The 144,179-nt window shown below is 35.7% G+C and overlaps 3 protein-coding genes across 3 annotated transcripts; 1 reads left to right on the top strand and 2 right to left on the bottom strand.

Moving 5' to 3' along the window:
• Positions 1 to 6,384: 6,384 nt before the first annotated feature.
• Positions 6,385 to 100,598, top strand: OS9 (ER lectin-like protein). Its single transcript, XM_089792157.1, has 8 exons — positions 6,385 to 6,634; positions 50,913 to 50,989; positions 51,382 to 51,585; positions 51,732 to 51,803; positions 98,730 to 98,845; positions 99,409 to 99,475; positions 99,773 to 99,882; positions 100,009 to 100,598. Exons 1-8 carry the CDS (start codon positions 6,541 to 6,543, stop codon positions 100,151 to 100,153), a joined length of 885 nt encoding a protein of 294 aa, XP_089648283.1. The 5' UTR covers positions 6,385 to 6,540; the 3' UTR covers positions 100,154 to 100,598.
• On the bottom strand, positions 57,248 to 70,103 carry LOC149548129 (uncharacterized). Its single transcript, XM_089793656.1, has 6 exons — positions 69,646 to 70,103; positions 69,103 to 69,508; positions 66,036 to 66,112; positions 65,835 to 65,950; positions 64,062 to 64,193; positions 57,248 to 57,569 (listed from the first exon to the last, which is right to left on the bottom strand). Exons 1-6 carry the CDS (start codon positions 70,033 to 70,035, stop codon positions 57,248 to 57,250), a joined length of 1,443 nt encoding a protein of 480 aa, XP_089649782.1. The 5' UTR covers positions 70,036 to 70,103.
• LOC149548130 (uncharacterized) lies at positions 70,168 to 71,529 on the bottom strand. Its single transcript, XM_089793657.1, has 3 exons — positions 70,827 to 71,529; positions 70,456 to 70,688; positions 70,168 to 70,340 (listed from the first exon to the last, which is right to left on the bottom strand). The coding sequence occupies exons 1-3, from the start codon at positions 71,498 to 71,500 to the stop codon at positions 70,168 to 70,170; spliced, it is 1,080 nt and encodes a 359-aa protein (XP_089649783.1). The 5' UTR covers positions 71,501 to 71,529.
• Positions 100,599 to 144,179: the final 43,581 nt, after the last annotated feature.

The raw sequence follows: 144,179 nt of genomic DNA on the forward strand, positions 1-144,179 counted from the left end.
ATTCAAGTCTTTTAAAAGAGACTTGGGAATCCACATAGCTTTAGATTTTCCTCGTTCTTTGGGTGCTTGAGAGTGCATTTGTATAATGATGGATTTAGGAACCCATATTTTCTTTGGTTTAGCTCTTTGAGTAGTGGACCTTTGCGGTCTCTTTTTTGCATTCTCCTTCTTAGCATTCACATGTCGATTAGATGGGACATAGTGATCTTTCTTTTTCAATGGATTCTTATGTTTATTCTGACTTCCAAAGGACTTGGGATTTGTGGATGAATAAGGCTGATATGACTAGTTTAGGTGGATAGATGGGTGATAATTCATCAAGGATGAGCGTCTTTGTTGATCTTGAGGTATGACAAGAGAGCTAGGAGTGGAAAATGTAGGAGATGATGGAACATAAGGTCCCAATATAGATGGAAGGTTTGAAGGCTTTAGCTTTGATGGATAAGGACCAAGGATAGATGTAGAAGATGGAGAGGGATAGTGGAAAGGGATATCAACATCTTTAGAATGAGCAACATGGTCAAAGCCATCAATAGACTCATGAGTACCTTTGATAGGAACAACATTTTTAATAGAAGCACTTGAAGCTTGAGCACAATTTTGAAGTGGATGTGGAGAAGTAGAACATGAGGGGATGCTTTGATCTTGACAAGTAGCCTTGGATAGCATATGAAGAGAACTTTTCTCATAATTTTCAGTAAGCTCAAGGGAGATAATGGAAGTGCTATCTTCATCATACTTAGGAGGTGGACAAGTTATAAGATATGGAGGGGAAAAATCGTGAAAGAGATGAAAGGGTGCTTGATCTTGATCTTTCTTGACATTTATAGATTTTTCTTTTTGAGAGTCCTCTTGACATGGAGCCACTTCTAAGGACAAGGGAGAATGAAGAGTGAATGGAGTAGTGCTTGGATTAGGCATAGTAGTGCATGAAGGTTGAGGATGTTTAGGATTAGTAGCATAGAAAAGGTTTGTAGCCAAGTGAAGGTTAGCTTGAGTTTCTTTTAGAGGTAGCCCTTGAGGATACACATAGTCAATGTGGAAAGCATTAGGTTCTTTATTTGATGGAGGCATGTTGGAAAGATTTGAAGTGTTGGGAGATGCACGAGTGTTGGAAGAAGTGGAATATGTAATGAAGCCACTACTAGACATAGGTTCATCAATGTAATCTTGCTCAAGAGAAGTATCTTCACCACATGAGTCACTAGAGGTTCCAAGATCAACAATCTCATCATCAATGAGATCTTGGATTTTATGTTTCAGCTCTATACAATCAAAAGTAGCATGGTCATTAGATTGATAGTAGGCACAATAGGTATCCAAGAATGGATTTACATATGAGCTAGACTTAGGTAACATGATGATCTTATTGCCAAGAAGTTTTTGCAAAGTGTCATCATAAGAATCTTCCAAGGGAGCAAAAGTTCTATTAGAAGTATGTCTAGGATCTTCTTGTTGTTTCTCAAGTGAATAGAATGCATTCATGTCTTCATCATTATCTTGGTCAAAGATAGGTCCATCATGAAATTTTGGCATAGGCTCAAAGGAGGTATCACTTGCTTGTTCCTTAAAGAGGTCTTTAGATCTAGAAGATGAAGATATTTGATGTCTTGAAGTAGAGCATGTAGACCTAGAAGAAGAGGATGACCTCAAAGAAGGTGACTCATATGCATGTAAAGACCTTAAGGAAGATTCATGTAATGATGCAATCTTCTCCTCTAACCTTTTCTCAAGTTTAGACTTCATTTCTATCATGCGCTTAGAGAGATGAAGGTAAGAAAGATCATTTGTCTCTTCTAGTTCTTTATATTGCACATATAGATCTTGAAACTCTTTAGTGACATGGAGGATATCATGATCATCTAGATTCAGTTGAAGTTTGGTAGCACAAGGTTTAGATCCCATTGTTCTAGATGCAAAGCCAAGCATAAAAGAGCCTACAAGATAACTTGATGTTGAAACTATAGGAGGTAGAGTGTTCACTTGCCAAGATAGTAGAGAGAGATTAAAGCGACTTTTCAAACAATATGTCCAAGAAACTTATGACATGAATGACTCAAGTCAATAGCTAGTCAAGATGCCAAAATAGCCAAATAGATAGAGCAAGCAGGGTGACAAGTGAACAACTCTCCAACCCAAGAGTGTAGTCAAGAAATCAAGGTAACCATTTTAGCAAAAGGATAACTAGCAAGCATGCATAGACCATGAAGACAAAAAGACCAAGAGCACTAAGACCAAAAAACCACTTTAAGCATGTTCAAAAACTAGAGACATAGAAAATCAAAGTCAAATGATGAGACTCCCCTTAGCAAGCAACACAAGAAAATATTTGCATTTGATGTTTTGACTTGGTTGACAAAGTTTGACAATAGTTGATAGCATAGCAAGTTTGATGTTCAAAAGCAATTTCTTTCCAAGCAAGATAGTGACACATGGAGTATTCTTCAAACAATCAAGCAAGGGACAAAGCAACCTTGCATGATACAAGCATATGTGACGTCTCAAAAGAATTCCTTAGAATTATCGTCATGTGTATGTTCAAAAGATTTTCATAGGTATAGCACATTCGAGAACACATAAAGCAATATCTACCTAAAGGGCATGGTTCATTACTCAACAACTTGGCCCACGCTTGATGCTCCTTTGCCTCACACCAAGTGGTTTCCCACAAGAGATATTGGCTTTGTCATGGAAATGCCATAAGCATAACCAAGGGAACACAGATGGTGAGTGTAAAATCTTGGGGTGATCCGGGTAGTCCACTAGGATCGATCCTTGCATCAAGAAGTTGAGCGGCTAAAAAGGGTAGTTACTAACTTGGAGTTTTTAGATAGGGCTTCCGTTCATAGTGTTCCTCTTGCTCCCAATTACGGGACACCTCACCTTGCGATGAGTAACCGATCTCACGATCACAAGAGTACCTTAAGCATTCTTGCCTAGTGATCTCCCTATGGTCGAAATCCCATAAGCAATCACACTAGGCAAAGACAAACACTACGTCTACCAAAATTTTGTGTCTTTGGTAGCCTTGAGTTTATAGTGGGTTGGAAGAGCCAGGTAATCAGCTTGTCCCCACTTGGGTCGTTCCTCTCAGGTTGTCCGAGAGCAGGCCCTCTAAAGGATTCTAAACTACACAAAGAGTGGATCAATTTTTGGAAGTCAAGATTTCTGGTTCACCACAAGGGTGAAGAGCATACTCTCCTATTCCAATCATTTTCTCCCAAACACGCCAAGAAGATTCAGTTACCCCTTGCTTTTGAAACCAAATGGCAAGTCAAGATTTCTGATTCACCACAAGGGTGAAGAGCATACTCTCCTATTACCAAAAGACTCCAATCACAAGTTTTATGTGCCTATGAAAAATGAACAATTAGTAAATGCCACACATGAAAACAAAAAAGTAAGAAATTTTGGGTTTTTATGCTTTGGGCAGCCTTGCAAACAATGTTAGTAGCCCTTGCGCATTTGAAGCTTTGACATGCGTTCTTTTTATGCAATGTTTCAATTTTTTTTTTTTTTTCATAAGGATGACAACCTGTAATCACAACTTGTTAGAACCAAAAGTTAGTATGAAATAACATAAAAATCTGCAATAAAAAGTGGTGAGTTGCCTCAAAAATCTAACTTATCTTCCAACCAAGTGCATGCAAAGAAAGTGCAAGTTAATCACAAATGCTCTCATTTTTACTCTTTGATTTTGACCTAGTCAACAAGATTGGACTTGTTTACTATGATTTTGTATCTAAAAATGAAAATGAAAAGAAGAGACCCCTATTAAAAATCAGAGAGCTTTCCAAAAATGCAAGAAATTTTAAAAAATCTCTTCATTTGCGCTCTAGAGATCAATTTTGTTAAAATAGACCAAATTTATCAAATCGAGTTTTTGATCTTTAATACGACTTCAAAATTCAAAACACAAAAAAGGAACCCCCATTAGAATTGAAAACCCTTTCTGAAAATGTAAGTTTTTAAAAAAAATTTGCTGATTTGCAATCAGAAATGACTTTTTATAAAAAACTAAGAAAAACTCATAACTCCCAAAAATTATGTCAAAATGCTCTGCAAATTGGACTGAGACATTTTGAGCATATATCCAACTTGCAAAAAAAATTTCAGAACCAAACTCCAAGCGGTTTAAAAGATATGATCAAATCTTTAAACCAACTAAGTTTTTGACCTTCAAACCAATTTACTTATGGGTTGGCCTTAAAATCAAAGTGATAATTCTACAAAAGCATTTGATTAGATCCAATATGCTTCTGTAAAAAACCAGAGATAAAAAATGAAAACAAATGGAGCTAGAACTTGATTCAAGCCCCACGGTGGGCGCCAAAAATGTACACTCAAAAGTGTCCCACTCTAAACCCTTCTATCCAAACGATTCCATGAGTTTGGAATGCTTGGATGCCGGCTTAGAGCTCCCTATCCATGGAGTGCAAGAGAGTATATTTCAAGAATAAAAAGGCTCTCAGATGAGCCTTAGAGATATTCTTCTTGCTAGTAAACCATGCAATGGGAGGTTCCAAAGACAAGATGCAAGAATGCAAATGTCCCAAGGAGTTCCTCAAGGATGCAATGCAAATGAAGATTAAGCTAGAATGAGAATGTCAAATGCAGCTATGCTAGAATATGAATGAGAGTGTTACAATCCAAATATTAAGCTATGTGAGAGATTATTGCAAAATAGAAGCTAAACTAACATGCAACATGAATCTAAGCTAAAATGCCATGGATGAAAGAATGTAGACAAGGAAGAGAAGTTCTCCACAAAGCTCCAAAGAAAACCTGTTAGAAAACCTGCAGCATAACAATGTTCAAAAGATGGATGAATTGAGGGGGAAAGCTCTCTCCCTTTTAAAGATGTATGGACGGTAGAGATCAAGATGAAGATGGTGGATGATCAACGGTGGAATTTGAAAAGAGGAGTGATCCATGTGCACACACAAATCAACCAATAGAATATAAGTTGACTTGTCATATAAGACAAAAGTCACAAAGCCTTTTCTTTTAATTGCAAAATAGAAAAAAAACTTTATGTGTGCACTTTAAGTGGGTTATAAGAATGGGGTCTTTTATTTAATTAAAAGGGGACATGTTCTTTTAATCAAATAATGAACTTAGGATAGCATAGTCAAACTATAGGTTATAATCAAATAAATTGATTATTAGCAATTTGGCTTAGGTAAGTGATTAAATTAATTTAGCCAAAATGTTGAAAAGGGGGCTAATAGTCTAGATGACCATTTTTAGGTGATTACAATAAGTAGCTAGTAGGAATTCTACACCTGGAGTTTCAATAAATCTCTAGTTGATGGTATGACTCAACTCCAAGAAAGACTCTTTCCCTTGTCTCAACTCCTTTTCATATTTCTTAAGTAGATCAAATGAGTTCTATTACTGACTACTGTTCAAACTTTTGAATCGTCCCTTAATTGCATAAATTCCCTTATGAAATCTTTCCCCACTTTTTTGTTTCTTGTTTTCTCCAAAATCCACATGTTGTCCTTTTAGGGTTTGACTAGCTCAAATTTGATGACCATATTAGTTGATTTTTCGCTTTCAAACTAAGATGACAACTTGATTTTTCTCGAATGTATAGTTTGATAATTTTTATAAAATTGTAAACATGACTTTAAATTATTTTTAAACCCTGATTTTTTTATCATAAATAATATATCTTAGTATAATATATTACTTTATTTAATATAAATATATGTATGTTTATAAATTTATTTAAAATATTTTAAATGATAAGATATAATGCTTCTAAATTTCTAAATATCTAATTGATAATTGTGAGCCAACCATAAGACACATATATATCATGCTACCTTTTTTGCGAATGAGGTTACTAATGGATATTTCTGGAGGTTGCACCTAGATAATATACATGCTTTCATTCAAATCTTCAATAGGTTTAGCAAAGAGATTAAAAGAAGACCTCAGAATGCTTCTAGTGAGATGGTTTACATGCGGAGTCAAATTCAAGATCCGAAAAGCGTGGTGTGGATGGATGGCCCCTTGGGCTGGGTGGCTTGGGTGGACACCTAGGTTGATGTGCTTTACTTGATGTCATGGTCTATGATTTTGTTCGATTGTTTCGTTGTATATACTTCATTTTTGAAGGTGTGAAGCTTGACCTCTGAACTCTGATACTCTGTGATCTCTTGTTTTTTTTTTGATCTCCTTATTTCTAATATAAAAAATCTTTTACATGTTTCCCTATTTTTAGTTAATTTTTTTTTTAACATATAACAAGACTCTATTAAAAAAAAAACAAAATTTTTAAATTTTTATACCACTTCAATAAAAATAAAATATTTATTATAAAAAATTCAAATTTAAACAAATAGATATAAATTATGTTTAATTAAGACAATCGGTGAATGAAAAGGCCTGCTGCGCACCTTCTAACTCCTCTCCACTATTTCCGTATCAGAAAGACTCTTCGAAAAATATGAATTCCGCGGTGTGACGGCAATTTGAAGATACAGAATTTCGTGCTCTCGATCTCTCTTGGTACCAATTTTCCACACTACTATGTTTCACATGAATCTATCATTATTCATAGTGTTGTTGGCTTGTCTTCTCAGAGGAAGCGCGGCAGCCGAACGCATCGTCTCCCCAAATTCAGGTATGTATCTTAACATACACCAAATTAAGATCGGGCTTTAATTCAGCTGTCAGCAGATTAGCAAATGGTATGTAAGCTTAAATAAAACTAATAGAGAACATAGACCAGAATGGCCGGCATTTTTGTTCACGCTAGGAAGAATATCTTTTTTGTGCTATGTTACTGGTTCCCAACAATGACAATTGGCTGCAACAAATATATGGCCTTCTCATTATTAGCACATAGTTCTCACCTGTCCTGATCCCGCAGATGCTATCGGTCAGGTCCATCGCTTGCACTTTTTGGCCAGCAGAAATTACTCTGCTCTTTCATGGCGCTATCGGGGAGGCTGGCAGGGTTTTCACAAATCCAACAAGTTCCCTGTCGTCAGCTTGTTGTTCCCTATTTGCTTTGATTCCCCAATTTCCCATGTGTGGCACAGGTCGTATTTGTTTGACACGCCCTTGCATGCATCTAGAAGCTATTTTATCAGGGAATGGGCATGATACAGTGTTGTTTCGAGGATTCGCTGATTTTTAACACACTTTGGGTAATATCCATACATATAAATGTAAACAAAATCAACCATAATGTGAATTTATATGTATTTTAACACAAGAAAACATCACTCGTAACAGATAATTCAAAATAAGTCTCAACTCCTGACATATATATCACATAGGGTTATGTTATCGGTTAAAAAAGGAAACCGCATAATATTGTCATACTATCATAATGCTCTTAATTGAAAACTTGATGCAGTGGCATTGGCGGAAATTTAGTTAGTTCTGTGCTTTTTGATCGCCGCCTATTTATGTTTTTATTAATATATTATGACTGTTGTACCTGGGCCATTTCTTGAAACTATGTAGTTATCGTGACAGCTGGGAGCTTCGGATACTAGAATCTGAGATTTAGCCAAATCATTACTAGAGTCAGAAGTTTACATTGCCAGGGACAGGTATAGGGGCCTCCAGGGCACTACGTGTTTGTCTGGATTCTTGAAAGGCTCACAAGAGGCCATTTTTATAGATAAGAAGTCTCCCTAACGATTTTAACTAGATCTAGTATCTAGTACTCAAAAATATTGTTTGCACATTCTAGCCGCACCATCCACTGTTAGTTATTGCTGGCTGCAAGAGGCCATTAGTATGCCATGGCTGTCTCTGTGCGACTAACTGAGGACCATGCTCACCTTTTTACTAGTCTATTCTCACTTCTATATTTCAGAACCACCCATGCAGTTGCAGATTTTTGCTTCTGTAGTCCATAGCAAGCCACTAGAAAGCCCATGTGATTAAGCTTTTAGAATTTCATTCCACTTGTCTCAATATATTGAATGCAGCCTCCTGCCTTGCATAACAATGGAGAACCCATGTTTAGTCCATTGGTCCTAGTCCAAGTCAACTTTGGCATCCTAGATTTCTTGCAGTTGCTTCCACATTACTGGCTTGATGTAATAACTTTGAGCCTCAGCTGACAATTGTTTGGTTATTTTTTTCTCCTTTCAATGCTTAATGAAGTATTTAATATGTATATAGGATCTGCTATGTTCGTTGTCTTGAATTTTCAATTTAGCTGAACGCTTTGGTTGGTATATACTACAGTTCTTGTCATGCTGTAAGGATGGTTCTTACACCTTTTCTTTTATGGCTACAGATGCAGTCACATGAAGGGAAGTTTTGGGACATAAATAAGGCAAGCTAGTTGTTTTTGTAGTTAATGAAGGAGCCTATTGATCTGTAAACGTTGGAAATAATCTCCAAAACACACCTTAATTGTGGAATTGCATATTGTGAATTCAAAAAAGTTTCAGTTTTAATTTGTTAAATAATAAATTTAAGAACCAGAAAATCATTTAACAAATAACAGAAAATACCAAAACACAAGAACACCGAGATACCCTAGGAAAACCCTTCTGCTCGAGGGAAAAACCCAGCCACACAAAGAACTATCACTTTATTGGGAGCCCAAACTCTGAGTACAATGTTCTCCAGCTTGTGATTGATAACACTTAACTGTCAATCATAAAGCCTTATATACAGATTAACTATTCAAATAAAGAATATAAATACTTCAAGAATCTCTCAGATACTATCATGAATCATCAATAAAACAGACTTGCCCAAACAAATCTAATGCTAACTGATCATATGTACAATGATGCTTTGGCATATATTATACTTATCACAGAAGTTGAACTTAATCACAGAATTATCAGAGCTTCATTAAAAATCACTGCACGAGAAAACTCTAGTCATCCTTTTTCAGTGAACTATACAATACTCCTGAGTATATAAAACACTTCTGTAGATAATAGCCATGCCACAAAAACAACTATGCCCAACACTACATGAGGAAGCATGCGGTACGCTTAGAGAGGCAACAGCGGTTACCAAGGTTATCATTTTGTATTCCTTCAATCTGGAGAAGCCATACTATCTCTAGCACCGATGAGGGATATGTCTTAATACAACACAGCATTTGCACAAGAACCGGCTACTCAAATCACCAACCATACCCCACATAATTCATGCATGATGCCTAGTAAAGATAATGGACCGACAGCAGAAAAACCATCAACATGAACTCTCAGAAATTATTCATTGCCATGTCATCATAACTTCATTGTGAAGAAGGTGAGAATATGGAAGACCTGCTTGACCATATTAGTAGAACTGATGTCGGCCCGATAACTTGATGTGGGTTTAAAAGCTTATACACACAATGAAAAGTCCAATCGATCAATTTCCGGTCAAATAAACTTCACATCACCAGATGTATTGAAACCCACTGATCTGTGAAGACACATCACAGACAAAGGAGAGTGAGCTAACGTGAGTGAGGAAATAACTGTCGGCATAATACACTGATGGAGATGACTCAGCAGCAAAGTCATAGACAGGAATGACCAACTGGAATAATCTTTGAAACTGCCTTGATAATACAGCAAATCATTTCGATATGATACCATGCTTGATACCCAGAGAACTCACGATCATGAAGTGAGTAAATGAAACAGCTCAATATCAATAATATGAGCTACACAAAGCCATCAGAGAACTTGGACTCAAATCATGCATAGGAATCAAATCATGCACAGGAAAGATCGAACCCTCACTGCAATAAATTCATAGACAATCACAGGTAAGCAAGATATGTATTGCAGCTACTAAAACATTAACACTCCCTCTTAGCAAGAGAGAGATCTTCTGTGAGTCATCTCATGACAAGTGCACATAGCTGCAACCAAAAATAATGTCAAAAAACCTCACCATTTATTTTCTCAATAAATTGTTGTTACGTCAGCATGACATTCACCATGGCTACTGCCAGAGGGTGAACCATAAAAGCACAAGTTAAAGTCATAGAGTCACACACAACTTCCACCATGCCTACTCATACAGGGCGGTCCACCATACATACTCGCAGAGGGTGGAACGAGGGCTTTCACCTCAAACTTCTCCTAGAGCAGAATGCATCTTCACCATGCCTATTTGCAGAGGGTGGTCCACCATACCTACTTGCAAAGGGTGGAACAAGGGCTTTACTTCAGACTTCTCCTAGAGAAGAATGCATTTCCACCATGCCTACTTGCAAAGGGTGGATCCACCATTACCACTCATAGAGCGTGGAACAAGGGATTTCGCCTCGAACTTCTCTCGCGGAGAAGAACTCATTAACAAGGGATTGCACCTCGAACTTCTCTTGCAGAGAAGAACTCATTAATAAATGCGTCTCTCTTTGAGATAGATATCAACCTTTTGACCTCCTCGTCCAAGGTTGCCTGTGATGGTCAATCAGACTCCCTCTGAATGGAGGGTCCCTCTCAGCAGGGGCAGCATTCTCACTGTTTTGATTATCATAACAAAATTGAGCTGATTTCAAACCAAACAAGCAGTTACACTGATAGACAAGCTTGTTGATTCTTAGCAAAGTGATTTGACACTCTCCCTGCGCACTCGAGCTCCCTCTAAATGTCACTTCCTCCTCTTAGAAGAAAATGATCACAAGATAGTCCGAGTCTTCATTCTTTGGCCTTCAGCCATGAAGCTAATGAGGACACCTCAGAAAATTGGACTTTGAAATCAATGACTGCTGGAGAAAACTGTACAACCCTGGCAGAGCAACCAGATTGTCTAAACATCAAATAACACATGAATCTCCCAGATTGTCCACATAAAGAGTTCTTTCATGGATATCACCAATCAAACAGCATGATTCAACTGATGCAAGATTGGCTGATATTCCATGTTTGGTCCAATAAAAATTTCTGGTACTGATCCTCCATAAGATTATAGACCTGAGAATTCCCCTCCTACATGCTGCTCAATGTTCTTAAGCCAAAGCAGTCCCTTCTGCACGTCCTCTATAACATCTGCACTGGCCTGAAAATTCTTCTCTGCGGGCCTCAAACAATCACTTACAGGACTCATTACACCACCAAGCATCCCTCATTTTCCTTTGATACGTCCTGGAGCCATTCAAGAGATATTACTAAAAGTTCATAGAATAAACTATTCCTGAAGAGAAATATACAGAACAGTGCCAGAAGCATACATTATTCACTCTTCTGGCTTCCCTACGTAATTAAATTGATTAGCTAATAAATTCATAAACACTATTCAAAGTTATAATTAAGAAATACCTATCTGTTATTGTTGATAATTTTAGCAATGCTCTTCCAGATTTCAGTCTTCACAAATGCTCAGAATAGGAACAAGAAATGACTTGAGTTTTCACATCACTCTCTGGGGGGAAAATCAGAATGGTTCCACTGATGTAACTGCAGAATACCCTTGAATAGTCCTCCAAATTCTAACAGCTGCATAAAAAGCAATTTATTATCCATCTACAAATGTGCATCCCATCTGTTGGATCTCTTGATTACACTGTACTTGAAGGAAATATATCCTATTCTTTGACAAGGCAGCTGAAACTCACTTTATCAAAGTTAGGAGCTAGATCGAATATTGTAAGCATTTTTTATTAAGATTACCTATCAAAGGATTTGAAAGACTAAGATTTCCTAAGGATTGGAAAACTGAATGTAAGACATGTATCTGTGCAACTGTGAGTTATATCAGCTGTGAAGGTTTCCTTGCATGTTTTTTGAAGGACTGAAAAACAGGTCATGAAGAGTAAATATTTGTGTACGCTTCTGTTTATTGTTTCTGCAGTTTGAATTTCAATGACTTGCATTATTAATTAAATGTTTATTTAAGTATTAAGAAATTAGTTGCGGTGATTGGCATTTTGGCAACTGGCTTGTCTATCTTCTCTTGTTGTGTATACCAAAACTTCTTTCCGCCTAAGTCACAAGGTTCGCCAAACTTTCGGCTACAAGTTTGAAATTCGATGAACCTGTAAAAAATTAAAAAAATCGTAAAAGTTCGTCATGAATTTGTACGACAATAAAATTGCTGTTGTATTCGATTAAAACTTGTTGAGTTTTTTAGGTTTGAAGATTTTTTTTATTTAATGATCTAAGTTTATTTAAAGATTTAAGTTTATTTGTAATATTTATTAAAACATTAGTGTTATGTTTATTTGTTATTAATAATTATATTACTTTATTTTAAATATTTTTATCTTATTTATCAAAGAAAAAATAGAACGACATATTCATAATTTTTATGCTTATTTATTATCAAAAGTTAAAATATTTATATTTTGTATATTTATAATTTGTTTATTATTATATTACTTCTTAATAATTTGAATATTAATAACATCTATTTATATTTTTTTGAAAATTACATAAGGTGAATTTAATGTTGAATTTGATCTGAACTTCATAGTTGTCGAACTCGAACCTTGTGACTTAGCATTCCACCAAAGTGATCCTGCACATGAATTAAAAACAGTTTTCCTGCTTCCCTGCCCTTAAGAGTTCTTTGACAAGCATTGATCGCACATCCAAGTGAAACTAGCCATCTCTGTGAAGGAATAATTGCACCCTCTATTTAACATTAGAATGTCTCCACCTACAATTAGCTGCCGCTATGGAGGGGTAATCACACTCTCTTGAACATTAGAATGCCTCTTCCTATGAAGTCTCTTAGATACTCTCCCATGGCCTCTTGAATGTGCTGGAAGTGATTGTTACAGCCATAACTTACAATTGATTGGCTTGCTTTATTATACATGACAGCTTGCATCTCTAAGTGATCTTGAGATGTCTACTAACATATATGGCCAAAACACCCACCTTTGATGGTTAGCTGATGTCTTTACAACACTAAAATATACCCAAAGCTTTTGAGGTATGAGCCTCATGCAAAAACAGCAACGTCTTTCCTTTTGGTACTTTCAACTTCCCCAACTTGTATAGCAATCCCTCTTTAAGAAAATTATTCAGATGTGGCTCAAAGTTAATCTCTTGATGAAGGGTGGTAATGCTGAATGTAGAGGTGGTGTTAGAGCATTCTATATAGCTTAAGTTCACTTGGTTGAGCTTTATTTAAATTCTATTTGCTTTTCTGATTTTAGACGAGGGCTTTTCTTGCTTTCTATAAAGCAAGTCATTGTGCATTGTATCATTCACTAAGTATCTTTTGCTTTTGAGGAATATAGCATATCTTTCTTGCTGCTCTCATTTGTGGAAGGTGTTCTTTGTTTGCCATTTGATCTTTTAGTTGTTTGTTTTGCAAAACTAAACATGGTATTAGAGCGTGGATTCAACAAACCCCTTCTTAATCCTCGAGGTTTTTTTTTTTCTTAAAAACATTATGAGGTCACCAAATCTACCCTTTTTTGTAGATCTATAAGTGGGTTATTTTTGAAAATCTATAAATTACCTCATCTTGGAGAAAAATAATTTCTAGCTTTTTTTCTTGGGCATGAAAAAACAAGTACCCTTCGTTTTGTCAAATTCATCATAGTTTGTCAGGAAATTTAAAAACAAAAAATGGTTAAAAATAACCCTTAAAAAATGAAGTAAATTTTTTATTTCTGCAATTTTTTTGAGAAAATGTTTAAGGGCATTTTCTTAGCCTTAAATGACCATCTGGGTATCTGCCAGTTTTTACATTTTGTGAGTGATTTGTGCTGAAATCAAGTTGCAATAGCTGTGCTTGTTAGTTGTCGGTTGGCTAAATTTAGCATGTATTCTTTTGGCCTTAATTTTTGCATAAGATGTCCATTTTTTCGCTAATTTAGCATGTATTCTTTTGGCCTTAATTTCTGCTATTTTTTTGAGAAAATGTTTTAGGGCATTTTCTTGGCCTTAAATGACCATCTGGGTATCTGCCTGTTTTTACATTTAGTGAGTGATTTGTGCTGAAATCAAGTTGCAAGGGCTGTGTTTGTTAGTTGTCAGTTGGTTAAATTTTGCATGTATTCTTTTGGCCTTAATTTTTGCATAAGATGTCCATTTTTTTGCAAATTAGATATCATTGGAAAGCTGATATAAAGAGATATCCAATGATGCTGGTGTCCTTTGGATGTAAGAATAGCATGTTGAAGCCAGATGTGTTTGTTCACTCTCGAGCTGATATCTTTTTACCATTTCCTCCATTTTCTGCGATTCTTGCGGTCTTTGAGAGGTCTCTTTGAGTTTTTCACATCTATCCATGCATTTTTTCTAGATTTTTCTCTAGGTATAATTTTTTTGTTTTTTTTGTGTCTTCACATTCTAGATACGTACTTAGTTGTTTTGGCTTGTGGAAACTTTTTGTTTATGTTGGGTGGCTTCACTCAGGTTGTTCTACACAAACTTCTTTCACTTTTCCTTATTTGGGCATTTTGAACATCTTGTACATGCATTTACTGTTTGTAGATGCATTAAGATAACGTGTCACTCGTGTATGGTTTTTAGGGATTTGATACATTCTGTTGTGCCTTATTTTGTACTTGTCCTGTATTATAAAGTGACATGAGGGGTTGTGTGACATGCCTTGTTTGGCCATCACACCTTAGTCTGATGAGTGTCCCTGCATAATGACACAAAATCCTAGTGATTCTTGTTTCATGTGTGAGTGCATTGGTTGTGTTATGAGCTTTTCACACCATCGCCCCATTGCAAATGGGGATCCCTCTTTTTGTTCATAGTCATTAGGTTTTGGCAGTTGAGGTAGCAATTCAGAGCTCAAAAGATCGAGGAAGTGTTGAGTAATCAAGTTGGGTTATGTAATGCAATTGGAATGTTCAGATTAAGGTTCTTCAGGATCAAGTTGTAGTGAGTTGAGATACAAAATTTTAAGTGGACTAATATTTTGGCTAATCAAATATTCCAAAATATAGTATAAAGATATTTTATGCATAAGGGCTTTAAAACCCTTATAAAAATTGATCTACCATACTTAAGATGCGAAAAATCCTTACGAAAATCATGAAAATCCAGATGGATGAAAAAATTCCCCACTTGAAGAGATATTTGCAATAATTAAAAAAAAAAAAAGTCTTAAGTGTTGGAACAAAGTGAAAAATTCAGAAGCAGATCGATTTTCCCTTTGGGCTTAGAATTTTTTCCTTGCCTAGATGAACATAGAAATCCCCCAAGTCTAGATGGAGGTCGATATTCCCCTTGGAAGCTATTGAGGACAAGTAAAAATATTCTAAGTACAAGATTTTTGCTATCTAAATGAAAGTCGATTTTCCCCACATGGATAATTAAAGTCACGCAAGTTGGAATCCTTATGGAGACCAAATTTCCCCTTTGTGGGTAAATTAAGGCAAAAAATTCTAAGTGTAGAACTATAATAATTGTTATAGGGATTGATTTTCCCTTATGGATAAGGAATTTAATCGAAATGGAATTTGGATGAGTTTCCCCTTTTGGTGATGGTAATTTATGGACTTCGAAAATAATGCAACTTGATTATGATCCTTACAGAAGTTGATTTCCCTTAGTAGCAAAAGTGAAGATTAATAAATAAAAAGGGATATAAACTAAATATAAGTTTCAAGGTGGGGTTTTTAATTGCACATTGGCCATGTGAGTGAAAGTCCAGCCCAAAACCTCTTTAAAAGACGCATCTAGCAGCAATATTCATGCAAAAACAATGAAGGATTGACTTTGAAGGCCAAAAGGGCGTAAGAAGAAAAACCAAAGAGCTGGGAGAAGAAATAGTCCAAGGACAAGAGGGCTAAAATCGAACCTTGGTAGTGAAGATGAATACAAACCTTGACCAACAAATCTGATGTGGTGTGGTTGCTGATGTAAAATCAGAGTTTTTTAGCTTTCAAAGAGGGAATCCACAATGCAAGATGGAAATCTAAGCACATTCAGATTTAAATGTGAGTTTTTCCCCGAGGAAGTTGATTTTGGAAAGAGATATAGAAATTTCCTCAAACACAAAATCTGTTCAAGACTGATTGCAGGCTATATGAGAGGCAAATTCTGATTTTTTGCGATCAATTTGGAGGCAAGAAAGGCCTATAGGTAAGAGTTCTGCAGACCAAAATCTAAAATTACACTTTTGGGAAGCAAAAGCTTGAGTTTGAAGACCAAACTAAGGCATCCAATGGGCTAAATGTGGGTGAATTTTCAGACTAGTCTGCAAATTTTGTCAAAATGTTTGGTTTTTATTGAAAAATTCCCAGGTTGTTTATGGGCATCAAATCCAATCTACATTATTTGCCGACCTTTTTTGGAGGTTAAGTCCAAGTTAATGATAACTTGAGGGCAGATAAGGCATTAGTCCTGAGACAAAATCCGAAACCTACCTAAACAGGAGTGATCTTTGAAAAAATCACAATAAATTCATAACTTGCCCAATCACCCCAATGACTATTGTTGAGTGTTAAGGGGCCGTGCTTATGCAAAATAACTGAACTTAAAGAGGAAAGTCATCCAAAAGGGGGTAAGTTTCAACCTTGTCTTCAGAAATCAGATTTACATTGTTTTAGAAAGTTTGTTCTTTCATTTCTAATCCTTAAACCTTCATTGGAACGTGCTTCAGTTAATTAATGAGATTTTTTGCTAAGTCTAAGCCACTAGTTGTAAGAGTGGACGGATGTCTTCAGACTTCTCAGAATTTGTCTAAAAAATCTGTCTGATTTAAAATTGTTAAAAACAGAATGGACGGAATTCATGGATGCATCAAATTGAGGAGATGTCCTTCAATATCAAATTACAAGGCAAAAGTCACTGAAAATAGCGACACTAAAAATAACAGACTAAAGCGCTATAAATATCTATTTCTAAATATAGAACCTAAGATGACCATTATAGCAAATATAATATTATTTTAATGCCCTCATTAAAGGTCATACTACCCTACAAAAGACTATACGTGTCTTGTGGTCACAAATTCTTCAGAACATTCTGCTGTTGCCAAGACCCTCTCCGGATCTACAGAATGTTAATGACCAAGAGTAGCCTAGGAAAAAAACGGAGGTCCCCTTCTTCAGAATGATGTGCAACGAGAGAGTACAGCTTGCCAGACCCTTGCACTGACCCTCCTAGAATCTGCAAAATTGGTGATAAAAAATGATCACAAAAACACCCAACCTGATGTTGGATAACTGAACTGTCCTTCCCTAGAAACAAAAATACACACTGAGAGCAGTTGCGGAACCCTCCAAACTATTGCAAAGGAGCAGAATGTCCCAGAACGGACTGCAAAATACCATGATTTGAAGAGTACAAAGCATTGTGTTTTCATGGAAAAACGACAAAAACCTTAAAATAACATCGCATGCAAACTTTGCATATTACAGAAGCCAAAAAGTAGCTGCGGAACCCTCCAAACTATTGCAAATGAGTGAAATGCTTCAGAACAGACTGCAAAATCCCATGATTTCAAGAGTACAAGGCATTGTGTTTTCAGAGGAAAATGGCAAAAACCTTGAAATAACATTACATACGAACTTCACCTATTATAGAAACCAAAAGGATTTTTGAGGAGAAAAATCGATGGAAGCCCAACATAAGTAGAGTATGGATCAAGGTATACGAAACTTTGTTTTTGAGGAAAAATGGTAAAACCCAACTGAATTGTTTTAAGAGGAAAAAATTATGAAAACCCAACTTAATTTTTTCAAGGGAAAAAATTTATGAAAACACACTTGATGATTTTTGAGGTAAAAATTATTAAAACCCTCCCAATATTTTTAAGGGGAAAAATTAAATAAACCCATCGTATAATAATTTTAAGGATAAAAAATTGTATAAACCCCAAAAAATAAAAAACCCTAATTAGGCTTAGGGTTGAAATATGTAGAAACAGAAAACCCCAAAAATTAGATTAGAGTTTGACCACAAAAATTTAGAAATAAAATCCCATAAATAAAATCCAGAAGGTGTGGTTGTGAAGGCGGGTGTAGACAAAAAATGACTCTCTTGCACAAACAGACAAATTGATATGGCTTAGGTGGAAGGCAGAGATTTTATTGAAAGGTTGTTGAAAATCTCAGAAGAAAAAAATGACGGACTTTTTGCAGTTGCTAACTGAAAAAAAGGTCTTGCGTGACTTCCTTTGTGTAGCAACCAAACAAAAAAATGCAGTTATTAACCTTTGTGAAACAGCTTAATTTGAGCTTGAGTATCTCTGGCCAAATCCTGGGCATTTTGCCTCTTTCTGTTCATACCAAAGCTTGAAAAAAATTGATACTTGGCTTGAAGATGTTTGGCCAAATCCCGGGCATTTGGCCTCCTACTGTTGACACCAAAGCTTGAAAAAAATTGATATTTTCTGCCACAAACTGTCAAAAATGGGAAAAAAACAAATACGTGGATATAACCAAAAAAATCAGGTTGCAGGTGAGGAAAAATTGGGCATGCAGTTGTCTGCCAAAAATCTTGATGACCAAGACTAGATGCAACCTAAAAACAAACTTGGGCTGCTATGCAAAAAGATTTACTCCCATGTAAGAACATGAATTACAGAAATAAATTGGATGCCTATTGATTTGCAGTAAACCCTGGTCAAATTTAGGATAGATTGCAAAAATTGAAAAAAATCAATTTTGAATTTCTCCAATATTTATATAAAAGAAATTGAAAATGTAATTTCTGTAAAAAATTCCAGATCAGAAGAGTACAAATTTTTGATAAAAAAATTGCCAGTTTTTTCGAAACCCCATTGACCTGCTCAGATACTTTGAAATTGTAAAAAATGGAACGAGCATAAAAAATGGAATTCATGATTGCATTAATCTGAGGAGAGGGAGACTCCTTAAATAACAAATTACAAGGCAAAAGTCAAGAAATAGTGACACTAAAAATAGCGGACTAAAGCACTAAAAGTCTAAAAGTATCTGAACTTAAATATAGAACCTAAGATGACCATTATAGTAAATATAATATTATTCTAATGTGATCCTAAGACTTGCTTCCCATTAGCAGGCGTCACAATGCATGTTTGGAGTGATATTTAGCTAAATAGTGCATTGATTTCCTTGTTTTTGGGCATGTTGCATGTTTGTGCTAAAAAAATCAGAGGTTGTGCATTAATGAAGAGTTTTGATCCTTGATTTTTAAAGTCTAAATAAGTCAATTCGTGTTTTGATGTCCTAAGACTCCTAACAATCTGATTACACCTATTTGTAGACGATGTCTTCAAACACACGTCCTCACAAAATTTCTTAGATTTCATGAATTAAAAATTCTGATTTTTCTAAGATTGTAGCAGCAACGGCACTATTTCGTTTCTTTAAATTAGTTAGTCTCCAAGCTAAGCCCTCAAACTTAGTTTTCAGAATTTATTAACTTCAGAAGTCTGATTTTTCTCTACAAAACCAGTGCATTTTAGGATAAATGAACTTATTTTGGGCCTTCTTCAAATCCATATTTTATTAGCAGCACATGTCCATAAATTTTCGAAGTCTTTGAGTTGGGTTTAAGGATTAAATCAAATGTTTCAAAGCTCTGAAATGCGTTCCTTATTTGAGCCCCTTAAAAACATACCTGACTTTGAGCTTTGTAGCAGGAATCATGTTTGGGCCAAAGGTAGGGACAATTGCAAGGAAGTGAACAAAAGAAGGTTGAAGACGTGTTCAAGCTCAAGGCCTAGGAAAACAATGAAAGAGGACTAGCCTAAAGCAATCAAGGTCAAAGGACACCACTTTGAGATAATGCAGGGAAGTGGATAAGGAAGGAAGAATTCAACAAGGCAATTACGACATGGATAATTCCTCAAAGAAAAAAGAACTTGATACATTCAAGGACACAGAGGATTCAAGATCAAGATCTCATCAAGTAGGGATGTGGATGAGGTTCGATTTAAAAGTAAGGAGTTTATAGGCAAGTTCAATTTCAAATTGAAGGACATTCATGTTGAAGTTGATGACAGATCAACCCCACAGCTCCCAAGAATCACCTTCATGCAAACACTTGTCACAGAAGAGAGAAGCAAAAAGCTATGGAGGTTGGAAATGCCAGATCCATAGATGAGACATTCTTGGTGAGCAAAAAGATGAATTGCTATTATCAAAAACGAATTTTTTAATAATTACATAGAGAGATTGTCCTTATAAAGGAGATCGAAACCCAAAAAGGTCTAACCTAGGTTGCATCATAATAATTAATAAAAGAAATAATTATTAGATGCCTAAAGTTTAGCTTAAGAAAACTAGAGTTAATTAGAAAATATCTAATTACTCCAACACCCCCCCTTAAGATAAACTTAGGGAGTAGCTAAAAACCTAGAAACTACTAAAGAAAGTAGATTTAGGTCCCAGCAACAAGGCCTGATGAGGTACCCAAGCACAACCAAATTTCTGAAAAGAGGAGAAATAGAGAAAACCACATGGGAAAAACCCTACTCCAAAAACAGATAGAAATAATGCTAAAAAGAAACTAGTGAAGGACTGAAGAAGCCTCCAAACTGGGGAATGTCCCGGAAGATAGGAACAAAAGATGATCATGAAGAACACCACTGAAGCATGTAGAAGCTGCAAAGCTCTGTCAAAAGTAATTGTTGATTTGAAGAACCTCCACTGAAATAGAACTTGACTAGGTAGAGAAGACTGCAATCGAATCAAGAGGCACATAAAGGCAATCAACTGAACTCAAAGATATAGATGACATGAAACACTGAAGCTTGAAGAGCTGATCAATCAAACCAAGGAAGTATGAGAAACAAACCAAGGAAGTATGAGAAACAATAGAAGAACCCCCCTAATGCAGACAAGGGTGAGGTGATAGGCAACTGGAAAAGTGGGTCAAAATAACTGCATGTCAAGGAAACATGATCAAGATGCGCAAAATAGTACACGTGTGTGAGGTGATTAATCTCAGTCATGTCATGAGGCTAATGTTACGGAAGGGACACTCACTGGACAAAGGAAGATGGCAAACAAAGGCAAAACATCAACCCCCCATGACACTTCAATCATGAGTAGCGCATGTACAATAAGGCACAAGATATGGTGAATCCCAAGAATACAATAATTTGCACGAGTGTCCTTATATGACACTGCTCGAATCAGAAGACAAAACAAGGCAAAACTATTGAAGTGAAAATAAAGATTCAGTATGAAACTTTATCTTAGTGCGTTTGCAAGAATGCATACAAATGATGTCTAAATAGACTAATACAATAGATAGTACAAATCATGGCGAATCATCAGAAACAACAAAATTGATTCTCAGACTTGAAACAACCAAGATATCCACTAGAATGCAAAAATGCAAAAGATTGAATAGAATTAGCCTACAGCAGAATCTAGAAAAACGACTAGCATCATTGGAAAGAGATCTGAAAGACCTTTCCAATGATATAAATAATTCCCAAATTGGAGATCGAATGCTCAAGATGTCTCCCAGAGTGCAAAATTGTACCCCTGACTTTGATAGCAGAAAAAACCATAAAAAAGCATCAAAACATAAAAATAATCTACACCACTGGAATGGGTTGAGCAAAAAACATGAAGGTAGATCCAAACAGAGCCTGAAGAGGTCATAGGATATGCTGATGCAGTGCTGACATGGTGCTGACATCAGCAAGTGATGAGCCCAAATTTGACGGGCAAATGGCCGTTGAGGCAGAAAATGCCATAAATTGACCCTTGCTAGAGAAAGAGTCCAGCCGTTGGAAACAAAAAAAGATGATGAAAAAGTCACTGTCACCAGATCAAAGGGCTAGTGCCGGATTAAAAACCAGTGGCCAAGTATGTGCCAAAAAAGTCTTCTTGTAAAAAACTTTGACACTATATCCCATCAATAGACTTGGAGAAAAAATAACATCATCCTCCAAAATAGCTGCCAATAAAAATCCATGTCGAGGTCTAAAGAAGATGCATGGGCTTTCAAAGTGGGGTCCATCATAGTACAACTATTTGCAAAACATCTTTACGAGGGATTTGATAATGACGACTAAAGCATACCCATAAAAAACTATTGAACCATATCAACATTAAAAGGCGCTCTAGACAATCTTAGATGCTAAAGTTTAAATTGACTGCATGCAAATCCCCTTCAAAATGCAAATTTCCAATAGAAAAAACATTGCAAAAGAGGAAAGCCAATCTATAAGTCCTCCCAAACCAATCAATTGGAATGGTGCATGTGCGATGGATCTTCTGGCACATCCATCGGTGGATTCAGGTAGAGCCGGAGGTAGATTACGGCGCATCAATGGCAAAGATCTTAGCAAGGATTTGCCAATGCAACGGATGTTACGTGCTAATCTCGCTCCCCACAGCTAGCATGGGCTCCAAAATAGGTTCCTTCCAAAAACAAAGGCATCAACTTGACTCCTTTTCATGCAGTCACCATTGGTGACTTGTTCTGCCACTGCCCAATTAGATAACCCAAACCGCATAGACGCACACCACCCAATAACGCATCCTTTAAAGGTCTGCAAACTTGGCCGAGATTGATGCCACCCTTTACATGAGCATGAAGGTATGGGAGTCTCTAAGTCAATTGGCGCTTGTGTGGAGGGAAGGTAGGTGTTGCGGTCTAAAAAATATTCGCCACAAATGGTGTCATCTCCCAAAATGGGCGCGCAGTACACATGCCTCCCAAACAAATTGCTCCATGGGTGGTGTAATACATGAAGGCCAAGTTAGACCCCAAAAAATGAGTCAGAGCTTCCAGTAAAAGGTGTCGATGAAGGTGAAACCAGCTAGGATGACGTGGATTTTCTTCAAAGCTAAAAGCTTTGCTTGTGCTGGAGTTTGTGTTGGAGATTGTAGATGGGCCTGGCAAGTCTGTCACAATAGAGCCCAAGGAGACGTTGCCAGGCATAGGTACCTTAAAAATAAAGGTGGCCTTTCATACGTTGAAAACAAAATATACATTTTTTGTTTCATGTATAAAAACAATACCAAAAAATAGTTGCACCTTCTCCCATAAATAATTAAAATATTTTTGAAACAACAAAAAAATATTTTGTTTCAAAAAAACTTTAATATCATCGCCTCTGTTTGTTTGCCCAGGTCAATATGGCCTACATGCGAATTTTTTTTGCCTCAAATTTCAACAACGTCCAAACTAGATGTATTTTATATGGAATTGGAGGTTTTCGAGTGCTTTGAGCTCAACGGTGATGTTCGTTTGGGCTCAAAGTGCTCCGAAAAATAGCCCCCCTCCCCCAAATCCAATACAAAATCCATTGAAAGCCACAGATCTGAAAATCGATGCCAAATCTTTCAAGAACAAAACAGGGGCATGAAGATTTGGAGCTGTGATACCATGTTGAAGTTGATGACAGATCAACCCCACAACTTCCAAGAATCACTGCATGCAAACACTTATCATAGGAGAGAGAAGAAAAATGCTATGGAGGCTGGAAATGCCAGATCCATAGATGCGACATTCTTGATGAGAAAAATGATGAATTGCTATTATCAAAAACGAATTTGTTAATAATTACGAAGAGAGATCATCCTTATAAAGGAGATCGAAACCCGAAAAAAGTTCTAACCTAGGTTGCATCATAATAATTAATAAAATAATTAATTATTAGATGTCTAAATTTTAGCTTAAGCAAACTAGAGTTAGTTAGAAAATATCTAATTACTCTAATAATTCATGTGTCCCTATGCAAGGTAACTTTCGACATGATCAAATGCATGAAGAATAAGGACTATCTTATAGGGAGATCAACTTGTCCATGTTCACATGAATTTTTTAGAAGGATTAAATAGGATTCAGTTCAAGGATAAGTTGGTAGGGACTCCAATTTGTCCCTATGAGGGATCAAGGCTAAAGGATTCCAAGCCAAGGATGCAATAGATAAAACTATCAAGGGTGCCCTACCAATTGAAGGCGAAAACCTTACCATGCAGAGATGATAAAATTATGGAAGGAAGAAAGTTCTAGAAATGAGAAAGATTGTCATCATCAAGCGTTCAAGGATATTAAGATTTATGTGTCCATCAGCAATAGAGGAAACCCATCACTTAAAGAAAATCAAGAACAATTTCAAGAATAGGTTAATAAGAGAATTTCCTAAAGAAAGAGGGTGGAGAAGAAAAATTGAAACAAGGATCAAAGATGAAAAAGATGAGGTGACATCCAGGTATCATTTAACCCATAGTTTGCAAACTCTTTGAGTAGTCCCCAAGTTGTCAAATACTCTCTATTTTTTTGTGGAGTGATTACTCACAAGCTTAACTCTTGCATTTTTATAGACACAAAAACCATGCGTAAAAATGTCGATGTAAGTAAAATGCTGGTTAAAGTGCGCTTTTTACATGCTTTTTTTGCGATAAAACCATGCATTTTCTTTTTAAAGATGTCGATTTTTAATTTAAAAATTTTGTAATTGAACTTTACAAAAAAAAAAGTTTCATTAACAGATTTTAGTTTTAGTTCTTTCCAAGTTGCTGATTTTTTACTAAGTTTTCATTGAGTTTTCTCTGAGTTGAAATTTTGGGCTTGCCGCATACTCTCTAAGTCGAAGTTTACAAACTATGACTTAACCTATCAAAGAGCTCTGAGTTGACATCTCGAAGATCACTCAATCAAAATCATTCAAAAATGGACATGAGGAACATATTATTTTCTCATTTGTTCATCCTCAAAGGGATATGGAATGTAATTTCATTGGCCCATAGGGTGGTGCCTCATCATCATTGGTTATGTATTTAATGATTGTAGCAAACCTAATTAGGGTTATCTGAGTTAATTTGTGCCATTGGTTTCAAATCAATCGTCATTGTTTATCGTAAATAGGGCTCCTATTTAAACCCCACTCCTATCATTAATAAGAGAGAGAACTTTGTTCAAATTGTTTCCGTAATGCTATTGGAGTAATTACTAATTAATTGTTGGTATTCATGGTGGATTATTTTGTGTTTCTTTGGTGTATTGCATGGTTTCTTCAGTTCCTCAAGATTAGGATTTTATCTCGTGTTGTTTAGAAGTAGTGTTTAGTTGAATGGACGTGATTGTGGATGCATCTTTGGTGAAGTTGTTCGCTGATTGTTTTTTTGCCTTGCATGGTCAAGTGTGATAATCATAAGCTTAACTTTGATTATTGCTTACACATTGATATATATTGGTAATAGTTTGAACTTTGAACATATCATATTTGGCTTAGGAGATCAGACTAGCTTGGTTGATGTTGATGGCTAGGCTAGTTCTCGCATAGTCACAAAGACACCCACAATTTCTTTCATTCTAGGATTAGATTTGCAGCTTGTTTTGTTGGAAGTAAGTTAAAGTAGTTGATATCCATTGAATGAACAATGTAACTCCCTTTGTGATACCTAGCATATCACATCATTATAATTAAGTCCATAATAAAGAAGGAACCTTGAGGTTGTCTCATTTGATCACACAATCCATGTACATTGTATAACATATGAACATCCTTATCCAAGAGAGTTGGAGATTCGGTTTTCATTAGGAATATTAAGTATTCGATTTTATATGTTGTAGTGGCATAAAGTTCACATCAATTGGTTGTATAAACCTTTTTAGTTGCAAGTACTTTCTTATGCACATTCATATTCTTCTTCATGCAATGCTTTGTGACACAACTTCATTGGACATGTCATCTCTCTCCATCGTTAGCATTATGGAGGGATTCTATTGTTGGTGCTAATGATTCATTGGTTTCACTTTGGAGTGAGCTACATTTTTAGTGTTTGTTCCTTTGCACTAGTTGGATCTAGTGGCTATATCTTGATGAGATGGAGCTTTTACCATATAGACTCTTTTGCATTCCAATTTTTGTAGAGGCAACATCCTCAGTTGGTCATTGCTGCTTGTATTTTCAACTAGTAATTGAATCTTGCATGCTCAAGTTGTGTCATCATGCAAATTCACATGCCATTGGTATCTTCGAGCGACAAATGTTTTTCCTTTGTTCACCATATGTTCATTGTTTACGTAGTGTTATTTTGAACACTCATGTAGATTCTTCTATTCTTCGTCGTGATCATCATCTTGGTTTCGAAGGAGTTTCTTCATTTTAATAGTATAACTCTTTTTTCAACAATTATCTGTAACTTTTTTGAGCTGAGAAGAGGTTCTTCATATTCCTATTCTTTTGGGACATTTTCGTGGTGGCTTCTTAGTCCTTTATTCTCTTTTTCTTTCTTTTGGAAAGGATTTTCCTCCCATTTCTTTTTTTTCTCCACTTGTGAGAGATCTTTTGTTTGTGTTAGGTACCTCATTAGGCCTTCAGTTGACAAGACCCATTCCTGCATTTAATGCATTTAGAGGTATTTTACTTCTTAATTTAAACTTTCGAGGGGTGTTGAGCACTTTATATTTAAATGCATGTTGTTTTCAGCCAAGTTCACTTATTAGAGTTTTATTTAGCTCTCTACACTTTTCTAATTTTAGATTAGGGCTTTACTTGTTTTTACAAAATAAGTCATTATGCATTGTATCATTCATTCGATCTTTTTCTTTGAGGAATATAGCATGTCTTTCTTGCTCCTCTCATAGTGAAAATCGTTCATTGTTTTCTATTTAATCTTGTAGGTACTTGTGTTGCTAAATTCAATAGGTGGCCTAAACAACATAATCACCATCCTATTTGTCACATTTTGCACTTAATAAGTTTAGTTGTTACAAAAACCTCGTACACTTGTAGTGTCTTGTTTTATAATTTTGTTTAATCTTGCAATACTTGGAGAGTTTGATGATTCATGTGGACAACAATTTCTTATCTATGAAGGAATGCGTTCACTTTTTTGTTAGTAGGATTAGAGAAAGCAATTTGGTCACATATGGACTAATTTAGGACTGCATTATGAAACAACTTTGAATGGAAGCATGTTGCTGTTCCTCCTTGCATTTAGGACACCTCACAAAAATCTACTTGCTTGCATTTGTTTCCAACTCAAACAACTATTGCAAATTAGGCATAACAAGAATGTGTGAATGACTTATTTCAGGTCAAAATTTGTCAAACACCGTTTTTTGTTTGTTGGAATCAATTTCCACTTCTTATTAAGATTTGACAAATTTCCTTGTGTATTACAAATTCCCAACAGAGCTCCTAGTTTTGGTGACACTAGAAGGTCATGGTCAATTCACAATAGCCTCATTTTTCTCTAGAAAAATCTTGATTTTTTATTACTATTTTTTTGCTAATAACATGTTGAAGATAGACAATTGGTTGTTTTAAAATCTTGTTCTTTGCATTCAAGAACATCTTGTTCTTCAAAATTTTGTGTAACATGCTTGATATGAGACAATTGCTCCTTATATGTCCTACTAAATACAAGAATCCATGTGTGGCTTAAGTACCTGGTTTATTAGCCTCAAGAATGTAGCCTAGCCACACTAATAGAATAGATCAATGTGTTTTGCCGTGAGTATCAGTACACACATATATCCAACAAATCTTTAAAAAATGGAAAAAGGAGTTTGGCTTCAGGTAGAGGACATGGTGTGTGGTGCAGAGAAGAACATAAAGCAATTGCACCATGAAGGATATATACCTAAGCAAAGGATGATGCAAAAGCAATCTATAAGATAATTGAAGGAATTGTAGGGATACGACTCCAAAGGAGCAAATAAAAAATGTTCTTGCTAATTTATTGATGTTCTCAAATCAATGGCTCATGCCAATGTAAATAAGTGCATCAAGAAGAACTACGCACCAATGCACAAAAGGTATTAAAATTAAGATTTTTGTCCCAGGTAAGGAGGCATCAAGAAGATAAAGTATGCACTTACATAAAGAAGTTTAAAAAAAATATTTTTGCTTTGAGTATTGGTAGGTGATGAAGGAGAAAAACACGAGTATTAAACGACTAGTAGGTCATATTTGAACTCAAGGATGTGTTGACAAGGGCATGTGAAGAACGTATAGGTATGGAAAGTAGACACCATTCAAAGGAAAATTCATGAGCGGTGACTCTAGCCATCTCAAATGCACAACTACAAAGGACAATTTAAAGAATATTGAGTTAATGTACAAACACATGCCTAGGCCTTGACATATAATACAAACTATACATTTTTTTATAACCCACAATGTAGATGTGCACCATAGAGGAAGGGCATGCCATATCATCACTTCTCTTTAGTTGAAAATTAAAATGCACACAAGTGATGCAAATGTAAGATGGAGACGTGTGCTATTTTGAAGAAAACATTTTTTCAATTCAAAGACAAGATTTAGACAAAAGTGCTTGATGGAAGAAAGAATGTGCATTTTGAAAAGCAGGTAGCTAATTTTTATTAAAAAACATTGAAGTTTGTATAGGTGTGTGCTTGGTTACTAGTGTATGCCACACAACTAAGTTGCATTTTTTCTTCTAGACAAAAATAAAATAAAAGAAAATTCTTTGCCAAAGTAGAGGGGTAGGCCACTACAAAGAAGGTATTGCAAGACTAGAAGCATGTGTAGGGTTTAAAGTGCACTCCAAAACAAACGACTACAACTTGTATGTATTCCTATTATATAAGACATAATTTCCTATATTATCAAACTTGAGAGTATTGATTCATTCATTGACTCAATTCACTTATTTTTCCACCAAAACTTTGAACACTACAAATCAAGAATGACATTTTTTTTCAAGAACTAAACCTACAATTTCTTGAAAAAATGATTAAGCAAGAGAGAAATATAAATTTTTAAGACACAACGGGTGTCTTCATTGGACCCCATGGATAAACAAGTACCATATTGATGTAGTGCAAGGCAGAAGAATCCCCAAAGAGGTGTCCAAACCCCCAGCAAATAACCACACAACGGAAACGCAACAACACAACAATAATGCAAGATCTGATACCAAATCACAACTCTTTATTCACAAAATAATTGATTACATGCAATATGCCCGATTGTAAGGCTTTCCGGGTTAGGGCCAAATTCAAACAACAACTACAATATTAGTTCTGGAAGATCCTACAAGATCCAACTTACAAGCCCAATCCCAACTAGTCCTGAACCACAATTGGATAAGAACACCAAGAATAATCCACACTTGTACCCTCAAGGCAATCCTCTGGTTCTCAAGCCACAGCTACTAGCTCTTCAAAGTTTGCATCTACCCTTCATCGTCTTCTCCAAGCTGGATCATCATGCCTAAAGGCTCCACAAAAATCCCTACTTATACCCAACCAAGCCACAAGTCGGCCCAATTCATTATAAAGCAAATTAAATCTCTTACATTATATATATGTTGAGCCACAAGTCGGCTACAACACAAATTAAATACCCAAAGTCGGCTCACAGACAACTGCACACCAATAGGAACCAAGACCAAGCCGAGCGTCAGAAAGACCAAGCCGAGCATCAACAAATTCCCAAGCATTGCCGAGCTCCTAGTGCAACAGAGTTCTTTCATCGACCAAGCTGACTCAGTCAACACTACTGACGAGCTCCTAGTATATGTTGAGTGCCCCAAGCTTTGCCGAACGTCTTCATTAATCGAGTCACTCGGTTAACACAACGACAAACCGACTTGATATCGACCAAGTCACACTTCCTTCTTCGATCGAGTTCCCAAATTCTAAAGGCAAACCACACCATCTTGTAGGATTGCAAACCAACCAGGGATGCTCTTACATCACATATCCAAGGCTACATTTGCATGCCATCCTTCTAGTGTTAGATGGGTGTTGGCTTTGATTCCTCATTTGGCATCTTGTATGTAAAACTTTAACAATTCCAAATAGATGGATTTCAATTGACCATATTAATTGTGTTAAACAATGCAAATACTAAAAATTTAGGTTTCCACACTTGCCTGTGTACTGTATTTTCTCACTTGTGCTAGTGCATGTACACCCTAGAATTTTCCTAGAATCACAATTGCAAGAAGTTAGGATTAGGGTTTATCTTTATTAAGTAAATTATTTCCTTTAAACAATATGAGCCTAATTTTAGATTCTGTAACCATATGAAGGATTCAATTATTAGGGTTAGATAACAACATTTAATAATCTTTAAACCAATACAAACTGAAACAATATTTTTATCACTCAAGGTGGATCTTTGCCCTCTTGGCTCCAATGGTAGGGAACATGGACATCCACTCGAGGTGGTTTACTTAGATGGCAATCTCATACTTTCCCTTATTCCTCAGCCTCTTTCCTTCTCTACATGATAGGGGTTTACAAATGGACTTATTAATAGAGATATGCTTTTATATCCGATCATATGCATACAAGAGAAACATTGATAAATAACTAAGAATAGGCAAATGTAGACAAAAGAGTAATTTTTAATTGTTAGATGTTTGATATAATAGTTCTGAAATAATCAGAGGTCCGCTTCTTCTTATGTCTAATCTGGATGTTATCTTCTTGATTGATTGTAACTGCTTCTATAAGATGGCTTTGATTGCTTTCCTTGCTGACTTGCTCTCATCACCATCGTCCCAATTTATACCTTCATGTTTTCATGGAGAGAGACAACACTTGGGAAGTTGCTGCTCCATCATCAAGGATTGTGCCTCTTCAATCTTGCTCCCTTATAACCTATTGTCATCATTAATTGTTCTTCTTAATGTTTTTTCCATTTCTGATGTATAATGTCTAATTATTGCTGCTGTAATGATGTTCACTGTCTAATATGCTTGTTTCCATTAAGTGCCGTTCTTTATGTTGGAAATATAAGAGGAGTAACTGAGGGGGGGGGGGGGGGGCGTGGGGTTAAATCAGTTACCACTAAAATAAATCCCAGATCCCTTAGATGTCAACTAAAAACTGATCACTGCTGAAACTCGGTAAATACACATAAATTGCTGTAGCTTGGTAAATGCATAGTGTGAATTACTTTAGTAAATTTTAAGATGTTATCAATAATTACTTGCAAGCATGAAAGAAATAACATGAACACATAAGACACTAGGATTTAACGTGGAAACCCAATTTGGGAAAACCACCAATGTAATTAGTTATTTGTTTCTCACTTTTCTGAAGTGAGCCGTGTTAGGAGCCAACCCTGATAAAGGTTACAAAACACACCATTAGGTGTAACCCTGTTAAAAGATTTAATCACCCTGTTAGGAGTGGCCTTGCAAAGGTCTTGAAACAATTCAATAGAATTGCCACCTTGTTAGAGGATTTACAAATGACTGTTAAACCAACTCTATTAAGAGATTTTAGTTCATTGCTACAATGGTTAGAGAGTAACAATGAAATGACCTGATTTGTGATGCAACTGAATTGCTGATTACAAATCTCTGCTTTGGTTCATATTTGATCCTTCTTTGATCGAATAATACTTTTCTGCTCCACAAGGATATCTTCTTTATCCTTCAAGTTCGCTTCCTCTCTTTTTATTTCTTTCAATACATTCAACTTGCATCTCACACACACTTTGAAATCACAACTTGACCTTTTACTTATACCTTTTACATTGTCAAGTCGGCTCAAATACAAATTAGAATAGTCAATATTTATCACCTCAGTCGGCTAGAATCAATAGTTAAAATAATTAAGCTTTACATGCCAAAATAAGAAAATCCTTTAGTAGCTGACCCTGCTTAACTGCTTAACTTCTCCCTCTATGAAGGAACTGCTTAACTTCTCCCTTTACAAAATTTCGAAAGATATGATAGTAAACTTCTCCTTCTTTGACAACACATGCCAAAGACAATTCTGATTAGTATCAATGTACCTTGAGTACAGATTCATCTGCAATATGTCCTTGTCAATACTGCATCAACTGATTGATTCAACTTGGTTCCTGTTGATGCATCACTAAACTTTATTTAGTGAGCTTCAGATAGGGGAATTACCCCTAGCTTACCTCTTAGATACAAAAATGCATCCTTAGGTAATGGCTTGGTGAATATATTAGCAATTTGTTCTTTTGTATGCACATATTCCAATCTAATTTCTTTGTCCTGTACTAATTCTCTTACAAAGTGATATTTGATAGCAATTTGCTTTGTTTTGGAATGTATTACTGGATTCTTTAATATGTTGATTGCACTTGTGTTATCACAATACATCACTATTGGCTCTTTGATTTCAACCTTCATTCCTTCCAACAACTGTTTGAACCAAACAATGTTAGAATAATTCACTGTTGTTGCTGCTACATATTCTGCTTCTGTTGTGGATTGAGATGTGCAATTTTGCTTCTTGCTTGTCCAAGATACCAATCTTTTACCAAGAAGGAATGCTCCACCACTAGTGCTTTTTCTGTCATCAAGATTTCCTGCACAATCAACATCAGTAAATACTTTTAGGTCAAGGTTGCCTCCAAGTTTGTACCATAAGCCATAGTTTTCAGTACCTCTCAGATATCTCAAGATTCTTTTTATTGCCATCATGTGGTTTTCTCTAGGTTTAGTTGAGAATCTTGCCACTATCCCAATTGCTAAGGCAATATCAGGCCTTGCATGTACCACATATTGTAGTTTCCCAATCATTGATCTATATAGGGTCTGATCTACTTCTTTGGAGTCATCATCTTTTGTAAGCTTAAGTTCAGTACACATGGGGGTTCCAACCTGGTTTTGAATCTTCCATTCCAAATTTTTTGAGTATTTCTTTGATGTACTTAGATTGAGTGATATAGATACCATTTTTGTTCTGCTGTATTTGCAATCCAACAAAGAATTTTATTTTACCAAACATGGACATTTCAAATTCTTTATTCATTTGTTCTGAAAATGCCTTGCATAAATCATCATTTCTTGTGAATAGAGTATCATCCACAAATATTTCTGTCAAAACAATCTTCTTATCATGTCTTTCCTAGATGTATAGGTTGCTGTTATCATTTGTTCTTTGAAAACCAATTTGTATTAAATAGTTACGTAGTCTTTCATACCAAGCTCTAGGAGCTTGTTTTAGACCATATAGGGCTTTGTGTAATTTGTAGACCATGTCCCTTTTGTTTGGATCAACAAAACCTTCTGGCTGCTCAATGTAGATTTCCTCATCAAGTATTCTATTCAAAAATGCAGATTTAACATCTATCTAATATACTTTGAATCCTTTGTGAGCTATACATAAGCCAGTAAAGTCCTAACACCTTCTAATCTTGAAACAGGGGCAAAAGTTTCACCGTAATCAATACCTTCTTGAGAATAACCTTTACATGCCAACCTTGCTTTGTTTCTTGACACTTTTCCATCTTCATTCAGCTTATTTCCGAATACACATTTTGTACCAATTACATTTTTATCTTTGGGCCTAGGTACAAGAGTCCAAGTTTTATTCTTTTCTATCTGCTCTATTTCTTCATTCATAGCCTCAATCCAACTTTCATTTTCCAGTGCATCTTTAACACTTCTAGGTTCAAATTCAGCAAGTAAACATGTACCTTTTAGTTTGCTTCTTGTCATTGTTCCATCAGATTTGTCTCCAATAATCTGATCAGATGCATGATGCCTTCTGACATATTTAGCCAATACAGGTTCTTTGACTTTTGAATGAGCTACATTGTCTTCATTTTGAATTTCAACTTCTGGCCTGAGTCCTTCTATCTGTGGCTCAGGTTCTTCAGACTTGATATGCACTAACTTGGTAGCCTTTGAATGTGACTCGGGTCCTTGTGACTCGGTTGCAGTAGCTGATGGAGATTTGGAGAGCTCGGGAGATGAAGTCTCCTTTTTGTCAAATGTGTTTGGTAATGTATCAGGTTCATAGTAGACAAATCTTTTGTAGTCTTCTGGCTTCTTTTTGCTTTCTTCTTTAGTCTTTTCTGCAAATTCATCAATTCTCACATATGCACTTTCTATGATTTTGTGAATGGACAAATTGAGACATTTGTATGCTTTACTTCTGCAAGAATATCCTAGAAATATAACTTCATCACCTTTTACATCAAATTTGCCTTTTCTAGATTCTTTCAAGATATAATATTTGTTGCCAAATACTTTCAAGTAACTTGCATTGGGTTTGTAGCCATACCATAGCTCATAGGGAGTTTTGTTTGAGTCCTCCTTCAACTGAACTCGGTTCAAAGTATGAATTGCAGTGTCGATAGCTTCCTTCCAGTATTTGATAGCAACATTCTTTTCAATCATTAGTGTCCTTGCACAATCCATGATGGATCTGTTTCTTCTTTCAGCTATTCCATTTTGCTTAGGAGTACCAGGGGCTGATACTTGTCTTTTGATTCCTTTTTCAATGCAAAAATTGTTGAATTCATTTGAGATGAATTCACCACCTCTATCTAATCTTAAGCATTTCAATATTTTTCTAGTTTCTTTTTCTACTCTAGCCAGATACCATTTGAATTTCTCAAAAGCTTTTGATTTTTCTTTGAGATACATAACAGTCATCATTCTAGAATAATCATCAACAAAAAGAATGAAAAACTTTTTTCCACTATAGGTTTCTATTCCAATGGGTCCATATAAATCAATATGCACAATTTCGAAGACATCTTCTGATTGATAATTTTTGCATAATCCAACATCAGGTTTCTTCAAATTAGGAAGACCTCTTACTCTTCTGAGTTTGCTAATCTTGACCATATTATCAAAGTTCACATGACATAGTCTTCTGTCCCATAGCCAACTTTCTTCTACTTGAGCAATGAAACATGAACAATCACCAAGATCAAGATAAAATAGGTTACCTTTTGTTTGTATACCTAATCCAATCAGATTTCCTTGGTTATCTCGTAATCTTGCCTTGTCATTCATGAATTCTACCTTGAATCCAATGTTGTTCAGCTATGCCACACTCAACAAATTATGTTTTAGTCCTTCAACTCAATAGGCATTGTCACATACAAGTTCATTGGTTAATGAGATTCGGCCTTTCCCTTTTGTGCAACAAGGTTCATTGTTCCCAAACCTTACACTACCTCCATCTTAGTGTTCAAAATGTTCAAACTTAGTTTTGTCTTCAGTCATATGGTGAGAACATCCACTATCTATGATCCATGTGTCATTTTTGCTAACACGAGAGACAAGTGACATCTTATCTCCTTCATCATCAGATTTATCTTTTACAGCACTATATACTTTTTCATCTTCACTGTTATCAGAATCTTTAGCCATTAAACAAGTTTTCTTGCCTTTGTCTTTGTAGGACTTGTGACCTTTGAATTCCTTCTTTCCTTTGTACTTGTGGCTTTTCTTTTCTTCCTTGCCTTCTCTGTTTGGACACCTAGCAACAATATGACCAATTTCTTCACAAGAAAAACATATTAGAGAGATCTTACTTTTGTACTTTCCTCTGCTCCTGGAATATTTCTTTGCAAGTAGAGCTTCAACAATTTCAAGATCACTGTTTGAACTTTCTTTAGTTTCTTCCTCACTTTCTGATTGATTATGTTTTATTTTCTTACCTTTTTCTTTGAGTGAGAGTTTAACTTCAAATGCAGACTCAATATTCTTAGATGCAAGAACATAGTTATCAAAGTTGTCTAGTTCAAAAGCTGTCAATCTTCTTACTAGGGCATCCAAACTTAGCTTGTTATTTGAATCACATCTCTTTTCTTGAATAGCAGACACTCTAATTGCATAGATAGGAAGCAAAGTTCTGAGAATTTTACTTACAACAGTTTCTTCTTTGATTTCTCCTCCAGATGCTCTGATTGCACTAACATTAGCATTGATTCTTTCGACGTATTTTGCAACATTTTCATCTTCTCTCATCCTCATTTGATCCTCTAAGACTTTCTGCTTTGGCTCTTCTTACATTGTCATCTCCTCCATAGATTTCTTTCAGTTTGTTCCACATATCAAAAGCAGTTTTACAATCTTTGACCTCATCAAATTTAGTATAACTGAGAGCAGATGCAATGTCAATCATCATGATGTTATGGTTATTCTTCTTAGCAATATCATCAACTGATAATGTTCCAGTGGGAGTTTTCTATTCTTCATCAAGATATTTGCATCCTAAATCACTGATGGTAGCCAAAAGAAGCCTCATAAGTCCTTGCCATACTGCAAAGTTGTCTCTGTTCAGCTTTGGAATCTCTCTCTTGTAAGACATTCTGATCTTTAGCTTAGGTCCTTGAAACCTTCTCTACAAGCACCAAAAGCTATGATACCAGTTATTGGAAATATATAAAATAAATCCCAGATCCGTTAGATGTCAACTAAAAACTAATCACTGCTGAAACTCGGTAAATACACAGAAATTGCTGTAACTCGGTAAATGCATAGTGTGAATTACTTTAGTAAATCTTAAGATGTTATTAGTAATTACTTGCAAGCATGAAAGAAATAACATGAACACATAAGACACCAGGATTTAACGTGGAAACCCAATTTGGGAAAAACCACCAATGTAACTAGTTACTGTTTTTCACTCTTCTGAAGTGAGCCCTATTAGGAGTCAACCCTGATAAAGGTTACAAAACACACTGTTAGGTGTGACCCTGTTAAAGGATTTAATCATTCTGTTAGGAGTGGCCACCTTGTTAGAGGATTTACAAATGGCTGTTAAACCAACTCTGTTAAGAGATTTTAGTTCACTGCTACAATGGTTAGAGAGTAACAATGAAATGACCTGATTTGTGATTCAACTGAATTGCTGATTACAGATTTCTGCTCTGGTTCATACTTGATTCTTCTTTGATCGAATAATACTTTTCTGCTCCACAAGGATATCTACTTTATCCTTCAAGTTCGCTTCCTCTCTTATTTTTTTCAATACATTCAACTTGCATCTCACACACACTTTGAAATCACAACTTGATCTTTTACTTATACCTTTCACATTGTCAAGTTGGCTCAAATGCAAATTAGAATAGCCAATATTTATCACCTCAGTCGGCTAGAATCAATAGGTAAAATAATTAAGCTTTACATGCCAAAATAAGAAAATCCTTTGGTAGCTGACCCTGCTCGGTAGAAACTGATTTTGAAGCTATTTCTTGTGTTAACCAATAGAAGCTCGGTTAACACTGCGAACTTACAAAATTCCTTTGGTAACTGAGTGAACTCGGTTAACACTGATTCTGTTCAACTGTCCCTTTGTTAACCGAGTGAGCTCAGTTAACACTCTTTTTTGCTTAACTTCCTTCGACGCCCGAGTGAGCTCGGTAGAAACTGCCTTTTGCATAGAGTAAACTCAGGAACGCTCAGTAGACTAGGAAAATTGTTTTCATTGACCAAGTGAGCTCGACATACACTGACTGTCAACTGATATGACATTTGTGTAACATCAAAGACAACACACAATTAATCAATTGTATCCAACACTTCATTCTTGATAGTTGGATGTCCCATCTCAAATAAATTGATCTCCCTTTTGTACCTTTTTTTTTTGAGGGAGTGACAATCTTTCACAATGGCTACTTCTCAAAGGTGTACAACCTTTTGTTCTTAATCACTGACTTGAAATTGTAATTTAATTTTTAATTAAATCTTTTTATATAGGAAGTCTCTACCTTTGATAAATCTTTAATTCAATTTTAATAACTTCCTCTATCAATTGCTTGGCACCATATATGGTGCCATCTTTATTGACATAAGCCCAGTTATATTTTTAAGGGGTTGTGGTCATGGTTTAATACAACTTGTGATCTGATCATTTGGCAGGGACATGCTAGACTACTCATTTATATCCATGAAAGTTTAGTCAAAGATTAGGTATATCTGTTATTTCCCTATTGAACATAAGAATTTTGTTCATGTCAGAAACCTATTGAATATTCTTGAAAGTATACCATACAACATTATCAGTTGTGACACAAACATCTCCATATCCTTCAATTAATGAGTCCATCCATTACCTATCAAATTTACTTCTAGTCTTATCTTCAAATACAGTTATGTATACTATTCTCTTTGGCATGTATGATGTTGGCATGCACCTGAATCAAAATATCAATTATAGACTTGGTTGATTGGCCTAGGGATCCAGCAAATGCAAACTCCTGTACCCCTTGTTTATCACTCTTAGAAAAAGTTTCCCGCTTTGATCTCCACTAGCATGCTAGGCTCACACATATGTCCGGTCTTATGCTAGTAAACCTAAAAAGAGTAACATCTTGATCTGTTTAGTGTATTCGTCCCTATGAAGTAGTCATTTGATGAGTAATTGTTAGTATTGTGCTCTCCCTCACCTTTTCTTTTGATCCTCGTGTTGGGTAGATATTTTGCAACTACCTGTTTACGCAAATTCGATTGTAAAATAGGATTACCAGCCACAACGTGTTAGACAAAGTCTCTCCTAGCTTAAAGGGAAGGCTCCCCCTTCTCACCGTTCCTTGGATCAACCCAAGGTAAGCAAGAAGTTAAGAGATGCTTTAAAGAGTGTTAATAATAATATTTTCTCGTGTTTCAGGAAAGAATCAACTTACTCGTAGAGCGGGTAATGATAAAGATGGATCTCTTAACTACACTTCTCTCTTAAAATTGGAAACATTGGTACTAATAAATTCACATCAACTCACATGCTGATTGAAAGCATACCGGCTTAGATCTATGTCTATTTTCTATACTATAGAATAATAATGAAGCTCACAAGCTCCTATGCAACTCTTCAAAGGTAAATCTCTACTATTGGGGCGCATAAACTTCCAGAAGTAGATGATTTCTACACTATAATAAAAAAGTAATTTCAGTTCACAGACATGAAAGTACCTTAATTCTAACAAATTGCATGAATATAAGATTGTAATATAAACTACAATAACAACTTCTAGTTCATACCACCACAATTGCTTCCAGTCACAACTTCAAATTCAATTGCTTCTTGTACTCACTTTGCTCTAATACACATACAAGATTAACATGAATAAAAGATAGTAAACACAAATTGTAGTCACAACTTCCAATTTGATCTACAACAATTGCTTCCAATCAAAGCTACGAATTCAATTGCTTCTTTTTATGCACTTTTCTTTCAAACTTACTACAAAATCACAATTGTGCTTGGACAAACTTGGCAGAGCTTTCGTGCATATAAAATATATGATTGTTTACGGTAAGCGAACTCTTTTATATATTTGAAGGAGTGAGTGAAAAGAGGAGAAAAAGGTGGGAGAAACTCAAACACCTTGACTCAGTCAAATTAAGAAAGAAGATTTATTGGATTACATGATTGAAGGTATGTGTAATCGGGTTGCATGCAAATGGATTATACGCAACCTATAAGCTGAAAATGCACTTGAAGAAAATGTTGATATTTTTGATTCTGAATGAATCAATCCTATAGATTATTGACAAAGGCCTTGTACTTGGCGATGCAATCATGGATGATCAAAAGATTGGGAGTTCCTGTATTTCGTACCACTCTCTTCACCTTGATAACCATGGTGTTGCATCTTTTGATAGTCTTTGATTCTCTTTGATGAATTGCAAATTGTCATTTGAAAACTTGATGTAATCAAGCTTTTCTCATTACATAGTTGTGAATTCTCCCTTATTAGATTTGCAAATTCTAGAGTTTTCGACACTTCGAAAACCTTATGAATGATGTCCAGATGTAAACTCAAAACAACTTTCCCTGCAACCTCTTTAACTTGTTTTTTATTTATTATTTATTTTTGGATCAAAATGCTTGGCACACTCCCACAAAAACTCAGGTTATAGGGCGGCGATTGAGAAAGTGGAGATCAAAAGAATATTGCTTTTTTTGATTTGAAGCATGTCTTCTTGACATGATGTCTCTATTCTTTGAAGAAATTTTGACATATCTTGACTTGAAGAGATCGCTACAACATGAAAATTTCAAAGAGTGAAGCATCTTTTAATGTGATTGAATCCATGAGGGTTTCAAGATTTGGACAATAGTGGCAGATCCATGGAGGATATGTGTTCTAGGTATGATTTAGATAATTTTTAAACACTAAAAAAGGCTGGAAATAGTTTGAGCAACTTGTATTTTGGGCAACAATAGCCAAAATTGGGTTTTACAAGGTGGATTGCATGTAGGCAAAATAGGGCTTTTCTCTGAATGGCTAAGAATGCAATTTGGAAGCATATGGATGTATATAGCATGAGAATTTTTTTGCTATAAAATTTGAGTTTTTACCAAAATCGGGTTTCACAAGTGCATTAACATGTTGAAAAAGTGAAATTTCACTTAAGTGATTTAAATTAAAACATTAAAGTGCAACTCAACATCAAAATAGACTATAAAGTGGTCTTTAATAACTTAAATCACTTAAGTTATAAATTTAAAGTCAAAAAGTGAATCTATTTAACTAAAAAACATAACATAAAGTGAGTTTAAGTAATATATTTAAAAAAAGTGTTATATAACATCAAATTATAAGGTCTAATATTTAAAATATGCAGTGGGGTTTCTAAATCCCCTTACATATGCACTTAATAAATTTTGACTGACACCTCCAATAAAGTCCCAAATTAGCTCAAAACAAGAGCATGGCCGAAAACAAGAGATTGAAGGAAACAAAAAGATAAAATCAATCCAAACAAACACTCAAAAACACAAAAATGATTTCAAAGGTCTCAAAAATCAAGTATAGGCTAACAAATTGAAAAAGCGAAAAGGACTTGATGAGAGGCTTCAGTAAAAAGACCCATTCTACGAATTGTGAATGATTGATTGATCAATCTTTGCCAATCAATTAGTGAGTTACTTTAGAGAAATATTAAACTTAATTGGAATTTTTTTTGTAGTGTTGCCTCCATTTTGTGACGAATTGTGACGACAAAATGAAGGACAACAACTTGCATTGATTTAAAGACCCTAAATAACATTGTAGTCATTTGATGAGTAATTGCCAGTTTTTTTGTACTGTTCATGAAGGTAGAGCTATTCATGAATAATCATATCATAGAGTTGATAGTTTTATATATTTCAGATGTTTGGCAAATATTTCCAATGATAAGTCTCTTTACCAAAAATTGGGGTCATTACAACTGGTTCCACTCTATGTACTGTTTCAGGTCCATGCTTTCATTCAATCTTTCTTCTGCTTCTTTTGCAAAAGTAGCACTGATGGTCTGGTAACTTCATAGGCCAAAACCACCATATTTTAGTGATCTACAGATTTGTTGATAGTAGATAACTGATCAGTAAGATTCATTGTTGCAAAAAGTATTTAGAGATTGATATTCCTTCCTACAACTTAGTAGAAAGCAAAATATTCTTTAGTTAGTACTTGTTGATGTTAGTTTTGTACCACTACATAACATATAGCCATTGAATACTTGATATGGAATATCAAACACTCAATCCTTCTCTTGAAAAGTAAATACTCATGAGGACATGAGAAAAACTCCAATGTTCTTTACACCTGTGGATACTAACTTAGTTATATTAATGTGATTTGTTGGTTAATCACATAGGCGGGCTTACGTTATTCATTCGAAGATAACTTGGACTTTTGTTGTGATGGTCATGATGTCTTGCTTTGTAAAGTATATGAGTGCCAAATGATGTTGATGGTGATGATGATGGAGGGTGCGTGTTCAAATGACTTATGCCTTCGTAACTTTCTTCCAAGAATGAATTCCAACTACTAAACTACTTACTGCCTTACTCCTACTCCTATGAATGGAAATATTAGCAAATGGATAGAGATCGAATCTAATGAAAGCTTACCAGCAACTCTACCTCCATAGATGCAATGATTCAAAGGAAAAATACCAGTTTACCACGCAAGGCTTCCTAACTAGCCGCTAGGATGCTAGTGGCCTAGTTTATAGATCCCTATCAAACATCCACTAATATCACCATACAACTATCCATCTACTCTTACTCTTACTTAACAACTTTCTTGAAATGAAATCTACTTAAACAACTTCAATGAAATTTAACTCTAACTATTGGAAGTAGAAACCATGCAATAACACCAAGTGTTCTTAATCACCATGCAAGTCACAACAATGATAAAGAGAAGCAATTTCGGTATTATCTTAAGCAACAATTTTCTTCAACCCTTTACAAATGAGAGCAAATGGCCTTATATAGGGGCCAAAATTACAACCAATGATAGAGATTAAGAGGCAAAATCAACGATCTAGATCTAATCCCAAAAATCCTAATTAGGTTTGCCACCTCATTGGCCAATGAGAAGACGCCACTTCATCAATGGACCAATGAAAAAAAGGAAAAGTGGCAACCAATGAGAAGGCACCAATATGGTAGCCAATCAGAATCAGACACCTATCCTACCCAAGAAGAAGGAGAATTTTCCACTTGGGCTTACATCAAATGATCCTCTAATATAATTCTACTCTTTTTTTCATCTTTTTAGCCAAGGCAATGAACTTGGCTAGCTTGTCGTTGACTTCCTTCATGGGAGGGCAAGGCATGTGCTTCATCTTGAGCTCAGCTAAATCCATTATGTTGCTTGCTTCTTGCAATGTCTTCTCATGATCCTTCTCATATTCTTTCACATATTCGATAAAGGCATTGAGGGAGGCAAGGGTGCCCAAATGCTTCTTCTTAATGGCAATCTTCCCCAGCTCATCCAATCTCGATCCAAATTTTGTCTTATTGACGTTCTCCTCTTTGATATCTTCAAAATCAAGTGCAGCCCCAACATCGCTCATCATGGTTGAAATGGAAGTGTCAACGCCTGGGTTGTGCTGTGCAATCTCATTCCGTATTTTTTCAAGTATCCTCAATTTGATAGTCAGGGCAACAAACCAAAATTCCACTGTATTCATTCCTCCATCTACCAACTTGGTTCTCTCCAGAATTCAAATATCTCTCTGGTAGCTCAATAAATGCTTGTAGCCTGGGAATGGATAAGTCCTTGACTGGAAGGAAATCCTTCCACTCCCCTTCAAATATTCTAAATTTGTCTCTAATAGCCACCAATGACCTGAATGTTGTGATAAAGGAATGCAAGAAATTTCACCCATCTTGAATTATAGCATGGATCCAATCCTTGACTTCGTGCAGCTGAGCCAATATCTCTTCTATATTGCCCCTACTGTCTTGCGGAAGGGTTGCTTGGTGCAACTGTTGGATAGGCTGGCAATCTCTCCAATGCTTGTTTTCAGCCTTCAACTTTACAATCCTCTCGTCTGCCTTCCTTAACCTTTCTCTAATTGAAACCATGCCTTTTTGGATCTCTTCACATTCCATGTCATTCGTGATTCTTACCAAGTTATGCTCTACTATCTCATACTCCTCAGCTACAATCTCATCCACTGCCTTGCTAACCTTTGGTATAGCAATCTAAACTTTTCAGTGACCCTCATCATCACTCCTAATTACCTTTGCCACCGTTTTTGCAATTTGTTTCTATTTTTCACTATCTTCCTTTTCCACTAACTCTTGAATATCTTCAACTGTTCGGACAATCACCACCTCGCTTCTTGGCATAAGCATTTGCCTTAACCATAGCGGTGCAATACATCTCCCCAAATCTGGATTTGGTTCGACTAGCAAAGCATCACCAACGGCCTTGGGCGCCTGGCTTATTTCTTCAATATCAATTGGCCTATCCTCTTCTTCCTAGTGACTTGTCATATCATCTTCATGTTGGTTCTCCGAGAGAGGAGAGAACTCGGTAGTGTCACTGTAACCGTTTGATTCTGAATCAGAGCTCACCTCTACCGCGACCCCTTGTCCACTTGTATTATCCTCTTGGTCTCTAGCCTCAGTTATGCTCTCCCTTGACGGTGCTGCATCCTATCTCTTTGTTGGAGGTTCCTGATGTTCTTTACTTTTCTCAACCTCCAAATTTCTCTTCTTGCTCTTAACTGCTCTTTGTTGTTGGCTACTGCCTCCACCTTTTTGTCCTATTGACCTCGTTGGACCTCCCTCTGGTTTCATATTCTCATAAGTAAGGTTTACCTTCTGACTTTGTAATTGCCTATTGTACCACGACTCAGTGTGTAGATCAACTGCCCTTGTAACTGCCTCTAAGGAAGGATCCTGATGATCATCCCAATCCATTGGACCAAATTCTGTTCCATCCATTGTATCATAATCCTCTCTTAGCACATTTTCATCCTCTTCTAGTTGATCGGGAATATCAAGGCCTCTCCATTTGATTGCCCTCATCATGCCCACTAACAATCTTGAGAATGCTAGCTTTCTCACATGAAAGTCATCCTGTGCATTGGCCCAAAAATCTTCTATAGTACAAAATGTTTGAATGCGTTTTCATGAGATGCCTTGATAAGACCATTAGGATCAAATCCTTGTCTTTCTCTATACCATTCTAGATGATACCATTCTAATTCTTTCTCCACAGCTGCAAAGGCAACAAGATTGGGGCAAGTATCATTGCCTATTCCAAATGAGAAGGTAATCCCTGTGTCACCTTTAAGTTTAATCATTTTGTTGTAATGCTCAAGTTGCCTAGCCAATTCCATCAAAATTATCTTGTCAAGTGGGTACCTTCAAAGTCTCTTGGGACAAATTGTACTTCCTGCCACTCTAATGTATGTGAATTGCGGAAATTGGATGAACCAACTCCCATACTTCTTAACTTTTACTTCTGCTTCCGTTGAGAGCCTTCTAGTAGGGTGTCCCTTATAATATCCTTACTGTCTTCATGGCAAAGGCGTCATAAAACATCTTATAATCTTTGGTGTTGTGCAATTGAAGTTATGGATAGCACTCATGCACCAAACATTTCCCTGACCCATTGCCAATCACTCCTAAGGCCTTAAGTCCAGGATTGTCATATAGTCTTGCAATCAAATAGAAAAGATAGGATCCCATGTAGAATTGCTTTTGATCTTGCACTGTCCTAAGTTGCAACTCTAAATTTTCACTTATAATGCAATTTTAAATATACAAACACAATTTTAAACTAGTCTAGAATGCACTTTAACTCCTATGATATGGAGACAAACTAGACATAAATACGGAAACAATTAAATATTTCACTATATTTACGTTTATCAAGTTTAAAATGCAATAATGACCTAGTCCACTTGTCCAAACATTAAAATATTTATAGAATTTTAAAAATAATTATAAAAGGACAACTTAACAATATTTTAAACCCTAATGCAAATAAATAAAATAGATATGCTTACAGATTGTGCTGGAAATAAGATTTGCACATAGAGACACTCCTTACAGAGGATCCATCTACTGCAAATTTATCCAGATCGCATAAAATTCACCCAATAATTCAAATCCACGAGCTTTGTTCAATCGCTCATTCCTTTACCAATGAAAGAATATAATATATTGAAGTGTGCATAAGATATGTAAAATTTTAAATATGAATATGAATTCCCTCAATTGTTTTTTACAAATTGAATTTATAATAGATGGAGAGGTGTTGGTTGCCTTTCCAGACTCTGCCTCCTTTCATAACAAATAGCTAACCATAATAAACACAAAATTTTAGTATAATTTCTGACTTAGTGATTAATGTTTCATGTTCTTTAAATGATGACCAAACTTAATTTTAATAGTTTAGGCGATGGTGGAACAAATTAAATTCTCGTGTTCCATATCCATGAGGGCTCTTCCTTCCTTCGTATAACTTTGTAGTGTTTGATAAGGTGCATATAATTTACTCTCCACACCCCGAGACACCATGCCCTCCAGCGGTTCATCCTGTGCGTATCTTCATTCGGATGCAGGCGCCTCCATATCAAATACTTCTTCTTAAAGACTTTACACGAGCATCCACCTCCTACACAAACACAAACTGTTATTAAATATTGCTAAGTGATTTGATATCTTAATGTTGATCTCACTACTTCCATGGTAATTTATTTTTAATGTTACAGCTGCTCACGTTTGAAGACTCTTCACTTTGTGCAGATGGAGTCATCACAAATTAAAGACATGTTCCATAGTGCCACATATTTCTTTCAGAACATCTCTTAATTCAAAAGCCTGGCAGGCTCATGATGACTGGTTGTATTTCACAGGAAAGAAAGCGTGATGCACATTTTTATTTATTTATTTTGTAAACTCAAAATGATACCGGCAGATATAAATGTATGCTACAGGTGCGTTGTGGCTTCTGTGTAATTCCCACACACCATACAGTTCAAGGTTTGAGTGTTTTATGTAAGAAAGGAGTATCAGGAGTGCCTCTATGTAATCATGTGTTTATCAGATTACCACATCATTGCTGGTCGTTGCTTCATGTTCTCACAACAGCTGTCTCTAAACAGTTGATCTCTGACTTGGACCATGTTGATGGGTCCAAGGTTTGTGTCACCAGCCGTCTTCAATATATATACTGTTGCCTCTCCAAAATACAGAGCTCTGTCATCCATGGCCTTCTTCAATCTCACTGCATAACTAAATCTTGAATAGCAGGGAGATATCCAGCCCATCTTCTAGCAATCTGATATTTCTTCCCAAAACTATGCACATGACAAGGCATGAACTAATGTTACTGGACCTTTGGATAACAGGTTGCTTTGAGATTCAACATGACTGACTAACCTTTTATGTCTTCCTTTTAAGATTCATTTATATGTAACCAATACTTCACCCTGTTCTTCAGTTATTTCTTGCCTCAGCATGAATCTTCATTTGCTGTGTGATTTCTTTAGCCTCTACACGTGTATTGTCTTCATCTGATTTTTGTATCAAGTATTCGCTGTTCAATATACCTGTTGTACAAATGCTTCCAAATTTGCAATATCTGGTGTACCTCAGCATAATGGAATCACGGTACAGATATATATCAAATGATATATTCATATAATGGAATCATGGTACAGATATATATCAAATGAAATATTCATATTCTTATTGTGAATAAGAATAGATGAAGTAAATGTTGCATATAATGTCTTCAACTGTACCTATTTTGAATCTGATATATGAGACTCTGATTGGTATGCTGGTTGATCTGTAAACCTATAATTTAATGCTATTCCATAATGTTCCATACTTAACTTCTCAAAACAATATCATTGCCTTTTGACTGTTCATGATAATGCTGATCATTAGCATCTAGCTCTGTTTTGTATTAAATTAATACAACAGTGGATATCGATGACCTCCTTATACATGACATGTGCTTTAATAGAACTTGATAATATGCTGACATGTTCTCTCTCCATTCACTAATCCCCTTTTATTCTGACATTAATGCTGATAGTAACAGTAACTTTTCCTCTTTAGCATTTCATAACATGACCATAGATGATGATGCTACCTTCATGCTATTTACTTAATCACAATATCACTCATGAATGTTTTCTCCAATTTGAAATATGACTATGCAATTAATGCATGTGCTTTCATCTCTTTCATCTTCTTCATGGAGGCCCTAGCGAAGGTCAAATTTATTTTTTTGGGCTGCATCACACACTTGCCAAAATCAGACCTTAAATCACATTGTCCTTTCACCAGATAAAATTGCCAAATTTTGGAAGAGAAATCTCTGCCAAAGATGGAGAAATCAGACTTCAAAAAAAAAAAAATCGCCCCAGCTGGAAAGAATCAGATCTGCTCCAAAAATCGTCCTAGGGTAGAAATTCGCCCAAGCAAGAAGGAAAAAAATGCTGCCAAGAAATGGAAAATCTGCCCCAAAAATCGCCCAAGCTGAAAATTTGCCTCCCTTAGAAGAAAATCGCACATCCAAGGAGGAGGAGGAAAAAGGAATGAGGAAATAAGAGGGAAGCCCCTCTTATACCACACTTTTTGCCTCTCCAAGTGGGCCGACCTGCCTGGAGGAAAAAAAATTAAATTAGTCCCTTAACTAATGACCCAGATTTAAATGCAACATTAAAATTACTTAGCCTTATAGTGAAATTGGCCCATTTAATTGCTAGTTTTGATCAGAAATTGCAAAATAGAAACAAAGCAAGTCTAAGAGATGTCAAAATTTTTATTTAATAATGTTTTGGCAATTAAAATATCGTTAAAATCAAATCTAGCAAGCCAAAATCGATTGTCAATTCCAAATTACCAATTTCCTTTAACATTTCTAAAATCCTCTAGGCAAAATTTCAACCAATTTAATGCGATTTCACAATTTAATCCAATTTCAATTTTGCAATACACTTTCAATTTTCTTTTCTTTTAACAAAATAAATCCTTTTCCTAGTAGTCAAAATTCAAACTCCAATTTCAATGTCACTATCAAAAATTTCTTCTTTCACCAAAAAAATTCAAGATTTTCCAAAACAACCAAATCTAAAAAATTTCATTTTGAAAATGCTCAAGCTTATATAGTTATATCAAATTTTCAAAATCCATCCGAGTCTAAAAATTTGCAATTTTATTGTGCTGGATGTCATTCTAACCATAAAAAAAAATAATGTTGTTATTGAAACCTGTTTGGCCTAAGGATAAAATTATATGTTCCGGAAAATCAAGTTTCGCATCGGGTGAAAAATAAACCAAATCAAATCTGTCCTGGCCCGAAGGCGTCCAAGGTATAAAGTTACCAATTCGAAACCTCTTGACAATTCCGAAAAATTTGCTAAGGCAACTGAAAAAGGGGGTCCCCAAAAGTTTTGGGGCAATGATGTGAAAACCTCACAATAGTACCCAGCTTCTGACATCTTGCTCTTGACTTATAAGTGTACCAACATTATGGATACTAAAGTGACATTTCGTACTTGCATTACTAATTTGTTGACAGCTTACAACTTTGTAAGAAATCAGAACTCTCTCTATGCTTTTTGTGAAAATTGTAGGGATCATCAACTAGTTCCATTTCTTTGGTCAACACTATTTGCTTTTGGCCTCGATATTCACAAATAATGAGTACCACAAGTGATTGTATTTTCCTTCTCAATTTTTGTGAGTGGGGTAAAATAAAGGCTGTCTACTTGCCATCGTGTCTCACAAAAACATTGTTTCATAAAGACCTCCAGTAACATCAATTATTATTTCAATTTTTGAGTGCAATTATTTTCACTCTTTGTTTCTAATTCTAGTTATGAATAAATTGCATCCTAATTACTACACCTGTAGTACTTGTGCTTTCCCTCAGCTGACCCTGCATGAGTTTTTACCTCTCAAGTTTATGAAGCATATGGTTCAACGGCAACCTACAAACGTCATTCAAATTTGATTCATTGCTTGTTTCTGAATTGCAGGACTTGGAACTATATCTGCTAACATGTACTTGCATCATGCCTCTGAGCATGTTCTGCAGTGAACAGTGTTTGTGCATTCCATCCCTACTTTAATGCCTCTCTTTCAGCAGTGCCACTCATGTTAATTCACAAGTCTTACGAGCCTTCCTCACTTAAATGCACCATGCTTGCAAGACTCAATTTTGCTGACTCTTTGCCCATACTGCTGGAGGAGTCTGTACTTTTTTGCTCCTAGAATGTTCTGTGCCTTTTGATTAAAATGCTCATGCTGCACTAGAGAACTGATTAATCATAAAATTCTGATGCTGAAAGATGTTTGCATGGCAGCTGTATCGTATGCTTCACCTCATGCTGTACCATGCTTACCAGACCATGGCAGTGTGCCTAGCAATCACAAGAAATGCAATCATTTTTGTGGACTGACAATCAGGCTGAGAACAATGTCAGGGACATCAAATTTTAACTTCTTTTGCAACTGAAAATAATAATTAGTTTTGATGCCATATTAGACCTAACACACAAGCTGTAACATTGCATAATACTGCTGCTATATGTTGGCAGCTACACAACTATACTCGTAACCTTGCTCAGCAAGAACTCCTTTGGCCCAATTTAAAAAAAAACTAAAACTAGGCACTCGGTGATTATTCAACATTAACTTTGAAATTTTATCAAACATTTAATGTACATAAATGTTTGATAATATTCTTCAAAGGCATTCTCTGGTTCGGCGCAGGAATGATATATAGATCTGTGCTGATATAAAAACTAACTTTGTCTGCCACCGCCAAGTCATTGGAGCATGTAAGTCGTAAAATCTGTAAATTTTAATATTGTAGCAGCCCAATCAGCCAATCCCGTAGTGCCCTGTGGTTACTCCCTCGAAATGCTGCTATCTTGGCGGGAGACATCAAATTCTTGATATGCCATGGGATCGCATTGGGTAGACAAATGCATATTTGTTCTCTGAATCAGGACTGCTGCAATTCCAGCTGAATAGCCCTGATTCTCTCAGGGCACCCTGCATCGGTGGCCCTACTATTCTAATGGGTGTGCTTGCAGAATGCTATGCTAATTTGAAATTTTCATCATAGAAAAATCAAAACTAGAATTTAATACATACCACAGACTAAAAACAAGTTCAACTCTAAATGAGTTATAGTGCCACTTCCAAATGTGCAATACTATCGTCTATTTAGGGACACTCAAAAGTTATATCTCATTTCCTTGTCACCTACTCATTATACTCAAGTTTTTCATTTGATAGATTCCATTAACTAACGGGGATTTGGGAGTGAAGAACCCAGTGAGGTGGGGTACTGCCCTCATAGGGGTCTTAGGGCAATAGGGGAGTCAACAGGCAGCACCCTTGTGGGGGGGTCTGGGGCAATGTCCTTAACATGGTCAAGGGGTAGCCAAGCCCAAATTAAGGTCTTTGAAACCTTTACCACCGATGGAACTCATGTTTTTTAATTGTAAGCAAGAAAAAATATATTATATGATTTTGCAGTTTTTTTTCTAGAAAGCTTGTAATTTTTCGCATTTACTTGGGAATTTAATGGCAATTAAATTGCCAATAGTTTTTCAAAAATTCGTTGTAGATTTTTTGGGTAAGTAAGTTGCCTAACATTTTGTCTCCAAAGTACTCACAAGCCAAAAGATTTTCTGGAGAGTTCTTCAACCATGCTCATAAGTGTGCGAGTTCTAACAAATCCATGAACAGACAAGAGACTACATTTTATGAACAGACAGACAAGCCACTTTTCTTAGTAAACGTAAAAATACTAGTTTGCCTAACTATATTCTAATGTATCTAATATGGAGAATCATGGTGTTTGTCATGTTTGGCAAGAGCCAAACTTGTCTGTGTGATAGCTAGGAATTTCTGTTAAAGGCCTATATCAAATACTGCCATTTAATCTTAAATCTCAGGATAAATTTGTCCTAAGAAACTCACGAGCTTTGATGCGTTGAAATTTAGTTGAGCTTTCAAGCTGCAGATATTATTTAACAGACACTGGTATTGGTTTATATGCATGTGGTATTGATTTATATGCTTCAATACTCAGATATATGTGCCCCATCTTTGACTTTTTATGCATGTTTCTTACCTTTTCTGTGGTTTGTGCATGTGGAACATCAGGTGCCATATTTAGTCATAGCAATCATGATCCTAAATACAAGATCGAGATGCATTCAGTGGATGCACCTTTTCATGCGGTGAGTTGTTTTCCAGGATAGTTTACTGATTGCCCTATTTTTGACCTAGGTCTAAAGCTGCGCATCATTCCATGCCAAAAACATTATGTTTAGTGAATTTTAAAAAAATATTGAATGTCTGTAATGAATATAGATTTCTATTTATCCTTTTTATTTCAGCGAGAATTATGCATTCCGCTTTTTACCTTTCAATTCCTTAGCATTGCCTTGACAAGTTGAGGGCACTTCATGTTTCCACTACTGAGGTTATATGTATTTAATTTTTTATTAATCTTATGCCTTTCAAAACTCGTTTGTTTCAAAATCAGTACAGATGCTGTGTCATAATTTAGGGCCCACTCCTTTTTCTTTTGCTTCAATGCTTCTGACTGTTGTAACTTCATTCATACCAGGATCCAGGGCAGGAATCAGTTTTGATGACTGACAGAGAGGGGAAAAAATTTGAGTGTTTTCTTCCAAAGACTGATGTATATAAGGACGCCAAGGATTCCAGTGAACAATATACTAGTGGTGTCACTCTGGCAAAAGATAGGCAGATTAAAACTAAGACTCCGGATGAACTTCTTGAGGCATTGAAGGACCAATGTTTTCTGAGAGTCAGCTCCTCCAGATTTTATGCTTATTTCACACAATAATTCTATTTTTCTTAGAATTTACTCTTAAATTACTAGCTTTTCTTTGAAATAGTAAACACATCTGTGCTGCCTTGACAGTTTTGATGTCTGATTCAATGGTCATGCAGCATGATGGGTGGTGGTCTTATGAGTTCTGTTACAAAGGAAATGTTCGGCAAATCCACATAGAAGATAAAAAGGTATTGGATTGACATCAATCTGACTGTAACTACAAACTTAACATATAGCTCTTGACGAGACATATTTAAGATGCGAAAATCCAAAATTCCACAACAACTGACAAATTGCATTTTTGACATAGCTTATTGGTCCTAGTTTTATGCAAAAACATAAGTTTTTTTATATATCATTGGAAAGGTCTATACTAGATGATTCTAATTCTATATGCAAACTGCAAAGAAACAATGCGAAGTAATGATTTGCTAGTGATATGACTATATCATTCTAAAGCAATTTATTACTAGAGCTCTCTAGATGAAAAAGATTTAAATGATGATTATGAAAATTTTAAATTCCGAGATTAAAGCGCTGCAATTTTGTTGTGAGGTGATTTTGTGCATGGCACTCGACTAGCTCTTTTCCGATTGATAAGTAGGAGATATTTTTCCACAACTAGTCTAAGTGTGATATTGCTATCAAGATCCAATTGTGTAGTTTGTGAGTCAAATTCATTGACCCATGTTTCATGAGGAGGGGTTCACTAGAACCCATCTCTCGGGAAAATGAATGAAACACTTAGCACTCAATGCATCTAGGTGATACTCACAGAGGTGAAGCACTAGGACTTCCCAAGAGGTCACCAATCCTAGTACTTCTCCAGCTCAAACACACTTGATGATCGAGTTACTTTGATGGTTAAGCCCATTTTTCTTGCAATCCCAATTGCAAAACTTTCAGCAAGTCTTGTGCCTTATGAATCATTCATTAGAAGGCCCCTTAAGCTCGTCAATTGATAAGTAGGAGATATTTTTTTGCAACAAGTAAAATTGTGATATTGTCAACTATGTAATTTTTGAGCCAAAGTTATTAACCCATGTTTCATGAGTAGTTGTTCACAATAACCCATCTCTCATGAAAATGAATGGAACACTTAGCACTCATTGCATCTAGGTGATGCTCATAGAGGTAAAGCACCAGGACTTCCTAGGAGGTCATCCATCCCAATACTACTCACTCCAGCTCAAGCACGCTTAGCTATAGAGTTTCCTCCATGACTCAACCCACTGTTTTCGCAACCCCATTTGCAAAACCTTCAACAAGTGCTGTATCTTTGAACCATTCATTGCAAAGCCCTTTCAGCTCATCAATTGATGAGTAGGATATATTTTTCCACATCAAGTCTATTTGTGATATTGCTATTAGGATTCAGTTGTGTAGTTTTTGAGTCAAACTCATTGACCCATGATTCCACACAAATGGCCTACTACAGAATAATACAACTTATTCCTTTTTACATCACAACCTCGATGTTTCCAATGAAAAGCACCATCCTTTGGAAGGGATCATACAAAGGAAAATCAAAATGGGGTTCTATTCTTTGTTCAATAGTGCCTAGAGAGGAAGAGGTAGATGCCATTGTAGGTAGTTCTTTTTCCTATGACAAGAAATTTTATACGTATTCAATATAAATGCACAAGCATGAAAAATTCTATAAAAAATAGGTAGATCTTACGGACAATTAAATGGAAATGAAAATGATTAAAAAACTTAAACCAAAATAAAAGAAAATAGAACAAGAACTTACCTTTTCCACTCTTTGTAAGCTTGCAAAGGTGTAGGAATGAAGCACAAACACTTGAAGAAGATTCCCAAATCATTCTTACAACTCCTCCTTGCACAACCAAACTCTTGCTCAACCACCTATCTGCTCCAGCTTAAGATAATAATCTATTTGCACACCACAAGTGAGAATTAGAAGTTAACATAAGCCTTTCAAATCCACTTTTTAGGGTTGTGGATGTCAAAAAATTATTAAATTTGCAAAAAAAATGACTTGGACATTGTCTGTGGGCCTGAATTTGCGCGGGTTCAATGTCAGTTCGCTGCTTATTGTTCTGGTCCACTCGGGCTTGACCGGCTTGTGTCCTAGTTAGAACCAGGCCTTTGTGGCATATATCCTATCTAGTCTCATAGGCGGATTAGAGTCAGACCAATAATACAGACTAGTTCGAACTGTGGCCGGTCTAGAGGCCCAAACCTGCAAATTGGACATACTACCTTAAAACCAAAGATAAGCACCACTAAAACAAGACAAGAATATATTGTGGAAACCTAAGATGGGAAAAACCATGGTGAGTAATGCTGCTAGGATTTGCTTTCCTAATCCAGCCTCACAAATTAAAATATTTGCAATTGTCTTAGGGCACCAATCGAAGGAGTCACCCAACACCTATTAATTTAAAAGCACCGACTTTTTCAGATATGATCTTATTGAAATGAGTACCAACTCAATACCTTCAAATCACCATTCCAGTGTAGCAATCTACCATTATTTTAGTGTTCCAACTCTGATATCAGTACAAAGTTTACAAACACGATTTATCACGACTAACCATATAGAATATCAACTTTGGATTGCAATTCCATTTCAATGATAAACCACAGAAGTGTTCTTATCCTGAATTCAAACAGATTGAAAGTTCAATGTGAACTAAGATAGACTCCAATTAAAAGCATTAATCTGAAAATCCACATATTCCTTTAGTTCTGCAATATAACAAATTATGACATGTTTTAACCCATTTTTCAATACTTAGAAAAATATGCCGAACCCGGATAAATCACCCAAACTTCCTCTGTCAGTCTGTAGAGTATACACTTGATCCTGAATGCTGGAGACCTTAGTGTAATATCCCAAAGGAATTTTTTTCCATAATTTCTTCTCATAGAAGTTTTCAGACTATAAACAGACATTTCATGCAACATAAAACAACAATTGACGAGAAGAATACTCTTGCAAAATTGCGCAGAGTTTGTTATTACATTGTAATCCAGTAGATACTCATCAAAGTATTCAGTTTAATACAATTTCAGATTCTGATATTCTGTTATAAATCGGCAATTCAACAACAAAAGCGTAAAATCCAATTTTAAAAACAATATTACAGTCAGATTGGAGAGAAACTAAATTATGCACACAGATGTTAATTCTGCTGTGAATCCACTAGAGATGATGAATCGGGGCTACATCCAATCCAGCTAGAAATCCTAAAGGTTTTGCGTCCTCAAGCTTCAACAAGAGAAAGCAAGAAGCTTCCCAAAGTTCTCCAAAGGAAACCAAAACATCAATCTCAAACCCAAGCATGGCTGAAAATGAATGAGACTTCCTCTTTTAATGCTCAGATAATGACTCTTCAACTCCCCATTCTATCTTTCATCTTATTTCCCCTTTGTCACCTTTCCCCTTTTTAATTAAAAGAGAATTTTTAAATAGTTTTAATTAAACTTTGAAGTCGCTTTTAATTATTTTATAAGTCGGGCTAGTAGTTTTTTAATGTCCTCCCTTCTTGAGTTTGCTTGTCCTGAAGCAATCAATACCCGGATCCCATATAAATCTGCTAGGAGCTCTATATCCCCATCTTAAAACACATCCCGCAACAGTGCATAGCAAGGTTTCCAAATGCAACTCATCCATAAACCAGATCCCTCAATACCATGTCAATTTGTGAAGTACCACTATGTCTGTAGTCTGCACAACTTTGATCAGAATTGCATCAAATCTCAAACTGTGTAGTACTACAACAAAATCCTCAAAATGCCACACATACATTCGGTCAACACCTGGATCCCAAACCATCTTATCCGTACAATCCTGGGAGGAGTAATGGATGTCTAACAACCTATCATCTTGGATCAACCAAATGAACAATCAGATCACCCTACCAAAACCACAAAAATGCATGAAGTTCGTCTCATAAGTCCAAGTATCGCTATCATAAAGCGGACCAACAATACAGAAGATGACGTTTCTATCATTGTACCCCTATACTAGAAGGGTAACCATCTCATAAGGTGTGTGTCTCAAGATGAGGAGTCTCCATAAAACAATTTGCAACTCGCTAACCTCAGGAGGTTGGACCAAATCTGAAAAAATAATAGTAGACCCATCGTAACAACCACTAATAGTTGGATTATGCATAAAGATAAAATGACAAGCTTACAAATAGATAGTTGTCATCTCATGAAGATTTGGTGGTATGTCTCTAGATAATTGGTAGAAATTACCAGTATACATTAAGGGCAACTCTGAATTTTCAGCATCACCACGAGTATCATCACTAAAATTAATGTCTCCATCAATGAAATGATCACCTCTACACATAGTTTTTTAAGTGAAGTCACTTGGTTCATCTTCTACCTCATGGTATGGTGAGATCATGTTACCGCTGTTATAAAAATCAGAACTCATGCATTTGACTTCTTGCTGGTCCTAATGGTCTTCATTGGAGAATGGTGGGAACATTGTTGTTGTTATCATGCCCACAAATGGTATTGATTCCTTCAACATTTCATGCCATCTCCATAGTTCTATCTTTAAGTTCATCTTCTTTGTGAATGGCTGCAATAGAAGGCTCGTTTCCAGCCTGGTATACGGAGAAATGTGTCATACTTATCTGAAGATAAAGTCCAGCTACCTCCTTTTTCTTATCTTCTGCATGTCTGATGGCTATATCCTTGTCTTTTAGTAGTTTCAACTTTCAAGTAATCTGATTTCATCATACTTTCCAGAGCCTTCTTAAGGGTGTGAAGGCTAGCACTATTGGCTTCCTTCAATATTCCCTTTTCCTTTTCAATACTTTTAATTTCCAACACAAATGCACTAAGGCTGCAATGATCGTATCATTTGATACTTTCAGCTTATCCTCCAAATTATATGCCCCAAAATCATCATCTAGAAATGAAATGTATGATCGGTCCTTTAAATCAGCTCCTATAGTAACATCATCTTGTCCTAGTTCTTGAATACTAGATTCATTTTCAATTTCAGCTCCATTATTTTTGGGGCTTTTCTCCCTCTCCAAACGTATTGAATCATCAAGGTTATTGTCTTCACATAATTCATCCTCATGGAGAGGGATCACTATAATCTTTGTCAATAATATCCTCCAATTCACCAAATAAGATGCTAGAATAATCCCTACTATCATCCAAAATGGGTTCCTTCTCATGTGTGTCATCATGTTGAAGATGGACTATGCAGTTCTCAACTTCTGCAAGGTTGATTTGCACTACTTGAGCTAAGACTTCTTCCCTGTTCTCTTCACAAGCGTGACCAAGTGACCCACCTTGCTTGCAATTAAAACAAAGGTGCTCTTTCCTCATTTGATTCTGGTTCAAATTTGAAAATCCTGCAACTTGTCTGCCTACTGATCTTAGCTCATTTTCAGTCATATATTCCTTGAACATGTCAAATTTATGTTCAATTATTTCCTTCACAGGCTCGTAAGCCATGTGTGAGACACTATCCTCCCTCCTCCATTATAGCCAGCAAATTTGATTTTAATTGCTTACGTGCGTCATCATCCTCATCTAGAATTAAAGACATGATTGTTCAAGTTTTCACCTTGTTTGGATGATGCTTCCTAACTTTGCTTAAGAAACATCAAAATAATTGTAGCACCAGTCATTCACAATTGAAATCCAACATCATGATAAAAAATCTGGCCTTTTCCGTAAGTTCCGTAAGTTCCAAGGTCTTAGCCCGTCTACCAAATGTAGGGCTTGTGACATCATGAAATCCACATAAGCCATCCTCAATTAGTTGTAGAACCTTCTTCAAGATTCTATTATTATAGGGAGCAGTAGGAGCTATTATTGTGATTCCCTGAGACAAGTAACAACCATTACTCTCACCTCTTCTCACGGATGCTCCATTAACCTGTGCTGGACTAAGGGAATCATAGAAGGCTGTAATGCCCTGAAGATTGCACTGCTCTATTTGTCTACTATCCTCACCCAAAACTTGTTAAACAATTTGTATATAATCCTACTTAGTTCTGTAACAGTCTGCTTTGTCTGGTCATTTAAAAGCCCCCATTTGTTCCAAATTTAATATTTAGCAATTTGCAGAGGCTGGAAATGTGCACAAGGAGTTGATGGTTGCAGATTGTTGTTTAATTTTTTAAAGAATAATGCCAGAAGGGAGTACAAAAATATCAAACAAACAATTTCCTTCAACTTGCAGTAGATCATAGATTTTAAATTTAGTATCAAATGGTAAAAGAATTGTTTGCAAACTTGTTACTCTTGGGTGCAACAAAAAATGGAAATGAGAGTTGCATACAAAGTCTTAGTACTTGACTGAATGGCAGTCCCCAACTTCCCTTAATCAATCACGTTCTAATTAACCAAGACATCGGGCCACATATGACCTGTTACATCCCAAAAAGCTCAGGAATACACTGACGACACTGACAGTGAGTCCTGTATGGAAATTAGTTAGAATTTGCTGAAGCTCAAACAACTACACTACCAATCACAAATTACCTTCTCGACTAGATGCATTATCGCCTAAAACTTCTTAGGAATGGATAACGTTTCTGAAAGGAGACACCTCTGTAACAACGCATGACTTCTCTAAACCCAATCAAAGTTCTAACTAGTTTACCAGTGATCTTTTGGCAATCAATTTGTGATTTCTTTGCCTTGGATACATTGACAAGGTTTGGGAGAGCCCTCAGTGCACAAAGTGAAGATATTAAAGTTCTAAGTGCTGTTCACTATAGAAATTTTGACAAAAGCTTTACAAAATGCAAAAGTTTAATCTTTAACAGTGTCGCGACAATAAACCCTAGATATTAGACTCTTTCATATTGTCTCTGTGTCATGCGAATGAGGCCACATTGGAAATTTATTGGCACCTTGTCTTTGAAATATTGATCGAACCATTTGTAGAAAGCAATCATGGCTTGTCGGTTACGAGTCAGGAGGCGACGCCTGCTGTGATTGTTACTTTGACATCTCTGCTACGAGAATAAAATCATTTTGTCAGTCCCAAAAATTGACGTTACTTTACCAGGTTCCTGTTAACTCACCCATTCGGTAAACATTGTTGGCAATCTCAATCTTCCCGCCAATGCAATTTCGAAAAGTTGTGTCTCGTGCAGATGGCCTCAAAGAAACAATCCTTTACTTCCAATAGTTTGGGTAGATATCACTTCAAGATTGATCATTCGATTGTGAGAGTTATTCTCCGGCAAACCCCATTCATTAAAGCAACAAATGGCAGCTTAAACCTAATTTTAAGGGCCATCCCAGCCATGATTATGTACATAAAGTGTTTCTCTGCTCCTGTAACACATATTATCCAATATTATTCTTAGCTTCTCTGTGCAATTGAAACTCTTCTACCAAAGTAGTGAAATAGAGTAACAGGTTACCAAAGGCTTTTCACTTATATGAATCGTCTTTTCTTCCTTTTCTGTAATCTGTGAAATTTATCTGCAACTCCCGCAGCTTTCTGTGACCTCATTTTTGTCCCCCAAGATTATGTATACCTTTGGAAAATTCTTTGAGACACTTGAAACATTCTCAGACTTCAATTGTAGTGCAATTTTCTCCACCACCAGCATTACCCAAACTGTTCTGGATACTTCTTTCCACCTGTGCCTCCTTCATGTACTTCGGAACTCAGACCTTAATAGCCAAACATTAGAAATATTCATTACAGACCATTAGAAGATGGGTGCTAATAATACAGTGCGCTGCATCAATATTAAATCCTCCACAAGTATATTCTTTGAAACTAATAGGCGAAAACACATTTAAATGATTCAGGTCCCACCAAAAAATAAAAATAAAAATTATGAAACTCTACTTCATTCCAAATTCAATAGTCTGACATATTGATGCTTTCATGAAGATAGTTGACTCATTAGAATAATTATCTTTCCAAACATCAATAAGCGGCAATATCCTAGTGATGCAAGTCAAATTTGCACGCTTGCATTTAAAAGGACCTCATTATAGTTTGGCCAACAATTTGATTTTATATATACTTAGTGATAGCCATGTGGAATACTTCAATGTTGATCAAGGTTTCAACGCCACAACTTTTGCAATTCTTCTGAGACTTGATTAATTTTCTCCAGCTTTAACATTGCAAATAAACATCATTGTAGATGCAATACAAACCCCCTTTATCTCTGTAAAATTTGCTCTGATAAAATTTTATACTAAGTTTTGATGAAATCTCTGATATACTTTCTAAAATTTTTTTTCTGATGAAGTTTTAGATTATGCCCAACAGGTTGGCAGGTTCGGTGCTCTGCTACCACTTTAATAACCCAAAGGGATATTTTTCCACAATTTTCTCTCAAAGAAATTTTTAGACAACAAACAGATTTTTCATGCAACATAAAACAACAAATGATCAGAAGAATACTCATGCAAAATTATACAGAGTTTGTTACTGCATTGTAAACCAGTAATACTCATAAAAATATTCAATTTAATACAATTTCAGATTTGTTGTTGTATTATAAATTAACAACACAACATAAAATCCAATCTTAAAAATGGTATTATAGTCAGATTGGAGAAAAACTAAAAGACGCACCTGTAATCCCAGATGTGAATTCTGCTATAAATCCACTACAGAGGATGAATTCGAGCCATGTCCAATCCATCTAGAAATCCTGAAGGTTTTCCTTCTTTAGGCTTCAACAAGAGAAAGCTAGAAGCTTCCCAAAGTTCTCCAAAGAGAAGCCAGAAAATCAATCTTAAATCCAAGCATGGTTGAAAATGAATGAGCCTTCCTGTTTTAATGCTCAAACAGTGAACTCCCCATTCTGTCTTTTGTCTTATTTCCCCTTAGACACATTTGCTTCTTTTTAATTAAAAGAGACTTTTTAAATAGTTTTAATAAAACCTCAAAGTCACTTTAAATTATTTTACAAGTTGGTCTAGTAATTTTCTAATGCCCCCAAAAAAGCACATTACAATTAGTCAATAGAAAAAACTTTGAAATTGAAGTTTGGAAAAGCCACGACAGGATAGTATTACAAGTTCAAAGAAATATATGTATCTCAGGAAAATATCAATCTCAAAATACCAGTACATATCAGTGACTTTATCTTCACAAGCTTAGATTCATTTTCAAAAAAATTGTCTAATTGTTCTCAGACTTTTACCATAGATTTCCTTTTCACCATCACACTTTCCTTCTTGCAGAGCATATAGAATTTGGTCTATTCCCCACAGTTTATTCTTATGTTATTATTTCTATTTTCTTTTACTCAAGATATGTCTTCAAATCTCCTCATCCCATATAAAATGAGAAATGGTTAGAAGGAAGTTATATTATGGTAAAATAATGAATGTGTTATTAAATAGAGATCATAAATGCTCTATATATACAAGATACAAGAGAATGTTTCTATAACGAACATGAGAGAGGAAATAGAAACATTCTTGTAGAGTGAAAAAGAAAGTTTCCATAAGGAACAAAAAGATTTTATGGAAACATTACAAAAAGAGTGACAATTAGAAAAATGCGGAAGAGAGAATAAATAGAAACTATCTAATATCATAATACCCTCCCTTAATGGTCAATCTATCTTCAAAAAACAAAAAATTGCATGTCCTCAAAAAGCGTAAAAGGCAACCTCAGGTTGATTAGAGAGGTTTGCATGTTTTGCAATGTTGGCTTGTGGCTAGGATCCACCGTACTTCCGCTGATATGAAGCAATGTGAGTCTTGCATTCTTGGATCACATGACTAAATTTGTGGTAATAGTTGCATCGGATATGCTTCTTCTTGATGCTATTCTGAGACTGGGTAGATGACTTAGACGAGCCTTTATCCTTGTGAAAGGATTGGGCTGAAAATGCTTGTTCAAAGGAGGATGAAGGAGCACTGCTACCAAACTGTTGTTTCCAACGATCCTGCTGCAGAATTTTGGTGTACAAATTTGAGAATTTAGGTCAACATTAGTTGTAGTATTGTTGAGCATGTCAATAAAGTACTCATAGGATGTTGGTAGACTTTTTAGAGTAATGACCACCATATCCTCTTCCTCCATTGTATGACCACTGGCCTCAAGCTGATCTTTGATGTCCTTAATGTTTAGAAGGTGTTCCTATAAGGACATGTGCTCATCCATAATAATAGAGAATAGACGATTCTTTAGAAAAAAGCTCGGCTTTTGTCTGATGTCTCCTAGAGATCCTTTAGTGTTTTCCAGATCTTTGCAGTTGTCTTGCCGGGAGGCACGAGAGGCATTTGATCAACAGTAACTGAAAGCATAATAAGTGAACTGCTTCACAATTATGCTCATCAAACTTATCTTGAGTAGCATTGACTATGGTAGGACGAGTCTCGATACTCAGAACAAGCACTTGAAGGCGACGGTACTCGAAGATCGTCATCATTCTCTGCCCAGGTGTTGAAGTTCTTTTTGTTGAAACATTGATTACCTTCCAGCATAAGACTATTAAAAAATGCCATTGCACATTTTTCAATGAAAAATTGTGAAAAAATTGAGATGACATGAACTTCAAGGCAGATTGATAGAAGACCTAGAAAACTTGAAGAGACCCAAATAAGAGCTCAAAAAACTAGGTAGAATCTTTTGTCAGATTTTGATTCCGCCGCCTCAAAAATCGAGGCACAGAAAATGATGCACCGAAAAAATAACAAGACTAAACCAACTGAGATTTGCAAAAGCCTACTAGGAATATGCAAAAATTTTGTTAATCCAAGATAGGAATCAAGGGTTTCAAAAAAACCTTGGTCGGATTAAAAAACTTCAAAATCTTTGTAGAGTTCTTTAACAGATTTGAAAAACAGGCAGATTTTGCACCAAAAAAATTAAAAATAATTGAGCACTGATTCCCTAGTTGGGTTTGGAGGAAAAAAAGATGCAAATTTTGGGCACTCAGGGAAATATTTCAACAATTTTGAACTAATAATTTCAGAAAAGAAATTAAAATATTTTGAAGAGGCCAGGAATTTGCTCTGATTCCATATTATGGTAAAATATTGAATGTGTTATTAAACAGAGATCATAAATGATCTTTATATTCAAGATACAAGAGAATATTTCTATGATGAACAGGAGAGAGGAAATAGAAACATTCTTGTAGAGTGAAAAAGAAAGTTTCCATAATGAACAAAAGGATTTAATGCAAACATTACAAAAAGATCGACCATTAGGAAAAAACGGAAGAGAGAATAAATAAAAACTATCTAATATTGTAATAAGTTAAACAATAGACAACTGCCAGCTGGTAAACTTCTTGAGCCGGTGGGGCATATAAAAGCCCAATACTTCTTTTTGTATGCTGTCAACTCTTTCAGCCATTTGAAATGTAAAATAAACAAAAGTTTCCAGCAAGTTGACATAATATAATTAAGGAGCCGACAGGCATATAGAAACATCATAAATAAACAGGAAAAATCCAAACAACCAATTTTACAGGTGGCAAAAGGCTACAGATGCAACATCTTGATAACTGATGCTGAAAGTGCTTACACTTCTTTCCTTTTAATGACAAATACTACATAGCACATTGTTGCCAGGTTTCATATTATATTATTGCCATGTTTTTTGCAGATATTTTGTCTTAACAAATCAACAATTTCTTCCACTTGATAGATGCTAATTACCATTTATTCATGTGTTACAGAATCTTGAACTGCTCTTAGGCCATAATGATTTTTTTTGGATTACATAGGCATTTCATCAACTTTTGGTCATTCTGTTTTTGGCTTCATTCATGAGTATGATCAATTTCAAAATTCTCAGTTATTTTCACTTGCAAGTCTGTATGAAAGATATCTGTAACAGCAACTGAATACAAGTCTGATTTCAGAGGGAATTGTAAGTCCATTTTTGTAATATTACTGATTATTGATTCCACAGTTTATCTTTGTTCTGCATTTCTTTTGACATCATTGACAAAAACTTAAAACACAGGCTAAAAATCTCCTCTGTCTTTGATGTCAAATACCCACATGGCAGCAAATCTGAGGCAACAAAGTCTGTCCTGTCAAGCTGTATAAACACAGTCTGAAACCAACATGATGAGAAATGATGAGACAAAAACTGAACCACATCAACAAAAAATGAGCCATAGCAACCAACTGAACCATATCAACCAGTATCATTTTTTCTCCCCCGTTGACATCAATGAAAGAGGTATAGGGTATAAGAGATACAGGCAAAAAGAAACTTAAGTATGATTCAAGCTACACTTCCAAGCCATTGAGGAAGGGATTCAAAGGTGTCTTAAAAAAGAGGTTTAGTAAAAATATCTGTCAGCTGGTTCCATGTAGGCATAAACTCAAGTTGAATCTTAACATCTTCAACCTTTCCCTCAGAAATTGATATTTGATAAAGATATGTTTAGTATGAGAATGAAGTGGCTGTGACATATTCAGCCTCAACAGTTGACAAAGTGATGGAATTCAGCTTCTTACTTAGCCATGCAACCAACCTATCTTCCAGAAGGAAAGCACCACTAGTAATGCTTTGTCTATCATCCACAACCTGCCTAATCCGCATCTGTAAAACCTGCAAGAGTAAACTCATCATTTTGTGGATACCACAAGCCATAATCAATAGTATCCTGTAAATATTTAAATACGTTTTTACTGCATTAAGATGAGAAACTTTCGATGTGGATTGAAAACGTCCAACCTTACAAACTGCTTGCATTATGTCAGGTTTTGACACTGTTAGATATAACAAACTATTTATCGTAGACTTTTATTTTGTTAGATCTGTGATAGGAGACTCATCATTCCTACTTAGTTTACAACCTGTAACCATTGGAGGAATAACTTGTTTGGAGTCCTTCATCTGAAACTTTTAAGCATTTTCTTGGTATATTTAGTTTGTGACAAAAGTATGCTTGCATGTAACTGAGATGCCATTGCACGTTTTTCAATGAAAAATCGTGAAAAAACTGAGATGGCACGAACTTCAAGGCAGATTGACGGAAGACCCAGGAAATTTGAAGAGACTTGAATTAGAGCTCAAAAAACCCAGATAGAATCTGCTGTCAGATTTTGATTTCGTTGGCTTGAAAATTGAATCGCAGAAAACGATGCACCCAAAAAAAAGAGAGAATATCCCAATTGAGATCTGCAAAAATGCACTAGGAATATGCAATTTTTTTTTTAATCCTATACAGGAATTGAGGGTTTTCAAAAAAACCTTGGTCGGATTAAAAAACTTGAAAAAATTTGCAGAGTTCTCGAACAGAGGGTAGATTTGAAAAAAAAAAGGTAGATTTTGCACAAAGAAAATTATAAAAAAAAATTGAATGCCAAAATCCCTAGTCGGGTTTGGAGGAAAAAAAAAAATGTAAATTTTGAACACACTCGGGCAAATATTTTAAAATTTTTTAACTAATAATTTCAAAAAAGAACTTAATTTTTTTGAAGAGGCCACGAATTTTCTTTGATTCCATATTATGGTAAAATAAGGAATGTGTTATTAAACAGTAATCATAAATGCTCTATATATACAAGATACAAGAGAATGTTTCTATAATGAACAGGAGAGAGGAAATAGAAACATTCTTCTAGAGTGAAAAATAAAGTTTCCATAACGAACAAAAAGATTTTATGCAAACATTACAAAAGAACAACCTTTAGAAAAAGATGGAAGAGAGAATAAATAGAAACTATTTAATATCGTAAAAGTTAAACAACAGACAACTGCCAGCCTGTAAATTTCTTGAGCCGGCGGGCATATAAAAGCTCAATACTTCTTTTTGTATGCTGTCAACTCTTTCAGCCATTTGAAATGTTAAATAAACTAAAATTTCTAGCAAGTTGACATTACATAATTAAGGAGCCGGAGGGCATATAGAAGCACCATAAATAAACAGGAAAAATTCAAACAACCAATTCTATAGGTGGCAAAAAGGCTACAGGTGCAACATCTTGATAACTGATGCTGAAAGTGCTTACACTTCTTTCCTTTTATATGACAAATACTACATAGCACTTTGTTGCCAAGTTTCATATTATTTTTTGATTGCCATGTTTTTTTGCAGAAATTTTGTCTTCAAAAATCAGCAATTTCTTCCACCTAATAGATGCTAATAACCATATATTCGTGTGTTACAGAATCTTGAACTGCTTTTAGGCCATAATGATTTTTTGGATTACATAGGCATTCCATCGACTTTTGGTCATTCAGTTTTTTGTTTTATTCGCGAGTATGATCAATTTTAAAATTCTCAGTTATTTTCACTCACAAGTCTGTATGAAAGATATCTGTAACAGCAACTGAATACAAGTCTGATTCCCGAGGGAATTGTAAGTCCATTTTTTTTAATATTACTGATTGTTCATTCCACAGTTTATCTTTCTTCTGCAATTCTTTTGACATCATTGACAAAACTTAAACACAGGTTAAAAATCTCCTCCTTTGTCTTTGATGTCAAAAACCCGCACACCTGCAAATCCGAGGTAAAAAAGTCTGTCCTGTCAAGCTGTATAAACAGAGTCTGAAACCGACATGATGAGACAAAAACTGAACCACATCAACAGAAATTGAACCATATCAACCAATTGAACCATATCAACTAGTATCATTTTTTCTCCCCCTTTGACATCAATGACAGAGGTATGGGGTATAAGAGAAGCAAAAAGAAACTTAAGCATGATTCAAGCCACATTCCCAAGCCATTGAGGAAGGAATTCAAAGGTATCTTAAGAAAGAAGTTTAGTAAAATTATCTGTGAGCTGGTTCCATGTATTAAGTTTTATGCCCAGAAATTAGATAAACAACATAAGAAAAGTAAATAAGATGCACAGAAAACACAGAAGATTTATTATCTTGGGAAAACCCTTCCACTTGAAGGGAAAAACCCAGCCACACCAGCCACACCAGCAAAATATCTATAGTATATTGTTATTGATGATAAAATGTTTGAGTACGAGGCTTTTCACTTGGCCTTATTACAAGACATTGAGCATTCACATAAATAGATTGCATTTGATTCTTCATATTACATACAAAGGTCTCTTCAATTTCCAAATGTAAGACCATTCAGATTTTCAAATATTCAACATTTTACATTTCCATCCGCATGCCTCTTTGCATGGCGTGTGACATATAATATTAACTTAACTATAATCATATATATCTCTTTCAGCTGAAGATGATCATAATGGTCATAAAAAACATATTTCTATCTCATAAAATCATAGATGATGATCTCTATCACAACTACAAACTTCAACACTCCTTGTTAGCAAGAGAGATCTTTAGTCAAGCACGTGCACATAGCTGCAAACAAAGATGATAAGTTCACATAACACATGTTATCTCATCATAGCATAATCCACCATAGTGACTTCATAAGTACATAGAATGAATTCACACGCATGACTTTCACCATGCGTGCTCACAGAGGGTAGAACAAAGACTTTTATTTCAAAACTTCTTCCAAAGAATGGTACATTTATACCTTGCATACTCACAGAGGGTGGTCCATCATACCTACTCATAGAGGGTGGAATGAGGGCTTTCACCTCAAACTTATTGTAATGTTCTTTGTCGGATTTGATAAGAAACAATGAATTTAAAACTAATAGGAATTATGACAAACAATTGTCAATTAAGAAAGGCTATCAAGCAATCTACCATAGTACTATCACCTTGTTGTTTAACCACACTCTGCTGTGAACTAATTATGATAATCAATGAAATCTTGTCATCAAATGAGAACAATACATTTAATATTTTATGACAGTGGATCCAAGTCTTAAAACACTTATGCATAACACGACTGTCACTATGTATAATAAGGAATTGACGTACTGAAGGTAAAGTTATAAAATGAGTTTATTTGGTACAGACCCAATTTCAAAGATGAGACGCCTTGTTGGGAGCCGACTGAGTTGTATATAAATCCAACGTCCACCTTCATTTACTAGGTGCAATGAGTCAGTAATCGATTGCCTATATTACTAGTCCCGACTGTATCACAACTACTCACAAACTTCCGTCACCCGCAGATAATGTCGAAGGCTATGGATGTGCGGGGGTCTCTTTACTACAGATAACAACACTTGTCCTTTTGTTTGGATAATGGCGTCATGCAAATCCTCCACTCTACTTGCATGCCGGTTTTGATATGCCATAGCCCAACTACACTGAGTTCATATGTGGCTTCCACTGATAACCATAACCGACTGGCAATCCCTTCTGTTGTATTCGAGAACTCTACTCTACAATATAACAATACAAACGTAGGCAGTATAAACTGGAAATCAAGGAGGCTATTTCAGACATGATGTTTTACCCAAAGAAACGTGAATCGGAATCGGATCGGAATCGGCAAGGCCGAATCGAATCGTGAATCGGCAATGAATCGGCAATGAATCGGCGATGAATCGGCAAATTTGAAAAAACCCTTTAAATTTAAAGATTTTAACAATTTAAAACTTATTTCATGCACCCTTTATTGAATATAACTTAAGCACACTATAACATCATCAAATAGAAGTTAAAACTTAACATACATAAACATGAAACATAAAATCCATCACATACGTAACTATGTTATCTAAGATTCTAAAATGTAAATTGTAGGCTAGCTGAAGTAAATAGAAATCAAATGATCATAATGATTTAAATCATAGAATGTATGTAAGATGATCCATAAGACATCAAATCATAAATTTATGTAAGAATCTAAGATGAAGATCCATGAAAGTTTGAAACTTTGAAACATATGTCTATCAGTATCAATGATTCAGTATCAATATCTGTAAACAAAATATAAAAACAAGGCTCCAGCTCAAGCCTCAGGCTCATAGTCATCATCATCCTCAACATCATCCTCAAGCTCGGCTACAGCCTCAGCCTCAGCCTCTGAGTATCCAGTCTGCCTAGTAGCAAGGCGTCTAATGTAGGTCCTAGAGGACCGTCGAGCCATATCTCCCGCATATAAGATGGGCTCACGAATGTCGCTAGGGCCTGTGTCTGTGCGTGCACGTGTGCGTCTACCAATGCCTGAAGAACGTGCTCTAGCTGCCTCAGCCTTTATATCCACCTGGTCAATCCACGCACGGTCTTCCTCAGTGAAGACTGGATCTACAACCTTTGTGAGCCACTCTGATTCTGGATCAATCTCGTCCAGAATGATCGGAGAGGAGTCAGTGCCCAAAATCTGTCTGATCCTAAGACGGAGGTTGTAATGAACGAAGACAAGATCATTCAACCTTTGCACTGTCAACCTGTTTCTCCTCTTCGAGTGGATGTGCTCGAACATGGACCAACTGCGCTCACATCCAGAAGCGTTGCTTGGCTGACTCAGAATACGAATGGCAATTTTTTGAAGTTTTGGGGTTGTGGCCCCAAACATTTGCCACCATCTATCTGAAATAAGGGAAAATAAAAATAATTAGTCTCATTTACAAATTACAAATTACAAGTTAACTCTAAAATTACATAATCAACTTTAAGTTTAGAATCTAGATTCATGAACATTGAATATATTATTTAATTTTTACCTGGCTGTATTGTTTCCCGAGCATTTATGGCTACCCTGCTAGAGAAAAGTGGCCCTTCTTTATTATTGAACTTATCAAGCTCAATAATTGCAGCACTGCTATCCTCATCAGTACTCAACCTCTGGATCACTGTATATAATCCGGTGAGAACCTCCTCATCTGCCTTGAAGTCAGGATGGAAACGAAATGCCGAATTCAAAAAGTAAGCTGCTACATGGATGGGTCTGTGGAGCTGATTCTGCCATCTCCTATCAATGATGTCCCAAATAGGGGCATACTTCTCCTGCACTCCTGCATACTGAGCTCTAATGGCCTCCTTGGCCCTATCCATGCCCTCATATATGTAGCCCATAGAGGGCTTCTCCCCATCAGCAGTTCGTAGGAGAGATACAAGAGGCTCAGTGGCCTACATATAAAGTAAAACAAAAATTAGAGTCAAAACTTAAACATAGAATAATTCAATAATATAAGGTAAAACTAAATCATTAAACAATTAGCATAGTAAACTGTAAAATATTAAATGTTAAATTGCAATAAAATTACCTTAAGTATTTCTCTAGCAGGTTTCAAAAAACCATCATCATCAAATATGCAATCCACCACATCTATCCCTGCAGTGGTCGTAGCATAGGAAGATGAAATCCACTCCCGCCCAACAAACATGCTCCTCAAATCATCCCTTGATGTCAACAAGGACTGCAAGGTGATGAAATTCGAGGCAAACCTCGTGATCGCTGGACGAGCTAACTCTTTGTCTCCTGTGTACTTCCTCATTGTGCTAAGGACAAATGAATGATTATAAATAAACTTACATATGTTTTTTGCCCTTTCCACACATGACTTGACCCACTCAAGTTTGCCAATTTCCTCCAACATGAGGTCAAGGCAGTGTGCTGCACAAGGGGACCAAAATATGGTGGGGTGCCTCTCCATCAAAAGTTTGCCTACAACAATTTTAAGATAATTAGAAATTCAAATTTCAAACATGTTAGAACTTAGGAAACTTAGAAATTCTAAGTTAGAATTATAAAAAGTTCAAAATTCAAATAAATTTATTTTCAAAACTTAAAAAGTTAAAAGTTTTCCTGCAGCAACATAACTTGCTGCATTATCCGTCACCACTTGCACCACATGTTCTTCCCCCACCTCTGCTATAACTTCCTCAATAACCTCACATAAGTATGTGGCGTTTTTTACATGAGCAGAAGCATCAATGGATTTGAGGAACATGGTATATCCTACAAGTAACAAAACAACGAATTATAATTACTATTAGCAATCAACAAATCAAAATTTGAAATAGTCAATCACGATTCAAAATTATGTATGTAGGAAAGTAGAATGATCAATCACCTCCATAGGATACAAGAAAATTGAGGAGTGTTCTTCCCCTCCTATCTGTCCAACCATCAGTCATGATGGTGCAACCCTTTTCGATCCACTCCTTTCGGTTGTCCTCAAGCTCATGCCTCATATCCTCAACCATTTCCTCCAGGAGGTATCCACTCAACTCAGCCTCAGTTGGGGCTTTAAACCCCGGACCACAAATGGTAACTGCATCTATCATGTTCTGCCAATAAGGAGTCCTGTCACAAATAGATAATGATATTGATTAGAAATTTAGATGTCAAAAACTAAATCATAAAACAAGTAGATATAATTAAAGTTTTACTTTTACTTTTAACTTTAACTTTGAAGATAACAAAGAAAAAAGAATCAATTACCTGGCTGCAATAAATGGAATGTTGCAAAAGTACCAGAATTTGCAAATCTCTTTTCTGGCAGCATCATGAATCTCCTTGTTCAAACCCATGCCCTCAAGCGTGGGTTGGGAGCCAGGAGTAGTGCGGGGCACAAAGTAACTATCCATTCTGCTTTTTCGCACTCTAGGCCGCAATAGGTTGGTGTTGGACTCTGTCTCAGTATGAGACCGACTACCACTAACACTCACATGAGCACTAGCACTAGGATGAAAAGGAGGCCTAGAAGAACCCTCTCCAACACAACCTACGGATGCGGAAGCTGATGCAGATGCACTTGCAGATGTAGATGCGGTTGCGGATGTGGGAGCACGGGAGCCAATACCTCTTAACCCTTCAAGTTGCATTTTCTTAGTCAACTTGTCTTGTTCAATTTTTTCTAATGCCACTAAACAAGAGCGTTTTGCCTCAGCGGTTTGTTGAGTGCAAACTGTGACATCATGGCCAGGTATGCCAGCAATGTGGTATTTCAATCTATAGATACCTCCCGAATTTATTTTTTCTTTGCAAAATATACATTTTGTTTGATATTTGGTTCTCCCAGGAAACTCTTCATTATATTTCCAGCATTCATCTTTTTTACCCATTGTGGAAATTGGAAAATGAAGGCAAAGGGCTGCTGCAATAAAAAAATTCATGTAAAAAATCAAAGTTTGCAACTAATAAACAAAAACTACAAAACAACAAACCCTAGTTTGTAATTTAGTAAAACTAAAAATAAAAAACATTCAAGATTTGCAAATGAACACTAAAAAAATTTAACAAAAAATGCATACTACACTAACATGCAAAATAAAAACCAACACTTACCTCTTGCAAATGAGTTGAGGAGTGTTGATATTGACTCCTTAATGCTCCCAATGCAATTTATGGCCTCCCCAAATGGACTTCTGATCTCTTTGGTGCTCTTCCTTCTTGCCGGTTGGAAACTTATGGATTCTCTTTTCTCTTCTTCTCTCTCACTCTTCCTCTCTTCTACTCATACTAAGCAAATAGAAGGCTCTTTAGGGTTATAACAAAGAGGAAAGTCAACTTAGAAAGCAAATAAAACATGTGTTTTTTTTAAAAAATTGAACTTTCTATCCTTGCTGCCGCGGCCGATTTCTGGAGATTCACGATGGCGATTTTGGCGATTTTTGCCATGAATCGCCGATTTTGGCGATTCAGGCGATTCACAAGAAAAAATCGCCACCAGCGATTTCCGATTCCAAAAAAATCGGGAGCCATGAATCTTATCGCGATTTCGGCGATTTCATGGCGATTTCTGGAACTATGGTTTTACCTCAAATAATATGAAGAGCTTCTTTGTTTGACACCCAAACCTGGGTCAACTACTGGTGTTCTGTGTATTATGCCAATCTGCCTTCTGTCTATCTCCAACTTCCTTCATACACTTAAAACCTCAAAATCAAACTTTAATTCTACAAATATGATGTGTGATTGCTAGGTTCGCGTCTACCCCCGTAAGGGGTTTCGTCCTTAGGAGGAATCCAGTCACAATTTAGGCGACCGTTAGGATTTGAAGAGTTTTCATATATTCATTCGTTGTGTCCTTCCCAAGACTAAGCCTCTTATTTATAACCTCGAAGTGAGGGAAGACTGTTGGAATAAGAGATGTGGGATAAAACACCAATTTCGTCTTCTAGTCACTTAAGTCATTTTATAAAGTGAATGTCTTAATAAAACATAAAGTAACTTTATTAAAGTACTTTAAGACATTAAATGACGAACTTAAGACAAATCTTCCTTGTGACTGGCAGGCATCCTAATTTGTAATGCTGTTAATCTATCCGGATGTGGAGATAGATTATCCAAACACCAAAAGAACTAGTGTGAAAGAGGGGACATGACAGTCCTCCCTTCCCGGGATTGCTTGCCTTCAAGCAATCTTAATGTTGGATACTGTAAAATAGACTCACCTTCCCAAGTGGCGTCTTCATACAGTAAATCCTTCCAGCGGACTAGATATTTTTTGACAGATCTATTTCGTAGCTTCTTTTCCCTGGTCTCACTCACCTCTACCTCTCCTTGTCAAGTGGAGGCAAGCCCTCTAATGGTACAACCTATTGACCAATTGCCTTCTTGAGGCATGAGATGTGAAACACATTGTGGATTCGACTGTTGCCAGGTAAATCCAACTCATAAGCAACCTCACCAACCCACTTGGTGATGCAATAAGGTTCGTAAAATTTGGGCTTAAGCTTTTCTGACCCACTTTTCTTTAGGGAGATCTATCTATATGGCTGGAGACGAAGATAAACCATGTCACCTATCTCAAAGTTCCGCTTTGTACGATGTCAATCAACATATAACTTTTGTTGGTTTTGTGCCTGCTGAATATTATTTCTAAGAGATCTGAGAATATCCTGTTGATCCTGGACCCAATCTTTGGCTAATGGAGCCCTGCTTTCCTGTAAAGCCAAATTAATGAAAGATAAAGGTTCGTAGACATAAAGAGTGTGGAAAGGAGTCATCCAAATAGACATGATATGTGCAGTTATAGCAATTCCGCCAAATACAACCATTTAACCCAAGCTCCCTGCTTTTCTGTAAAGCCAAATCAATGAAAGAGAGAGGTTCGTAGTCATAAAGAGCCTGGAAAGGAGTCATCCGAATAGACATATGATATGTGGAGTTATAGCAATACTCCCCCAAATACAACCATTTAGCCCAAGCTCTTTGCTGACCTGCAATGTAGTTTCTCAAATACCCTTACACCCATTTATTCACTATTTCAGTTTGACCATTCGTTTGCGTGTGATAGCTAGTATTGGGTGTCAACTCTGTGGTTGCCAATCTAAAAACCTCCTACCAAAAGGTACTGAGAAACCTGCTATCCCTATCACTCACGATAGTCCTGGGTAATCCATGAATATGGAAAACCTCTCAAAAGAACAACTCGGCCACTTGAGAGGCTGACCAGTCCGTTGCAATAGCAAAGAAGTGCACGAACTTAGTCAATTTGTTTACCACCACAAAAATGCAGTCCCTGCCTTGGACCTTCAGCAACCCTGTAATAAAATCCATGGAAATACTCTCCCACCTCTGTGCGGGAATTGAGAGAGGTTGAAGTGAACTTGTTGGGAAGCCTTGTTTTGACTTGTTCTGCTGACAAGTATGACACTCTCTAACATACTGTAATACATTGTCTTTTAGCCCCTTCCATGAGAATCTCTCTCTGATCTACTTGTAAGTTTTGAAAAAACCTGGGTGACCTGTTGAAGGTGCATCATTTGTAGTGTTGATAATATTGATTTTAAGTTTAGATTCTGGTACTAGGTAGATTCTATCCTTATAATAAATAATATCATTCATTACCTTGTATCGATCATCCTGAAGTAGACTATCCATAATCTAACAAGCATGAGTATTTTTAGAATACTCAACTAACAGTTGGGACCTTCAATCTACTGAGATCTCTGAAATGGCACAACACTTCATCACTGAGGGTCTCCTAGAAAGTGTATATGCAACTATATTATTTTTACCCTTGACATATTCAATGTCAAAATCATATGCTTGAACCTTGCTGACCCATTTTTGTTGTCTTTCATTCAACTCATTCAATTCCGTAAAGTAACGTAGGCTGTTATGATCAGTCGTTACTGTGAACTTACTTCCTACCAAGTACTGTCTAAACTTGGCTAAAGCGTGCATTATGGACAGCATTTCCTTATCATAAGTAAAATATAATAGTTCGTTGCCCCTAAGTTTCCTGCTCTCAAAAGCTATGAGATGTCGGTCCTGCATCAAAACCGCTCTGATTCCGCTCTCTGAAGCATCACACTCCAAAACAAATGGTCTAGAAAAATCTAGAAGTGCCAAAATCGGGCACATGCTCATCACCTGTTTTAGTCTATCAAAGACTGCCTTTGAATCCTCTGTCCATCTAAATGCCCCTTTCTATGTCTAATTGGTAAGGGGGGCTGCTACCTGGGAAAAACCTTTAGCGAATCACCTATAATAAGAACAAAGGCCAAGGAAGCCCCGCAACTCAGATACATCTCTCTGTGGCGATCAATCAAGGATTGCTTGTATCCTTTTCTGATGTACCTTAACTCCCTTTGCACCAATCATGTGACTCAGATAGAGAATCTTAGTTAGTCCAAATTCAAACTTAGACTCCTTTGCAAATAAAGAGTGTTTTTCCATGAGGCTAAGGATCTCATCTAAGTGCTGCAAATGTTCCTCCCAAGTCCTGCTAAAGATCAATATGTCATCAAAGAATACCAACACACTCTTTCATAGCTGCTTTTTAAAGATGTGGTTCATGCATGACAAAAAGGTAGTTGGTGTGTTAGTGAGCCCAAATGGCATCACCAAAAACTCATAGTGTTTGTAATGGCATCTGAAAGCTGTTTTATGCACATCCTCTTCCTGGACTCATATCTAATGGTACTCCGATCGAAGATTTATCTTCGATAAATAAACATTTCCATGAAGCTCATCCAGTAACTCATCAATGCGGGGAATTAGATACTTGTTTTTAATGGTCATCTTATTAAGGGCGTGGTAATCAATACACATCCAAAGGGTGCCATCCTTCTTTTTAACCAACACCACTGAAGAGGCAAACGGACTGGAGCTGTGCCTAATATGTCCTATATCTAGCAGTTCCTTAATCGTCATCTCTATCTCTTCCTTGTAATGTTTGTGGTGACGATAAAGAGTGGTAATGATGGGTTTGGCGCCCTCTTCTAGCTCAATGATATGCTCAAACCCTCTATTTGGTGGAATACCTAGGGGTAAATCCTCAAATACCCTGCTATGTTTGTCAAGCACTGTCTAGATGTCACAATGGTACTGTTGTCCTGTATCATGTATTTCCTTAGAAGAGATGAAACACTGTGTCACCCACTCGATATCACCATCCTCAAAATGGCTTCCATCCTGTGAGCTGTAATCAACTTGGGCTCCCCTTCTAGCATAGCCTTGAGGACCAACTGTCAGCCATCCAGTGAGAACTCCAACTGCATCTTCTCATGATCAACTGTATATTTGCCTATGGTCTGTAACCATTGTCTCCCCAACATGGCATCTAATCCATCTAAATCCACCACATAAAAATCTGCCACAAGAAGGAAATCATCAAAATGAATCGGAAGTCCTGACACCTTCCCTACGCATCTCAATCTCTCACCTCTTGCCCCACTAACCTCAAACTCAGGTATGTCATCAATTTGTAAATTCCTCTTGGTAACCTGACGTGAGCTTATGAAGTTGTGCGAGGCACCTATATCCAAGAGACATATAATACATTGTCTTCTAACAATTCCTTTCAAACGAAAGGGGTGTCTTGTGGGATCGCTAGAAAGTGATGCTATGATAGGAGGCTGCCCTTGCGTACCTGCCTTCTTCCCTCTAGGTGGTTGATCCTCATTCTCCTCCTCATTACTGCCCTCAACATCGCTGCCCTCTTGCTGCTCATCCTCCTCTTAAAGTACCTCTACATAATGTATCTTGCCCTTGCCAAGGCATCTATGATCCGGCATCCATGGCTCTCTGTAAGTGAAGCATAGCTTCTTCCTTCTAAGTTCGTTCTGTGTTTCAAAGTCCATCCTGGGAGGTGTAGCCTTATGCTGGTTTTTGCTCTTTTGGAACGAAGAGGTCCGCTTATACGTCTTCATAGGAGGTTGTAATATTGAAGAGGGTGACTCTAGATCGTGAGCGATCGTAATAGCATCATCCAGAGTGTTTGGTTTAAGTACCTTAACCAAACCTCTATATCTATCCTGCAAACCCTCAGTGAACAACATTACCTTATGCTATTTTGTCATGTTAGGAACCATCACTGAGAGCTGCTGAAACTCGTCAATGAAATCATCTAGAGATTTGCTCTATTGTAGCTGTGCCAAATCCTTGTAATAGACCTCTATACCTTTCCTGTCAAAGCAAGTAATCAACTTAGAGCTGAAAGTCTCATATGATGTAATGAGACCATGATCCTGAGTAACCAACCCGTGATGCCACCAATCGTATGCCACTCCCTCTAAGTGCATCGTAGCAAACCTAATGGCTTCTATTTAAGAGTTAGGTGTGTGTCTAGCTTGTGAATCCAAGCTCTCACAAATGTCTTACTACTGCCATCAAAAGTAGGGAGAGATAATTTGTTCATAGCATGCTTTAGGTCCCTATTTGGTGCTCGAAGCCTCCTATCCTGCTGCTGTCTATCTGACTCCCTTTTTTGATTTAGATATTGGACAAAGGACATATTCTGTTTAATAGGATTAGGAAATAAATCCCATTCATCATATATTGCCATAACATTGTTCCGGTAGTAAATTTGGTGTTGCTGGTGGTGCCGTCTCTTCTTCTGTATTAAACACTGGCATTAAAGGCTTGTTAGTGTTACGTGAGGTAGCTCTAATAGCTCGGGGTGATCCAGCTACACTATTTCCTCCACTGTGATGGCTCGGGGCTCTCCTATTAATAGGAGCTAATTGTTGTATGTTAATTGTAAGTTGTTGAAGTGCATCAACTATGTTATTTTGCCCATCTCTAATAGCCCGCAATGTTTCCCTTACTTCCTTGTCTTGTTCAGTTTCACTATGTGCCATTTGAATGTTGTTTACCTGTTCTGCCTGTTCAAAATGATCAACCTGTTTAGTTTGTTTAGTTTGTTCACCTGTTCCAAAAATCAATTCCTCATCCACTAAGTAACTATCTTCAATGTTAATATGTTTTGAAGAATCTGCTTGTTCCGGCTGTAGATGGCTGAATTTATAATGTCTTTTACTCATTCCCAGCTGACATTTTTGGATAAAAAATCAGTCTGCAAATATTTTGTTTTCTCACAAGATGGCAGGTCTTGTGTCTTTGATACCACTGTAATGTTCTTTGTTGGATTTGATAAGAAACAATGAATTTAAAACTATTAGGAATTATGCCAAACAGTTGTGAATTAAGCAAAGCTATCAAGCAATCTACCACAGTACTATCACCTTGTTGTTTAACCACACTTTGCTGTGAACTAATTATGATAATCAATGAAATCTTGTCACCAAATGAGAATAATACATTTAATATTTTATGACAATGGATCCAAGTCTTGAGACACTTATGCATAACATGACTGTCATTGTGTATAATAAGAAATCGACTTACTGAAGGTAAAGTTACAGAACGGGTTTATTTGGTACAAATCCGATTTCAAAGATGGGATGCCTTGTTGGGAGCTGACTAAGTTGTATATAAATCCAACGTCCACCTTCATTTATTGGGTGTAATGAGTCAGTTATTGGCTGCCTCTATTACTAGTCCCAACTGTATCACAACTACTCACAAACTTCTGTCACCCAAAGATAATGCTGAAGGCTATGGATGTGCGGGGGTCTCTTTACTGCAGATAACAACACTCGTCCTTTTGTCTGGACAACGACGTCTTGCAAATCATCCACTCTACTTGCGTGCTAGTTTTGATATGCTGCGGCCCAACCACATTGAGTTCATACGTGGCTCCCACTGATAACCATAACCGACTGGAAATCCTTTCTGCCGTATTCTAGAACTCTACTCTGCAATATAACAGTACAGACATAGGTAGTATAAATTGGAAATCAAGGAGGCTATTTCAGACGTGATGTTTTACCTTGGATAATATGATGAACTTCTTTGTTTGATGCCCAAACTTGGGTCAACTGCTGGTGTTCTGTGTATTATGCCAATCTACCTTCTCTCTATCTCCAACTTTCTTCATACACTTAAAACCTCAAAATCAAACTTTAATTCTACAAATATGATGTGTGATTGCTAGGTTTGCGTCTAGCCTCACCAACCTTCCGTAAGGGGTTTTGTCCTTAGGAGGAATCTAGTCACAATCTAGGCGACCATTAGGATTTGAAGAGTTTTCATCTATTCATTTGTTGTGTCTTTCCCAAGACTGAGCCTCTTATTTATAACCTCAAAGTGAGGGAAAACTGTTGGAATAAGAGATGTGGGATAAAACACCAATTTCATCTTCTAGTCACTTAAGTCACTTTATAAAGTGAATGTCTTAATAAAATATAAAGTAACTTTATTAAAGTACTTTAAGACATTAAATTACGAACTTAAGACAAATCTTCCTTGTGACTAATAGGCATCCTAACTGGTAATGCCATTAATGTATCCGGATGTGGAGATAGATTAACTAGGTGCGAAAAGAACTAGTGCAAAAGAGGGGACATGACACTTATCCTAAAGAAGAATACATTTCCACCATGCCTACTCGTAGAGGATGGAATGAGGGCTTTCACCTCAAACTTCTCCTAGAGAAGAATGCATTAATAATCGAGATTTTCTCTTAATAGAGACTCCCTCTCAGCAGGGACAACATTAATAAATGAGATTTTCTCTTAACATAAACTCCTTCTCAGAAGGGAGAACTTTACTAATTGAGATTTTCTCTTAACAGAGACTCCCTCTCAGCAAGGACAACTTTAATAATAGAGACTCCCCCGTAGCAGGGACCACAATAAGATGGGTGACTATTGCATAAACTTGCAAAGGGTTTGACATCTCCCTCTATCACGTAATCTCCCTTTGAAGGTGAATAGTCTCCCTCTGAAAATGAAATCCTTATCTTGTTGTATCCTGCAACCAAGAGAGAGAAAATCAAGCCATCATATATATATATATAGATTAATGCGCAAAGCAAACACTCCTAATGCAATAAGATTGTGATAGAGTACTCCCTCTGATCATTAAAATAATATAACTGATACTAATTGTTTTCAATCATGAAACCTCCCTCTAAAGTTTCACAACAGACAGTGTTCGATCCAATGCTAAACTTTCAGCTTATACAGTTGTCTATACTTCTAAACCTTCACAAAAAATGATCCATATACGCATTTGCATGAGGTTAGTAATCATCATATATATAAAGCCGTTGACATGCGCTGGATCAATAGTTGTCCTTTACATTGCCAACGTACATCCATGATTCCAGAACCACCACCACACTAGTTGTTTGCTGGAAATAGCAAACACAAATATAATGTCACTTCTGCCTTCTTGTAGTTACATGTGCCATCTTCCAAAACATTATTCTACTCTGCAGATATGACACAAGAATTCCAACTCTACCTCAAGTATCACTATTCATGCTTCCAAATAACATTGATTTTCATAAGCAAATGTGAGTTCTAGCAAACACAAACATAACGTCATTTCTGCCTTCTTGTAGTTACATGTGCCATCTTCCAAAACATTATTCTACTCTGCAGATATGCCACAAGAATTCCAACTCTACCTCAAGTATCACTATTCATGCTTCCAAATAACATTGATTTTCATAAGTAAATGTGAGTTCTAGATGATTTGCAGTAAGTCAACATACATGATGCACCCGCTAATTTTGAATCACTGCTTTTGGCAAGCACCACCTGATGAACAAGGAAAACAATATTCCTGAACTCTGCAAGCAATCATCCTCATCCTCCTTCAAAGATTTGTTGTGACTAGATACAAACTAATTGTCAGTTTTGATGCAAAATTAAAACATATCGAGCACTACACATGATATGAATCGGAAGTCACCTTTGGCTCCCAACTCGACACAATGTCTTCAAACTCAAAAATCGTGACACACGCAGTATTGGTTTGTTATTCTCTCCGCACCATCATGAATAACAACACAGAGCTAAGAAAGACTGAACATCAAGAGACCACTGATATCAGCATACATAATCATTGAACACTAACCACTGTTCTTGTAGAAAGTTGTCTTCACACGGGATTAAAAACAATCAATTCACAACTTCTCAAAGAACCGATGATACTTTCGAGAATCATTCTCAATACATTGAAAAAATGCACAATTTATCAGATACATGCACGATGATGGATAGAGAAATGTAATCGGACAATATCGATCAAAATTTACTTCACTCATTTCATAGGAAATAAAGGATGTGAGAATCTAAAGCTCAACTATATGCGAAAATCTTGACTTCTTGCCCGATCAAATAAGTCCAAGCCCAAATACAATTCACGAAAACTCCTGCCTTAAAGTTAGAACTCAATATATAATACAACACCAATATAGTTGAGATGGAGATGTCATGTTTCATATAGTTCGATGACTACCTACGAAATCAAGATTACTTTGAAAGGTTTGGATAATAATAATTCAAAGCAAGGAGAGAATAAAGAAGAATGTTACCAAGACGTGATGATGTCAAAACATAAAAAAAATAATGAACTGTCGTTGCAGGTAAAAATAGAATCATGGTAGCCAATGGTGATAAGGAAAAGCCAACGGTGATAAAGAAATGATAAAGATGACTATTTGCTATGAATATCAGGGTCATATAAAACAATTGATTTAATTGGATCCCTGCCAAAACACTTCCATGCAAATGACACAAAGCTTCATCTGTAGATTGCGACGAAATTTTCTATAGTTATGCCCCTTTGATCGGTCATGTCGTGAATGAACTTAATTGAGTGCAAACCCCCGACGCATAGTAGCAAGATGCTTTGAACCCCTATTGGTAGAAAAAGTGAGCTCTATAACTTATAGAGTGATGGAAGATAAATCTTGATGACTTTTTGAGGAATTAATTATCATTAATTTGGAGATGATAATGTTGAGCACAACATTCTTGAAGTGAACAAACAACATGCATGCAGTCATCACGGAAAACTCTGGATGCAATAAACGAAATTCTAAAGATTCTTCCCCTGAGCTTTGACCAGCGTTAAATCCAACACAATATGTAATGACCCTTACTATAAAGGTCACTAAAACCTCAATGCTGAACTATGACAATCCGTCAAACACTTGGCATGCAATTGATTATTTGTTTAAAATGTAGTATAGCAACAAATTCACAAGGTATGACTGATATAACAATGCAATACAATTAACAATAACAGTACTATTGTGAGGTTTTCACACCATCGCCTCAAAATTTTGGGGACCCCCTTTTTTCTAATCACCTTAACAAAATTTTGGATTGCCCAAAATTTTGAGTTTTGAAAATTTCACGCCTTGGCACCTTCAGGATAGATATGGGGAGGCTTAGCTTATTTTCACCTGATTTTCTTAACTTGATTTTCCAGAGCTATCAATTTTATCCCTAGGCCGAATAATTTTGTAAGTTAATTTCAACTTGGCAGGATAAAGTTGTGAAATTTGTACTTAGATGTTTTCTTTTGAAAATTTGGTTTTAACTCTGTAAATTTGGATAATTCTCAAAAGAGAAATTTTAATTAGACTTAAGTTTTTGGAAAATCTCAAATTTTTCTTTGGTGAAATTTTTTAATTTTGTTGAAATGAGGAAAAATGCAAAAAATCGATTTTTGGTTCTAAATGCAATTTTAATTTTTTAATTTTTAGCTTGGCAAAATCGATTTGGTAGAAAATTGCAAAGAATTGACTTTAATTGGATTAATTTGCCTTGAAAACTTTTAAGTTTTTAATGAATTTAGTAATTTATTATTGAAAAATAACTTTTGGTTAGCTAAAATACAATTTTAATGACGTATTAATTACTAAATCCTCATTAAATGGAAATATTAAACACCCTCAAGGCACCATTTAATTTTGTTTTGCAATTGGAGCTAATTGGTAAATTTAAAAGTGCAATTTTCTTTTTGGCAAAATTAATTTTTTTTAAGCTAAGTATTTAATTGTGGGCCTTAACTTGAATTTAATTATTGTTTTTTGTTTTCTCCTAGACCATGTAGGCCAGCTTTATGCAGAAAGAAAATTGGCTATAAAGGGAGTCTCCTTCCCATTTCATTTTCACAAATCATTTCTTCCTCTCCATGTGGGCGATTTTGTGGAGGAGCAGATTTTTTCCAGAGTTGGGCGAAATTTGTGGGAGCCGAATTTTGTGGGGGCCGAATTTTGTGGAAGATAAAATTCTGATTTTTTTCAAGAGGCTGCGATTTTTGCCCTAGGTTGGGTAATTTTATTTGGAGGTGAATTGCATGGTAAATTCCTGATTTGCAAGGGATTTGAACTACTTGAAAGTCATATCCTAGGTTCCGACAATTGCTGTAAGTTTATCGGTTAAGGTGAATTTTCATCATCTAGAGTTGCAAGGAGTGCTTAAGCTGAGATATCCATCTTTCGTTCTAGGCTAAGGATTGCTCCGCTTGGTTCTTCTTGCCTTTTGGTCCACCACTCTACCATCCCGTAATAGGGCGACGAGCATGGAGGATGATAGTGCAAGTAAGAGTCCCAAGCGGGCGAACACTAAGAAAGACAAAGAGGATATGATGCCCAATACTTCCTTCTTCTCGAAAATGAAGTGAATAACCGACACCAATATCTGTACAGTGGACATGATACGGATGAGGGACAGACTGAAGGAAGGACAATCCCCCTTGGCTATAGGTAGAGATAATTTCATCATTTAGAGTTGCAAGGAGTGCTTAAGCTGAGATATCCATCTTTCGTTCTAGGCTAAGGATTGCTCCGCTTGGTTCTTCTTGCCTTTTGGTCCACCACTCTACCATCTCGTAATAGGGCGACGAGCATGGAGGATGATAGTGCAAGTAAGAATCCCAAGTGGGCGAACACTAAGAAAGACAAAGAGGATATGATGCCCAAAACTCCCTTCTTCTCGGAAATGAGGTGAATAAACAATACCAATGGTGGTACAATAAAAGAATATACAAAAGGCAGTTGCACATCATGGCCTAGGTATTGACACTTCCATTGTGACCATGATGAGCGACAACAGCGTAGCCCTTGGTTTTGAAGATATCAGAGAAGATGTCAGTGAAATAGATTTTGGATCGAGATTGGATGAGTTAGGAAAGGTTGCTATCAAGAAAAAACATTTGGGCACCCTTCCCTCTCAGCGCTTTTATTGGATTTGCAAAAGAATATGAGCAGGATCACGAAAAAAAATACTACAAGCAGCGAACAGCGTGGCAAAGACAGCGGAACTCTAGGCGAAGCACACACCTTGTCCTCCTATGGAAGAAGTTAACGAAAGGCTAGCTAAGTTCATTGCCTTAGCTAAGAAAATGAAAGAAAAGGGAAGATTTATATTAGAAGATCATTTGATGTAAGTCCAAGTGGCAATTTCCCTTTCTTCTAGAATAGGACAAGTGTCTATTTCTGATTGGCCACCATTTTGGTGCCTTCTCATTGGTTGCCACTTTTTGCACTTTTTTCATTGGTCCATTGATGAGGTGGCGGCTTCTCATTGGCCGATGGGGTGGCAACCCTAATTAGGGTTTTGAGGATCCAATCTGGATCGTCGATCTTGTTTTGATCTCCACCGTCCATTGTATTTCTGGCCCCTATAAAAGGCCATTTGCTCTCATTTGTAAAGTGTTGGAGAAATTGTTGCGAAAAAAATACCAAAATGCTCTCTTTTTCATTGTTGCGATTGGCATGTTGATCAAGAACATTGGGTGTTATTGCATGTTTTCTACTTCCACTTAGATTTTCTTTCAAGTTGTTAAAGTTGGTTTCATTTGAAGTTGTTTAAGTGAAGTTAAAGTAGATGGATAGTTGCATGGTAGCATTGGTAAATGTTTGATAGGGATCAATACTAGGCCACTAGCATCCTAGCGGCTGGTTGGGAAGCTTTGTGTGGTAAACTAGTTTATTTTTCCTTTGAATCATTGCACCTGTGGAAGTGAGGCTGCTGGTCAGCTCTCATTAGGTTCGATCCCCGTCCATTTGCTAACCTTCCATTCATAGGAGTAGGAGTAGAATAGTAAGTAGCTGGGTAGTCGAAGCTTAGAGAAGCAAGTTAGAGGAGTAAGTTAAGTGTTAGAACTCATCCACTCACCTTCCACCACCATCACTTTACCATCAACATCACCATTGGCAGACACTTCCACCGCCATCACTACGATCAACATTATCTGCTTCCGCACATTTCACAAACCGAGCCACCATCACCTTCATCCCACCAAAGTTCAAGTCATCCTCGAATGAATAGCATAAGGCCGCCTACGTGATTACCAACAAATCACATCGATAAAACTGAGCGAGTATCCAACGGTGTAAGGAACATTGGAGTTATACTCATGTCTCATGAGCATTAACTTTTCAAGAGAGGAGTTGTATGTTTGATATCTTGTATCGAATATTCAAATCCTAATATGTTATGTAAGTGATACAAAACTCGCATCAACAAGTACCAATAACAATATTCAGGAAATCTGATTACAATGTGTTATTAAGGACTTAATTCTGAGAGTATAATGGACTGTTGCTACAATATTCTTTAACTAGAAACAGTGACTGATTTAAGGCATTACAAGAACTGAATATATGCAATTTATACTATCCAAATCAAATACAAGAACCTGGAGATTTGCTGCCACTGTTTTTTGTCAGAGTCTGATATACTGATGACAATTCTGCACCCCAAATTTTCACCTCTGTTCCCTGCCGTACAGCTTCCTGGTACAGGCCGTACAGTACGGAACCTGTACTGAAATTTATGCAAATTAATGGCTGCCGAAAATACCCCAAACAGGGACGCCTAGGGTTGTTAAATGACCTCTTAAAAGCATTGAATGAATCTCTGAATAGTTTGTGAGATATGAACAAATTTGTGTCTCAAGCCCTAGTACGACACTGCTATGTATGACCTTGTTATAAAATAATTCGCTGGGTATTGGATGCCGAAATTGGTATGATCTTAAATGCCTAGGGTAAATAGATAACCCCTCCAAAGCATAAATTCAAACTCCCAAGCAATATGAAGTTATGAGTAAAAATGTGAGTCTAGGCCCTGGTACAGACTGATGAGAAAATTGCACTGAATGACCTCCCAATTTTACCAAACTGATTTTCCAATGATATGATGAATTCCAAACCCCTTTTTGCAGACAGTTTTAAACTCTCAAATCAATTCTCAGAATAATCCACCATGAAATGGCTAAATACTATCTCCAATGAGCAACCCTTCAGAAGATATTCCACTTCCTCAGTTATGCAAATCCAAGGGAGTTTTTGTTCCCAAAGATCTAATGGAAATTTGCAGACCAAATGACCACAAATTGCTCCAAGATGAATAGAAGTTGAATCCACAAAATCGCTTGTTCAAATGGATGCCTCCAGCCCGCAATTTATTAACTTTTCTAAGAAGTCACTAGGAACTTCTAGAAACATCTTTTTATAAAATCTTATTATAATGCACTTTATTATAAACTAACTTTATAAAATAACAGTGCAATCTCAACTCAAAATTAGAACATGTAGGCCCCACTCAACTGCAATATACAACCACTGATTAACATAATGACTCTCTCTCCAAATCATTTGCCTACGAGAGTCAATGATAGGCAAATCTACTGTGGAAATCATGTTGCTAGAAAGGGGACATGACAGTCTGCCCTTCCTGAAATTGCTTGCCCTCAAGCAATCTCAAGGCTGGATGCTGCAAAATCGTTTCATTCTCCCAAGTGGCATCTTCAACAGGTAGATCTCTCCATTTAACCAAATATTCTCTGATCACTCTTCTACGAAGCTGCTTTTCTCTACTATCCGAAATGGATTTTGGAACTAAGATCAATTTCCCTTCATCATCCAAGGGAGGTAATACTGTAGAAGGTACCACATTCTGACCCAACGCCTTTTTGAGACGCGACACACGGAACACATTGTACACTCTGCTATGTGCTGGAAGCTCAAGCTCATAAGCCAATTCCGTTACATGCCTAATGATCCTGAAAGGCCCATAATACCTAGGCTTAAGCTTCTCTGATCCACTTTTCTTAAGGGTAGATTGGTGATATGGCTGAAGCATGAGGTAAACCATGTCACCAACCTCAAAGCTCCTCTCTGTCCTCTTCTGATCTGCATACTATTTATACTGATTCTGTGCCCTGGCTATGTTATCCCGGAGAGCATTAATAATGTCCTTACTCTCTTGAATCAAATCCCCAACACGCGGAACCCTAATATCACTCATTAGCAAATCAACAAAGTTTGGCGCATCATACCCATATAGAGCTCGGAAAGGTGTCATTTGAATAGACATATGAAAGGTGGTATTATAACAATATTCACACAAATAAATCCATCTTACCCATGCCTTCTGTTGTCCAACCACGTAATTCCTTAAGTAGCCTTCCACCCACTTGTTCACTATTTCCGTCTGTCCATCAGTCTGCGGGTGATAACTAGTGCTGGGTGTGAGCTCAGTGCCGCATAATTGGAACACCTCCTGCCAAAAATGACTCAAGAATCTACTATCCCTGTCACTCACAATACTTCGAGGAATCCCATGTAACCTGAAAATCTCTCTAAAGAATACCTCAGCTACCTATACTGCTGTGTAAGTAGTAGTGATGGGAAAGAAGTGAGCATACTTCGTTAGTCTATCCACCACCACATAAATGCAATCACGACCCTGGGCCTTGGGCAACCCTGTAATGAAATCCATGGATATGCATTCCCACTTATGTTCAGGAATGGGAAGTCGCTGTAGGAGTCCTGCTGGAAAGGTGTGCTCTTGTTTGTTCTGCTGGCAAACAGGGCACTCACGAACATACCGCAATACATTTGTCTTGAGCCCTTTCCATGTGAACCGTTCCTGCACCTATCTATATGTTTTGAAGTACCCGGGATGTCCAGCTGTAGGTGAATCATGAAGAGCCCTCATAATAGACCGCTTCACCTTCGATCCTGGGACTAAAAATATCCTGTTCTTGTAGATAATCAATTCATCTACTAGTGTATACCTGGTATCAACAATTGACCCATCAACTAACCCAGATGCCCAAGAGTCTCTAGCATACTCTGCAACAATCAAATGCCTCCAATCCTCAGAGATCTCAACCATCACACTGAGATGTGGCCTGCGTGAAAAAGCATCTGCTACCACATTCTGAGTCCCTCTCACATATGATATATCAAAATCGTAAGCCTGCAGCTTACTCACCCATTTCTGTTGTCTATCATTAAGATCTCTCTGACCATGGAAATGTCTTAAACTGTTGTGGTCAGTTTTTATACAAAACTTACCACCTACTAGATACTGCCTGAACTTAGCCAATGTGTGCATAATGGCTAACATTTCCTTGTCGTAAATGCTGAATGATCTCTCTGGCCCACGGAGTTTCCTGCTCTCATATGCAATAGGGTGCTTGTCCTACATCAAAACAACACCAATACCATCTCCTGATGCGTCACACTGAAGCTCAAATGGCTTCGAGAAATCAGGCAATGCTAATACCAGACATGAAGTCATAATCTCCTTAAATCTGACAAAACAAGCTTGCGCCTCTGATGTCCAAACAAAGGCTCCCTTCTTCAACAAATCTGTCATAGGAGCCGCATGTTGTGAATATCCACAAACAAATCTACGATAGAAGCCACATAAACCTAGGAACCCTCTCAATTGAGTTAGGTTCTCAGGAATAGGCCACTCCACTATAGCACGGATTTTATCAGGATCCATCCGTACTCCTTGTCTACTGATAATATGTCCCAAGTATAATAACTCGGTCATACCCATATCACATTTGGACTCCTTGGCATACAAGGACTCTGCCTGCAAATTATTCAATACTGTCTCCAAGTGCTTTATATGCTCATGCCATGTCCGACTGTATACCAAGATATCATCAAAGAAAACCAACACAAACTTCCTCAACTGATGATGGAAGACCTTATTCATGGTGGACTGAAAAGTAGCTGGTGCATTGGTTAATCCAAATGGCATGACCACGAACTCAAAGTGCCCATAATGACATCTGAATGCAGTCTTCTCTATGTCCTGCTCTCTGACTCTAATCTGGTGGTAACCGGATCTCAAATCAATCTTACTAAAGTAACATGCCCCATGTAGCTCATCTATCAACTCATCAATACGCGGAATGGGATATCTATTCTTAATGGTCTTCTTATTCAGCACCCTGTAATCAATACACATCCGCAGCGAACCATCCTTCTTCTTTACCAGGACTACCGAAGAAGCAAAAGGAGACTTGCTAGGTCTAATGTGCCCCATTGCAAGAACCTCCTTGATGATTTTCTCTATTTCATCCTTGAGCCTCTTAGGATGCCTGCATGGAGTAATCATCACTGGTTTAGCACCCTCTTCTAACTCAATGATGTGCTCAATCCCTCTATCAGGTGGTGTACCAGTTGGAATATCACTAAATACCTTGTCATACTTATCTCTCAATAACTGAATGTCTGGGTGATATTCTGTCTTTTGCTGTCCCTCTTGTGTGGGCATGAGAGTACACAAGGCTGCCCATCCAATATCATTATGTCTCACCAATCTCTCCAAGTGCCTGAAAGAAATGGTTCGGATGTCACTATTCCTGATAGCTCTCAACACATGTTGCTTCCCATCTACCTCAAACTTGATCTCCATGTCCTTAAGTCTGAAAGTGACCTCACCCAATAAACACAACCATGTCATACCCAAAACGATATCCAAGTCACCCATATTGACCACATGGTAATTTGCTTTGAACTCATAATTATTCAGGCGTAAAGGCATGTCTCTAACCATCTTGTTACACTTAAGAGTGTAACCATCAGCAACCTGTACTCGGAGACCCTCAAACTCCTCTGTCTTAATACCACGGCGCTCAACCAGTCGTGCATCAATGAAGTTGTGTGTAGCACCTGTATCAACCAATGTGATCACCTTCTGTCCTGCTAGAACACCACGTAACCTAAAGGATCCCTCCTGCTGAATACTAGACAAACGTCCCTGCTGTAAATGTAACTCAAGTTCCCCCTTATACTCTGGAACCTTTGTCTCTCCCTCAGGCTCTGTATCACTGTGATCATCCTCATGTGCTGTACTGTCAGAATATGATCCCTTGTAATATGCCCACATAACTCTGTTGGCCTTTCCCTTAGGCCTCAAAGGACAATCATGGTCCCTATCATATGGGCCTTTGCAATAGAAGCATAGCTTCCTCCTGCGCAGGTCGTTCAGTGCCTCTGCATCCAAGGGTGTAGTGGATTTACCCTTGGTATCAACATTCTTCCCTTTATTCTTATCAAACTTCTTATTATCTCTGAAAGAAGAAGTACTCCTGGAAGTGAACCTGCTAGAAGGTGCTATAAGCTCCATACTCCGTGCTTTTCTCATAGCCTCCTGTAGTGTCGGTGGATCAAATGCCTTAATCCAACCCTTCAGGGGTTCAGACAATCCCTCTGTGAACAAGATAACCAGCCACCTCTCAATCACATCCTGTACCATAACTGACAACCTTTGAAATTCACTAATATAAACCTCCAAGCTGCTTGTTTGTCTCAACTGTGCGAGGTCACAAAAATAAATCTCTGGATTCTTCCTATCAAAACGCTCAACCAATCTATCCACAAAATCCTAGTAAGACGTCACCTCATTGTGCTGCAAAGTAATCATACCATGTGACCACTAGTCATGAGCTGCGCCCTCCAAATGCAAGGTGGCCTATCTGATGGCATCTATCTCTGACATAGGCCTCAATGCTAGGAAAGTATCCAACTTATGAATCCACGCCTGTGCTGTCATCTGACCACTGCCATCAAAAGATGGTAAAGTGAGTTTGCCAGCAGCTCGCTGCAACTCACTATCATGACCTCCTCTAGGTCTTCTGTTCTGACGACTACTCATGTGCTCTCTCCTCTAGTTCAGATAACGATCAAAGTTAAGTAACTCTCGCACATGTGGTGGTAATGCCTGCCATTCTGCAATAGCAACTCTAAGATCATCCTGAAAATCATTCGGCAAGTCATCTTCTCCCATCTCTTGAGCCTCCTCCCTAAGGAAAGTGGGACGAGTAGGCCTATTTGCTGTCCATGATCTGCGCCTAGGAGCACCCTGTGAGCCTGCCACACTTCTATTATCATGATCTGGTGTACCTCTACCGTGTTCCTAAACCTTGGGCTGAACAACTCTCTTCATCATGGTAGTCAATGCTTGTAATGACTGGGCTATTTCTTGCTGTCCAGTAGTCATGATTCTGAAAAACTCTCTAGTCTCATCGTCATCATTTTTGGGAAATCTAGGTGGACTCTGTGACTGTCTCTCACCCATATCTCTGAATTTCTGTTCACCCTTAAGTGTTGCTCTTCTGCTTATATAATACCTGGAATAAGGTTGCATAAAGATGTTTTACCCAACAGGATGGCAAGAACACCGCTCTGATACCACTGTAATGACCCTTACTATAAAGGCCACTAAAACCTCAATGCTGAACTGTGACAATCCGCCAAACACTTGGCATGCAACTAATTATTTGTTTAAAATGTAGTATAGCAACAAATTCACAAGGTATGACTGATATAACAATGCAATACAATTAACAATAACAGTACCAATAACAATATTCAGGAAATTTGATTACAATGTGTTATTAAGGACTTAATTCTGAGAGTATAATGGATTGTTGCTACAATATTCTTTAACTAGAAAGAGTGACTGATTTAAGGCATTACAAGAATTGAATATATGCAATTTATGCTATCCAAATCAAATACAAGAACCTGGAGATTTGCTGCCACTATTTGTTGTCAGAGTTTGATATACTGATGACAATTCTGCACCCCAAATTTTCACCTCTGTTCCCTGCCGTATAGCTTCCTGGTACAAGCCGTACAGTACGGAACCTGTACTGAAATTTATGCAAATTAATGGCTGCCGAAAATACCCCAAACAGGGACGCCTAGGGTTGTTAAATGACCTCTTAAAAGCATTGAATGAATCTCTGAATAGTTTGTGAGATATGAACAAATTTGTGTCTCAAGCCCTAGTACGACACTGCTATGTACGACCCTATTATAAAATAATTTGCTGGGTATTGGATGCCGAAATTGGTATGATCTGAAATGCCTAGGGTAAATATATAACCCCTCCAAAGCATAAATTCAAACTCCCAAGCAATATGAAGTTATGAGTAAAAATGTGAGTCCAGGCCCTGGTACGGACTGATGAGAAAATTGCACTGAATGACCTCCCAATTTTACCAAACTGATTTTCCAATGATATGATGAATTCCAAACCCCTCCTTGCAGACAGTTTTAAACTCTCAAATCAATTCTCAGAATAATCCACCATGAAATGGCTAAATACCATATCCAATGAGCAACCCTTCAGAAGATATTCCACTTCCTCAGTTATGCAAATCCAAGGGAGTTTTCGTTCCCAAAGATCTAATGGAAATTTGCAGACCAAATGACTACAAAGTGCTCCAAGATGAATAGAAGTTGAATCCACAAAATCGCTTGTTCAAATGGATGCCTCCAGCCCTCAATTTATTAACTTTTCTAAGAAGTCACTAGGAACTTCTAGAAACATTTTTTTATAAAATCTTATTATAATGCACTTTATTATAAAATAACTTTATAAAATAAAAGTGCAATCTCAACTCAAAATTAGAACATGTAGGCCCCACTCAACTGGATGTAGGCTCAATTATGACTCTCCAAGAGCAATATACAACCACTGATCAACATAATGACTCTCTCTCCAAATCGTTTGCCTACGAGAGTCAATGATAGGCAAATCTACTGTGGAAATCATGTCGCTAGAAAGGGGACATGGCACAATATCCTTCACTTTTGCCCAGAACAAATATAAACCTCGATGGAGGCCCTTCAAAAAAATGTATTGCTTGAATACTCTTCGTGAAAGAAACATTGCTAATGGCTAGATCCTGAGTGCTGTTGATGCCATATAGTTCCACAATAAAATCAACACCATCAAGAAATACATGACCTAAAATGACTATCTAGTATTATGCATGGATGAGCTATCACACAACACAACTCAACAAACACTTAAAACATATAATTCAGCAACCATCACTTTGGGCACATGAAATTGGAAGACATATAAAGGAACTTCTTTCACATAAAGTTCTAATTGCTGTTATCTAACTAGGTTCTGATACGATGTTAAGTTTTATACCCAGAAATTAGATAAACAGCATAAGAAAAGTAAATAAGATGCACAGAAAACACAAAAGATTTATCTTGGGAAAAACCCTGCCACACGAGCAAAATATATATATTATTGATGATAAAATGTTTGAGTACAAGGCTTTTCACTTGATCTTATTACAGTACACTGAGCAATCACATAAATAGATTGCATTTGACTCTTCATATTTACATATGAAGGTCTCTTCAAATTTTGAATGTAAGACCAATCAAATTTCCAAATATTTAACACTTAACATTTCCATACGCATGCCTCTTCGCATGGCGTAGGACACATAATATTAACTTAATTATAATCATATATATCTCTTTCAGCTGAAAATGACCATAACGGTCATAACAAACATATTTCTATCTCATAAAATCAGAGATGAAGATCTCTATCGCAGCTACAAACTTCAACACCATGTAGGCACAAACTCAAGTTGATCTTAATGTCTTCAACCTTGTCTCTCAAAAAATGATATTTGATAAAGATATGTTTAGTATGAGAATGAAGTGGCTGCAACTTATTTGGGAATTTGGCTTCCTACTTAGCCATGCAACCAACCTATTTTGTAGAAGGAAAGCACCTCCACTAATGCTTTGTCTATCATCCACACAACCTACCTAATCTGCATCTGTAAAAGCTGCAAGAGTAAACTTATCATTTTGTGGATACTGCAAGCCATAATCAATAGTACCCTGTAAATATTTAAATACTTTTTACTGCATTAAGATGAGAAACTTTTTATATACTGAGAATGCAAAAAACATACAGATTGCTTCTAATCAGGCTATGGGAGAAAATGTTTCTTCGAGATCAATCCCTCCAGTTTGTGTGTAACCTTTACACACCAATCTAGCTTTGTTTCTGACAATTTTACCATTTTTATTTAGTTTGTTTCTCAACACTCATTCGACATCAATAACATTTTTATTTGATAGTTGAGGAACCAACTCCCAAGTATTTTATTCATTCTGGCTTAAGTCTTCTTTTCATTGCATTAATCCAATTATCATGTGTACTAGCTTCTTTGTATGTTTTAGGTTCCATTTCAAAAAGTAAAGAAAGGTAGTCTTCCTCATTATAAGTTTATATAACCTTTTTCCTTATTTGATCATCAGCTTTATTTCCTATAATTCGCTGTTCAGGATGATTTCTTTTTAAAAATTTAGAAGGTTTCTTTTGCCAATATTTTCAAAAGATTGGCATTCTCTAAATTTGTTTCATTATCATCAATATAAGTATTTGTTGCAGAAGTATTTTCATTAGATTCATTTGAAGGAGTAGAATTATTTTGAAGCACATTATTTGTTTAAATTATGGTTGAAAATATGTGTGGTATATCGATAAAATGACGATATATCATGTGTCACTATAGGAAACAATATAATCGCCCAAAAAATTGCAGTCAAGTTTTTCGTTATTGTATGGTGATGTTGGAAAGAAAAAATGCTAAAACCCTCACATTGCCCACGAATAACTTAAAACATAATTAGTTAAATGCTAAATAAGGTTTTCTCATTTGTTTGCCATTGTTTTTTTTGTCTGCAATGGTGAGGCTGTGAGCAATTGCTATGTATTTAACTCAATACTTTGATTGATATATGATGGAAATCTCAAACCAGTATATGTTCTACAAATGGGGTGTATATGTGTGTGTTTTTAAGAATATTTTAAGAAATTATATATTTTCAAATATTTGATAAAAGAGTCAATTTATTGCCGACTTTCAATCGATTCTGAGTTTTTCAAATTTTTAGGGCCGACCAAGTTTTTGCGGAGTTTGTGTTTTTCAAATATGATTTTAACAATAGAATCTTTAGAGTTGTCTTTGTATATGTCTTCATCAATTTTTACATTAACATATTCAACCACTTTTTTTAATCTATTGTTATAACATTTATAAGCTTTACTGTGAGTTGAATAACCAAGAAACAGACCTTCATCACATTGAGAATCAAAACTCTTCAAATTTTCCTCCTCTTTTAATAAAACATTATTCTTTCCACACAAAACCTATTAGAAATTGTACCTTCATTAAGTAGAGTGCTTTCCATTTCCTTGATTGTTCTATTTTGCCTTTCAACTACATCATTTTGTTGCAGTGTTCCAGTTGCAAAATACAATAAACAACAAATTCATTAGAAAGAAACTCTTCACCCCTGTTCAATTACTGCCCTAAAAAGATTAAACCTTTCAAATGCTTCTGACTTTTCTTTTAAGAATGCCACCCATGTCATTTTAGAATAATTATCTACAAGTGACATAAAATATCTTTCATTTTTTCAAACCTTTAGTTTTAGACATTTAGTTGGTCCACAAAGATCAACATGGATCAACTTAAAGAGGTTGTAAACTTGATTGTTCTTTTAATTTAAAACTTTTTGTAGCTAGATTTTGCAAATAATATTTTTAGGTTTGACAATTTTGGGCATATATCTTGCTAAATTCAAATAACTGATTTTCTCAAGATTCTCAAAATTGACATGTCCTAGTCTGTTGTGCCAAAGCCAACTTTCATCAATCTGACTTAACAAGTTCTACATTTTACATTCTTAAATCATAAACATTACTGTTGGTTCTTTTTCCTTCAACAATCAGCTTTCTGGAGTTAACTTTTCTCATCTCACATCCTTGAGCATTAAAATTTACAAAATAAGCATTGTCACATAATTGACTGACGCTTAGCAAATTGTATTTTAAATCATCAACGTATCATACATTATTTGCTAATAAAATACTAGTCAATACTCAAAGAACCTTTACCATGAATCTGCACCAAAGACTTGTCCTCAAATCTCACAGGACCACTATTACACTCTGTAAATGTGGAAACTTGTTTTTGTCACCTGACCACTATCTACTATCCAAAGATGTTCTCTCATTGCATGTAAGGCTGTTTCAACAACAAAAGATTTCTTTCTTTCTTTATCCAAACTTTTGTTTCCTTCTTGTCAAAAGACTTGTTTCCTGCATTTGCAAAAAAAAATGTTGTTTCCTGCATTTGCAAAACTCAATTTTTTACAGTATGCCTAACATTTTGACATTTAAATCATACTAAGCTGAAATTCTTGAAGGCATTAAATGAGTTTTGACTGAATCAGTAGTAAATCAAATTTACTTTTCAATTTTTTTTAATCAATTACTTCCAATTGAAAATAGAAATGAACACATCACACTGAAAAGCAAGAATAAGCACTGCTAAAACTGAACACAATAATATGACGTGGAAACCCGAGATGAGAAAAATTAGGGTGAATAATGCTACTAGGATATACTGTCCTAATCCAGCCTCACAAATCAAAATAGTTACAGTAGTTTTAGGGCACCGACCCAAGGAGTCACCCAACACCTTTAATTCAAAAGCACCAGCCTTTCCAGATACAGTCTCGTTGAAATGAGCAGCAACTCAATACCTCCAGATCAACAATTCAGTGTGGCAAATCCACCATTATTTTAAAGTTCCAACTCTGATATCACTACAAACATAATGTTTCACGACTAATGGTAACCATATAGATATCAACCCTGGTTTGCAATTTCAAATCAATGATAAACTGATACAGAAGTGCCCTTATCCTGAATTCAAACAGATTGAAAGATCAGTGTGAACTAAGATACTCTCCAATTAAAAGCATCAATCTGAAAATTCATTTGTTCCTTTAGTTCTACAACATAACAAATTATGACATGTGTTAACTCTTTTTCGATACTCAAAAAAACATGGTGAACTAGATAAATCACCCAAGCAGTCTCTGTTGGTCTGTAGATTATACAACAGATAATTCTGAATGCTGAAGATGTTAGTCAACAGAAAAATCTTTGAAATTAAAGTTTGGAAAAGTCACGGCAGTATAGTCTTCCAATTTGAAAGACATATACATATCTCAGGAAATATCAATCTCAAAATATTATTATATACCTGTGATTTGATGTTCACAAGTCTACTTTCCTTTTCAAAAAAATAAAAGTCTAATCATTCTCAGACTTTTACCATAGACATCTTTTTCATCATCACATTTTCCTTCTTCCAGAGCATATAAAATTCAGTCTATTGACCAGTTTTTTCTTACGTTTTTGTTTGTATTCTTTTTACTCACGATATTTCTTCGAATCTCCTCATCTTCTTATATAAAATCACAAATGGCTAGAAGGAAGTTATCTGCTGATACCTTCAGCCTGTAAATGCAACCAATCAAACCAAACAACCCACTGTCAGATTACTGGTTTTCAAATTATTACCGTCAACTTCTTTTCTTATGCCGTCAACTCTTTCAGCCACATGAAATAGATTAAACAAAGATTTCCACCAAGTGGACATAATATATTTAAGGAGCTGTCGAGCATACAGAAGCATCATAGATAAACAAGAAAACCCAACGTCTTGATAACTGATGCAGAAAGTGCTTACGCTTCTTCTTTCCTTTTATACGACAACTGCTACATAGCACTTTGTTGTCAGGTTCCATATTATATTACTACCATGGTTTTTGCAGAAATTGTCTTCAGAAATTGGCAATTTCTTCCACCTGATAGATGCTAGCCATTTACTTGTGGGTTACAGATTATTGAATTCTTATGCCATAATGATTTTTTGGATTATACAGGCATTTCATCTACTTGGTTATTCTGGTTTTTGTTTTATTCACGAGTATGACCAATTTCAAAATTCTCAGTTATTTGCACTCACAAATCTGTAAAAAGAAAACTGTAACAGCAACTGAATACAAGTCATATATCAGAGAGAATTGCAAGTGCATTATTATTTTTAATATTACTAATTATTCATTCTGTGGTTTATCTTTGTTCTGCAATTCTTTTGACGTCAATGACAAAAACTTAGAGAAAGGCTAACACTTGTTTCTGACTTCTGTCAATACAAGAAAATCATGATGACATGCACTTGTTACCCATTAGGAATTGATTAATGCCTTATCTTTGTACAATTAACTGTTAAGGTAAGATGCTGGAAATTTATAATTCTTTTGTACTGAAAAGATTGCGATTTTTTGAAAAGTGTGACATGTACTTCCATTAGCATAATCCAACTATTTTAGTGCAATGTTCTTGGCTTCTATCGGTTGGATATAAAACTGTTTCATGCATCTATCTGATTCTGGTGTGCTCAAATTTTCCAAAAGTGATTTTAGTCATAAATACGATTAAAATTAAAGATATAACCTTTAGAGTGAGTATGTCTTGTTACATAGTGCTGCATAATTTAATATATTCATAAAGCTAAAATTTGAAGATTATAGGCTAAATTATCCATGAAATTTTTATGCACAACTGGCCTTGAGAGGGAAGTAAGGCACAATGATTAAGCTCATGAACTTGTCACTAGCCTTGGAATAATCTACCATCTAAGATTGACAAAAGTCCCATCTTGAAGGTGACGAGTAAATATGCTCAGAGTTTGAACTTCATCCATTGATTTTGAACGCATGGGTACATTGAAAGTCCTGGGTTTACACGACTTCTCTCAGAGCCTACAGTAGTTGACAGGAAGAGAAGGGTAATATGAACAGATTGATAAACTTTTAGAATTAATTTAACAGGATGGTTTTGCACGGTTCTTCAAAACCTTTATGGCAAAGTTTCAATAATCAACTATCTTTGACACATTTTGCTGTATCTGAAATTAAATTCCTTCAATATGTCTTTCTGTTTCTGTACTTTATTCAACTTTCTTCTTTTTCTTGGTTTTGTTGGTCAAGTGCATTGAATTTCCCATGTTGTTTTTTAGGTCAGGTGTTCTCGATTTCTAGGCAGATTTTCTCTGTAAATACATACTGTGGTTGCAAGAGAGTAGGTAGAGGCTGTATCCCCGTAAAGCTCTCATGAATAACCATGCCTGAATTTCAACCACTTTTCTGCATGGTGGATCCAATAGCTGCAGAGTTGCTGCAAATGTGTTCAAGATATTTCATATCAAATTGTGATTAAAAACATTTCTCGGAAAACATTAATTAGGCTTGGGTAAAAGCTATATTTTTGACTTTACCTGTATGATTATCAGTTGCTGCAGCAATTTGTTTTGGGTGTTTATGATGAGAGAGCTACTGAAGCTTTACATCAGAGTTCACCGGATGTTTCCCTTCAGAAAGATCCCCGTTCCAAAACTGCTGCTCAGAGGTAAGAAAAACATGTCATAATTTATTTGTGATTAATAACAAAATTGGTTTTCAAGGTTTTATCAAAAGATCTTCAGTATTCATTGTCTCAAATTGTATCTTCCTCAGTTTGAAGGATTTCCTTAACCACATTCTTTTCAGGACATTGCTAAGAGAGATTCTTTTTGAGTTTTTTGGAATGTTTGAAAATGTGAAAGAGGAATGTCCATCTTAGTAATATATAGCTTGGTATTGCTTGTTCAATTACAAATATTATGATGGTATCATGATTTGCTTTCTTCCCATTATTCGTAATGAGACATGAACATATTGTTTCCAGATTTGAAAAGTCGTTATCACTGTTACCATAACATTACCTTACATCTGTGGTACTCTAGTCCACTGACAATTAAATCATCCTTCTAAGTGCTAAAAATAATCATTTATATACTCATCCTTGATTTTAGTTGATGTTAGGACACTGGCTTTGTTTTTCTTCATTTGTTTTCTCATATTCTTTTATCATATTCTCTATTATAAGGGAACTGAAAAGTGGAACTTTACTTGCTTATTATAATATTGCAGGTATCATGCTCACATATACACCAATGGCACAATTTGTGACCTTACAAACGAGCCCCGGGAAACTGAGGTATTTCCATGTCTAATGCATTGAAAACACAAATACTGGACTTTTGGTACTTGTCACTTGATATAGGTCAATGGTTTCAATACTTATTTTCATTTTGTAACAGCACAGAGATTACTGCTCTTCATTTTGGTCACTCTCTCCTAATATATCATTGTTACATTGTTTCTTATGTTAATATCTCTAATTGCTTGCTTGCTTATGTCAAACTAATTTATCTGACAGAATGTTAAAACATGAAGCAGCGTGCTAGTCCATTTTATTGAGTGGTTAGCTGTCTTGAGTTTTTCATTTATGCAGGTGAGATTTATGTGTTCGGAGTCAAATCGAGCATTAATTCATTCCATCAAGGAAGTTTCCACATGCAAATATGCGTTGGTAGTTCAATGTCCAATGCTTTGCAAGCACCCGTAGGTTCCAATATACTTCTAACACCAAGATAAATTTTTACTCCTCTTTTTAGTTTATTATTGTTCCAAGTCCTCACAAAAAAATGTTCTCTATTGCTAACCTGGAGTCCTTTGAACTCTTTTTAGGTTGTTTCAAGAAGAGCGGTCTACTTGGTATACTGTCAACTGTAATACTCTCCCGAAAATCACTGAGAGAGGAGGGAGTTTCCACAAACACAAACGGCTAGCTTTGCCAGTAGATAAATCCGAAAGTGATCAAGCTATTGATTAAAAAACTGTACTCAGATGTGCCATGTCAGCTTTCAAACTGGAAGATAATTCCCAATATTCTTGTACTAATATCACGTTAGATGCTATATATGATTAGCTAACATGGTTAGGTGATATTCGTGTTCTTTACCCCGTGCTTAAATTGAGGAAGGCCAACATGTTTTTGCTAGCATGAAATCAAGATTAAACCTTTCATATCTTTTTCATACTCTAGGGCACCCCTTGTTAATAGGCATTAGGTTTATTTGATTGCATTCCTTCATGGATATAGCAAAAATACACATTAAATGCTCCAAAAGTTCCTTCTTGTATCTGGATATGGCACAGATTGATCTTAATTACACTCGTGGATATCCTTACTTTGATAAGGTTCCCTTGTTAAGTACATACCTATTGTTCATGGCACAACACTTCCCATAAGTAGCATCAACCCACATTTGAATCCATTTCATCACCTCAAATGACATAATTTTTATTGCTGCACTAGAATCAATCATGCAATTCTTAATCTATTTTTTATTTATTAATAAGGTCATACAATGTAGGTGTATCTAGTGGTGTTAGGATAATCCTACATCACTGAAAAATATATCTGTTGATAGTTAATGTTTGATATTTTTACATTTATGGATACCCATTTGGAAAAATTAAAGTCCAACTCTCAAATCTCCACGCCTACTTTTCTAGGTCAGCATTCAAAATTTCAAGCTGACGTGAAAATGTAGGATAAATGAGCTATTTTGTAGGATGGCCAATGAATAATTGGAGGGTGTGAGTTTAGGAGAAGCTAGCAATTGGAATTTTAAGCACTTGGAAAAAGATTTAGGTCACTAAAATACACCATTTGAAAGTTATTACACTTTTAAGTTTTAGAAGACATCTTGAAAAACCTTTAGAGTTAGATTTGAGGTACTAATGGCCCTGTATGGCCCCTAAACATGTATGAAGGCCATAAGCAGTTCATAATATGGTAGATCACTTAGAGACATTTTTGACAGTGTAAACAATTTGTTAATTTGTGTTCAAGATCAAAAGTTACACTTATGGGAAGTTGGACTGCTTTTCTGGAACCTTCTATTTTTTGGCGCCCAACTACCAAACATTAAAATGTAGATTCATTCTTGGCTCCAAACCTAAAATAGGGTATGTAAGGCCCAACCTTATAGTGAAAAGTCAGTATTGGGGGAGTTTTTGAAGAAGGTACCGTGAGAAGGGTTTTTCTCTCGAATTTGATAATATTGTCATGCATAGGGCATTTACTTGGGTCTTCTTAGATTGTAATGAATGTAATAGCTTCTTATTTCAAATGCTAGAAATTTTCTTTTCTATTGTCTTCATTTATGTCTCGATTTGTGCTCTCACCATCATATAAATAGATCAACTTGTGATGGGTTATTGGTAATTGTAGTTTTGAGATATATCATTGGTTATATCTTCATTTGATTCCTTTTATTTCAATGTCTTGTGTTTTTGATGCATCTACAACATCTGATTATAGTTCTATTTTCTTCTCCATATTTTTAGGAAATTTCATCATCCTAATCAATGGTACTAAAAATTTCATTTATAATAATGCCTACATAATGTCAAATATATTATTGTTAGATGCTGGTTTATAATATAGGGCTTTTCTTTGGGTGGCTTTACTAACTTGTAGAGTGGTTAATAGAAGCACAATGAGCTCAACCCAATCAACCTTGATCTTCAAAATGGACCAAATCTATTATCCAACCTTTTGATGACCCTTTTGATCTTGAAGATTTTAGACACATCAACCCACACACTTGATAGGGATATTCCTTATGAGTTTGAAAAACTCTCTTTTTGCAAACAGAAATCAACCAACATCTACTTTGTTCCTATCTTTAGTATTAAGGAAAAACCAATCTCAACACCTTGGCACATACACACAAAACTTGAACACAACCTCAAAATAAACTTCTATGGGAGTGGAAAGACATATTATATTTTAGAATATCATATCATAAGCCATTTTAAAAGGTTTCAACAACCCACCATTTCTCCAAGGCCAAAATGCACTCTTTGACGTACTAGCATAATGAAACTAGTTTTTGGGAAACAACTTCAATAGTTCCAAAACAACTTGCCAAAAAAATTAGGGTTTTAGATACCCTTTTAGGACTTGGACCAAACTTTAAAGAATCAAGACCTAACTCCACTCATGCTCCCCTTAACACCTATTGTGTTCATAGACCTAATTGGCCTAAGTAGGCTGGGTTAACAAAGAAAGTACTTAAGGATGGGTTCATGAAATTGAGTCAATAGTTCATACAATCTTCTCCCAACTTATCTCCACCTATTCCATCAATAGACTTGGTCGATACCCCCACTATGCTAATTGTGTATACAAAACCTCACTTTTAGGCCAAACACATGGGCTTGTTTGACCTAGGGCTTGGTTGTAAAATACCCAACCAACTCCTTTAACGTTGGCTTTTTGGAATCATATAGTATACATCCCTAACTTGAATTTCTCCAAGATCCATTTTATTCCACTTGTGGAATTGTACGTTAGGACAATAATTCTCCAAAACCCCTATGGAGCAAGGGTTTCAAATCTGTTTTCACAAAATGTTGTATAACTTGTATTAAACCTCATTGATTATACTCAAAATTGATTATCTCTAACCAAGAAATCACTCCTCTAAACAACCATGCCACTTAATTGTGTAACAAAATCTGTACAGGGTCGTACAAAGGGATGAAATAACATAATTACTAGGAAAAATAGAGTTTTCTTTATTCAATTTCCACCAAACTTGCTACAAATCCTCCTAAGCTCAACATTTTCCAATCTATTGGGTCTAAATAGACCTCCTTAAATGTCTACAACCAATATTCAAATGGTTGTGACCGTTTGTGACCAATTTGCAACTACCAATTAGTTGGAAATCCTATGAGCTTGTCTACTCAATGCTGGAATCTTCCAACTCAATTCGGTCAACTGATAGGAATGATCATTAAAGATTTATTTCCTCTACACTTTACACTTTGTAGGACCTAGGTGGGCAAACCTATTCATCTTCCAAAATCGATAATTTAGAGGCTTTTTATAGCATATAACTTTGAAGAAAACTTAGCGATTCTTCTCAAGATGGCAAGGGGTTCTCAAAACAAATCAAAACTGTAAATTTGAATGCTTTAGATAAATGGAATGTGGTGTGAGTACTAATACTGAATGAATTGTAGATGGATGGCAATGATCTTCCCAAACTTCAAAGTATATCAACTCAATGAAATGAACACTTCAAGACCAATCCCTTGTCCAACTCTAGGCAAATAGAGCCAAGTTTATCCTAGCTATTATCGTCAAACTCTTGAGAGACAATGATCATATATTATCAACTACTGGATAGAAAACATAAAACATAACCCTAGTCTAATTGAACTTAACTTCAACAAGGAAGACCTAATTAGACAAAGATTGCATAGACAATTTTTGTATGCAACTTTGATGATCAAGAATTATATACCAAGTTCAATCTATCAAACAATAGTAACAAATCCTAGAGGACAATTCTAATGTAAGTTGGAACAAGAAACAAAGTCTTATATTAATTTCAAAAGAGGAAGTACAATTGAGCCATGATTCAGTTATATATGAATATCAAAAAACTGCAAAATCATATATTTTTGTATCTTATATCTCTTCTAGAAAATGGTCTTGGTATCCTTTATAGAAAATGAAATGATGTGAACAAGCTACAAACTATTGTGTCTATTCACAACTAATAACTAAATGCAACTGATCCACTTTATTTACAATGTAAAGTCAAACATTTATCAATCTAAAAGTTTCAAGTTAATATCAACATCTCTCAAAGGTCACATAATGCTCATTTTCTCTTCTTTCATTTGGTGAATGCATGCATGCTCTTGATTGCTAATTATTCGATAAAGAAATCTTGCACATAAAATATATTAGTAAGATACCTCGATTAAAAATAAATCAAGACCTTTTATTTAGGTTTGTTCAAGATGATTTGCAACTCTTTCAAATTAGAAAGCATATGGTTTGAAAACATATTTCCCTTCTATCCCATTAATTTATAATTAGGACCCTTCTAACAATATATCACTTGTACTTAAAAATATTTCATTTTTAAAATTTGTTGCTAAAACAATATGATATTAAGTTTTTAAATAAAATATTATCTTTTTAAAGAGAATATTTCTCAAAAAGAAAATTTACTCAATTAAAAATCTCTTGTAAAAATTTTCAATGAAGTTTTCCCTTTGCGCAATATAGATAAATAAAATCTCATTAATGTTTGTCTCAATATTTTCTTGTTAGACCATTCAAAGTTTTCTTTGCAATTTCTAACTCGCAAAATTTCAACTAGCAAAATGGCGATTTATTACTATTTCTAAATTCTCTTACATTCCTCATGAGATTTGGCTAAGCAATCTAGGTTTCATATTTGTTGTCAACCATACTTATGAAATATTTTGAATGGTTTGTAACTAATATTGCTTTATATTAGAAGCATACTGCTTAGGATATGATTTAATTGTTTCCTATTGCTGACTGGATTTGATCATTTTTAAATCCATCACTTTTGGTCAATGGATAAGTATTATAATACTTGTAAAATTATAAGAAATCTTTAGAATTTCAGCTTTCCCTGGGGATTGCACATTGTACATTGCACATTGCACATTAGACGCTTAGATGTTTTTGGAAATGATAAAAATATTCCTCTATATTTCAAAAATTGCAGAAGAGGATTGTAGAAATTATCATCGATCCCTTGGTGAAGGTAATAATTAATCATATGATATGTACAAATTTTAGGTGCAAGGATGCTCTAAAATGCTCGAAATAATCCACTACAATAGCTGTGTGCACAACTCTTCAGTGTAGTGCTGATATTGTTGTCTTTGAAAAAGTATTGATTGTAGGGTAGGCACAAAATACATTTTCAATGATGCTCTATAAAATATATAAAATAATGAACCACACCTATACTGTATCCACAAGCTTCGACCAATGCATTGAAAGATTTGTTCTGTGTGCATTGTAATATAAATTTAATGAATGTGGGCTGCAATCAATTATATTACATCCACGGGTGAATCATTGTACCTAATCCAAGCTTGATACATGTGTTCACAATTTGAATGACCAACAATGACTCTCTGACAATTCTGTTTGTCTTTCATTTAAATCTAAAAATAGATCTCGTTTTTCAGCTTGCTATTTTGAAATCATCAATAATCTTGTCAGAATGATTTGTAAGATATAACAAACGTGTAGATTTTAGAGAAGAAGAAACTATGAAAATATAACTTTTATTGCAGAATTACTAAAATAGATTACAAAGGCTTGAGTATAAAGAATTCACAACTAAAACAAAAAACTAGATACACATGTATCTATACATGTTTTATTTGAAAGAGAATAAAACTAAAAACAAATAAACTCTATCCTAAATATATGCATATGGTACATTCTTATTTGCATAAAAAACTAAAAAACTTCTTAAGGAGCTATTTTTTCCAGCAACATTATCAATTATCCTCATACTTGGACCTTGATGCTTAGTGGACTCACAATTTGATCACGAAGAACATGATTGTTTTCAACTGCATTGGTGAAGATATCTACTAGTTGATATGGAGTGTTTATGTGTTTCAATTCAACTTCCTTTTTCTGTACCAAGTCACGGATAAAATGATACTTCAAATCAAAATGTTTCATCCTCTTGCGATGAACTGGATTTTCTGTTAACTTAATAACACTTACATTGTCACAATAAATTACTTTAGGCTGAATTTGCTTCTCCCCAATTTCTGCTAGAATCTTTCTTAGCCAAAGATCTTGTTGTGCTAGCTAAAGTAACTGCAACATACTCTGCTTCTGTGGATGAGAGGGCAACATTGCTTTGCTTCTTTGAACTCCATGTAATCAAACCATAACTAAAAGAGAAACAATTTCTAGATGTAGACTTACGGTCATCCACAATACCTCCCAATTTGAGTCACTAAATCCAACAAGATTGAATGTTTTAGAAGAGTAGTAATGAATACCAAAATTGATAGTTCCTTTCACATACCTTAAAATCCTTTTGGCTACTTTCATATGTATCTCTAATGGATTTGTCATGTACCTTGAACTAAGAGAAACTAAATAAGCAATATCAGGTCTTGCGTGGGTCAGAAACATCAAACTCCCAACAATACTTCTATAATTTGTCTCATCAGGTAATTCAACACCATCTTTTCTTCACAACACAACTCCATGAGAAAATGGAGTGGAAAGAGGATTACAATCAGCCATATCAAATTTCTTCAACATATCCTTTGCATACTTTGTTTGACAAAAAAAACTTCATCTTTACATAAACCTCCAGTCCAAGAAAATACTTCATGAGACCAAGATCTTTCATCTCAAATTCTTCCATCGTAGAAGCTTTGAATTCATCTTTCATTTTAGAAGAACTACCCATATATAATAAATCATCAACACACAAACTTACAATGATAATATCACAACCTTATTGTTTGTAGTAAAGGGTAGGTTTACTCTTACTTAATTGGAAGCCATTCTTCTGAAAATACCCATCAATCTGAGCATACCATGCTCATGGTGCTTGCTTGGGACCATACAAGGCCTTCTTCAACTTGTAGACATGATCTTCTTTGCCTTGAACTTCAAAACCTTGTCACTTCCCCACATATACTTCCTCTTCCAAGTACCCATTCAAGAAGGTACTTTTTACATCCATGTGATGAATACTTGCTTTCTTTTGAGTTGTAAGAGAGATTAGCATCCTAATAGACTTTTGTCTTGCTACTGGTGCAAAAGTTTCTTCATAATCAATGCCATACCTTTGAGTAAAATCTTTAGCAACTAATCTTGCCTTATGTCTTTCAATACTCCCATCGTTGTTATACTTGATCTTGTAGACCCATTTGGCGCCATATTCTTCTTCTCACGCAGAAGCTCTACAAGCTCCCAAGTCTCATTCTTATGAATTGAATCCATCTATTCTTTCATTTCTTGCATCTAAACCTCATTAGAACATGCATCTTCAAAACATGCTGGTGCAAAATCAACTTGAGCAAGTAATGCAAAATTTACTAGTCTCACCTATTGGATCTTCTTCACGCACTTGATTTTGACTTCTTTGATAAATATCATTCATTCGTCTCATATTCTTTGTCGGCATTGGAGTTGAATTTGAACTTGTGCTTGGACTTGATAAGGGGCTACCTGTGGACTTGAAGATCTCAAAATAGAACCATTAGTTGGTTGCTCATGATCATTATTTTCAATAATATCATCATTCAAAATTGTTTTTTGCTTAACATCGTCTTTTTGATGACCATAGACTCCCTCTTCATAAAAACTCACATCTCTTGAGATAGGAATCATATTAGTAATAGGATTATACAACCTATAAGCTTTTCTCTCCTCACTATAATCCACAAAAATGCATGATTCACTTTGAGCATCTAGCTTTTGCCTATTTTGACTAGGTACACAAACATTAGCCAAACAACTGAAAACTTTAAAATGATTTACATTAGGCCTTTTCTCACACTATGCTTCATATGGAGTCATCTTTTGTATGACACTAGTAGGACTCTTGTTGAGAATATAGACCAATGTAACAACTGCATCAACCTAGTAAGAATTGCTCAAACCTTTGGTTTGTAACATGCTCCTTGCCATTTCTACCACAATATGATTCTTCCTTTTTAGCCACTTCATTTTATTGAGGTGTATAGGTAGTTGTGAGTTGTCTCTTGATCCCATTCATCTCACAAAAATTCTGAAAATATCTTGAGCAATACTTTCCTCCACGATCTGTTCTCAAAATTTGGCCGTGTTCCCCTTTCCATTCTCTACATGAGCTTCAAACCTCTAGAAAGTATCAAGGGCTTCATCCTTAGTCTTCAAAAAATACACCCAACACATGCATGAGAAATCATCACTAAAAGTGATAAAATATGATGACTTACCCAAACTTTGTTTTTGCATAGGGCCACATCTGTCAGAATGAACAAGTTGTAGTGTGTGATGGGCCCTCCATGCATTGTCTTTTGGAAATGATTCCCTTGCATGCTTTCCTTTTGCAAATCGTTCAAAAATCCTAGTATTCTCTTCAACCTTAGGCAACCCGAGAACTAAGGCATTTGATGTGAGAAACTTTTAACATTGAAATTCAAATGGCCATATTGACAAGCTGATTGTCATTTTCAGCAAACTTCAAAGGAAACATCCCATTCTTTGTCATTGGAACAACTGTAATCACTTTATTTCCCTGATTCTTATCATAGATAGTACATTTCATATTCTCAAATACCACTCTATAGTTCTTCTTACATAACTTCCTAACACTTGATAAATTATGCTTCAATTTTGGAGTATAATAAATATCTTGAATACTTTTCGTACCTTCCTTTGTCTAAACATTCATGGCTCCTTTGGTTGCAACCTCCACTATATTGTTATTGCCAAGAGTAGTATTGGATCTAAAACTATCATTAAGATTTGAGAGTATTTCCTTACTACCAGACATCCAAATACCAAACATCATTCATATTATTTTTAGCTTTGTCCAAACAAAAAAATAAATTACTTGAGGAAGGATCTTTATGTAAGGAAACTCAGGTGCAGAAACAACTTCCTACACTAATCTCTTAAGAGAAGTATGGTGCAAATCCTATTAAAATCTTTTACACTTACAGATTCAATATCATGTAAACAACAATATTTCAGCCAAGCAAGCATAAAGAAAATATACAGAGAAAGAAACACATAACACAAAGATTTGCCAGTGGGGAAAAACCTTTCGGTAAAACAACCCCACCCCTCCAGAACCTGCACAATGTATTATCTTCAACACAAGGTTACAATACACTTGCAATGCAAGTTCAACAACGACAATAGAAGACTCTAGTAGCAACTCACAGTATCAACAATACACTTTTTCGCATTCTACCTCTTCGCAACCCTAAAAGTGCTTATAACATGCACTTCACTTTTAGGGTTACTCCCAAAGGTAACCGTTTTAGGGTTTTACCATTCTCCGAGAAAATAGGAACCCCAAACCCCACTATTGAGGTAGAGTGTACAGTACTCAAATTTATCAATTGCCACATGTCTTCACCTGTCATTGAATCTTCCTAACATAGCTCTTACATGTCATAAGAATCCGTCATAACCGTTTTAGTGATGATCTCCTTATACACAATTCAAGATGCCGACACATCAACATTATTTGCAAGAAATACATTTTACAAAACAAATAATAAGAATAGGAATTATCCAAGGTTGAGACGCCTTATTCCTAACACTTTATTTTGTTGAGCATAATTGACTTTATTATTACCTAATTTGAGTCTACACTCTCTTTCAAAATAGCCATACCTATTGCAATGGTAGCATTGAATGATCTTTTTTATCAAATTGACCTCTTCCTCTTCCTCCTTGAGCACCTCCTCTTCCTGTGGTTCCTCTTGAATAATTCTGATTTTGACTCCATGGCGGCTAAATCTTTGCTTTCTTCCATAATAATTGCTACAATATTCCATCTTGGAGTTAGAGATCTTAATATCTTCTATATCACATGCTCTTGGGTCATAGGTTCACCTAAAGTTGCCATTTTATTGACCACATCTTTGACTCTCACACAAAAGGCTCCCACATTCTCCATTTCCTTCATCTTCAAATTTTCATATTCTCTTTTTAGGGTTGTATCTTTACAACTTTAATCTGATCATTTCCATGGTAAGCATCTTTTAGAGTCTTCAAGGCCTCCTATGCTATCTGGGCATCAACAATTCTAGGAAACAAGCTCTTTTGAAGAGTTGTTTGAATGTGAATCAAAGCCATTGCATTCTTCTTTTTGCCTTCCTTTATTCTAATGTCATTTTCTTGAAGATCATTCCTGTAGATGCTAAAAATGGTTCGTGTCTACTATTTAATCACCTTTTCATACTAGCACATCTAATTTTCTCATTTCACTAATTCTGATATTTTGGCCAACTTGATTATCATTCGAGCATATTTCAAGAATATTCTTCATCATTCACACCCCTCTTTCAAATCAACTACAAATCATTTTAGAATTGGTTCCTATTTTATCTAAACTTTTGGGAATCAACTCTAAAACATTTCAACGTCATCAAAATTTTGCATCCCAATTCAGATCATAACATTATCCCTAGTCAACCCACCCTTTGGCATAACAATTTGGAAAGTCACCATGTCCAAAATCACCAAAGTTTCATCCCTTTTTACAAACTATGCCACTAAACTACCAACTAAACCCTTTTGGGAGGCAACTGCACCATTGGCGGAGTTGGCTCTTTCAGAGTGCATTTGGTGTTTTCTAGGTGCACTTGGTTGCCAGAATAATCAATTTTGACCTTCATATTGCATTTTGAGACCATAAAATTGCCCCTAGATGCCTGCATAGGTCTCCATTTTGGTCATGTTCCAAATATCATTTTACACCCTATGATCCTTGTATCTTGCTTACCTAATTCAGATAACCCTCATTTTGATCCCCCTCTAAACTTAATTTTGAACCTAGAACCCCTTTGAGCTTAGTCAAAAATTAAAACAAAGTATGTGTCTTAGAGTATCTCCTTATGTTGATGTATGAAGGATCTTGACCTTAGTCTTTTTGTCATCTTTTTATCATTTTTCTTGGGTCAAATTCTATCTGTCTTGATCAATTTGACCTTATCTTTTTTATCAAATTGATCTTTTTCGATTTTTGTCCCTTTTGGTCAAGATCCAAATTCCATCTTCATAAGGTTAAACTCGTAGATTAATACTATCCAAAGAGTTTCTCCTAAGGTCAAAACCTTACATACATTTGTCATAGCATTATGACATCCTTAGTCTTCCTAAACATCATTTTTCTTAACCCTAGTTGCATAATCATTCCACTTTGCATAGTCCAAAACCCTAGCATTTCCTTCAAACATCAAAATATCACAAACATCTCCAACAATCAACTTGGTTAAATCATTCATCAAACCCAACACTTTACATGATCCCATGTCCATATCTGGCATGTCTTAAACATTATTATCAAACCCTAATATAACCCCTTTCATAACCCAATCTTAGTTGCATAATTCATCTGCTTTATCTCACTTTCACAAATCTCAAATCCAAGGTCCAAAAGTAATCTGCATTTTTCATACCTTACAATCACCTTCATATGCCTTAGTCAAAAAAGACAAAAAAGTTACTCGCATTTGCATTTGTGCATCATTCCTCATAGGTCATTTGCACCTTGCATATCATAACCCTAGGTCATTTTGCACTTTTACAATTTGTATCACATACCTAAATGCATAAAATTCCAAGAAAAGTCATATCTTACATAACCCCTTTAAAATTATCAAGTTTCAACCTATTTTACTTGCAACCCTTTAAAAAAAAAAGTGTATACCTTAAGGGGCACACTTGGTAGTTTTAGGGCACACTTGGTAACTAGAGAGTCCATCTTAGGTACCAGAACCCCAAACTGCATTCTCACAACTTGCATTACATGACTAAATCCTAAAAATGCCTTAAAAACACTTAGAGTATACATACTCTACATTTTTGTCATCCAAACATCTCATTTACCAACTGCACTCTTTTGGGTTTCAAGTGCACACTTTAGGTGTACACTTGGTTTTGTTTGAGTGTAGTTGGTTGTTTAGGTGTGCACTTGGGAGGTAGAGAGTCCATTTCAAAATACCCCACTACATCTACATACTTAGGTATCATGCCAACTCTCATAAGGACAGAATTAACTCAAAGACAAGAAGACCTATATCAACCCTTGTTTTCCAAAGTGCAAACATAACCAAAAGCTCATCGAAGACAAAAGAAAACCAAGAAACCTCAACTTTTTTTTGACATGGATCAAACTGAAGTTTAAAAACCATTACTCGTAGACCTATTGAGCATGTATCTGACAAATAGTAACCCTTAAGATACAAGACAACAAACCCTCAACAACATGTCCACATTAAAATTCCCTCTTAATGCATCCCCTTGTTGGATACAATTGGTTAATTGAGTGTTGTCTCTAATGTTACACAAAATGTCATATCAGTCATCAGACAAAATCTACCAAGCTCAAAAGGTAAGCATAGTAGTTTACAGAGTCTACCGAGCATTTCTGTATATCACATTGTAAAGATAGCTTCTACCGAGCTAACTTGGTTAACGAAGGAAGTTCAGTACTTACCGAGCTCACTCGGTGATCGAAGGAAACTGTGACAGAGTGTTTATCGAGCTGGGAAGGTAAGCAAAGAAAAGTCAGTGTTTACCGAGCTGGGAAGGTAACCAAAGAAAAGTTAGTGTTTACCGAGCTAGGAAGGTAAGCAAAGGAAAATCAGTGTTTACCGAGTTCACTCGGTGTCCAAAGGGAATTTGGCAAAGACAGTTTCTACCGAGCTCACTCGGTCATCTATACTTATCGAGTTCTCTTGACGATTGAAGGGATGACACAGAGTTCGCTGTATTAACCGAGCTCAGTCGGTTAACACAGGAATTATTTTTTGAACAGTATTAACCAAGCAGTGTCGGCCAGTAAAGGGATTTGTTGATTTGTAATTTTTTTTTTCTAGCCGACTATTGTATTTATTTGATTATTGGTCAGTGATTAGAGCCGACTAAGATAATCTGTAAGGTATATATGAAAGATCAAGTTGTGAATTCGTAAGATGTAAGAGTTTGGATGCATAAGAGTGCGAATGTATGGATATGGAATAAGCGAATATTGAAGAAGTGTGATGAAGGATCAAACGTGTTGAAGGAGCTGCAAAGTTGTATGTGATCAGTAAGGATCCAATCAAGCATAACAGAGATCTACAATCAGCAAAGATAAGTTGCACATTGTATCAGGTCACTTCATTGTTGCTTTCTAACCATTGTAATAGTGAACTCAAAATCTCTTAACAGAGTGGGTTTAACAGCCCTATTGTAAATCCTCTAACAAGGTGATAGTTCAGTTGAATTGTTCTAAAGACTTCTAGCAAGGCCACTCCTGACAGGGTGATTAAATCCTCTAACAAGGTCACACCTAACAATGTGTTTTGTAACTTTTAACAAGGTTGGCTCCTAACAGGGCTCACTTCAGAAGAGTGAAAAATAGTAACTAGTTACATTGGTGGTTTTTCCCATATTGGGTTTCCATTTTAAATCTGGTGTCTCTAATGTTCATGATTGCTGAATTGTTTTGGTTATCAGTTCTTAATAATTATTAGTATTTGCTGCATTATCAAGTTTCAGTAATCTATAACTAAGATCAAGGTTTTAGACATCTAAGGGACTGTGAAATGTTTTTGTGGTAACTGATTCACCCCCTCCCCCTCTCAGTTACTCCATTCTCATTTCCAACACCCCTACACATGGAATGGTTCAATCGAGTCTTCATCTCGAACTTGTGTTCATACCTATACCACTTGGATGTGGAAGTGTACCTATGATGCCCGAGGATTAACAAACCCATTCATTTGAATTTAGTGAACCTAACACAAGAAAATTTAATCCTTCAAACACAAAGCAAGGTACTTTGCACCTAAGTGATGATTTCGACATGAACTATGGCATCCTTGATGAGGCAATGGCTAGAGCATGTCAAGACTTTTCTTTCAAAAGAACTTCAAACTCTTGGTAGCCTAAGAAATAGTCAATTTTAACTCCAACTTTGAAGTACCTAAGTCTAAAAATTAAGACAATCCATCATTTGAAAACATACAACCATGATTAACTTATACTTGGATAAGGGGAAACAAACTTTGGATTTTCAACTACAAAGGTAACACGTAAGAGACCTCACCAAGAATTAACCATTGAGATTCTCTAAGGTACCTTTGAACACATCGGTACCAATCCCCCATTTGATGAACCTTCATCAATTAGTGGCAACAAGACTCTTTTAAAGTACCCCAAATGAACATTAAGGATTGATCTTAATCAAATGATGCAACAACAAGAAATACCCAAGGGTACTTGCACCACAAGGATGACAAAAATACCTCATTTGGGAGAAAATAAACAAAGTGCACCCTTGATCCTAACTCTACCGACTACTACAACATCAACCACTATGGATCCATCTATGAGAAAATCATGTGTTGCATCAACACTTATTGCAAAAACACCTATCAAACCAAAAAGGAAGAGTCTTATTTAGATTTCACCAATCCCACAAAGTAATATGTCCCATTGCCAAATAAACATGATGTCCCAAGGTGAAGCATCAAACCCCCAAACATATCAAATCAAGGATCCTAACACATAGCTCACATCGAAGGGACATAATCAACATCCAAGACAACAACAACAAAATCAAGTGGTAAAAGAAGCCAACATTCCTAACACACAACCTACTCAAAATCTAATTAACATATATGCACCCTACCAACATCCACTTTAAAAAAAACAACATCAAGTGATGCAAGGACCCAACATTCCTAACACAAAACCTAGTCTAAACCCACATGACTTACATATAATGTATCAAAAAAAAGTCCAACAACAATAAGCAATGTTTGTCAAACAACAAGAACAAATAAAATAACAGTTGGAATATCAACAAAGGTTGGAACAATAAATTTCCTATCAACAACAATTGTTATAGCAACAACATGTGCCACAACAAACTCATCAAATACCTTTGCAAGAACAATTTCATACATGGCCATACGCTCAAGAAATAGAGGTACCTCAACAAAAACCACAACAATGGAACAACAAGAAAAATCAATCCCACAACAACTATAACAAGGACCTTGCTATCTTTGAGGTGCCAACATACCTCCACTTCCTAGTGATACATTGCCTGAATCTTTAGATACATATATGTCAGAACTGAGTAGACATAGTTCTTGCCATAGAAAAATATCTACTAGAAGACAGAAACGACTCAAAGAAAGGACTAATACTAAACATCTTAATGAGGATTTTCTAAACCAATTCAAACAATTGGATAAAGAAGTTGAGGCATTATGAGTCCAAAAGAAACAAGTTCTATATGCAAAAAGGGATTTATGCCCTAATCCCTTCGATAAAAGTCTGTATATGCCTCCATTTCCAAGACATTTCTAGGCACCGAGATTTAAGAAATATCAAGGAAAAGGTAACTCACTTGATCACATCAAAGAGTTTTCTGCCTCTTGAATTGAGCTAAATGATGAACTAACTTATCTCAGGAGACTATTCCCTCATTCCCTCAATGGGCCAACACTTAAATGGTACTCCAAATTACTGAGTAATATAAAATCTTGGTAAAAAATGGAAAAAAATTCATACACCACTTCTCTTTTAATGTAAAAAATGAGGTGACACTATCCAATTTGTGCTCAATAAAGCAAAAGATAGGAGAACCATTCATACCATTCTTATTATGTTGGAGAAACCTTTTTAGTCAATACTCATTGGACATTACAGAAGAACAACTAATCAATTTATGTATTGAGAACCTAGTCCTCGATCTAATGTATGAACTCAAGATCAAAAGTATGAGCATTACTGTCAAATTAATGAAAAAGGGAACTACCATTAAAGATGCCCTCATTCGTAAAGGAGTCCTAAAAATAAAAAAAGACAACAACAATACAAACTCTTCTAATGACAAGGTGAAGTTCTTCTCCAAGAATAATAATGTCACAAATGATGGTATCATCAATGCTTGAACAATCAACACAGAACAACCTCAAATGACCCTTAAAGATGCAAATCCTACAAATTCACAAACTCCTAACCAAGTGCCACATCAAAAATAAACAACTGATACTTCAATAGAGGAAAAACCTTGAAGATGTTCCAAGAATAAATATAGAAAATTTACACCCCTTGAGATACCACTTGAGACTAAACTTCAACAATTGCTCAGCAATAACATCTTCTAATTACCCCTAGTTGAGGATGAACCAAAAACAAAACCCTCTTGGTGGGATGACAAAAAGTTCTGTGACTACCATCGTTCCAAAGGACACAAGACCACTTCATGTTTCTAGCTGATACATGAAATCCAAGACCTTATCAATGATAGAGTGATTACTGTAGACCTTTTATTGTTATCCTAAAATTTTTATCATACCATTTTCAAGGATCCTTTGGGGAACCATGACAAAGGGAAATTCTCTAGTTCAAATTAAAACTCACAAGCTAATGTTAATTACACACACACAGGATATGACTACATCATCAATTTCTTTGATGAGTCTGACTCATGCATGTCCACATTCACCTTAAAGGCCAAAGATCCTCATTGTGTTGTCATCATGCATCATAGCAAAATCACCTTATATGGGGTCCCTACTAGACCTACAGGCTCTACTAGACCTATGACACTTGGTAGACCTACTACTCCTACTTCTTTTGATTACAACCTTGTTGACCAACTTGGAAAAAACCTCACACAAATATCAATCCTAGATTTGTTGCATGCATCTCCTCAACATTAGAAAGTCCTTGACCAAGCCCTAAAAGAGTCAGTAGTACCCGATTAGATCGATGTTTTCCAGTTCTAGGCCATGGTTGAGAACTTGTCCACATCACAACATATCACCTTTTCACCCTGAGATGTTCCTAGAGATAGACCTAACCATAATGGTCCCTTCATCTTGAGGTCTTTATCCATAATGCTAAGGTTAGACATGTCTTGATAGATTGTGGAGCAAGACTGAACATCTATACTATAAAAGTCTTTGACAATCTTGGTCACTATGAAGAAGATGTGGATCCCTCCCACAAAATCACAATAAAAGCTTGTGATGATGGTGAATGTTTCTCCAAAGGTGTCATTATATTACCTGTCAAAGTGGGTTTTTCCACTGAAAACACACTGTTCCAGGTCTTATATATCAAAATGAATTGCAACATGATACTGGGCCATCCTTGGATTCATACCATGAAAGAAGTGTCTTCTACATATCACCAATGTCTAAAATTCACCTAGGTGGATGTTAGCATCCTCAGTGATCTAGATCATTTCCATTTTTGTGCTAATTTGAGAGATGCTACTGCACACAAAGTCCCATAAAAAAATGAAGCACAATCCAAAAATTCCTCTAAATATGTGGAGCCTATTATACTCCTCAGTAAGACCAAGGAAAAGATGAAGATTGAAGACAAAGGATGTGGAGAATACTTTATGTCTCAAGTATTTCACATTAGGGAGTTACCACTTTCTCCCAAATCTTCATTAAAGCATGTTGAGTTCATTTATGAACCTCTTAAAGGGTTGATTAGGCCTCCCAACTACACCCATGGTGCCCTTGGTCATGCCAAGTGCAACCAACATGTAGATTTTCATGCCAAGTACAACCTAGGCACATTTGGCTATGTTTTAGGCATAGTTGGGGCAATTGGACACCCGAAATTGCTCCAGGGGCCCTATTTGACCCCCATTTGACCCCTACCTATCCTAGAAACATGTGAAATGAATAAAATACATAGAGGGGCCTTAATGTACTCACCCGTGGTCCTTCATTTTCTCGCCATCAATAGGTACACACTCGTTCTTCGTGATGTTGCTCCCTAGGTAGTCTATCCATCTTTTTTTCTTTCTCTAGAGCTCTTTTCTTCCAAATGAGAGCATGAAAATGACCTCTAAACCCCTCTCCAATCCCTTTTATATCCCTTTTCTTCCTAGATGGATATGCAAGAGGCATTTTCTATTTTGGTCATAATGCTTTTTGCAATCTAGACCCCATAACTTTTGCATTTGAGCTCCAATTTTTGATCCGTCAGTTGCTATGGATTCATCTCGTCATTATCAACAAACTGACCTATCATATACATATTTTGTTCAATTTCTCAAGGGGGCACCCATATATACCACCCCTACTAGGGCATATTTTTATGGCTTTCTCATCAGTTATTCTTTGACACAATGCTCTAAATCACATTGTATCAAAGAGGGGAAAAATGTAGACGTTAACAAATGGTTTGCATCTATTGTTTAATCACCTTTTTCATACTAACACACCCCATTTTCTCATTTTACTAATTATAATCTTTTGGCCAACTTGATTATTATTCAAGCATATTTTGACAATATTCTTCATCATTCACACTCCCCTTTCAAATCAACTATAGATCATTTCAGAATCAATTCCTATTTTATCTAAACTTTTTGGAATTGAGTCTAAAACAATTTAACATCATCATAATCTTGTCCGATCAACCCTAACCCATTTCAACATCATCCAAATCCTTTCTAATCAACCCAAAATCACCCCTAATCAACTCTAAACCACCCCAAATCAACTCTAAATGATCCAAAACATGTCAAATATCTCAAATCAATCATTACTTATCCAACCCTATACATTTTCATGTCACTCAGTTCCTTGGAAATCTATCAAACCTATCAAATCTAACGTTAGTATTGCCATGTCCCTCACTAGGTCAAATTTGTCATTTTTATTATTTGATCATCGATATTCTTGAGTCCCTCAATGTAAGATCATGACATTATCCAATTAATTAATAACATTAACAATGTCCGTCAATGTTATTATGATCAATCTTATTAATCAATTTCAATCCTGTGGCCTTTACAATGTCTGTTAAATGTCACATGTCCTTAATCTATGTCATATGTCATTGACATGTTATCAATGCTAATCACTCCATCAATTTGATCATGGATTTGATCTACCCACTATCATCCTAGTTGATCTTCATAATCATCAAAAGTTTAATCCTACATTTGTTTCATCAAATTGGCCAATCATTTACTAATTTATCCTTTAGGGTTAGATAAACCATAATCTATTCCTATGTCATTTCAATCATTTTCATCCCAATTTTACTAATTATTCTTATTAACCAACATTCTCCATTAATTAATATTTATTAATTAATTGGTTCCTCTTTGCGAACTATGAGGATTCTCAATTTCCTAAGTCTTATTTTCCAAATTCTAATTTTTGATTTACTAATTTCCATTTGTGTGGAATTATGAATTTTTAATTCAAATATTCCACCTAATCCTGACACATGTCAACAATGCATCATAGATCCTCTCTATACACTTGACTAATATATGTCATATTTGACATATATTATTCCTTTTACATGACTATAATAGGCCACATTTGTCATAGATTCTTGTCTACAAATGGCTTGGATGTGTCATATGCATGTCATAGATTCTCTTCTAGTTTTAGCCATGTTGAGTTGTATGTGTCATAGAATTCTATATTTGTCATAGCTATCCTAAGGAATATTGTGCCAAGTTGCGCACTTGAATTGACAAATGTCCATCTCCTCATTCATGTCTCACCTCTTGCATTTTGGCTATAAATTGAGCCATCTTGTACTCAATTTTTTCTTCAACCCATATCCTTAGAACCTCTTATGGACTCATTATGCCCAAACCATAGTTATAGTATTCTTGATAGCATTCATCTCATCATCATATCATTTTGTCATTTGCTTTCAATTGTGTGTCCACTATAGGCAATTGGAGCTGCATCAACAATGGAGAAGAAAGGACATGTGAACTACAATTGAAGAGGGGGAGGGGGGGGTGGGGGGGGGGGGGGGGGGGGGGGGGGGGGTAGGGTGGGTTACTTATTTTAATTCCTTTACTTTCATTGGTTTTCATGGTAGATTATAATAGTTTAGCATATTTCGATTGAGTTTGTGGTTTCTCATAGTATGCTAGGTTTTAACCTATTTTCTAGTCCTACAATTGGTGAACCTAACGTGCATCATGCTTACTAACTTGGGTTTTCTTTGTTTGTGCTTGTATGTGCAAGGAGTGAGCTCATTTGAAGGAGTATAATTCTTATCTATTTATTGTGATCATATCTGTTCTATTTTGGAGATCCAATAACAAGTTTTAATCTAAAGTCTATGCATTTCTATAGCTCTCTGTCCTAGGTGTGCACTTGGTATTCTCAGGGCAAACTTGGGTGCCTTATGAAGGTTTTTTATGTGCTTAGGACCCATAACCTTCTGTGTCTACTATTCCACTTTGACCAACTGCACCACTAAACTACCAAATGAACCCTTTTGGGCCCCAAGTGCACCAAGGGCACACTTGGTACACCTACTTTGAGTTCTACATGTTATAGGTTCCATTTTAACCTTGTTTGACCCTGTTTTGTTCCTAATTTCCTAACTGTGCCCCTAAACTACCAACATCATCCTTCTAGGCCCCAACTATACCATAGGCATTGGCACTATCTGGGCACACTTGAGAGCTTGTTGAGTGTTTCTAGCTTTCTTTGGTGCAGTTGGTACTGTCACTATGTAGTTGGTTGACATAAAGGTCAAGTTTTAGTCATAATTTGCACCTAGGGTTTTAGTTTAATTCTAGAACCAAGAATAGAGGTTTTTTGTGTTACTGATGGTCTTTTTGCAGCATATGATGCTTGTTAGGAGAAGACCAGTCACCTTAAACTTCTAATTTTTTTGGTGGACGTTGACAAAGACTTGTGTATTTGTCGAAACTATGTGTGTGGTTTTCTTTAGATTAGCTAACACTTAGTTTGGTGCTTTAAAATCAACTTGATTTTTTGATTGGCATCTCTGCATTTTTAGAACCCAAATATTTGAATGGATATATTCTCTCCCCTTTCTAGCTAAGGATCTTTGGTGAAAGAGAAATCCATGCAAGAGGCATGGCTTGGAACCAAGACACCACTTGGTTATTCCTAGGGTCGACCTCAAAGTGCTAACGTGCCAATGCCAAGTCTACACTCTAGCCGCTATAATAGACTCGATATGGTTAATGACCTATCATCCATATTGCTAAGTAATAAGTCTCCTCTAGTACCCTTGTGGTGTGTCAAACCCTCACTAGTACATTTGCACTTATTTTGCTACCAAATTTTTTGACCAAAGGTATGATTTCTTTTATTTTTTTGGTTTACATCCCTGTATTGGTTGAAAATGTCCTTTGTTTTCCCAAGTTGGTGGAAATTTTGACCAACTTGGGTCATAACATTAATATGTTAAAAGTATCATATATTAATATTGGTCGAAAAGTATGTTAAAATTTAATCTCACGCGGGCTTATAGTCATATCATGATATTATTCTTTTATCTTATTTCATTCTGCGCCGCAGGGTATCACAAAAATTTGTAGGTGATATTGGGGCTTTGCGGGTAATATTGGGGTAGTGATCGATCTTTGTAAGCACAAATTCATAAAGCACAATTCAAATTTTGTTAAATTCAATACTCAAACAATGGGGACTTAATTAGCCTAGTTTTGATCCTACGGCGAGCATTGTGCATTTCACAGATTTACTCGGTATGTTTCCTTTGTTTTTCTTCCTCGATTCGTCTTTTATAATTCTTAGTGAAGTTATCATTTTTCTAGCATTGGAGTTGCAATATTATCAGTATTGAAAAACATAAATATTAGGGCATCTATTTCAGTTAGGTGGGTGGAAGCATGTATCATTTGGATTTAGGAAGAATCTACATGTACCAGTTTATTTTCTCATAGGTACCAGTTTATGAGGGCAAACAAATAATTAGGCTAAGTTTTTCTATTAAACATAATTTAGCTGTTAATCCTCATACATATATAAATTTGGGAGTGTCTCTTTTATTATTCTCGACTTACCACTTCTATCTTCATCGAGGACTATTGAGAAACTCCTGATTTTTCTCAACTTGTAAAATGTTTGAACTGGGTGATTGCTCCTCATGAATTGCAACCCTTGGAGGATATGCTATTTCAGCTTTTGTAGTCAATCGTGCATTCACTGCTTTTTTTGGAGCTAGATATTTGTACCAGGTGAAAAATTTATATGGGACAGATACTCTTTTTCCATGACTTTAATCATTCAATCTTATATGCATAAATGCTACTGGCATAGGTTACTCTACCAAGTTGATAGATTTTGACTGAGGTGCAGAGAAAATACGTTTTTCCCTTTTCTGAAATACATTCATTATAGCTTCGGTAAACGTTTTGTTGATTAAATGCCCTCCCAATTTATTACATAGGCTAATGTTTCTTTGAGAAACACAAGAAGAGAGTGCATACATTTGAGTCTATATGTGTGGAAATGTTTGAAACCGCTGAAAAATTAAAACAAGAGTGGGTACCTTGGGTGAAAAATCCGGTTTGGCCTTTTGATTATGGATCCATGTCTTGTACTAACTTACTAATTCCATCCTATTCTAGAAAAACTTGTGAATTTTCATTTCGCAGTACTTATTTTTTCTGGACCCAAACATTAGAGAACATATCAAAAGGTATGATAGTTGCTGAACTGTCAGGCCTTTTGATAATCAAAGGAGATTTTACATTCACAAACATGGCATGGTTCATGATTCTAGTTTGCAATATCTAAATTGCTAAATTCAAATTCTGTAATCTTGGAGAGCTTGGATAGGCATGTGTCTAGACAATCTTCTATTGCTTTACAAATTGGTTTCAAACAATGAGCCAAGAACTTTTAATGTAGACAGAGCTCCAATTTGATCACAGGCTTTAGTATTCCATGGTTGCGAAAATACATGCATCTCTGACACCTTTGATCATTTCCCTAGGCTTCTTCAAATAGGAGTACATGGTTTAATGTAATATTTTTGTCTCTTCTTTATGTTTCAAAAAGTTTTGCAAGGTAACTCTTGCTTAATCTGCAATAACTCATTTTTAATTTTTCCTCAGTTACAATCATTCATGTTTTGACATACATAATGCTCTTTTGGGTATTTTTCGAAAGCAGGCATTAAATATAATCCTTATAAATATAGATTTGAAACTAATAGACCTGAACACTGGGAAAAGTAGTTCGGTTCTCACATAAGTTTATTCAGATCTTGATAATTACTTCCAATGATACTAAATCCCAGTAAACTCATCTCAATTTGGAGTCTATCTATATTAATTTGAGGCTTTGGTGGCCAGAGATGCCAAAAAAAAAATGTAAGAACAAAGGCAGCTTGATATCCTTTACTTTATACAGGGACAACACTAAGCAGTTGTTTCTTATTTTCCCTTTTGGAAGGGTGGTACAAGTTTTGTGAATTAATGGTTCTTAAATATTTACTTTCTCTTCTCTATTGCGTAAGCTGCTGTATCCTCTTTAGGTAGGTGCAATTGGCAGAGACTCATAGGCTTTCCTATCTGAGGGTTCTATTATTTTTTGTTCTTGTTTAAGTTTCTTGTCTGTATCAGGGATTCCTTAGAATCCTCCTACTCGTTACTTATTAGATAAGAAATATACTTATGTATATGCCATTCTAATCTATATTGTTTTAATCCAATTTTGCAGCTAACAACGGATGCCAAGACACAACCTTTGTGGGTGGACTGTGGGCCTTCATTCCAATTAGTGGCAAATATAGAAATTTTAGATGAAGATTCAAGCATGAACAATCATTTGTGATTAGGGTTTCCATCAACAGATGGAAACAGATGGAAAGTAAGATCCTTCTGTTTCCTAGGCAAATAATTCGCCAGTGAAGGAATGGTTGGAAATGTTGGAACAATGTTACAATATGATAAAATGTGAAAGTAATATCTAGGAAAGCGTGAAAATATTAAATGAAAATAGGTTATAGTTTGTAAAATCCTAGTGCAAATTTGATGGATTTGTGACATAATTCTTTAACTATGTTCATCTTTTTGTTCTCTTTTCAGCTCAATGTATTTTTCTATAGTAGAGCTACAATAGCTACATCTTTTACTTTATATTTTTTCATCTTTTTTGATATTTTGCTACAACAATATCATGCGATTTGCAACATATCATATACCTTACTTTAGAGATGTGGCATTGCCTTTTATTGGTTTCAGTAGAGGATTTTTTTCTGTTAACCTTTTCTTTAATGCGAACCCCTTATGACATGGGGAAATTTTTATTTTTAAGTGGATTTTGGCTCACATGCTATAATCAACTAGGGATTTTATTTTTCAGTTATAATGCATGTGATAGAGACATTCTGAATTTGCATCTTGCATTTATCCTTTTTTTTTTCTCAATACTGTATTTGACTTCAATCTGAGTGAATTCTATTTATGTAGTTGATTTTAGAATAAGTTGAAATGGTGAATCAAACTACAATTCTTTTAACGAGTGGACGTTAATATCTAAAATTAGTCAAATATAAATTTAAGTTGCTTAGTAAATTCAGGCAGCCACAACTTTCCCATGTATATAGCTTATTAATAATTTAAAGTGTCATATATATGGTTTACCATTTTATAAAGCATAATGGATTTTTGTTAGACATATTTGCAATTGCCATGGTAGAAATGCTTGCAAAATGGACCTGCAAATAAGGCATGTGAGCTATCTGAGAGAGTGCTTGAAAGGAATGTGGTCATGGCATGCCATGATTGCTGGATATGCACAAATAGATTTGTCAAGAGTATGTATATGTTTAAGTTGCAACTGCCCTGGTAGACATGTATGCAAAATGTGGAATCATAGGCAAGGCATGTGAACTGTTGTACACAAGACAATGTCTATGTAGGGATTAGGGTACATCACTAACCAATAGTTTTAGTTAAAGAATGGCTGGCAATTTATTTTTATTCATGAGGTCACTCTAGTTAAGCCCAACAATTTTTGCAGATGCCTATAAACTTCTTACTTCTTGTTGTGAATAGTTTGAAAAAGAAGGTTCAATCATCCTTTTTACTGGAGATTCTTCATCCTGTATTGTATCAAGCGCAGTAGGTCCATAATTTTCCCCCAAATTTATGTTAGATCCAATAGAACTATTGATATTTGAGGAAACTGATGCACTACTTATAAACTTTGTTGCTACAAGGTTTGATGACTGAGTGTATCTCAACTGTTGCTATTCCATCAGTGGTATAGGCTTTAGAGTTTTCAATCTCTTAAACTTCATCATCCTTGAATCAACTTCCCATTGAGTGCAACTTGAACAAGTGAATCCAATCTTTGTCTGTTTTGTTGGAGTCAATATATCAAGTGTCCTGCCACATGCAGAAGTGGTTAGGATGGACTTCAAACAATCATACATCAACATATGTGACTTCTACTCACATAATTGAGTTTTTCTTCTTAGGAACCCTTGCATCTCACATGGAATTTGTGTAGATGCCTCTGAACTTCTTACTTCTTGCTGTGAAAAGTTTGAATGGGAAGGTTCAATCATCCTTTTAAATGGAGTATGTTCATCTTGTGTTATATCAAGCACAGAAGCTGTATACTTTTCCACTGAATTTATGTTAAATCCAACAGAAGTGTTGCTATTTAAAGAAAATGGCACACTATTTATAAACTCTATTGCTCCAAGGTTTGATGACTGATTGTATATTAACATTTGTTCTACAATTGGTGGTATAGGCTTTATGCTTATAGTTTTCAATCCGCCAAACTTAATCATCCTTGAGTCAACTTCCCATTGAGCACGACTCAAAGTGGGTCCAATCTTCCTACATTTTGTTGGAGTTGGTTTACCATGTAAACTGTCACATGCAAAAGGGGCCAGGATGGACTTCAATGGATCAGGTTTCAACATATGTGATTCCTGCTCACTTAATTGGGTTTTTGTTCGGGTGAGTTGTTTCATCTCACATGGAATTTTAGCAGATGCCTGTGATCTTCTTACTTCCTATTATGGATAGTTTGAAGAGGCAGGTTTAGTCATCCATTTAATTAGAGGTTGTTCATCTAGTGTTGTATCTAGCACAAAGGCTCTATAATTTTCCATCGAATTTATGTTAAATCTGACACAACTATTGATAATAGAGGAAACTAACACAATAGTTATAGACTTTGATTAGTTTAGTATGTACAGGACCACAAACAAGACAATATTTATCCGGGTACTCAGTGGAGAGCAATATATCTAAGGACTTTGATTAAGATTTCTGATTTTTTTTTGGTTTTTGTTTGTGTATCAATTTGTTGTTCATCAAGCTTAATTCAATACATAATCAGTCTGAAGCTTTGATACAATACCAATTAAAAGTAAACTTTATCACTATTCAAGTCATAAGTTTATCATTTGCAATATGTCATTGTTATATGATTTATGATCTTCTTGTTCATGTTTAAAGTCTGCCTTCTCTATTATGCTTCTAAACATTTATCATATATTATTACACAATTCGATCTGGATGAGTCATGACTGCAAGATACACACAAACTAGATTTGTTGAAAATATACAAACATAGAGACACATGTATCGACACCTATGCATGCACATATGCATGTGTATATTTTGTCCACCCAAGCCATAAAAAGTTCTAGTGAATATAAGCATCGTTTACTATGCAAATTTGTGAAATGTCCATGGAATGTTGGAATAATTTCTTAAAGGTGGAGAATTCTTGCACAACAAATATTCGTAGCATAGGCAAGACTTTCATTTGAAAAAAGTCTTTGCCAAACTAATAGCATGATTAATGAAATGTGGGTGTTTATAGATATTTTAAGAGCCACAGTAAGCGTTGTGAAGATTAATTCAACTCTGCTTGCCCATCTATAGGTATTTAAGAAACCCTTGTAATTTTAGTTTTAATCATTATCTCTCTAGCTTATGAATAGGTAAAGCCTTCACATCACCATAGATCTCTTTGCCTCTGATGATCGAGATAAATCTTGTTGGAGAGTTTAACTGGAGTTGAGCTTTGAGCTCAGGTGATCTGAAAAGTGTAGGTCAGTATTTGAGCCGATATCCTATCGGATGAACGACCATTGGGTAAAACTATAAAAGAAAAGGAGGGTCTTGTAGGCTAGGGTTTTTCTAGCTCCCAAAGTGCTTAGTAATTGTAATTCATTTTAGATAAAGTGGAAATGTCAAAATTTTAAAACTATGGCTTGTGAAAATTATATTAATGTCACAAAAGTTATCATAAAGATTTGGTCAGAATTTCTACTCTGCATAATGTTTGGAATTCAGTGACTCCATCATCAATATAATGGATCTTTATATTTTTTAGGTTTGCATTGCCACTATCAAATCCACTTACAAGAATATTTCATGAGAAAAAGAAAAAGATCAATAATTAAATAAAATGCAGTTGCGACAACTGTAACCTTGCTATAAATGCTATAAGCCCTGCATCTAGATTCTTGCATCTTAGAACTCCAAATTTGAATTCAGATTATGTTCACTAAACTTAAAATTTTGGTTTATATAAAGACTGGAAAAACAAAATTTGGATGAAAAGTCTAATTGTTTAAGACTGAAAATAGGAACGACTTTAGTATCAATAAAATTTCAGTTTGGGTGGCAAATATAAGACAAGGAAACTACGTTGAGAAGATATGGAGGCCAAGGCAAGTCAAAATGCATTCAAGAGAAGTATGCTTGCTTAGCTTCATCAAGTACCAATCTCTATTAAATATTTTACAAAATCCATTCCACTAAGAAGTACATCCCTATTGCATTACCTAATTAATGGATTATGTTTTTCATGTGCTAGATTTTTTGTCTTTTTGCATGTAGCATAACAGGGCTTCACGAAAAACTTCATTAATGAACAAAGACTATCAATATCCAAACATATTATACCATTGGTAGTAAACCTAGGAGCCTTCTTGTTGATCCCTATAATAGAAGGACTAGGTTGACTATCAAGAGACAAATGCCTATTAAATCACTAGTTAAACCTACCATTCTGAAAATATTTAACACTCTTAAATTTTAGCATTCATGAAATCATGTCAATATCATTATTTTGTTGGAGAAGTTCTAGAGGCTATTTCCTAGAGGTTCCTGGCAAATAAAATTTCTGTTGGTTTTGTAAAATTATCTTGCAATGCAATAGTAATTTTTTGAATATTCAATGATGTGTCATCATGGTGAACACTCCTTACATGACCTTTGTGTGTGCATCTTGATAATAATGGAATTTTGTATTCATGTCTTGTGAGCATTTAGTAATTAATGTTGTAATGAACTTGTGGTAATATGCAATCTTATATACCATTGCAATAAATGACATTTAAATTTTAGATTAAAAGAAATATATAGTTGTTTCATCTCTATCTTGGCATGTTTTTGTATGGTTTTCTCCATGTCAAATGGCTTCTTGGATGGCTTATTTCTATAATGTATTGAATAATTAATGATAATGTATTTTTTGTCTCTAATGATTTCTTTTGCAACGAAGGTAGACATATATAGGAAATATCTTAATTACTGTCAACCCATTTACGAAGCTTCCACATCTATATGATGCTCACATGATGGAGAAATATAGAGATGCTCCATTTAAAGAATTGAGCCCCCATGTTTTTTCAATTGCTGATGCTTCATATTGGTAAACTTTTCAATCACCGAATGGCATCAGATACTATGTTTTGTTAGCTGATTACTGATGACAATTTTTATTGATTAGGAGTCATTATAAATTAAGACATTCATTATCTTTGGCAGTTGATATTGTGACTTCTTCTTACAAGGTAGACATAGCTCTTCCGTTAACTCTAATGGAAACTCTATCTTGCTTTCACCTAGTTTAGATCATTTTGAGTTAAATGACCACAGCTATGCCTTGGACCACTAGTCATCAACAAGAACCATCCAATCCATTTTGCTCATTTATTCTCTATTGTGAGCAATTGTTGCTTTAAAAAGAATATTAAATATTTTTACTAACAAATATTTTTTGTTAATTAGGTTTTTAGTAGAATAGGAAGAAGTTGACAATAATGGAGCTTCTGAGTATTTTTATTCTAGAGGACTGGTCCTTTACATTTTTGAAGGAATCAATAGGTACCTTGATTCTATGTTTAAGGATAGAACAGTGACTAAACTTGGTTGTGGGAATGGATGGATATTCATTGCATTAGCTGAAAAGTGGTCCCCTCAGAAGGCAAGCTCCTATTAAATGTTCATTTTTTCCAATTTGATTATTGTAGCATTAGAGATCTATGATTTACCTTTACTTTAATTGATAAAACCTAATTTAATTCAAATTGTTGATCCTTCCTATGTTAAATGCTTCTCTTGTCTTATTGCTTAGGCTGCAACTAAATTCTAACATCAAATTGGGATTTTTTGGTATTGGAGATTATTATGTTGCACAAAAATTATGTATATTGTGTGTATAGTAATGTGCACTCATACACCTATGCATGTCTAATATATTTGTAATTGATTCATTTATTCCTTTTATAGGCTTGTGGTATTGATATTAATCCCAGAGCTGTCAAAGTTGCTTGGATAAACTTGTATCTGAACTCCTTAGATGAGAATGGGTTCCCAATTTATGATTACGAGGGGAAGACTTTGCTTGAAAGGGTAGAATTCCATGAATCAGATCTCTTATCTTACTATAGAGAACACAACATCATGGTTAATTGTATTGTGGCCTGCATTCCACAAGTACACAGTTCATGTTCTACAATTTCTTTTTTTTTTATGATTGTTTCAACCAATTTCAAAGGAGCAAGATTGACTCCCTATTGTTACTAGAGTTTAGGTCATTGTAGTTCTTACTTATAGAGCTGTTGAAATGATTAGGATAGTATTTCTTGATGGTTTTCAAGTTCTGCTTGATTGTAGTATTATGATTCAAATCAATTATATGAAGATACTCAATCCAAATCTTGAAGCCATGTTAAAATTAATCATAGAAAATGCTAGTGAGGAATTTTTGTATTCACTTAGCAATTACTGTGCACTTTAGGTAAAGATGACGACTTTATGATTTCATATCTCTTTGTGATTCATGAGATTTATTATCTTAGTGTTATCTCTTGTTTGGTGATGTGAGGAATATAGATTCTAGAGGAACTGTGGATTGCAAATAAATTTTGTTCTCATTGCATTCTAATTGGAGGTAGTTCTACTATAGAAAGAAATTTAAATGCTCGACTTAGCTTTTAAAATGAATTTCTATTTTTTGTACTTACCTAGTTATCTGACATCCGAGTACTATCATCTAAATACAAGCACATGTAATATTTGCTATTGCTTTCCAATAGTGGAATATTTTATCTTGATCACCAATGGATAGTCTGCAGGAAATTCACTTGTTTCTTTAGCTTAACCAGTTCATCACTTTTCTTCTATTCTAGTCAATTTTTTATGGTTTTATTTACCAATACATTTTGTAGTGAAATAGTCCCACCTATCTCATCTCATCACTTAATAAGAATAGAATAGTTGTCCTAGTCCAAGGTTGATGAGATCACCCTATTTGTATTGTAATTCTAAAAAATCGGAAGGTCCCTAGCCACAAAGAGACTAAGGCTTAGATAAGTCCTTGTATATTACAACTTTGTGGGCTTTCTTGAAGAATTTTTTTAAGGGCTTATCTAATCTCTTTATCCACATGATGCCAAAAAATCTTATAATTTTTCTATTTATAGGTATGGTTGAGCCCAATTTTGTAAGGTATAGATTGCCTTATTTTTGTGTAAAGGTCCAATAGGCCACCTCAATATTTCAAAAAGCTACCACAGGTTTGTTAATCATGTGGCATTGCCACATGTGCTTGTTCTATTTTGTTAATCACTCTATATCTACATACACATTATACTCTCTTTAAATTTTGCTTCCATTCAAACCTGATAGAAAAATATGTACATACATTATCAATTGTGAACACCATAGTGACAATTGTAATAATTTTGTGTTCTATTTCTCTTTTGTTGCCATTGTTGAATGTCATTTTCTATAATAGCTTCTTGACTGTGGCCTTTGGATCCAGTCTCTAATTATTGTCCATCTTGTTTATGTGATGATCTTGTTGTGACAATGTTGACCAAGTCAAGATTAGAAACCTTATTCAACATGCTTTCACTTATTTTTTTCGCTTCGGCTTCTACATCAGCACTCACATAGGGGATAGGAGCCCACAACAAAGATGAAAATCGTCGGTCTATGGTGCAAGTTAATCAGTGATGAAGTGGACAATGAAGAAGTGACCTCTCCACAACCCTTACAACCACAATGTCAACCTCATGGAGATTAGAAACCTTATATTAATTGGTGGCTTTGACCCCAAAAAATTTGGCTACATCTGCATCACTCACATAATTGATGATGCCCTATGCATAAATGTCCATTTGTTCCATGCTGTATCAAACAATTGTTTCTTATCCAAGCCATTTAATTTGCAACCTTTTAAATTTCTTCAAAGATAAAGTTGGAGCAGGGGAATTTTTCTTCTCAAAGGTGTCCTCTGATTGTAAAGAGTCCACTCCATTATCTATTGAACTAGATATGTTGTGTTTTTTGAACAGATAATGGAATGGACGTTTACAATTAGAGGACACCTTTGAGAAGAATTTTTTTCATGCTCCAACTTTATCTTTGCAGATATTTAAAAGGTTGCAAATTAAATGGCTTGGATAAGAAACAATTGCTTGATACAACATAAATTTTTTTTTTCGACCAAACGTTAGTGAAAATTTCAACCAATTCTTGATAGTTTTCTACCAAGTTGAAATTTCCACCAATTATAATTTTTTTTGACCAAATATTGGTAAAAATTTCAACCAATTCTTGATAGTTTTCTACCAAGAATTGGTCAAAATTTTCATCAGTTATAAATTTTGTTTTGACCAAACATTGGTGGAAATTTTGACCATCAATGAAAAATTAGAGCTACCAAAAATTAATTTCTTTTGACAAATGTATTGGTAAAAAATTTGACCAACTTGCACACTGGTCGAAATTTTGATGAGAAAAATTCCCATGAACTACTTGGTCAAAATTTTGACCAACCTAGGTTAAAATTTTGACCAAAATTCATCGAAAAATGAACTCAAATTTACTAGTGCCTAGTTCTCGGGGTTGGGATACCTTCTGAGGAAGTCTATCATTCACTTGTTGAATGGAGTGCTTGGACTAAACACCATGTCATAGTGTCCAAAATTCTATTTATCTACAGGCTTAGGGGGTCACCCATGCTAGTGAAGACATCCCACATTCTCACAGTCCTTAGTAGAGGCAATAGTCACTTGGGGAGTGATGACCCATGGTAAGTGGATCTTGGTAGCCCCAAGAAGTGAGTGCGCTGTAAGGGGCAGCATGTGGTGCCAATATATTAGGTTTTCCGCTCTGGATAAGCATGACTGAGCTTTAGCTCAAGTGGTTATTTAGTGGATACAATCTTAAAGCCTAGTTTGTGATGTGTCTTTTAAGTTTAATAACAACTATTATTGTCTATGGTGTCTTGTGTGTGTGCATAACATTAATCAAGATAATGCCAAATTTACCAACTCACACCAAACACATTTAAACGTTGAACACTTTCAAACATCCACATTGTCAAAACACTACAAACCTCTTGTTAAAACATTGCAAAATTTTGGTCAAACCCTTGAGAACTTTGCAAACATGAAGACTTGTAGCCTTAGGAGTCCTTGACATGATTTAGAGCTCATTTTTGCATATCCTACTTTTGCATTTTCCATCTTTTATTTCTCATACTTGCATCCTTTAACCCTAATTTTTCATCTTTTAGTCCTCATAGAGCATCCCTTAGCCTTCATATTGTTTCCCTTAGTCTTCATTTAGCATCTCATAGTCTTCACCTTTCGGTCCTTAGTCTTTATCTTTCATCCCCCAACTTGTATTCTTGCATGTCCTAACCCTTAGTTTGCACAACCTAATCCTCATTTTTCATGTCCTAGCCATAATTTTGCAAACCCAATTTTGATAATAACATCATCTCTAGTCAACCCACCCTCTAGCATAATAATGTGAAAGTCACCAAGTTCAAAATCACCAAAGCTTCAGCCCCTTTTTACCAACTGCACCCCTAAACTACCAGCTACGCCCTTCTAGGCCCCAGTTTCACCATAGACATAGTTCGCGCTGTTAGAGTGCTCTTGGTGTTTTTTGGGTGCACTTGGTTACCAAAATAATTAATTTTGACATTTAGATTACATTTTGAGACCCTAGAATTGCCCCTAAATTCCTGCCTAGGTCCCCATTCTAATCATGTTCTAACCCAATTCACATAACCCTCATTTTGATCCCCCATTAAACTTAATTTTGAACCTAGAACCCCTTTGAACTTAGTAAAAAATCAGAACAAAGGATGTGTCTTTGAGTATCTCCTTATGATGATGGATGAAGGATCTTGACCTTAGTCTTTTTGTCATCTTTTTTATATCATTTTTCTTGGGTCAAATTTTATCTATCTTGATGGATTTGACCTTTTCGATTTTATAAACTTGATCTTTTTTTAATTTTTGTCTCTTTTGTTCAAGATCCAAAATCCATCTTCACTAGGTTACACTCTTAGGTTGATACTTTCCAAATATTTTCTCTTAAGATCAAAAATTTACATACACTTTTCATAGAATTATCACATCCTTAGTCTCCCTCAATGTCATTTCTTTTAACCCTAGTTGAATAATCGTTCCACCTTGCATAGTCCAAAACCTTACCATTTACTTTAAGCATCAAAATCTCATAAACATATCTAGAAATCAACTTGTCCAAATCATTCATCAAATTGAACACTTGACATGATCCCACATCCATATCTTGCATGTCCTAAATGTAGTTATCAAACCCTAACATAAACCCTTGTATAATCCAATCTTAAGTTGCATACAACAACCCTTAATTTCATTTCCCTAATCCAAAGTCTAAGGTCCAACACAATATTTATTTTTCATATCTTAGAATCATCTTCATATCCCTTAGTGAAAAAGTCTAAAACAGCACTTGCATTTGAACTTGTGCCTCATCCCCTTAGGTCATTTGCACCTTGCATATCCTATCCCTGGGTCATTTTGCACTTTCAAAACATCCATCATGTACATAAACCCCTAAAATTTGTAAAAAGAAGTTATATCTTCCATAACCTCTTCCAAACTATAGAGTTTCAAACTATTTTACCTAGTGTACACCTCAGGGGTACACTTAGTATTTTTAGGGTGTACTTGGTAACTAGGGAGCCCACCTTAGGTTCCAAGTTTTAAACTACATTTTTATAACTTGTGTTACATACATAAACCCTAAAATAACCCTAAAACACCTACAACATACATACTGTACATTTTTGTCACCCAAACAACTCATTTACTTATTGTACCCTTTTGGGTCCAAAGTGCACACCTTAGGGACACACTTGGTACTATTTGGGTGTAGTTGGTAGTTTATGTGCACAGTTGGGAGGTAGAAAGTCCATTTCAAAATTCCACATTGTATCTACATACTTAGGTATCATGCCAGCTCTCACAAGGACACAATCAACTCAAAGACTAGAAGACTTGTATCAACCCTCGTTTTCCAAAGTGTAAACACAATCAAAAGATCATCCAAGACAAAAGAAAACCAAGAATCCTCAACAAAATTTTGACATAGATCAAACAAAAGTTTCACAACCATTACTTTTGGACCTGCTAAGCATGTATCCACCATACAATAACCCTCAAGACACAAGACAAAAAACCCTCAACAACATGTCCACCATGAAATTACCTCTTAACACATCCTCTACATATGGAATGGTCAATAGAGTCCCTATTTCAAACATATACTCGTACCTATACCACCCAGATATGGAAGTATATGTATGACACCCAAGGATGAACAAACCCATTCATTTGAATTCAACAAACCTAACACAACTACCTTGAATCCTTCAAGCATATAATAAGGTACTTTACACCCAAGTGATGATTCTAACATAGACTATGACAACTTCGATGAAGAAATGGCTAGAGCATGTCAAGACAAAACCTTTTAAAAGAACTTCAAACTCTTGGTGGCCCAAGAAATAGTCAAGTTTAACTCCAACTTTGAATGAAGTAAGTCTAAAAATAAAGGCAATCCTACATTTGAAAACATACAACCTATGCTTAACTTAGACTTGGATAAGGGGAAACAACCTTTGTAATTTTCAACTACAATGGTAACACCTAAGATATCTCACAAAGAATAAACCATTGAGATTCTCAAGGTACCTTTGAACATATCAATACCAATCCCCAATTCAATGAACCTCAATTAATTAATGCAAACAAGACTCTTTTAGAGTACCCAAAAAGGACATTAAGGATTGATCTTAGTCAAATGATGCAACAACAAGAAATACCTAAGGGTACTTATACCATAGGAATGACATATACACCTTCTTTGGGAGAAAATCAATAAAGTGCACCCTAGCTCCTAACTCTACTAGCTACTAAAAAGAAATATGGGTCATTTCCAAATAAACATGATGTCCCAAGGTGAAGCATCAAACCCCTAAACATATCAAATCAAGGATCCTAATACAATATTTTCATCTAAGGGACATAATCAATATCTAAGACAAAAAAAAAACATCAAGTGGTACAAGGACCTAGAGTTCCTAATGCACAACCTAATCAAATTCAGCTTAACATACATACGACATACCAACATCCATAGCAATAACAACAATAATAAGTGATGCAAGGAGCCAACATTCCTAACACACAACCTAGTCTAAATCCACTTGACTTACACACAATGTATCAAAAATAATTCCAATAACAACAAGAAATTTTTGTGAAACAAAAGGAGAAAATAAAACAACAGTTGGAATATCAACAATGATTGGAAAAAAAATGGCTATCAACAATAATTGTTACAACAAGTACATTTGCTACAATGAACTTAGTAAATACCTCTGCAACTATAGTCTCATATATGGTCATACACTCAACAAGTAAAGTTACCTCAAAAAAAACCACAACTAGTGACACAACAACCACAATCAATACCACAACAACTATAACAAGGCCCTTTTCATCTTTGAGGTTCCAATATACCTGAAACTCCCAATGATACTTTGCCTGACTCTTTAGATACAGATATGTCAGAATTGAGTAGACATAGTTATCACGATAGGAAAAGATCTACTTGAAGAAATAAAAGACTTAAAGAGAGGACTAATGCTCAACACCCTAATAAGGATTTCAACAATTGGTGAACTTGATGTGGATCATGCTTACTAACTTGGGTTTTCTTTATTTGTTCATATAGGTGCAAGGAGGGAGCTCATTTGAAGGAGTCTAATGTTTGTCTATTTATTATTATCACACCTAGTCTAACTAGGAGGTTCAATAACACGTGTTTATCTATTGTTTATGCATTTATATAGCTCTTTGTCCCAGATGTGCACTTGGTACTGTCAGGGCACACTTGGGTGCCTTAGGAAGCTTTTTTAGGTGCTTAGGACCCAAAACCTTCTCTATCTACTGTTCCACTTTGATTAACTATGCCCCTAAGCTACCAATTGCACCCTTTTGGGCCCAAAGTGCACTAGGGTCACACCTGGCATTGTCAAAGTGCACATAGTAGTCTTTCTTTGAGTTTCGCATGTTATAGGTGCCATTTTGACCCTGTATCACCCTGTTTGGTTCCTAGCTTCCCAACTATGCCCCTAAATTACCAACTAAACCCTTTTGGGTCTCAACTACATCATAGGCACAGTTGATATTATCTCAACACACTTTGGAGCTTAGTGAGTGTTTGTGGTCTTCTCTGTCACAATTGGTACTATCACCATGTAGTTGGTTTACATAAAGGTCAAGTTTTAGTCATAATCTACACCTAGGGTTTTATTTTGATTCTAGAACCTAGAATAGAGGTTTTTTGTGTTACTAATGGTATATTTACAACATGTTGCACTTGTTGGGAGAAGACTAATAAATTGAAAACTACTAATATGTTTGGTGTAGGATGTTGACAAAGACTTGTGTATTTGTCCAAACTATATGTGTGGTTTTATTTAGATAATATATCACTAAGTTTAGTGATTTAAAATGATTTTTCTTTTCTAATTGGTTTCTTTTCATTGTTTAGAACCAAAAGAGTTGCATGGATGTATCCTCTCCCCTCACCATTCATGGATCTTTGGTGTATGAGAAATTTGTGCAATTTCTTTTAGAGAGCCCTACCTTGGAATGAAGACTCACCACTTGGTGATTCTTAGGCATTGCCCTCAAAGTGGTAACTAGCTAAAACTAGGTCTACACTCCAACTGCTATATAGACTCAATACAATTAATGCCATATCAATGATATTTCTGAGTGATAGCTCTCCTCCAATACCCTTATGGTGCGTCAAACCCCAATTCTCAATGAAAGGAGACCTTTTGAGGAGTTTATCATTCACTTGGAAAATGGAGTACCCAAACTAAACACCATATCTTAGCTACTAAAATCCTTTCTATCTACTAGCTTAGGGGGTGACCCATGCCCATAAAGTCATCCCACAATCTTGCGGTCCTTAGTGTTGAAAATAATTGGTTAATTGTGTATTGTCTTTGATGTTACACAAAATGTCATATCATTTCGAGTCACTGTATGCCAAGCTCACTTGGGTGATGAAGATAGTTTCCTATGTATAGAACCAATATAACTAAGCTCACTTAGTTACCAAAGGAACTTTGCAAATATGGAGTGTTAATCGAGTTCACTTGGTTAACATAGGAAAATCGTTTCTGAGTTAGTGTCTACCGAGCAAGGTTGGCCAACAAAGGATTTTCTTGTTTTGGAAAATTGAGTTCAATTGATTTGATTTGTTACTTCTAGCTAATTGAGGAGATTAATATTAAGTATTCTAAGTTGTATTCAAGCCAACTTGACAATGTGTAAGATATAGATATAAGGTCAAGTTAAGGATTGAAATTATAGAAGAAAATAGAAGATTTGAAGATGCTTAGAGGAAGAAAATTTGAAGGAGAAGAAAAATATCCTTGTGGAGCTACACAGATACATTTGATCAGGAGGGATCAAGGATACAAGACAAAATTGTGATATATAATCAAAAATTCAATTGCATTAGAAATTAGGTCATCTCATTGTTACTTTCTAACCATTGTAGCAGTGATCTAAATCTCTTAATAGAGTTAGCATAACAACTATTTGTAAATCCTCTAACAAGGTAACATTTATAGATTGAAGTGTCTAAGGACCACCCCTAATAAGGTGATTAAATCCTCTAATAGGGTCACACCTAACAGTGTGTTTGTAATCATTAATAGGGTTGGCTCATAACAAGGCTTACTTCACAAGAGTGAAAAAGAGTAACTAGTTGCAATTGGTGGATTTTCTCAAATTGGGTTTCCACGTTAAATCTTGGTGTCACTTATGTTCATGTTATTTATTTTATGTGTATGAAACTAAGTTAAATTTAAGGTTAATTGCATTAAGTTCAGTATATTCAGTTATTACCAAGTTACAGTTGATTCTCGATGCTTGTCGAGTTACAATATTTGCTAGTGTTAACCGAGTGCCTGTGTGTGTGCCGAGTAACAATAGAATATAGTTTAATCATAGTTTATGTTTTGATTTGTATTGAAATCTAAGGGATCTGAGATTTATTTTTGGGGAAATTGATTCACCCCTCCCCTCTTAGTTACTCATCTTATATTTCCAACAATTAGTATTAGAGATTTTGGTGCTTGCAAAGAAGGTTACAATGACCTACGCTAAAGATCAAGATGTCTTACAACAAAGAGATTTCCAAATTGAATAGAGATAACTTTTAGGCATGGAAAGAACTCATGAAGTTGCACATGGAAACCATCAGTGATTTAGATTTGAAATAATTGGAAAATGCTTACAAGGCTCCTAATGGAACATTGACTATAGAACAGATTGCTGAAAATAAAAATCATAACATCATGATGATTGACATTGTATCAAATCTTAATTATGCTAAGTTTGATGAGGTCAAAGGATGTGTTACTGCTCATTACATATGGACCAAATTGAAGGATATCTATGGAGTGTTGATATTTGATTGAAAAGAATTGAAAAGCAATTGTTAAGAAGGAGATTTTTGAAGAAGACTATGTGTTTCATCATTGTTTTGTCACTAATGTCAAACCTCCTATTTTCTAGTAAGACAATTGCTTACAAATATTCAAGTACTATCACTTAGTTGATTGATGAGGAGGATTTAATCAACAAGATGTAACAAAAGCACCTAGAGGAAGGGTTGATTTATGCTTATGTAATGTAGGACAAGGATAAATTAAGATAGTCATAACATGATGTATTGATGATCTACTTAAGGTTACAAAATGGCTGGCTACACTTAGAAAGTTTAGAAGAATAAGTTACATAAAGTTTTTCTGCCAAGCTTGACTAAGTGGATAGTAGGTGCTGAGCAAAGTTAGTGCAAGTCAAGTGGAAAGTCAGTTGGAGCCGAGTGAAAGAAAATTTTAGTGAATGCCAAGCAAGATAGTTAATGGTGAGTGAAATTTAGTTGATGCCAAGCACCAGTGAAATCTAGTTGATGCTGAGTGATTTTATAGTTGGTGCCAAAATGGCTGGCTACACTTAGAAAGTTTAGAAGAATAAGTTACATAAAGTTTTTCTGCCAAGCTTGACTGAGTGGATAGTAGGTGCTGAGCAAAGTTAGTGCAAGCCGAGTGGAAAGTTAGTTGGAGCCGAGTGAAAGAAAATTTTAGTGAATGCCAAGCAAGACAGTTAATGGTGAGTGAAATTTAGTTGATGCCAAGCACCAGTGAAATCTAGTTGATGCTAAGTGATTTTATAGTTGCTGCCAAGTAACGCAGTATGTGTCAAATATCAAAAGATTTATAATGCCGAGCTGCTGCATTATGATAAAGATCAAAGATTTTTGAAATACAAGCTGACAAGTTTATTTTCTTGGAACTTGTGAACCAGGAAGAAGATAAGAGTGATGAGCTGGTGGCATAGAATTTGATGTAAACTATTTTAAGGCGAATTCAAATGGATTCTAGGAAAAGTTTCTAGAATAGATAAGATATGGGGTAGATACATTGTATCCTACCTAATCCATCCAAAACCCTAATTTAGATGATGGATTATGAGCGGGAAAATATTCTAATTTTTTTTATATAGGAATGTTTGGTCATAAAGAAAAAGAGTTAGAGAGGCTGGTGTAATGAGAGAGAACCTAATGAGGAGAAGGAATTAAGGGTTTTGCTTTGTTAAGTGACCCAAAAGAAGAATTTGTAATGGCATACCAAGCAAGAAGGCTCAAGGAGATGAATGCTTGAAGGGTGAACATGTTGTTAGAGTTGCAAAGTATGAAAGGAAAGTAGAATTGAGGATTGAATAGAGATGTGTAATCTGCAAGTGAAGTTGTAAGTTGTATTAGATCAATGCTCTACTGTTACTCTCTAACAATTGTATTAGTCTAGGGTAAACCCTTTAGATTAAGGTTGACCTAACAGTCATTGGAAAATTATTTAATAGGGTAGCATTCCAAGTGAATGGCCTAAAGTCCTCTAACAAGGCTCACTTTTAACAGAGTGATTGAAATCCCTTAGCCAGGTCACATTTAACAGTGTGTATTGTAACCTTTAATAGGGTTGGCCTTTCACAAGGTATTACTCTAGAAGAGTGAAAAGAGGTAGCATGTTATTGGTAGTTTTTCTTAAATTGGGCTTCCATGTTAAATCATTGTGTCAAGTGTTCTGATGAATGTGTTGTGTTTCATGCTTTACATTTCTGCAAGTTGATTTGATAGTAACATATAAGTTTTAGTAAATACACAATAGATGCATGCATGGGTACAAATTTTTTATGGATTCACTGAATTGTGAAAAAGTTTTATTTTGTACATCTAGACCTTGAATAATTGATTCAACCCCCTCTTAATTATTCTAAAAGAATTCCAACAATTGGTATTAGAGACATCTACTTAAGAGGACTAGTTTTAAGGTACTAGAAGCACAAAAATCAAGATGTCTAAAAGAGCAGTACCCAAGCTCAACAGAGATAACTTTCTTGCATGAAAATTTTTGATGAAGCTACACCTTGGTGGACTTGGAGATCATGTAAAATCTACCATTATAATGGAACATGTTGATCCAACAGGAGCCCTAATTGCCGAAGATATGAAGAAGAAAAATGAACACAATCAAACTATGTTGGAGATTTCCTTTGCTCTAAGATATGACAAATTTGATGATATCAAAGGCTATGACACTACAAAGAAGATGTGGGATGCCCTAACCATCATTTATGAAGGAGACAAAAATGTTCAAATAACCAAGTATGAGATCCTTAGAGGTAAGTTTGATGATATGAGAATGGAAGAAGTTGAAAATATTGCTCAATATGTTGCTAGGATAAAGAAAGTTGTTAGTGCAATACGAGGAGCTACTGGTCATATAGATGATGATATTGTTTTAAGTAAAGTCTTGAGAACATTATTGCCTGTCTATGCTATTAGAGTTTTTGCAATGCAAGATTTGAGATGTATTCTAGGAAACAATCTAACCCTTGAAGGTCTGGTAGGTAGACTCACTACTTTTGAGCTATCCAACTTTGACAACTAGAAGCCAGAGATTCTTGAATCTTCTTTCAAAGCTACGTTGTTATTGAAGGATTCTAAGGAGGTAAAGTAGAAGAAGAAGAAGAAAAGAAAGATAAAATATGTATCAGTGACAACAATATAGATGAGGAAGACATTGAACAATTTGGAAGCACTATTGGCAAGGAGATTTCATAGAGGTAAAGGAAATTTCAAAGCTAAGTTACCCATCATTTTTTTCAATTGCAATGAAGTTGGTCATATTGCTGCAAGATGTACACAGAAGAAGAAGTACAAAGAAGGAAACAAACACAACAATACAAGAGAAGATGACAAAAAAGATTACAAAGAAAAAGGCAAGAAGTCATGCTACATTTTTGATAAAAATGATTTCGATGAACATGATGATGAAGTGGTATATGTAACAAAGGATGAATCTAATGAAGATGAGGCAACTGCACTTGTGACTTGTGTAAACAAGAATGATAGATGGATCATTGACAGTGGATGCTCACATCACATGACTGGAGAGAAAAGTAAGTTCATTACCTTAACTTTTTATGATGGAAATAGTGTAAGATTTGGTAATGATGCACCATGTTTGATAAAAAGAAAAGGGTCTATCAAACTCATAGACAAGATTTCATGTGACAATGCTTAGTATGTTGAAGGATTAAATTATAACTTGTTAAGTGTGTCACAACTGAATAATCTGGGATGCAAGGTTGAATTTGAAAACAAAACTGCCAAGATATATGATACAAATGAAAAAATAATTGGAAAAGGTGATCAAACTAGAAGTAATCTATTATATTTGGATATAGAGGATGCCACTTGTTTTATTGAAAAACTTGATGATGTATGGCTTTAGCACAAGAGACTATGTCATGTTAATTTTGATAATTTGGTTATTATCAGTAACATGAAAAGAGTTAGAGGATTGCCTAAGTTGAAGAAACTTGATAATATAGTGTGCAAATAATATCTGCTAGGAAAAATGTCAAAGTCAAGCTTTAAGAGTAACGCTTATACTTTCAAAGAAACACTATAGATTGTTCATATTGACTTGTGTGGACCAATTGCAGTGCAAAGCTACAAAGGAGATAAGTACATAATGCTATTTGTTGATGATTACTCTAGGATGATGATAGTCATGTTTCAGAAACAAAAATCTGATGCTTTTCAAATATTTAAGTGGTACTTGGCAAGAGTTGAGAAAGAAACATGTAAGAATTTGAAATTCTTGAGATCAAATAGAGGAGAAGAATTCACTTCAAATGAGTTTGAAATTTTTTGTAATGACAAAAGAATCAAAGGATAGACATCCACACCTAGGAACCCTCCACAAAATGGAATTTCTAAAATAAGAAATAGGTCTATAATGGACTGTGCTAGAAAATTTATGATGGAGAAGAATGTTGCTCTGAAATACTAGAGATAAGCTGTAAGTACTGCTATATATACCTTGAACCATGTGCAAGTCAAGAAAGGTACTCAATCAACACCTTTTGAACTATGGTATGGATATCCACCTAATGTAAAATAATTTAAGGTATTTGGAAGTAAGTGTTATATTCTTAAAGATGTAAGGAATGGAAAGTTTGATGCAAAAAGTGAAGAAGGTATATTCTTTGGATACTCCACAAGAAGCAAAGCCTATAAGTGTTTAAATACTAACACTAACAAAATTGTGAAAAGTGCAAATGTGAATTTTGATGAATTTACAGGAGTACATGAGGATGAACATATGAAAGAACAAGAAGAATACAAATCATTTGTATACTTATATGAAGGAATGCTTGCTAAAGGAGATGCTACAAATCAAGTTACAAACCATTAGTAAGTCTCAATAATTGCTAAGTCACATCTTGTGAATATCGAGTTGCATTCAGATGTCGAGTTGTAGAATGAAGAAAATGCACATTCTGATTCTGAGATCAGTACACATGAAAGATATGCACTAGAAGAAGATGACTAGTACAAGGACATGGAAGAAGAGATTCAATAGATAGAGAAGATCAAAACATGGAGTCTAGTTCCTAGACCAGAAGACAAGAATGTGATTGGCACCAAGTGGGTATTTATAAATAAGCTAGATGAGAATGGTGAAGTGACAAGAAACAAAGTAAGATTAGTTTACAAAAGATATGCACAAGAAGAAGTAATTGACTAGTGAGACATTTGCCCCTATTGCAAGAATGGAAGGAGTAAGAATTTTACTTGCTTATGCTGCATACAAAGGCTTCAAAGTTTATTAGATGGATGTTAAATCTATATTTCTAAATAACATACTAGAAGAGGAAGTCTACATAGAATAGCCAGAAAGATTTGTTGATGATAACAATAAGAACATGGTATGTAGACTACACAAAGCCTTATATGAATTGAAGCAAGAACCAAGAGCATGGTATGAGAGGCTTCCTACTTATCTTGTGAAGATTGGATTTGAAAGGATTGATGATAACAACAATCTGTACATGGAGACAGAAAGAGACAAAGGTATATTGTTATCTAAAATATGTTGATGATATCATATTTGGAGAACAAGATTCTTTATGTCAAGATTTTGCAAATCAGATGAAGCAAGAATTTAAAATGTCTATGTTTGAAGAGATCAAATTCTTTTTGGGATTACAAGTATATCAGATAAAATATGGTATATACATCAGTCAGTCAAAATATGTCAAAGAGATATTGAAGATATTTGGACTAGAGGATTCCAAACTAGTAAGTACACCTATGGTGACAGGACACAAGCTATCAAAGAATGATGGTTCAGTTGAGGTGAATCAAACATTATATAGATCCATGATTGGTTAATTGCAATATGTGATACATAGCAGACTTGATATTACATTAGCTATGGGG

Source organism: Cupressus sempervirens, chromosome 7 (assembly GCF_028749045.1).
Source record: "Cupressus sempervirens isolate cs-2001-9-10 chromosome 7, ASM2874904v1, whole genome shotgun sequence".
Classification (NCBI taxonomy): Eukaryota; Viridiplantae; Streptophyta; class Pinopsida; order Cupressales; family Cupressaceae; genus Cupressus; species Cupressus sempervirens.

Coding starts and splice junctions, on each gene's coding strand:
- OS9 (XM_089792157.1), top strand. CDS start 6,541: ATGTTTCACATGAATCTATCATTATTCATAGTGTTGTTGGCTTGTCTT. Junction 51,586..51,731: donor AGGACCAATGTTTTCTGAGA/GTCAGCTCCTCC, acceptor ATGGTCATGCAG/CATGATGGGTGGTGGTCTTA. Junction 99,883..100,008: donor CCAATGCTTTGCAAGCACCC/GTAGGTTCCAAT, acceptor AACTCTTTTTAG/GTTGTTTCAAGAAGAGCGGT.
- LOC149548129 (XM_089793656.1), bottom strand. CDS start 70,035: ATGGAGAGGCACCCCACCATATTTTGGTCCCCTTGTGCAGCACACTGC. Junction 69,509..69,645: donor CTGCTAGAGAAATACTTAAG/GTAATTTTATTG, acceptor CTTTATATGTAG/GCCACTGAGCCTCTTGTATC. Junction 64,194..65,834: donor GATATCTTTCATACAGACTT/GTGAGTGAAAAT, acceptor AAATATTTACAG/GATACTATTGATTATGGCTT.
- LOC149548130 (XM_089793657.1), bottom strand. CDS start 71,500: ATGAATTTTTTTATTGCAGCAGCCCTTTGCCTTCATTTTCCAATTTCC. Junction 70,689..70,826: donor ATTCCATTTATTGCAGCCAG/GTAATTGATTCT, acceptor TATTTGTGACAG/GACTCCTTATTGGCAGAACA. Junction 70,341..70,455: donor TTTTCTTGTATCCTATGGAG/GTGATTGATCAT, acceptor TGTTACTTGTAG/GATATACCATGTTCCTCAAA.